This window comes from Primulina huaijiensis, unplaced genomic scaffold, assembly GCF_012295235.1.
Source record: "Primulina huaijiensis isolate GDHJ02 unplaced genomic scaffold, ASM1229523v2 scaffold37281, whole genome shotgun sequence".
Taxonomy (NCBI): Eukaryota; Viridiplantae; Streptophyta; class Magnoliopsida; order Lamiales; family Gesneriaceae; genus Primulina; species Primulina huaijiensis.
Window position 1 is genome coordinate 62289 of NW_027358705.1, and position 113011 is coordinate 175299.

The following is a 113011-nucleotide window of genomic DNA, read 5'->3' on the forward strand; positions in this document are numbered from 1 at the left end:
TCTCACTCTTACACATATGTGGTGTTTCTTGACTGTTTTTTTTTTTTGGCATTCTCAATGCTTTAGGATACGGATCAATGGCCGTTGATAAATCCCTTGCCTTCTTATGGGAGAGGAAGAGAACTGCCTGGAGGAAGGTATATGAGCTTCATCCATGGAGATGGGCTACATGATGTGATAATCACAGGTCGGTATGAGTGAAATAATCTCAAGGACTAAATAAACATAATGTGGTCATCCTTCTGTTTTATATTTTGCAGAGGGAAAATTATCGTTTTTGTTCAACCATTGTTCATTATTTACTTTTACAGGTGAAAATGGGACGATTGATGGTCAAGGTGAAGTCTGGTGGAACATGTGGAGGCAAAGAACTCTTCGGTTTACTAGGCCTAACCTTGTCGAATTGGTGAACTCCAAAAGTATAACAATTTCCAATGTTATTTTCAAGAACTCGCCCTTTTGGAACATACACCCCGTGTATTGCAGGTACAGCATTGCATTTCCCAGTTTTTAACTACCAAAATTATTGATCATACTTAGATCATAATAAATTGTTGTTAGAAAGATAATTTACTGCGCCAGTGATTTTATGTCATTTAGTTTTAATAAACTGAAGAATATCGAGAGAGCTGTCTTAAAATTTATGCTATGTATTGTCGTGCCAAATTAATTTTGACATCCCTTTCCTTTTATTTGGGTTTAAATTTAGAATCTTGAAACCGTAAAACAGAGAGCATCTGGTTTAACTTTTAAGTCATTTCTTTTCACTATTTTCAGCTATGTTGTCGTTCAATATGTTACCATCCTGGCTCCTGCGGACTCTCCCAACACCGATGGAATTGATCCGGGTAAGATGTGTCAAGAAATTGATTGGAAATCACGTTTTTTATGAAGTATTTCTTTCATGGTTTATTTATTCCGCGTGAAATATGACTAATATTCTATATTTATTACCTTTGTTTTGCCTATTTCATGATATAGACTCGAGCTCACATGTATGCATCGAGGACTCCTACATATCTACAGGAGATGACCTCGTAGCGGTGAAGAGTGGGTGGGATGAATATGGAATCGTTTACAATCGCCCTAGTCAAGGTATAACAATTAGACGAGTAACTGGTTCGTCGCCATTTGCCGGAATTGCTGTTGGAAGTGAAACGTCCGGTGGAGTCCAGGACGTATTAGCAGAGCACATAAGTCTGTTCAATATGGGAGTCGGGATCCATTTGAAAACCAATGTAGGCCGAGGAGGAATCATACGAAACATCACTTTCTCTAATATTTACATAGAGAATGCACGAAAGGGGATCAAGATCTCGGGGGATGTTGGAGACCACCCTGACGAGAACTATGATCCGAATGCTCTCCCAACTTTGAAAGACATCACAATCAAGGACGTGTGGGGAGAGAAGGTTCTACAACCCGGTTTGATTCACGGGCTGAAGAATGCACCATTTACTGGGATCTGTCTTTCGAACATCGATCTTCGTGGATCCCCGGGTTCACGAAATCTTCCATGGCAGTGCTCTGATGTGAGTGGAGCCGCGGTTGAAGTGAGCCCATGGCCATGTTCTGAACTGACCAGCAGTCAGCAGCTAGGTGCTTGCTCTTCTTCTTTCTGAGAGTTTGTGAAATTTGTTTAATCTTTTGATTAAAATTATATGGTAAATTATGGTTATTTCCATGTATCAAGGAAGGGATTTGAGTGGCTATGTATCAATATTTGAGTTTCTTATTAACATTATGTTTGTTACCTCGTAGCCAGATTGAGGACTTTTTGTAACACATCATTCAAATGTTTATTCTACAAAACTTTGCATACAAAATTATTTTTCCACTCTGAATATGGTATATTGGTGTTATTTGGTCGTGAGAAAGAACAAGGAAAAAAATTAAGCTCCTAGTTAACAAATCAACAGTAGTTCATTACTTGAAATTGAATTTGTTGGATGATATGAACATTTTTAGATTTGTTTGTTATTTTCATATTTGAAATTTAGTTTTATCTTATCAACTAAATTAGATTAGTTTGTTACCCTATTTATGTCTTTCTTGTCTTTGTAATAGATCTCATCATTCTCACATGGTATTAGTGTCAGGTTAATAATATCTCATATAATTTCTTGTTCAATTTCAAACTTTTCCATCATTTCTTCACCATGGCTGGCAAAGAAACATCTCTAAACTCTTCAACTCTTATCAAAACCGATCTTTACGTTATTCATCACTCTGACAACTTTTCAACTGTTCTTGTTACTCCTTTATTGACTGAAGACAATTATGGTTCATGGAACCGTACGGTAATTATGGCACTCCACGCTAAAAACAAGTTGTACTTAGTTAATGGATCTCTTACAATGCCACAAAAAAGATGGTTTTTCCATCCGAGAACGGTGTAACGACTTAATTGGGAGTTGGGTTCCAATATCAAGATATACATACACACTATATTATTTTTATATGTTGTACGCCACTTTGCACACCCATATGAGCACTGCTGAGTTGTCACTCAGCTATTGGATGTGATGAAATATATCAAAATTCTACATTTAATAAGCGGATCTAATCTCATCGGTGTTCATATAAATGTGCATGATGGGTGTCTTCCATATAAAATTATATATATATATATTATTGAAATTGTATAACTTGTATGGATTGATTTGAAATTCACTTATTTATACAAATTAAAGAATTTGAAAAATGAAATAATTTATCTGAATCCAATCCAAAGACAAACTTAATTAATTGTATTTTAGATTCAATAATATTGTACTGTACTACGTGGTAATGATCACAAATTTATGCCTCGGATCTGTCACTGAATTATATATATTTATTTTGCATTATTTGAGTTAAAATAATAAGGAAAGGTATGGATTCTCCTTTTTCGAAAATATTTAAAATAAAAATATTTTATTGTATGACGTTTCTTATTCAAATCAAATGAAACATGTTTAACACATCAAGATGGATAAGATAACCAATTAAGTAAATTTAAACTACGTTTAATTTTTCTTTCAAACCTAACTATACCTACAATTGTTGGATAAAAAATAATGAAATATTGAATATTTTGTAACAATATTCAAATATGATTTTACATTAATGAAATATTCATAGGTACATATCTCATAAATTGACGAAGTTTCGTCACATGCCACAGCTTGCTTTGCATAAACCAAAATTCCAATCATAATCAGGGAAAATAAATTTTTTGTCTGCCAACATGTCTTATTTTAGGTTTTGATCCGGTAAATTATCAAAGTTCGAATTTAATGCAATAGTTTTTATTATTTTTATTTTTTTAAAACGAAGGTATTGGAGTGTCACAAAAAATATTGATGTGACTTTGAAAATTTGAGGCATTGATACAAAGAATTGTTGGCATAACACGAAAAATTGCCAACTTGTCCAGAGTCACGTCAAATTCAAATCAAATAAAATAGTATGAAATTAAAAACTAATGCACCAAGATTGAAGGTTGACGAGTAAGTTGGATTAAACTCAAAATGAGACAAATTAATAGACGAAAAAATATTTTTCCCTTCAAAACAAACTCTTCTATATTCACTAGCTATTTTGGAAACAAAACTTTTTAATCTTCAAATAACATCTTATTATCAACATAAACCTCATTTCATGTTAATTTCTTTCAAGTTTTTTTTTTTTTTTTTTTGAAGTCAGGGCCCAAAAAAAATATATCATCTTTTTTGCAAAGCTACCTTTTAAAATTTTTTATAAATTAGAATCTCTCAACCCAAACTCGTCTACTAATCGACATCTTTAATTTATTAACGACACACAAAAGACAGTTAAATTCACGGAACTTCCTAGATCTAGCTCGTTATTACATATGCATTTGATTGATGCAAAACCGGTCGTCCTATAAGAAACAAAACTCATTTTTTGTATACGTTGTGTACCAAGAACACCTCAAACCAATAAGAATCATCCGATATGCCCGATAAAATAGGCATCCAAACCCTCAAGATTTGCAAACCTTTATTCTGGAACGTACAAAACTAAGCCAAAAAAAAAAAACTAAAGAAGATTTCAAGTAAAAAAGAAGATGTTATCCAGAGCTTTGAACCCTAAACATAAAAGAAGCCCTCAAGCCGGAGAATTTAGCCTCCGGTTCATGTCTTCTGCTTACGGGTACGAAGAGTTCGGGTTAGGTTACATGGATGACGTCCCATTAACCTCGTTCGAAGGATACGACATTGCCTACAGTTGTAACTCTCTTAGCAAGAAGTTTAGTTGTAATAATACTAAAAACGGTAATACTTCGGAGTCGATGCAGATGACACTTAGGCAGGTTTTGAGGGCTTCAATTGGGGTTATGGGGGAAAGCCCATTAGCCATGACTGAAAAAGTAGTTCTCTCAGGAGGGATTATTTGTGCAGTGAAAAGGTTTAGGAGAGTTGTGCTAAGAAAGAGTGAGTTCGGGAGGAGGATCGAAAGGGTGGCACAGATTGGGAATCAGTGTCAATATTTGGTGCCTGTTTCAGCTTATTTGTACGCCAAGAGGATCAAATTTGTGGTTTGTGGCTATTATCCCATGGGTAGTCTCGCTGATTTGCTTGCTGGTAAGTTTTTAGCATAAAGATACATATGCAGTGTCTTCATGACTTTTTAGATGCCTCATAATTAATTCAAGATTTTTTATCTTAACAATAATTTTCGTCTAAAATAACTCCCATCAATTGAACACCTTTTATTCAAATCTTCTCACAAATCATTTTAATTTGATTTTGTGATATTTCTTTCCATGGTTTCTGAAAATCAAATCTCCAACTAGACTTAACTCTTAAATCTAATGTTATTTTCTCAAGAAGGCTGGAAGCTATGATGCATTTAATACATGGCATTTTATCGATGAAAAATATTCTGAAAATTAGTTTGATATCGATGCATGCATCCCAAAACATTTTCTTGATTAGGAGCAAGGGAACAAGGCCAAACTGCCTTACAATGGAAGCATCGCCTCAAGATAATCCAATGCATTGCAAAATCAATTGGATACATCCACTCACAAAACCATCCGAGAGAAAAACACTTGCAAGTAAATGTCCACGGCGACATCAAATCCTCCAATGTCATGATCGACATTGACTTCACCGCCCATCTGTCGAACTACGGTTTCGTCCAACTGGCAGAGAACGTCATGAACATCGACGACCCAGAGCAGACGGTGTCTCTGTCGCCACAACCGGAGCGGCTGTACACAGAAATAATGTCGCGGGAGAGCGATATACATAACTTCGGTGTCGTGTTGATGGATATCCTTGGATGGCCTAACAAGGTTTCATCGAAGGCAGAAATTAGGAACAACTGCTTTGAGTTCTGCGTGGAGGGAAGAGATCTAAAGCAAGCAATCAAGCTTTACGAAATCGCCTTGGGATGTACAAATAGTGTGGCGGATGCAAGGCCTACTATACAACATATCCTTTCATGTCTAGAAGATACATATTATATAGTTTGAAATAATCATCAATATATTAAAGCATGTAGAATTTTTAGTAACACTCATGTAAAATTTTTGTATTTGTTGGACACCAAGAACATATGTGTTCGATCTCAAACATTATACAAGGTCTCCGAATGTATGGCCGTTGTTTCTATATAAAAGTTATTTTGAAGGTTTAAATATACATTTTTCTAAATTTAATGNTATTACTATTCTTTTACACATTTAAATCTAATAGATATAAAATTTTGTAAAGTATGCTTAATTAAATTTTATTATTTTATAATTGTAAAAGAAATCATCTTCTTTTATTTGAATATCGAAATTGTTGGGTAAAATTCATATAACCACAAAATTCATCATACTAAATCATTAAGAATTTGAATGAAAACTTAAGCGAACGCGTGTCTAAAGCCATAATCATTACGTCATCTTCCAGATTTACGTGTTTTTATTAGAACTCTTAAAGTTTTTCTTTAGAACTATTTTCTGTAATGGGGGTGTAGAGAACTAGATAATTGGCGATCTGTGGACTGTGACTCATATATAAATAATGTCTATCATTATATTATGATATTTATGTTTTAGCTCGTCACAAATACAAAAATGACATTTATGTCTCAATAAACTCAAAACATATTACATATATTAAAACTCAATAGCTAAAACTTTAACTGATTACTTTAATTTTGGGTTTAACTTAATAGACATTATGTGACGCATAATTATTTACATATAAGCTTATATAAATAAAATTGATCCAATAATAAATACATGGAAACTACCTCAATGGACGTGAAAGTAAAAAATGATATGAGCGCTTTGACTGTTAATCAAAACTTCGATTCTTCTATCAACATTTTTCGAACTCACTTATTACACAATATTTACTCAATGGAATTTACTTTATTAACGATTTGAAAGCTGACATTGGTTCGGGATTTATTAAAAAAAAAAATAGAAAAAAATTCCCTTGTGGAGACAGACAATTTGTGTACAATGAGCCAATTAGCAAGTGACAGGTTTCGATATGAGTACTCACATTCATCTGTCCGCCATTTTCAGTTTTTACATAGCTTGCTGGTTTGACACGTGGAATCAAAGCAGAGGTACGTACGACGAAACCAAAGTCCCCAAGTTCCAATGGTGCCAACTACTGGGCGAAACTCATTGGCTATTATAAAGATCATTTTTTTAATTATTAAAAAATATACAATTCAATATCAATATTTATTATAATTTTATTTATTTTTTACCTTAATTATTTAATTTTCTTTGTATGACTTGTGTTTCTAATAATTTTATTAATTAGTACGAAATAATAAATAAACTCAAATATATGTGATGGAGAGAATACTAAGTAATATTGTTACAAAAATTAACAAAATGTTACATTCATGAAAATAAAATTAAATATGATTTAATTTTCAATAATTTTAAATTATTGAGATCACATTCATATAATTATAATCATAAAATTATAATATGTTGTTTATTATGATAAATTTGTAAAAAAAAAAACTTTGAATAGTTAAGTACTTCATTTATAAGACCATACATATCGTATTTATTTAATTTATGGTTAATTACATCTATTTTTTTTAGGTTTGTCATATTAACAAAAAAATCTAGTTATATTTAAATATTACATACACCTCCCTTGATATTATGAAAATAACAAATAATTCTGATAATTTTTAATATTACATACTCCCCTCGTGTTTTTTGTTTTTATTATATTTAATCTCTTAAAAATGTAAAATAAATACAAACCCGAACGTATAAAAGGAAAGATAAATACAAACTTAATGAGTGTGTTTATAATTTCAGAAGTTATTAAGATTTATTTCTTCATTTTGAAAAACCTAAGTGGTAAATATAATATTTAAATATAATTATATGTAATTATCTCTATAATTTAATATAATATTTTAACTACTATTTATTTCATTTTGGGAAATTTGAATATTTGATGGTGCATTTAATTAATTCATATTTACTACGTTTTCTATTTTTTCCCCGAAAAGTTTGCACCGTTTAATCAATAAATGCCCACAGTTATGCACTCAATTAACCAATCATATTCTTAAAGTCGCAGAATTAATTAATTTAACAAGTATCCTATTTAGTGTTGACTTTACAAGCAAAAGCGTGTGATTGACAATATTGTATATGTGTGATCGTACAAAACCTGATATAACGAAGGGAGAAAGTTGGAGTTAGAATCGTGGTAGGATACATGATCCGATCCAGTATTTCAATGATATCTTTGTTAGAAATTTTCTAAAAAAATCATGTTTCTGCACGTATATAAACATGATAAACAAATATGCGGAAGCTAAATCGAGCGTTACCTTCAGCCATTGAATCATCTTTAATTATTCTGATTTTCCTCCGATTGAAGCCTTCTAAACACTCCAATCTCTCTATAGATGGTGTATTATTCTGTATGAGATTGTATGTTTAGGGACCTCAATCACCTCTATTTATAGGTGTTTCTCATACCATCAACGAGAAAAGTAGGGAGCATGAATGTCAAAAGAAGAATCGTGTACGCATCTAAATTTTCTTGGCCGTCGCCAATATCAATTTGTACAAGCCTCTTTTAATATGTGTCATATTTCTTACAATCTTTCAATCTTGTTTAATCAGGGTTAATTTTAGGGAAAATCACAATTTTGATTTTATAACTTTCAATTTTGGCAATTTAGTTTTGTAGTTTTTGTTTTACTGAAAAATGCTGACGTGATATTGCATAAATAAGTATTATGTTTTCATCAAATTAACATATTTTTTTGTATATGTCGAAAAAAGACCAATATTACAAAAAAAAAAACCAAAAAACATATTTCAAGCTAGATTTTTGGATGAAAATTTTTTCCCTTCTTTACGTGAGTTGTTAGTTTANAGATAGACTGACCTTTAATCACGCGATGCTACATAAATTTTTTCTTTATCCTCAAATATCTTATATTTTTTCCCTCTAACTTACTATTTATTTAATAATAAAATTATATTTGATCCAAAATTTATAAGACTTGGAAAAGGACAAAAGTCCAAATACCTCATATTGTATTTGTACACAAGACAGCCTACTAACATGTATAAATAGGCACCTACTACCCCTGCCACCATTCCTTATAGGGAGTCAAATAGAATACAAATTTCTTTCACAATGGATGACACAAAAAGTGAGCTGCATTTTGTTTTCATGAACTATGATCCAGAGTATGAAAGGCTTCGCTCCAACAAGTAAATTCTTTCTCATCTTCACTTCGTGCTTCTCTGTGTTTGTGTGTGTGTGTGTGTGTTTTTTTTTTTTTTTTTTTTTTTTTTTTATCATACAATATTAACTGTGTAAAAATTATCAGAACAAAGAGAGGAGGAAATGAACTTGATCTGTACTTGAGTAGAAAACATGAACAGCTTTTGGCCAAGAACTTCCAGCCCGGAACCTATAATAAAACCCTCTCTTTGGTTATCGTCGATGGCTTCGCCGTCGAAATTACTGATGATCAGGTTCGTTTGTAAAACCAGGAGCCAACTACTTACAAAATGCAAATAACAAAAGAATAAATTCTGGCATTTGCATATGTAGTGTATTCAGTCTAAATTTTGGGTGTTTGCATATATAGTTTAACGAAACTTATACTTTCTTTTCTGTGTTTGGATTTGCAGGCAAAAATGCTTAGATCTGACAAAGAGGTGAGAATTGTGGAGAAAAATCAAGAACTGGCTTAAATCATGATGCTGGTGATATTTTAATTATTACCAAAAATGGCATTTTCAAATGCTAATGTCAAGAAGTTTTGAAGTTGGGTAATTATAACATTATACAACTTCTTCCCAATTTTCAATGTCTATTGGATCTTGCGATTATGGTCTGCGAAAACTCAGAGTTAAATTATATTGCGTAAGCGTTTCTTCACATATGACCTACATATTCATTTTATCCGATCGTTGGTACTAATAAATTTTAAAAACAAATAAATTATTAGACAGTTGTTTCTCCATGTTTTTTGTACGCATATTATATTACATATTATCTCTTAAAAAAATCAAACATCTAGATAAGAACCGATTAAAATTTGTAATATGTTTATCACTAATTACTACTATTGTTTTTAATATTCAGTTTCTTGATTTTTTAAAATTTTCTATTAGGCACTTTCTTGATTTTAGATCTACATAAAAAAAATTATCTTTTTCGTAGTTAATCTGAGGTAAAAAAAATTTTAAAATTAAAAATAATAAAAATATATTAAAAATCTGAAATTTTGAATTTTTCTTCAACACCGTGAAGTCTAAAATTCGGTACATCAATGCGTAGAATATGAATCTTATCTTACCGAATCAAATCAAGAACTGATTCCATCAATATATAAACAATTTAAATTGGAAGATTCAGTTTAAATCGAAAACATTTCATATAACAGGACACACAAACTATCGATATTATTCTAGCAACCATTGCCTGGAAAAAATTATCATATCAAATTATAGAAGTTAATCATTATAAGTCGATATTGAGCGTAAAAACCAAACGAAAAAAACTGATTAACATAAAGAGAGTCCGTTGAAAATAATAATAATAATTAGGGTTAGAAACTAAAAAGAAATAAATAAGACTGAAAAAAATTAATTTCACCAAAAAACCAACTAATTAATTGGTGTGCATGGTTTCATTATTAACAGGTTTAAGTATTCTGAAGTACCAACTAATTGTGTTTTCAGTAAAATTACACAAAAAATTTAAATTATTTTATTGAAGAGAATTGGCCATATTTTAAAGTCTTCGCTAATTAATGAAGAAAGGAATTAATAATGCATGCACAAGCGGTGGCTGATCTAGTAATCGCGGGTGATCAATTGAACGTAGACTCGAACTCGATGAGAGGTTTTGTTTTAACGTAGACTCGAACTCTCGTCTCATTCTTGTTGGGAGATTTTTAAGCAAATTTATGCAAGTTTTTTCGGAAAACTAAGTTTCGGCACCATAAATACGATAAATCACGCCTAGAAACCATTGATGAGTAAAATAATAAAATGACCTCCTCAAATATATTTGAAATACATTTTAGGAGGTAAATACGGCATCCGCTATGACAAACAAATGGTGAAAAAGAATTAAGAGAAAAGAAAAGGACAGATTCCTGGAGCAATGAGTCTCTTGTTGAAGCTTTGCATCAAACAAATTTGGTACGCACATATGGTCATATCAATACGGAGATGTGATACATTTCTTGTACAATCGCATTTCAGAATCACACTTTATATAGTTAAGGTTACAAAGAGAACAAGACACGATTACTCCCACTGTGCTTCCATTTTTCGACTAACTTCGAAACGGAAAAGGCTGCCATATATTTTTTTTCTTCGTGAGGGTCCTCTTCTTGTTTGTACAGTTGCCCACATCACATGCAATGATGTAAATTTAAACTATAGAAAATTTAATTATATTGTTTTTGAATTTTTAGTCCCCACATTTTCTCTTTATATATTCCATCCACACATTGCAAGCCTGAATTCTTTTCTTAATTTCTTACAGGTTTTGTCAATGTCCTCATTTCACTACCACACATTTTGTTTATTGTGTAAATATGTATAGTTTGAACTGGTCAAAAAATTGTCCGTTTAGATTTCTACATAACACCTTCATGGAATCCGTAACATGAAGATAACATAACTCAAGAAACTATGTTAATTAGTAAATTTGAAGTCGAGACGAAAGAAAACTCTATGTGTTAAAATGAATTTGCTTCATACATATTGCTCACGGGATATGACAAATGTCTACCAAGATACAATAACTTACAACTTGATATATTAGCACTACAAATCAGAATTTCTATATTTAGACATTTTTAAATTTGAGAAAAAGGACTATCTTTCTGTCGCTGGTTATTTGGAAGTGCGGCTGGAATATTTAGGGATCTAAATTACGACAAACAAGTTGAACGAATTAAGAATTCAATATTTAATTGATTTACTTGATAATAGCTGACAAAACACTAAACTAGTAAGGCATCGCTAGCATTCCTTGGTTTTTTTTGTTTTATTTTCATGATTTGGATCTAAAGTTCAATCACGTTTGACTCATTAATTAGGTTAATAATATATATTAATGGGGGGATTAATATTCTAATTTCTAATAATTAATTTCATTATTTAGGTAAAGATATAAATAAAATAATAAGTTCTGTTTGGTAGACGGAGTGAACTTAAAGTTCGGGAGTGACTTTTAACTACATGCCTCGATCGGATATCTATCGAGTCAGTGACAACTGAAGTGTTGATTTTTTCGTGCTCTTTATTTATAAATTTATGACTCAAAATTCATTCAAGTGTGTCAATATATAAATATATATATACACACACACACGTTTGGTGACCGAACATTAAATTTTATTTAAATGGCTCGCATGTGCAAATATTACATGGTACTTTTGACTTGTTCACTCGTGTGCTCGTGCGAGCTACTAATTAATAAATCATAGACGTTACTTAACTCATAAAAATATCTAACTTTTATGTCAAAATTATCAACTTTCATGACAATAATGAATCAGGTTAATTCATCTCNTTCAAGGACGTGCTACATACAATATGACAGCTCATAAAATGATTAGATCCAAACATAAACCCTATGCATATCGTCAAAGCTACTACCATAACTCACGTTTAAACAAAGGGGTGTTCGCCGACGTACGACTCTAAAGCAAAGTGCTTCAGTTTTTATTTTAAAAAATCAATTTTCATTGCTTTTTTAACTCCAAATTCTGCTTCTGCATTATCCTCTTTTATAAATTAAATAACTTCTCTTAAAACATAATCTTTTACAAAACACATATATAGATTAACAAAAATATCAACAATTATAAAAATAAAACATACGATGATAATATTTCATTAATATCTATTTTCAAATTATAAATAACATATTTAATAACTCTAATTTCTCACTTACGGATAAGTTTATTGTGAAACGATCTAACATATCTTTATTCGTGAGATACGTAAATTCTTTTCATATTTGCAATAAAAATTACATTTTTGACATAAAAAATAATACATTTTCACGTATGACCGAAATAAAATATATGTCTCACAAAATTAACATGTGAGACTGTCTCACATAAATTTTTGTGTTTACAATTATATTATTATATAAGTGTGTGCCCACAAAAAATTGTATGTACTCTAATTACTAGGATTATCATCCATATTAACAGGTGTTTTAGTCTCTTTTGTTAACAAATGAACAAGTATACCAACATACATATATATCGTAAAAGCTCACAAAAAATTTCGAATATAAACTAAAAGAGTTGGTATTTTGTAAGATGATCTAACATATTTATATATGTTGATGAGTAAATTCGATCTATACCTAAAATAAAAAATAATATTTTTTTTATATATAAGTTGGGCTGATAAATAGATACGCCTAACAAAATAGTTTTCGTGAAAAAAAAAATGACAGTAAATAATATTCATTTTTCGGTAATTAGCGCCGATTCCGAGGCATGCGTTTGTCGTAAACCCTCGATATCAGTGGCTTGAAAAAGATCACGTGGACGTACACTTGATAATGCAAACAGAAATTTGATCAAAACAAGATTTGTTCCTTCTCCCTGTAGAGCTTCTGGCCTTAGCCATTCATTACTTCATTACAACAACCTACTGTGATTATAATTTCAAGATGGCTATGATCAGAAGCCCTTGAGGGAGAGGGAACAACTGATGCTTTGAAATCATACACATCACTCTTCGTTCGAGTTAAGATTTGGCTTGTTACATGCCCATATATATATATATGTGTGTGTGTGTGTGTGTATTTATANAAAATTGTATCGCAAATCGGTGGGGCTTCCATATCTTTGGCACTATCGGGACACACCATACCCCATATCCTATTTAAAAAAAGGTCCAAGATTTGCTAAAAAGATTAAAGCCAAATTGTTAGATATGCTTTACATCCAATGGATCGAATTGCCAGATCTTGATATAAATCACGAGGCTCTAGAAATAGGGAAAAATAATTAGTTTCGTGTTGCCAGCTATCTTATAACAAATGTGATAGGCAAAAACTTGTGTGAGACGGTCTCACAGGTCGTATTTTGTGAAACAGATCTCTTATTTGGGTCATTCATGAAAAAGTATTATTTTTTATGATTAGTGTATTATTTTTTATTGTGAATATCGGTAGGGTTGACCCGTACAAATATTCATGAGATCGTCTTACAAGAGAACTACTCAATGTGATATAGTATAAACCCATTGTTAATAACACTCCAATTTATAATATTACTCACATTTATAAAATTTGTTCACATAGCGAGCACCGCTTGGATCATGAATGAGATGAATTATGTTTAATATAAGGATGATAAATCAATATATTTGATGAAATAATGGTGCATGACACTAATATTTTATAGAACAAGAACCATATATTATATATATATATATATACATATATATATATATATGTATATATATATATATATATATATATATACATATATATATATATATGTATATATATATATATATATATATATATACATATATATATATATATGTATATGTATATATAATTTTGAAACAGAGGTTTGGCTCCTGAGAACACCGAGTGGACAATCTGATTAATTATATTTATCATTTCTTGGACACGTTTATTTGACATTATTTTGTTCTTTCTTTATTGACTTATCTCTTGATTTTGTTCTATGAATATCTTTATACCCAATCGAGTGGACTTGTTGCAGAGGGCATAAGGGATCGTAGAAATCATACATATCCCGTTTCGCAGTTTGGCATCTTAAGTTATCCCCAATTTTGATTATGGTTGAGGAGTTGGAGTGGCGAAAAATGGAAAGCACGGAAGGGGTTGATGTTACATTATAGAATTAGGTTCGAAAAACTAGGTAGAAAAGTAGTGGGCCTTGTTAAATTAGGTTATGTGGGTGCGGTGCCTTCAATAAAATATATATGCTTTTTATAATTCCAAAAAATTTATGCTGCTTTTTTTTTTGGCAATATATGAAATTATAATGTAGTGGCTTTTATATCTATCTATCTATCTATCTATTATATTACATATTACAAATAGATAATTTATTTTCTATTTTTTTAAACTAAATCATTGTATATTTTTAAATAGAAAATTGTCAGTTTTAATCATGTATGTATTTTATGGTGATATTTTTAGTTATATATCTTTTGTTAAATCAATTATGATCATGTATATATTGTCTAGATGATCAGTTTGGTCTTTTTTCTCAAAATCATATAACTAAATGACTAATGTCATTGTTAAATTTTATAATTACGTGATTAAAAAAATTACACGTAGTATCTATGTATGTTTAACAATATAATTATAAAAAATTAACAATGATATTATAATTTCGAGAAAAAAACTAATCACTAAACATAATTACCGAATTACAACTGATTCAAAAAAAAAAAAAACTAAAAATATCATACAATTGTACTGAAATTTACATTTGGCATTTAAATATGTATGTTGTGTTTATGATCATATGTATTTGTCTCGGACCGTCGATTGAGCTCCCACTCCCTTCTTTTCCTCGCGCAATCAAAATTTTATGGGCCATGTATTGCAACACGTGCGCATTTTTGGCAAAATCCCTAATTTCATTGGCGCGAAAATCTAAACGCGAATTTCGGGTGAGAGCAGACGAACTAGGGTTTCCAATTACAATTCGAGTCAGTTGCACAAAAATTAGAAAAAATCAATCCAACAGTGTGCCACAGGAATGACTTCGAAACGCAAGCGCATTAACAGGAACGAACCTAAAAAAGAAAAAATTAAAGAGCAACCACAGATAGATGAGGGAGCTCAGAAGAATTGTGCGATAACAAAGAAGGGAGATCAATCGCCTGTTATTGTCTTTGCTCATGGGGCTGGTGCTCCTTCCTCCTCGGATTGGATGAGTAGGTAGGTTCTCCCATCCATCCACTCTACTTATGCGTGTGTTTGTCTGTCTCATGGATTTCTTCATTGTGGAGTGTGAGGTGTCTACCGTGTCGCTTTCTCTTTCACAGCTTTTTGTATGTTTCACTAAATGCTGCGTCGCCTTCTCTTTCAAGTGATGGATTTTGCTGGGCGGAACCGTGCTGGAATTGTGTTTTCGTGTATGTGAGTGGAGGAGGGAGAGGTAGCCCTTGTGGGTTCGGAGATTCAAAATAATATTAAAATTGTTCTCTCATATATTTTGCCGACTCAAAGGGGTTCTTTAAGGAATGTGATTACTTTCTCTTGCCTATTTTATAATTTCAACAAGGTTATGTCTTGAACTGATATGTTTGCAGATGGAAAGATATGCTAGCCGAGGCCTTAAATGCTGTTGAAGTAGTGACATTCGACTACCCTTGTAAGTGTAGCAAGGTTAGACATATCACGAATGTAGGATCATACTATTAAAGTGAAAACCTATTCATTATTCTACTCCCACGAGCTCGAGCTTTTGGGACATGTTGGATATCTTAGGCAGGTGGTCAATTTTTTCATATCTCGTGTTCAAAACCCGATAATTTTGTTAAGCTGGTCCAGGGTGACATTTATTGCCTATACTCGACCAACTTGCACCCGTATGCCTTCTATATTATGCATATTTCCCAGTATGTATAGGGGCATGTTGAACTACAAAACTATTGATTGTGCACTGCAGTCTCTCATGTTTCTGGACTAGGGCTTCAAATACATATCTATGTAAGTTGGAGAGATTTCAGGGTTGAAGAATCTTCGCCATCTGAATAGTTTTTTGAGTAACTATTTTGTGCTCCAGACCAAAGATCTCATTGATTGTAGATTGAGCTGTTTGCAGACTTTTCTGGAGGAAAGCAAAGATCTCCTCCAAAGGCCGAAAAGTTGGTTGATTTTCATTGTGGTGTGGTAAGAGCGACCATGACTAAGTACCCTGGCCATCCACTAGTTTTGGCAGGGAAATCTATGGGATCAAGGTAAATTGGCATGTATTATCCTCACTAGAGGAACTGCCTTTCAGAATTACAATGTATTTCTTCTTTCAATGACCAGGGTCAGCTGCATGGTTGCTGGCAAAAGTGGCATTTCAGCTTCAGCTATAATTTGTTTGGGATACCCTCTAAAGGTTTGGCACTCTTTCGTAGTACAGTTAGTGCACCATTTTACGTAGACTTAAGATCTAGCTGCTTCTAGCCGTGATGCCTGTGAAAGCATCAATCAGTAGCACATTTCCTGTAGCTTCTATGCATGATCTTCATGTACCTGCCTGTTTATTTTCCTAGAACCTGATAGTATGTTGGTAACCATCCTTCTCATATAGCATGATACCAGATTATTTCACTTTCTATGCTCCTTCTGATCAACAGACTCTAGTCATGCTATGTTTTTTTTAATCAATAAGATTTTTCATCTCTTTATATCTTAGTCTTAATATAATATAATGTATAATATGAGTGATCTGGATGAACTGAAGGCATCTCATTTAATCCTTAAAAGAAGGTGAGCATCTTAAACTGCAAAACCCTATGGTGTAGGACTGTAGGTAATTAATTGGACCAATAGTATAAGATTTCATCTTGACTACTCGAGTACTGATGTTTTGTACTCAAAATCTCAAGTTCAGTATAACTACCTAAATTGTATGGAAATCAAGTTGCGGATCCATTGATCTGTATTAACATCTGTGAATCCTTTGTTTGTGAAACTAATCATCTTCTGTTTTTTTTTTTTTGAATAAGAACTCTTCAGATTTTTCTATAGCCCAAGTTAGAGTAAATCAAAATTGATATGCACTTGTTTCCCAAGTGTCATGAATTTAGTTCTCTAAAGTTTCAATGTGATGGCTTCTACAATTATCATGTGCCTGAAGAGCGATGTTTTACTTGATATGGCAACTTTTAGGGCACGAAAGGCGCATTACGAGATGAAACGCTTCTGCAACTTACAGTCCCTGTTATGTTTGTGCAGGTAAAAAGCGTCTATTCTGTTTATGATTACTATTGACATGCTTTTAATATAGGCTGAATTTCAAGAATGTCACAGCTATGAAATTAATTAGGACTTTGATGCATGCTGACTAGTTAGAGATTCTTAAAAGTTTATTGGCTTATAATCAACTTTTTAAAATTTATTAATTAGTTCTCTGTTGTATTAAAGTCTATGGTTGGTATTATTTGCCTACGGAAAGCGAGAATTGTACAGAACTTGAATATTTCATATGACCTGCTGTTTTTCTTGAAGGGTAGCAAAGATGGACTCTGTCCACTAGACAAGTTGGAAACTGTAATGAAGAAAATGAAATGTGTTAACACGTTGCATGTGATTGATGGGGGTGATCACTCTTTCAAAATCGGGAAGAAGTATTTGCTTTCTGTTGGATCCAGTCAAGAAGAAAAAGAAAACAAAGCTGTTGAGGCAACAGCGACGTTTGTTTCTTTAGCACTGTAAGAGAGAGCTAATCTCTTGGTATGTAACTGTCACGATGACGTTACTTGGTCTTAATGTGGTCAAACTTTTGCTACCTTCTTTTGTGATTTTACTATGTAAGTAATTTGTAGGGAACCTACTTGGTATTTATAAGTTTCTAAACAGTGTTGTTGACTTTTATCTTTACTTTAAAGTTACAAGGGAATATGGTTCTGTTTGATCTTCTCGTCAATTTGGGCTTGATGCATTAATTGAATTTGGCCTCCCCATTGTTCAAGGATACTATTGGAGCCGGATGTTTAGCACTAGCAGCTTTTCATGTGATAAAAAGATATTTAAATACACTCCGCTCTATGTATGAATTAATTCGAGTAACATTGGCCCATGAAATATGATAAGCATCGAATCATGTAAGGTTTCATTTAGATTGATGCCAAAACTTGCGATCACCTGTAGTGGGAATCTGAAAATAGCCTTTTCTTTTATCAAGTAAAAGTAGATGCAAAGTGTGATTTAACACAAAGTTAGAGAATCCAACTATTCCGAGAATCACTATCTATATGTAAGCAAAGCAATTCAAACCGCATCACAAACCAAAAACCAGAGCTTTGCCTTCATAGATTTTTAATCCTATGGCCTCAATCAAGAGTCACAGGCCCTCAGAGCAAACTAAAACCAGTAATAACAATGAGCACTCTTTTACTCACAAAGTGAAGGAAATGGCACAATCCGCACGTAAAATATTCACTCATCAACAACACCAAGAATCAGCCACAAATAATCGCACGCAAAATTTTCCAACCAATGGGCCTCCACAACACGGTGTAAAAATGGAGACGACGAAGATGAAGACAAAAAAATCAGATGGGAGTGGTGGAAATTGCATGCCAAAGATGCGGGAACACATGAAGAACATGAAGAATAAGAAGAATAGGGAAGATAAACATAGCGACAATTCGAGCAGCAGTGACAGTGATGATGAGAAGAAGCCTAACAGAAAGGTGAACCTCTTTGCACCCCAATCTTTGCTGTTACTCTTATTCATATATTGGAAATTTTAACTGATCGATCAATATTGCTTTTTGTTTTGTGTATGCAGAATTAAGGGACGGGCATCTTCAAGTACCAAGAGAGGTGATTTTCATGCACGCCTAGTTTGATAAGCAGAGTCACCTTCCCATAACAATAACACAATCTAAATGTCAAAAGCACATAAATATTTAAAATATTGGGAGTGTACTCTATATGGTAGAAAGAAATAAAATCTGTGTGTTTGTAATAATGATTCCATCGATCGGTCTTGTTTTTATTTTGATGCATCTTTTGGTATTTTTAGAAATATTATATACGCGATGATTATGCAAATATAAATATATAATCACGTAGTCATAAATTTTTAATATCATATATTATGATTAACGGGTCATTTTGACCCATTTTAGAAATTTTGATATGTTAAAATTTCATATATTCATTAGATTAATAAAAAAAAAAAGTCGAATGATTGCAAATTGCACTTTGTGTGTTTTAAATTTTATTATAAATTGCTACTTGCTCCATTAACCATTCAACGCATTAATTTTTTTTCTAAAAAAAATAGAACATTATGGCATATTACCAAACTGTGATTGAACAAATACAATTGAAGATATCATTTTCTTAATAAAAGATTTGATCGAGGTTATTTAACCAATTTTTCCGATCTTTACTCTTCTAGAAGAAACAGAGTAGTTGTAAATGAAATGCACAAAAATCAAAATTGTTTTCAATCACGTCTTAAACTTTGTTTCGTACATACGTATCTTGTTCATTAGAAATTAATGAAAAAATTCCAAATGTTTAAGTAACTTTTATTGACTTTGCATGAATTTGGTCCCCATATTTACAATTTACATGATTGATCCCTTTAGTTTTGTTTCGAATTTGATTGTATACGATCACCAAAGTTAGCTTCCGCGGATGGTCTTACCAGAAATAGGATGAGATGACTGCTTAATTTGATGCTACTCTTAATTGCTCAATGTAATTTTCATGTGCGTTTATGCATTAAGCAACATGAAAAATCATTAAATCTCTTTTAAACTGTGAACTTTAAGGGTCTCCCTTTAATTTTGTCGAAAAGATGGATTGTTGTAAAAAAAAAAAAAGTAAGTTTTTTTTCGAGACGATCTAACATATCTTTATTTGTGAGATAAATCATTCATACTCATATTCAAAATCAAAATTAATACTTTTGAGATAAAAAAATATTACTTTTCACATATAACCAAAAGAAATTATTTTACAAAATTGATCGGTTTTACCGTAGGGTTTTTTTTTTTTTTCTGTCCTCGAAAATGTCGGCACAAACGACCCACCAATTGAGGCCCTCTCATTTACTCAATGCTATCAAATAACGCGGCATTTGAAGATTTCTTGATGCCTTGGTATTATTATTTTGTAATAGAGTCAATCACTTTCTTCAAAATTAAAATATTTGACTCCATTTTCTTCCCACGCATTATTTATTTTTATGTTTTGAATTGGTCAGCACTTGAACCTTCCAAATTAGGGTTGTATTCACAAAATTTATTACAAGAAGGGAATAGCACCTTTTGAACTGATAATTAATATATAAACCGTGAGTAGCGTACTATTAATTAAAAAAATTATATTAGTTAATAAATAAAATACAGATTAGACCAAATACATTAATGTAATGATCAAATATCAGATGCTTCCCGACACTAAAGAAATGTGATTTTCTCTAATCTAAATTTCAAAACTGAGCCAGAAGCTTAAGATGAGGCGACAACAATTTTGAGGAGATAATTTAGAGAATCTTGAAGATATATGGTTGAGTCTATACGACACTTGGAATGATGCTTCGAATATATTTTAATATAAAACGATGAATCGATCGTATGAATTCAAAATACAAATACGTGGATCTATATATAATATGTCTTTGATCTAACCAATGCGAGCCATACGATCGATGAACAACTCCTAAGTTCTCGAAATCGAGACGTTTGTGTTACTCTACACTACAGAAATCTTTCTAAGGTTTGAATTGGTCATCACTTGACTTTTTGGCTACTTTCCTAACAATCCCCATTATGAATGAGATTTATGACCAAAGATTGGTCCAAGCAGAAAAAATACTCAGTCTATCGGTCAAAATTCAACTCTTTCACTTCGCTATTTTCTTTTCTCAGGTTTCTTTAAATTCAAAAGAGTCCACTTTCCACTTCAACAGCGTCTCCTATACACATATACATACACCCTTCTCATTTCCTATAAATATAACATCCAAAAACACCCTCCTTCACAGCAAAAAGAAACGGCCTTAAAAAATGAAATAGCCATGCTGTTTTGTCCATTTACCTAATCTTCTGAACTATCCAGATCCTATTATTTCTTATGTTTATGAGAGAAAACTGATTCTGCTGTATAACTTGAATAGTTATACCGTTTTACGGTTCCGTCGTGTCGTGCTAAGTGAACATACTTTCTATACAAGAACAGGGAGGAAAAATACAAGAAATGGAGAGTCCTGTAAACTGGGAATATCAGATACTTATCAATGAGCTCACTCAAGGAATGGAGAAAGCGAAGCAGCTTCGGTTTCATCTGTGCACGTCGTCTCCGAACCAAGCTCAGGACTTGCTAATTCAGAGGATTTTGTCTTCTTATGAAAAGGCTCTGTTGATTCTGAAATGGAGTGGATCAAAACAGCAAGATCAAGTTTTTATGACAGCGGCAACATCAGTTGCGCTCGAGTCTTGGGTATCGGTTGATGGAAGTCCAAGAAGTGAGGGTTTGAACAAGAATTTCGGGGATCATCAGGATTACGTTAATCTCTCAAAGAAAAGGTGAAAGTTCACCTTTCAAATAAAAGATGGATATCTCGTTGACATTGTTTGTTTCTGCGTGTGTTGACTCTGTTACTTCATTTAATATTAACAGAAAGCTGCAGCGCACTTGGACCGAACAAGTGAAAGTTAAATCTGACAGTGGACTTGAAGGCCCTACTGATGATGGATTTAGTTGGAGAAAGTATGGGCAAAAGGACATTTTGGGAGCTAAATATCCTAGGTATGTATACTCACTGTTTCCTACTTGGAACGCATTCATTTCACGTGAGGAGGGGTGATCAAGCAGAGGGGCAAGGTGGACAACCGTTCCTTCGAATGCAAATTTTTTGAAATTTTATGCTCATTTTTTTTTTTCGAAATGCAAGTTTTACGGTCAAAATCCTACACGTGAGAGATATTTGGCTCTCGAGTCTGGTTTGATTATCTTGTTCCAGTATAATATTATTCTGATCCGAACAAAACTGATGCAAGTGGATCCATTTTGTAGGAGCTACTATCGATGTACGTACCGTCCGGTTCAAGATTGTTGGGCGACGAAGCAAGTGCAAAGATCAGATGACGATCCGACCGTATTCGATATCACTTATAGAGGAACACACACTTGCAACCACTCCACTAATGCAATCCCACCACCAGCATCACCTGAAAAACAAGAAATGAAACATGATATTTCTCACTGTCATCATCAACCACAACAGCTGAATCAGACACTTTCCAGCTTGAAATCTAACCTCAGAGTCCACACTGAGGATTTAAACAATGATGAAACATCGGCCCACTTCTCTTTTCCATCAACATTTGCATCCTATGACAGGGAAAATCACTATTTTCCATTATCTGATCTTGTTGATGGAAACCACCAGGGCACGTATTCGGGAACATACTCGCCACTGTTTTTATCTCCAGCCGCCTCAGAGTCGAATTACTTCACTCCGGGAACTTATAACCCAATGAAGAGCAATTGGGGAGGTGCTAATTTGCAGCATACAGAAGCTGATATTGCCGAGATAATGTCAGCCCATGCTTCAACAACTAATTCCCCGATTGGAGGTGTGGAGTTTTCGATTGTTCCTGTTGGTGTCGACCCAAACTTCCCATTCGACACCACAGAATTTTTCACACATTCCAACTTTGATTGTTGACCATTATAGGAAATAAAGTGGTCCTGCTACTACCCTGATGTGTGGTCTTTGAAGGGTTTAAAATATGAAGAAGATAATCGTAGCATACACGTTCAGTGTTCATAGTTTTTTTAGACTTTTTGTCATTCACCAGGAAGAACAAGCTTCTAAAGTTACTAGTTCAAGTCCAAGTGTTCATATCTAGAAACTCAAACAAAAAAAAAAACACTATAATATCCTCTTAGGTGGCATTCTAAATGTAGATTTAGTCAAAGATCAGAGCATCAAATGCTCCAAGATTACCCCATCAAGAACCAATAAACCATAACATATGAATAGATAAACAAAGCCAATTCCACAAATTTATAAGATAATTCCTAAATCCACCGTAACCGCATCCAATGCCGACCGCCCCTTCCCTAACGCCTCGTTAATTCTCTCCTCCGAGTCAGTCGGCGTCGCCACCATGATCCCTCCATTCACACTATTGTCAGTCGCGGCCACGGAAGAAGAAGGATCGGCGAGGTAGCGCTTGAAAATGGGGTCGAATTCAGGATCTCCATGGGCATAGACATTGCCGGAACTAGAGAAAGTGATGACGAGTGCCTGGGCGGCGAAGTTGTCGCAAAATTCAGAGGCCTTGACGCCGTTTTATGAAGGTGGTGTGCACCTCCTCTCTGTTCTCGATCAGCTTGATCCCCGCCCTCCTCTTCTTCTTTGGTTCCTTGATTCCTTCGATGTCCATCACTTTTTTGGCACAATCTTTTGACATCGCTGGACTCATATTACCTCCTTCCGTAAGCAGAGAAGATGGAGGACGCGAATGTACGAAACTGGGTAAACATGTATGCGCGCGCGTCTGCATTCCTCTTATGGTGATTTTTAGATTACCCGACATAATCGGGTACCCGATTATTCGTGGGTTTGGGTTTGGGTTCCATTACCTAATTATTAGCATTAAATAGTTTAGGATAAGTTTCAAGGGTTGATGAAATGGATACGATAAATAATGGTGTGATTATTAAAATATCGAGTATGATATCAATAATATTTAATAAATAATAATATATTTGATTGATTGAATAAATTTAAGATAAAATGATAAATTATAATTTTGTTCTTTTCAATAAATAATGAATATAAATAAAATAGAGATACGAAGGATAATATTATTATTTAATTAAATAATTTGATTGATATGATATATATAATCAGTACACAAAATGCAAGCAAACAATCCAACACTCTATTTGCAGAAATGAAATTAAATACAGCATTTGCTTTCATACATCGAATTGCAATAAAAAAAATTTCTGCGATGCAAAATGGATATATTTCACATATGCAACTGATAACACATAACGTAGGTGACATTTTTTAGGTAAACAAACTATGACAAAACAGCTGCATCACGTAAAGAACTAAGAACATTCTGAGAAGCTATCCAATGCGGCAGTCAACCAAGAAATGATGGAACTTTCATACCGAATCCATGCTGGGCCCTTTCGACACTGTCGAAATATCAAGAATTGTTAGTCGCAAAATAATGGTTAGTTTCAAGTGAATATGTTCACTGAAATCAGTAGAATTATTCGCGATTAGGAAATTCTTGACAAGAATTTGGGGAAAGAGTGAATCGATTCTTGATCAAAGGGTAGAAAGATACTCATACAAAGAGTATCTGGGTGGCTGATGGTTTGTGAGCCGGAGGTTTAAGCTACCCAAGGCAAATCAATCCCCTCGTAGGAGTTTTTCCAAGAACTTCTTTGTTGATCCGATTATGCCAACCAAGAAAGCATGTGAAGTAAAAGAATGTGAATAAGAGGCAAAAGACTAGGGCCAAAGACTGGACGCTATATCTCGAATGGCTCAACCCTGATTCACAAACTTGAGGTGCCTATGCCGGTGCTGGCATGGATCCGATCAAACATATATAATAGGGATTTCGAGAAAAAAGTTGCAGTTCTTACGTTGGGGCGAGTTTGCCAAGATCTAGTTCCTCTCCAGTGCACTCATCGATCACCTTCCCCGATATCTCAATGTTATAAGACCGTTGTCGTGTGATGGGAAGACCTCTGCTAGAAAGCAAATCTAAATCTTTCTGGTTAAGTTCCCGCCCGTTGACAAAAACTCCAGTATTTCCAGCAGCACAATTTTTTGGCATTGGATAGTTGAATTCTTCAATATTTGGCTGCATAACATCAATCTAACTTTATCAATAACTTTTAATAAATAAAATCATTAATTGCAATTCTTTTATTAGAAATATAATGACAATTCAAATCCTTTAAGCTTGTTCAAGAATTGAAGATCTTATGCTTCAGACACAGGATGAACTCACCATGATAATGCCAAGACAAGGGTGGCCCATCACACCCCAAAAGCCAGCACGAATGTCGTACCTGGTTCAATAAAAGGGTGCAAAATCATTCATTATGTTTAGTGTCGAAATGAAAATAATTGCAGCCATGCTTCTCATGATACTTAACGAGAAAGACAATAGAATATTTTGAAAAACAAAAGGATAGACACTTCTTGTCAGAAGACGGGTAAGGTGAATATGTTCAAATGGAAATACGAACGCGGTTGTCAAGTCATCGTGCCATACAGTTTCAGCAAAACACGTTCTTTACTCAACACTTCTACATGAACATGACTGTTTGACACCTTATATCAGTTGCATAAATCATGCTAAAACAGCATTTATAAACGGAAAAAAAGGTATTTTCTTCATTATCTTGCAATAGTAAATATAACGTTTGGTCATGCAAATGCTTCAATTTTATTTTATTTCTGAGACATCTCTAAGCTCATGTTCATTTACTAGTATCAATAGTGTCTCCTCAAAGCCCTGTCTGAGCCACGGAAATACACCAGATCTTTTGTCTATTTTAATCTTCCAAATTTCATTACGCCCTAAATGGAAATTATAGCAAATGCCATGCTATAACAAAGATACATATATTGAACAATATGTAAACAAATCTTAGATGGACACAATAATGCACTGGAATAAATGAAAGCTAATTCGAGGAGTATTTACCAGTATTCTCCAGGTTGGATTGGTCCTGCTAACTTTTCAGCCTTCTTAACCAAACGATCCAGTATTACATGCCCGTTAACAAAGACTAGAGCTCCGCCATCTTGTACATTTTGGTTAGATTTTGTGAGGTCTCTGAAACTCTTTTTGATGAAACCTGCAAAGAAAGACTCGCCGCCTTTGTTGACCTTACGGTTATCTTCTTTACTTGTTTCCACCGAGTCCTGAGAAACACAGCTACTAGAAAATTCGTTCAAGGACACATCCATCTCGGTTGCCACTATTGCTTCTGTCGCAGAATTTTGCCGAAAATTAGTCCCACCGAAGGCAATTCTCTCATGCTCAGATCGCTTGCTTCTGTTTCCATCGTCAGATTGTCTGAACACTTTAGTATCAGGAAAATGACTGGACTGTTCTTTAGTGGGCAATTCAGGATTTAGAGAGGACTTGACTTCTGTTACATTTTCTGGGCTTTGCTCATTCTTGAGGTGGCGTAAAGTTGAAGAAAGAGGATCCTGCTGTTTCTCAGATTCACCAGAATTAGATTTCTTATCTATTGGAGAAAACTTGGCTTGCAAATCATCACAATCATTCGAGTCACAGTTCAAATCCGCACTATTTGTATCACCATGCCAATATATCACATTTTCATCCACTGTGCCACTAGAACCATCGTCAATCTCATTTGGAAATTGGTTGACGTGCACAGAAACTGATCCAATACCTCCATTATTCCCAACCTGAAATGATATTATCGAAGAACAAGCCCCACATTTCATTTTGTGTAGCATTTTTGCAGAAGAAATGCATTTTCTTGGCAATTTCAGTAACTCAAAGCAATTGCAGCAGGTAATAAAAGGTGCACCACCTGCAATTGAACGGCACACCCGTCCACTTCTATGACTTACTGCTATCTTTCTGGCATGATGGTAATTGGAGCGAATATTTTCAGAATCAACGTCACTTGAATTAATATGTAAAGACTGACGAGAATTCAACCGATGCAGTCCTGAGCCTCCAAAATTATAACCAGGCAGTCCCTGTGGAGTAGGATTTATAGAACCATGAAAATTCAGATTAGAAGGTTCATTTTGAAAACTTTGGTTACGAAAACCCAAGTGATCAACCTTGGGAGGTAAATGCAAGTTCTTATTATAGCAATGCACACACGAGCATGCGGGCTGGTGAAAAAAGTTCTCGTGTGAGTGTAATATGATTTGATCGTGATTGGCATCTGCGTGGTAACCAGGAAACTGCTCGTTATATGGCAGATGCATGTATTGAGACTCTGATTGGAGAGTCCGCACCCGAAGCATTTCTTGATGATGAGTGTCACCACGTGCCAAAAGATCGGAGGGGAACCCTCTTTGAGGACGTGATTCCCGACCACTTGAACCGTATCTATCTGTGTAAGGATTGAATCCAGCCATATGACCAAAATATGGAGATTCTAAATGATAGGGAGAAAGTGGTTTCTTGCCTAGGCCATGTGAACCAGTAAAGCCTTCTTGAACATAAGTAGCACGATTTCTACCATAATGATCGGATACAGTTGGAGAAACCATCCTCCGATCAGGAACCATTTTTTCCTTATGTCTGTCCGCCACATCACAAGACCGGCTGATTTGATCCTTCAACTCATCGAGTTTCCTTAGGAGCTCGTCTCGGTCGTTCTCCAAATTTTTAACTCTAGCTTGCCCATCAAAATCTGGATCCTGATATCTAGTCCTCTCACCATATTCATAATAAGAGTTCATTCCATGACTTGATGGCCCCTCACCACGGTAAAGATGATCGTTAAACCTTACTTGTGCCACAACACCTTTGACAGGACCTAAAGAGGCTGCCACATCCGGTTCCTCCATAGGTAATGGCTTTGACCTTAATGATTCCAATGGAGGCCTCATTTCTTTAACTGCTTGTTCACCATTATAATTTGTACATTCTAGCCCATTGGCATTCAAATCAAAGCCTCTTCCCTGATTAATATCACGAATCAGACCCGAACCATATGACCCATAATCATCATTCTTGCTTTCCATTACTACCATCCTTTCTCTTTCCCGACTACTTATTTCAGAATCAGTTTTCGCTTCTCCATTTTCAACTCGCAAAGTGGAAATACCATCGGAAGACACTTTTCGGTTATGACTCCTCTCTGTCGTACCAAGCTCGGTTCGGTTTTCATTTTCCATTTCCACTTCAGAATTATGAACAATCCTACAGTCCTCGGAGATTCTTGGCCCCTTTACATCCTTAGTCTTCTCGTACAATCTCTCTTCCAGAATCCCCTTCTTTTTCGCTATAGAACAACATCAGACGATCAAAAAATTACATTCACAGACAGGAAAACACATCGCCCAAAAATTGAAGAAGAAAATTTACAAGTTCTAACATGACCTCGTCCTGATCAATGGAAAAAATAAATCCCCAGCAGCTGATATCAACATTCCAATTCTAACAAGATAACCATAGATCTAGATTCACAACCTTTACCCTAACAAATAAACATGGTTACTACCTTTGCATTGTCTTCGGAGAAAAAAAATTCCAGATAAGACCATTTTTTCATCAATAAGATAGATAATCTTGAAAACCGATACTAATGAAGAAAACCAAAACTAGCCAAGGGACCTAACTAAGAGTTCTCCACATAGAGTAGCCTCTCTAGTAAACTTGCATATAGAACTAACAGAAAGATTACGAATTGTACCTTTGAGAACAGCACCACAGCCACCACATTGATACAGAGGGAAATCCGGGAGTTCTGGAAGGAGATTTTCACACTTGGGGCAGCGAACCAAACGTACCTTTGCGGCTTCCGCAGTCTTGCTATCTTCCAGCCCCATTTACTTCACCAAATCTTTGATTATTGATTGAATATTTTATGGACTAAATAAATAAATTAAACAGGTCATCAAGAATTAATCAAAACAACGAAATTTCAATGGTCAATATCTCAAAAGTCGACATAAATCTTGAAGCCCACCACACCCAAATAGCATTAATACAATCCTCCAGCTAACCACAAAAATAAAATAATACACGAAATGGGATTTTCACAACGTTGCAAATGAAATTAATGCAAACAAGTGAACTGTCTTTTTCAAGACGTGAGGACACTATACAACAGTGCAAAAAAGAGTAGGAAATTGCTTGACTTCTGCTTCTAAAATTACAGGGGTATTGCCTAACAGCACAACACAGCAAAATGGAGTCCTAGAACAAGCAAACAAAACAGTACTCTGATTCTTCCCTATAATGAGTGGTGTGAAAAACAGAAAATTATTTTATTGTCTTTTTTTACTTTAATTCAAAGCTGAGATTTTTGGGTTCCCAAGAAAAGGAGAAGCTGGGATTTGGAGGGAAGGGAATATGGCGGTGACTCGATTTCCGACATTTCTTTACTTTTCTGTGACAAAGTTTTCTATCTTCGGTTGCTATCTTCGGCGACGTAGTTGTTATTACGACGTCGTATTTGATCACTTTGGCAGAAGCTTGTTCGTGTTTATTAACTTATTTTTACTTTTTTTAACATTAATAATAAATATTGATATTCAAAAAAGAAAAGCAAAAGAAAAATGCAAACTTCGTTTGACACAAAAACCCTTCGGGCGTTAACCCACTGTCAAGATTCCTTTTTTTTAAAAATTTTTCGGTATTCAAATCACCAAAAGGCCCATTAGGTTTCTTTAATGTGAAAAAATCGAATTTCACTTTTAAAAAAATAATTTATGGATAATTGACTTCTAAATTTAATTTACTATTTTATTCATTATTTACTATATATTATAAAAGTATTCATTGACAATAATATTGTCTCGTTTAAGCAGGTTGTATAATTTTTTAATAAAAAATATTCATCCATTATATTATTTGACGATTGATACATTAATGAAGTGATTTATCGAATGATAATTGACAATTTTACCCATTAAGTTATATATTTAAAACTTATTATTATATAATTTTGTCCAAAAAAACTTAATATTGTAATACACACGTATATATGATGATGAAATTAACTCCAATAACTCCCTTCTTTGTATTTAAAAAAAATACGCTTCGTTGAGCCTTTTAAAAAATTGCCCCTATATAACTTACCTAATAATAATAATAATAACAACCGTAATAAAGCAATATATTGATATACAAGAGAAACTACTAGAAACAAGAGTAAGTCACTTATGAAACAATCAGACAGATTTATATCAATAAAAAAATATCGAATTGATCTATATTTGGAGCGAAAAGTTGTATTTTGCATAAAAATAATATTTTCATGGGTGGGGTTAGGTCGGAGATCTTTTTAAAAAAATTGATTCGTAAAACGATTTCATAGAATTTTTTGCGTAGAAAGAATTATAAACTATCAAAATAATATAGAAATAAAAAAAAATTTTGAAATATGCCCACGGGGAAGATTTTCCATCCTTCTCGAAAGTGGATATTAAAATACAATACACGATACTCAACTACGAAATAATAATCAATATTAAAAATGTTCAAATTGTTTGTCCTGATTGAGTGATTTTATCGTATATTTATTTTTTAAAAATCAATTTCAGTTATATATAAATTTAGTTTTTTTTTTTCTCTATTAGTACTATGATCTAGTGGAAACACATATATGCATGAGCGTTTATCTTAATCAATGAAAAAACACGGTGATTTTTTATTATGTGAGATTTAATTCGTTGATCAACAAGAAGTCGTCGTTTCTCTGGCGCTATCAGATAGCAGAAAATGTTCAGCCCCTTTTCGACCAGCTGACCAATAATAATACTTACAAATAAAATAAAAAGGATTTTGGGATTATTTAATTTTATTTTGAAATTTCTAAGATAAATAGTATTAGGTAAGTATTTCGACAATTTTTTGGGAAGATAAATTATGTGTTTAGTTTTGTTACGAGGACATAAAATTTAATTGTTTATCAAATTATTTAATAAATTAATCGATAAAGTTAATTCGAAAATGATGTATTTTTGAATTGGAATACAATATAGGATATTTTTAAAAAATGCTAAAAACTAAATAAAATAATTATTATATTAGAGATTTGAAGAGAAGAAATGTGTGTTGTCAATTGGCATAGATAAATATAAAGCCAATAGTAATATTTATTTGTTTTTGGTAAATAAAAAATAATATATAAAATTTGGAAAGGAGACCGTCCACAGAGTAGGTAGCAAAATAATCTTGATCAAAAATTAAAAAAAAAAAAAAATCATGTGTACTTGGATATGGTCATTTTTTAAAATAAGTTTGACCAAAGTTATTTTTCTCAAATATCCCAGTCCAAACATTTCAAAAAAATGATCTTGTGTACTTGGATATGGTCATTTTTTTTTACCAAAGTTATTTCCCCGAATATCCCAGCCTGTAATATCCCGGTCCAAACATTTTTGAAAAAATGATCTTGTGTTCTTGGATATGGTAATTTTAAAAAATGAAGTTAGACCAAAGTTATTTCCTCTAAAATCCCAGCCCGTGGATCTTTTCGTAATATTTTAAAATACATTTGATAAAGTCATTTTCTTGAAAAAATAGTTTACCATATTTATTTTACAAATTTTTCCCTACTTTTTTAAAGGCAATAGGAGTCAGCACGTTGACCACTGCAACTGCTCGTTATCTTTCTACGTCATCTTTCTAAATCGAAAAATAAATTTCACACAGATTTTATAATCTGAAAATTGAATGGGAAATACGTTAAAAGTCAAGTTTTTATAATCAAATACGTTAAAATGGTTAACTTTTTACGTATAATTTTTTCGGCTTTCTGTCTCAACTCTCAAGTCAGCCGTAAAAGAGCGTACCAACAATTATGGTCCAATTGTTTGCCAAAGTTGGTCGGGATTGTATTTATGCTCTAAAAATAAAGATAAAGTATTTTTAACAGAAAATAGAATGTAAATAGCATTCCCCTTGAACAAAGCATTTGAATGCAAATCTAAATTGGGCATATTAACACACTTTACACAGAGATTCCCATTCAAAAATAAAAATGCACACACTAGTTTTTCTATAAAACCAGAGAAATAGCTGCAGCACTCCAAAATTTGAATAGATATGGATTACAAAACCAATCAAACTGGAAAATTTTCCTATACTTAAAAGTGAAGATTTAAATTCTTATTCTAAGCAATTGTCTAGAAAAAGGACTGGCCCCTTGCTGAAATAAATACAGCAACTAATCAAATTCAGAATTAGATGTCGAAATCATACCAGAAGAGAGTTTAAGTGCACTAAGTACTAAGTAGTGATTTGCCTCCTTGAGCCACCTTTTGTTTTCGTGATCATGTCTTTGAGATCATCGTAGCGATTCCGATGGTGATCAATCCATACACACAACTGTCTTATGGCCTCTCTTTTCTCCTCAATCAAGCTTGAGATTTCCCCATCTTTTTCTTTCATTTTTCTTTGCAACTCTCCAGTCTTTTCATCCCTTTCTAATATTATTTTCTTAAGTTCTACAGTTTTCTCTTCATGGTGTTCCAAGGTTTGAATCAAACTATTCTTTTCCTCCTCATCTTTTTGCAATTTTGCCTCTAATTCGGCATTCTTTCCTTTCAACACCAACTGTTGCTCTTCCTCATGCTGTATTTGCTTAACTAAACTTGCAATTTCCACTCTTAGCTGATTTTTCTGGATTTTAGTTTCTTTGATCCAGTTTCTCGTAACTTTAAGCTCGCTAATGATTTCATAAATCCGTGTCTCTGAGTGGCCATAGTCCTCCTCAAACTTGACGCTGAACGTATCAATACTGGTTAATGTGCCATTTACCTTCTCTGAAATCCCTGCTACAGTTTTTGCTTGAGCTTCTTTATAAACAGAAATTATCCCTGACAGTGTAGCTACTTTCTCTTCAAGTAATTTTTGTTCTTCCTGGAACTTTTGTTCTTTGCTCAAATGGCTCTGCTCGTTCTCACTTAACAACTGTTCCGTGATACGGAGTTTCTGGCTCGTTAACCGCTGCTTAACTTCAATATTTCGCACATTCTCCACCAATGTACTGATTTCATCTACTTTCATCTCCAGATCTCTCTTCAGATCTTCTATAGTGTCTTCCAGTTGAGTGATTTCATTATTTTTTGCATCAATTTCTTCATGGAACTGTTCTTTTATCTCTATAATCTTTTGCTCCGATGATTTAAGATTTCCTTCGAGACTTCGGAGTTGCACTAGCAATTGTTGGTGATCATCCCCGATCTTGATAAATAAGTCTTCCTTTTCTTGCAGATTTCTCTCATGTTCAAGGATCTTGTTCACCAATTCGGTTTTATGATTTTCAGCATGAGCCAAACTTTCTTTATGCTCTTGCTTAGCTCTGTCCATTTGCATTTCCAATTGGCTTTTCTTGGAATGCATTGATTCCAGCTGCTGCTGTAAGGAGCTGACTTGTTCTGTCAAGGCACCAATCTGGGTAGAAGCTTCATTCTGAGTTTCCTCCAGTTTTTTCTGTGTAGCAATTACCTCACCTTCTTTCTCAACTACATTCTTTTCCAATTTGGAAATCTTGCTCTCGAGTACTCCCTTCTCCTCCCTCAACTGGTTTACTTCATCAGTTTGGCTACTTATTTGATCTTCAAGTTTGCTTTTTTGGTGATGAAGAGCCTCTAGCTCCCGTTGTAAGTCATTTAGGTGTACTGCTAGACTTTCCTTCTCTTCCTTTATTCTTTCTCCATCTGCCGTTTTACTTGATAGTCCCTCTTTTAGCTTTTCTATCTGAATTATGAATTCTGATATTTCACCACTCTTTTTCTCAAGAATAAGATCTCTGTCAATTTTCTGATCAGTTAAAGAAGTCAATTGCTCTTGAAGACTGTTTACCTCTCCAGTCAAGGCCAATATTCGAGCAGATGCTTCATTCTCTTCATCTTCAGATTTGTTCTGCGAAGTGGAGAGTTCAGTCTCCTTTTCAGTTAAGGCCCTCTCCATCTCTAAAATTTTAGCTTCCAGATTTAACTTTTCGTCTTGCAACTGACTGAGGTTCTCACCTTTTTCCTTCACCTCCAACACAAGATTCTCTCTCTCTTCTGTTATTTTCTGTTGCTCCACAACCCTGTTCTGCAATTCCTCATTCAAGGTCTTTATCTGGATCTGGGATTCTGAAAATTCCTGACTTTTGAGTTTTAGCTGTTCCTCCAATTCAGTTTTAAGGTTGCGTGCGGTGTTGAGTTCGAGATCCAGATGCTCGACCTGTAAAGCAAGAGTCTCTTTTTCGTCTATTTTCTTCTTTAGCTCCAAGTTTTTGTTATCCAACTCTTGTTTCAGATTTTCAATCAGAGTTAGAAACTCAGAAACTTCTTGTACTCTTTTCTCCAGTTGTATATCTGATTCCATTTTTTGATTGAGCAGAGACTCCAATTCCATCTTCTTAGCATCGACTTGATCTGTCAATTCCTTTACTCGAGCTGTAGCTTCATTACCTTCATGCACTATCTGATCTTCAAGCTTGCCTTTATGAATCTTTAAAGATTCCATCTCGGCTTGAATACTGTTGATCTGCGTGGTTAGATCATTCACTTGATCTAATGATTCTCTCTCTTGATTTTCAAGCTTTTTCACAAATGCAGAAAGTTCGTCACCTTTCTGTTTCTCCAATTCTCTTCTCTCAGAGTGCGACAGATCAAGTTCCTGTTCCAAGTTCCTCAGGCGAGTTAATGTTTCTTCTTTGTAAGTTTCATGAATCTCTAGGTGATTTGAAAAATCTCTTTCTTTCACGGCCAATTTTTCAATTAACTGGTTTGATTCAGAGACAGTATCTTGAATTTTTTTTTCCGCTTGTCTGATCTCATCCTCAAGCTGAAAAATCTTTGAGGAAAGCATTTTGTTCTTCTCTTCGGCAGCCTTGTGTGCCTGACTTAGCCTAGCAATGTCATTTTGTGCTGATTCCAGTTCCTCCTTTAAATTAGAGAATTCCCCCTTCACCGCTTCCAGTTCCAGATGTAGGCTGTCTTTCTCTTGTCCTAACTGACCGTGAATGGTCCTCAATTCCTCAGCTGTTCTTTTGTGTTCTTCAATGTTGATGATGGCGGCATCTTTCTCCACAATTAAGCTATCTTTCTCTCTATTAGCCTCAGAGAATTTCTGGTTCAGTTCAGCTAGTAGCTTTTGGACACTCTCCAGTTCCATATTGAGATCAGACTTCTCGCTCAACAGGCTAGATTTCTCACCGTTCCATTTTCCACTCATTTGGCTTGATTCAGTGGAAATAGCCTGAATTCTGATTTCAGCCTGTTTTACTTCATCCTCAAGTTGTAAAATCTTTGAGGAAAGAGTTGTATTCTTCTCTTTGGCAGCGTCATGCGCCTGACTTAGCCCAGCGACTTCATTTTCTGCTGATTCCAACTTCTCTTTTAAGGCAGATAATTCTCCCTTCACCCCATCTAGTTCCACATGTAGCGCGTCTTTCTCAGTTTGTAACTGACCGTGAGAGATTCTCAGGTTTTCCGCCTCTCTCTTCTCTTCGTCAATATTTTTGACAGCAGCGTCTTTCTCAGCGAGTAAGCTTTCTCTGGTGCCCTTCATCTCTTCAAGTTTATGGTTCAGTTCAGCTATTAGTTTCTGGGCACTCTCGAGTTCTTGGTTGAGATCAGCCTTTTCATTCGAAAGACTGGATTTCTCGTTATTCCATTTTTCAGCCTCAGCATTTAAGTATGTTACAATCTTCTGCGCTTCTTGTGTTTCCCTCAAAGCCCTCTGGTATTCCAGAGATAATGCCTCCTTTTCCTCGATAGTGACTGCCAGCTTTCTCTTCGAGTCAGCGACCTCAGAAAGTGCCACTTCGTGTTCTTGCTCAATGCCGGAAACATCTTCCTCAAATTTCTTCTCAACTTCAACATTTTGTATGCTCTTTTTTCGTGGTGAATCATCCGAGTCTGAGGAATTCGAGCTGGATGAGGAACTGTCCTTCCCATGTTTCCTCTGTGCTTTCTTTCTCAACTCATCAGTAAGATGAACATAACGAGCATACAGAGACTGGTAATTATTGTTGAAATCCTCAATCAAATAAGCAAGTGGTTCGCTCTGAGCGCTATCATCGCCTTGAAGAAGCTTAAAAATCTTCTGCACTTTGCTATCAGTTTCTGCAGCCATGAGGCATTTTCTTTTAATTTGAGCTGCACCTAATCTTTAGCTTTGTATTTGAATGGAGTAAATATAAAGTTGGAAACAGCCGTAATTCTTGAAACAAAAGGTTAATTGCATTATGCATTCAACTTTCCTTGTAGTTTGATCTATGTAAGAAAATTATAGAAAAAAAACTCTCACCTAATTTGCTTTCTTTAAGCTCCTCATCCTTTTCGGTATCAAGACTCCCAAAGAATGATTTAAATGACTCCCGCCAGCGACGCTTAGGCATTTCTTCTTTTTGTTTCTCAGCAAATGGTCCAGCTTCTGAATCACAAGGCGGTCTTCATCTTGAAGAGTCGGAACCTCGAGCTCAAGAAAAATGACTGACGATATTCGGTTGGGTCCGCGCTTACCGTGCAAAAGCACGATCAGTGGAAATCTAAGATCGGAAAAATATAACAATTATTTGATGCAATGATGCATTGTATGGAGAATTGAAAGGCATAATTATATAGGTAGCGATTTTGCCCAAGGGGCTAGAGTAGTAATGGAATGTGGCTCTCAAAAGACCAAAGAAAAAATATGTCGCCCCTCTCCAGTCATGCTTGAATTCATGATTTTGCAGAAGAGAAAAAGGAATCGGACCACGGCCAAGAAACTTTTCAGTCTTCATATAAATTGCGGTAATCAAGGGGTTTAGTTTTAGTTATCCATTGACAATAGGCAGTATGTGCTGGCAAAAAAAAAATAAACGAAACCCAGAGAGTCAAAGCCTCAAATGTCAGACAGGACTGGAATTTTATTGCCCATCACAAGAAATAATAAAATGAATTATGTAACCTTCACTCCGCATCAGCCGGTGGATTAGAAGCCGGACAGTGGACCTTGTTCTCGACTCGATTTGGGTGGGGGCTGGAAAATTATTGTCACGACATAATCAACATGCTATGTAATTTAAATAACGACAGATGGGCCCCCACCATTGTTACACAATTAAATCAAATGCTGGATGGACGATTGGCGCAAAATTAAATACTTTCTACGGGAAAAAATAAAGAAGAAAGAAATGTTAAGCAAATAAACGTTTTTCCATTTTTTAAAAAAATATCTCGATTTTACACAAATACCGGAAATAGCCAAAATTAACACCTAAAATGTCAGATGGATCAATAGTTGAAAATTTGAAATAATGTGTTCGTCCCTAGTCAAAAAAAGGACCAGCTAATTAAGTCACTCTTTAAATATGTGTGTATTTAAAAATGTAAACAGCACATAATGCTATCCTTTTCGTTCGTTAAATTCGAAGAAAGTGACGTCCATTACGATTTTTTTTTCCTTTCGTAATCTGACCAATGAAATTATCATCTTGTCAACATTGAATTTTTTTATACAAAAAAAAAAAAGAAAAACTTCACTCTTTATTTGCTTTTTCTAATATCTGTCAAATCAAATTATACTCTTTTAATTTAAACACAGATCTTTGTTTAAAAATCGATTAACTGATAACTGATTCCCGATTAGCTTAATTAGAACATCAAGATCAAAACAAAAGGATGGAGACTAAAATAAAGGAAAACACATAATTAACTGCCTAGCAATAATTAGGATAACAATAGCAACAGTTTTAAAGAACACAATCAACTCAATGGATGAAAGAGACAAAACTCCATGACAAATCTAGTAGTAAACAATAAAATCTCGTGGAAATTAAGAAAACAATTTGTGTTTTTCAATCGACATCTACAGGAAAAGTTGAAACTTCAATCGAATCTTGAGTTTCTCGAACAATCACAGAGGACAATTCTAATCCAGAGTTGAGAGCTCGTAACGGAAATGGCATCAAAAAACCAAACCAGAGTACAAAACTGATTTCTACATCATTTCTAAACATCAGCCATCGCAAACAAGCAAATAAATGGCGAAAACAAAAGTTGATAATATTCAGTTACCTCGAAATCAAACCTCGTGAATCTCGCCACAGTCAGAGCGCACAATTCAAATCTCCATGACTGAATATCATCAAAAAAAAAAAAAAAAACAATCGGCGAAATTGAGTTCCGAAATCAATACCAAACATCAGCTCACAGAACAAGAGGATTGATTCAGCGATCAGCCAATCAATCACCTGAAAATCAAAGCTAGCAAATTCAGTCCTCCAACACAGCAGCGACAGAGGAAACGCCAAACTTGTTCGAGAGAGAGAAAGGAAAGTGTGGTGTGTGTGAGCTCAAACTGTGAGGAATATTCAAAATCAAAATAAAAGGCCTAAATGAAAAAGTAGTTTTGTCTGCCTTACACAGCACAGCAATTTTAATTTTAATTTCAATTTCGGGCCATGGAAATGGAATCTTTGGAGTTTTCTTGTAATTTGGTGACTTTTATGGCTATTTATTTATGGAAACACCAATTGAGAAATTGATGCGCACGCTGGCAAAATTATGACATAATTATTGTTTAGGTTATTATTTATCTAAGTAGGTAAATTTTATATTATAAATATCTATGATATAAAATTTCAAAAATATTTTTTATTATTGTAAATATGTATATAATTCATTTATGTTACTGATAAATATATGTGATATCGTCTCACAAAAAATATGTTAAATTTTATATTATATACATGGTATGACATGGAAATTTTTTTTGCTATTAAATAATTTTTTTTGAAGTTTAAATTTAAACGTAAAATAAAATGTTTTAATAAATCAGTAGTTAACATACACGTGACATTATTAATAATCAAGGATTGAATAAAAAGGTAGCACACGTTCGGATCCAATTGCCGTCTTAGATCCAACCCCTTCCTTTTGTTTCAATCATGGTTGAGTTTTTATTAGCATAAGTACAATGTCTTAATTTTTATAGATTTAATTGGACTAAAAATTATTTTTATATTGAATAAATAAAATTGTTTATCATTATCTTTAGTTTTTATATTATATTTATAAAAAATAAGAAAAAAATATTGCATATAAAATGTATTTCTTGTTGCTAAACTACGTATGACCGTAGACAGTATTTCTATTGTAAAAATATATAAATTAATTAAATGTTTTTTCCTAGTAAGTCTTTGGTTAAACTTAATTAAGTTGGATTGTGTACTAATCATTTGGGGAAAAATTTGTTAGAGATGATCTCACGGGTCGTATTTTGTGATACGGATCTCTTATTTGAGTCATCTATAAAAAAAATATTAATTTTTATGCTGAGAATATTACTTTTTATTGTGAATATCTGTAGTGTTGACCCGTTTTACAGATAAAAATTCGTGAAACCGTCTAACAAAAGACTTATTCAATCATTTGCTAGTTTTTAATGGAAATGTAAGAGCCAAAAAAAATATCATTATAAATTTAAAATTTTTTTAACTACATTAATTCAAAATTATACAATTTAAAATATTTTTAAAATGAGTAGATCTCTTGTGATACGGTCTCACGAATCATTATCTGTGAGACGGATTAACCTTAACGATATTCACAATAAAAAAATAATATGATCCGTGAGACTAGGGGTGGGAAAAAATACCGAAAAATTTTGGTATACCGAGATTACCGTACCGAAAAAATAGCGAATTTATCGATTTTTCGGTATACCAAAGATTTCGGTACTGTACGATAACAATACCGAATTTTTCGATACGGTAACGGTATGCAATTTGAAAATTTCGGTATATACCGGAATACCGAAAAAATATGCAAAAATTTTAAACTATATGATATTTTAAAACAATAAATTTATAAAAAAAAAATTAAATGTAAGGTTTTTTTCGGTATAAAACGGTATATACCGATACCGTATCGAAATTTCGGTATACCGTACAATTTTGATATAATCGGTATGCTAGTTATATGTACCGAAATTTTCTGTATACGAATTTTCTTATACCGTAATTTTCAATACGGTACGATACGGTATACCACCCCTACGTGAGACTGTCTCACACAAATTTTTGCATTTTAAAATTTGCACAATTAATTATGATGAAAAAAATATTGATTGCCAACGTATCTTAATGTGTGTGATAATTAAAATCAACTTTAATTTTTATTTTTACTATATTGGTAAATTCCTTTACAATCAATTCACGGATATTTTAAATCAAAACCCGCCTCCTCTTTCTTTTTTTTTTCCCTGTTTTTTCTTAATTTTCTAAGTTATCCTTTCAAAAATATTAATAAAATATAGAAAATTTAATTTTAAAAAATGCTGTTATTAACTTTCAAGTATAAAAAAATAAATTACATTATGATTATTAATAAGGAATAAACTATAATAATATTATTGATAATATGGATAACCATAAGGCGAAATTTAGGAAGATAACATTTAACAATATCATATTTAAAAAACTAACACTCACTTTTGAAATGCCTATTCTACCCTCATTTTAAATATTTTCCAATCCTTTTTCTTTTCTTTTAACTCTAAACTAACGTTTTCATTTTAAATATTTTCAAATCCTGTTTTTTTTTTCTTTTAACCCTAAACTAACGTTTTATTCCTTTGGCTGCTCATCGAAGATGTGTGCTGGAATTATCTAATGATTTGTAGTGTTTCTGTTAGATATTATGTAATTGTGTGTGTGTGTGTTTTTTTTTTTGGATTCCATGGTATAGTTATTTGTTTTACATTTTTATAGTGAGTCTTTAGGGCGAAAGCCAATGATGATTTAGGGCGATTGAATGGCGACCGAGAGCGACCGAATGACGATGGATTGATATGGTAAAAAAAAAGTCAGCAAATTCGTGTTTTATATCCTATTTACTATATTATAGTACGTTTTCATATATAAGAAATTACGAAATCAAACATAATGTGAAATAAGACAAAAATGACTGAGGGCGACCGAATGGTGACTGGGAGCGACCGAATGGCGACTGAGTTATATAGTAAAAAATAGTGAGCAAGTTCATGTTTTATATGCTACTTAATATATTACGATATATTTTTATGCATAAGAGATTATAAAATGAAAAATAGTGTGAAATAAGCTAAAAAGCGATTGAGGACGACCAAGTGATGATTGAGTGATATGATAAAAACAAAGTGAGCAAATTCGTGTTTTATATCATATTTACCATATTATGGTATGTTTTTATGTATAAGAAATTACGAAATTAAACATAGTGTGAAATAAGATAAAAATTATTGAGGTTAACCGAATGGCGTCTGGGAGCGACCGAATGGCGATTGAGTTATATAGTAAAAAATAGTGAGCAAGTTCATGTTTTATATGCTACTTAATATATTATGATATATTTTTATGGATAAAAGATTATAAAATGAAAAATAGTGTGAAATAAGCTAAAAAGCGATTGAGATCGACCGAATGACAATTGAGTGATATGGTAAAAACAAAGTTAGAAAATTCGTGTTTTATATCCTATTTACTATATTATGGTACGTTTTCATGGATAAGAAATTACGAAATTAAACATAGTGTGAAATAAGGCAAAAATGACTGAGGGCGATCGAATGGCGACTGAGAGCGGCCGAATGACGATTGAGTGATATGGTAAAAACAAAGTGAGCAAATTCATGTTTTATATCCTATTTACAATATTATGGCATGTTTTCATGGATAAGAAATTACGAAATTAAACATAGTGTGAAATAAGGCAAAAATGACTGAGGGCGACCGAATGGCGACTAAGTTATATAGTAAAAAATAGTGAGCAATTCATGTTTTATATGCTACTTAATATATTATGATATATTTTTATGGATAAAAGATTATAAAATGAAAAATGGTGTGAAATAAGATAAAAACAATATTTTCTAGTACATCAAGTGGTTTTATTTGATCACTCATATATCACTCAGTCGCTCTTTGTATTATGACATTATTTTTATATTTTACATTATCACTCCATTATACTATACTAAAATAGAGTGAACCAAACATGAAGTTGCTCGTATTTTCTATTATAAAAATCATATATCACTCAGTCGCTCTTTGAATTATTTTACTTCACTTTTATATTTTATACTCACACGATTATAATATAATATAATATAATATAGTAAATATTCTACAAAACATTAATTTGATCACGTTTTATAAATTGAATAGTACAAAATATTTTCGATCATTCATACTAAATCATTAACGTTCAATTACAAATTTTTTTTTTAAAAAAAACATCCAACCTTCCACTTCCAAAAAAAATATTTTCTAGTACATCAAGTGGTTCTATTATATCACTCATATATCACTCAGTCGCTCTCAGTTGCTCTTTGTATTATGACATTATTTTTATATTTTACACTGTCACTCCATTATATTATACTAAAATAGAGTAAATAGACCCCAAACGCGAAGTTGCTCGTATTTTCTATTATAAGAATCATATATTACTCAATCGCTCTTAGTCGCTCTTTGAATTATTTTACATCATTTTCATATTTTATACTCACACGATTATAATATATTATAATATAGTAAATAGTCAACAAAACATTAATTTGATCACCTTTTATACATTAAATAGTACAAAATATCTTCGATTCATTCATACTAAATCATTAATGTTCAATTACATTAAAAAAAAATCATCCAACCTTCCACTTCCAAAAAACAATATTTTCTAGTACATCAAGTGGTTCTATTAGATCACTCATATATCACTCAGTCGCTCTCAGTCGCTTTTTGTATTATGACATTATTTTATATTTTACAATATCAATGGAAATATGTGTCCATTTTTTAGATTCGAATAACCATGTATAAGTTCCTTATTCATCATTCTTCCACTCTCCATTAGAATTAATCAAAATTTGGATGATTGTCATTCATATACAAAATAAGCAATAAAGATGTCATAAAAATTAAATGATTTAACATGAAATTGGATGACATAACATATCAAAGTGGACGACTGAAAACAGAATTGAGCGACTGAAAACAGAATTAGGCGATTGAACCCATAATGTTTGGGCGACCGAACAATTAAGAATGAAATATATGAAAAATTATATTTACAATATATACATTGTAATAAAAACCAGTAAATCGATAAAAAAATTGAGATGACATTAGAACTTATACCTGATTTAAAATTTTTGATAATGTTGAGAAAAACTGAAACTTTTTTTAGGAAAACAAATGACTATAATATTCTTTTGCTTAATGTAGAGGAAGAAAAAAAATTGAAGAGAAAACCAATGAGTGAAGGATGAAAAAAAGAAGAATCATTGTGAGAAAAATGAGAAGAATGGAAGGAACAAGAACCCATTTTTTTTCCTTTCTCCTCTTTCTGTTTTGTACATTTCTTTTGTTTTTTAATTAATTAATTATTTTTTTAAGTGGATGTTATTTATCATATTTTGAATTCTAAAAGGTTAATATTTAAAATTAAAATTTGTTTAAGGTTAGATTTTAAAGAGCCCCTAACAATAAGTAATGAGATGAATTAATACAATAATGTTAAAATTCAAAATACTTTTTTTAAAAATAAAAACGAATTGAATTATCAGATGAAATCGGTTTAATGTTATTTCAGCCTAATAACAAAATATATTCAACCCTATTTTGTTAATATTACTTTTATTATTGTTATTAATTTTGCTAATATCGTTGTTTTACTATTTTTAATAACATTATTAACTTATCTCATATTATTTATTGTCTGTGTTGCGTGTTTATACTATTTGAGTAATTATCCAGACATGATTATTATTGTTTTTTAAATTAATAATATTTTCGTATGTTTTTTTAATTTAAAATTATATGATCGTCTAAAAATTCATTTCATTTCAATATGAGATCGGCCATTCACGTTCTTTTCTGTCGAGAAACATGTCAGGAGTTGCTTTTTTCTGTCTTTTTTTTTAAAAAAAAATATACATACATATGTACATATCTTTTTTCTTTTTGTGCAAGACACATGCCAAAAATTTAGGAGAATTATTTTAATAGCTTTAGCATTTATTTTTTTTGAATCAATGGAAGTACCTGGGCAGTCCTACGCTCAAACTTGTAAAAAAAAAAATTTAAAAGGTATTTTTAATTATGTGCAGCTAAGTTATGACTTATTACGTGCTTTGAGAGTCGGTATTCAGATCGGTGATGCTCTGCCAAACCTACGAATCTTGGGTATTGGTCTTCGGGTCGATATTGCCCTGTAAAACTTGGATCTTTGTATGTTCGATCAAATTGTTTTTCCAAACCTACCAGATTTGGATGTTCGCATTCAATTCGATGTTGTTTGATAAACATATATCTTTGTATATTCGATCGTACCATTATACCGAAAGAAATTAATAAGCTACATTACATACAATCAAATAAGCCCTTCACGAAAAGAAAAATTTAGAGGAAAAGTTGACTGATGATGGTTTATGTACGATGTTAAAATGATGATATTTTATGAGTTATCATTTTTTTATAATAAATGTGTACACGAGAGTTGTTGCGATTGTGTGTTGCGCATGCAAGAAGTTGCGGAAGGAGCAGCGAGCTGGTGAAAGGTGGGTCGTGTTCATGATTTGGTGAATGTTAGCGGGTAAAGAGATCACAGGCTGAATGTTAGCGGGTAAAGAGATCACAGGCTTGAGTCGTGCTCAGGAGCTGCACGAAGGTGTTAAAGAAGTGGCTCGCCAGAGGCTTCTATCCTATCGCCTTGGCGGGTTGTTAGTCGATTTTTTTTACTAGCACCCTGAAAAGATCTAAGGGAATTTGGTGAAAAATCCTCAATCAAAATATTTCTTAGGGTTCACTTCTTACCCACAAAATTGTGGTACTATGTCATACAAAATGTGATACACTTCATATGGAAATGTGGTACTAAAAAAGTACCCAAAGACTGAACACAAAAAAAATTAACGACGGAGGACTGAAGGTCAATTTTGCGAAAAGATCTACGAGGGTTCAACGGGGACAGTTATCTTCCCAGGGTGTGATAAATTTTTATTATTGTATTATTTAACTAATTTGTAAATAATTAACTAACCACACAAAAATATCGGTTCATTTCGCTCGTGTAAGCAAATCAGGCCGTGAGCGATTTAGGTTTCATCTTTGCCACCACCAAATCTCTTCACTTCACTGCCAAAAGCCTTTTAATCGTAAAAACCCTAATCAATCCTACCGTCTCCGCCAATGGCCAGCAAGAAGGATGCTGACCCGAATTTGGGTTTCCTAACCCGCAGAGATACGGAGGTTAAGTTGCCTCGACCAACCAGAGTCAAGAACAAGACTCCTGCGCCCATTCAAATCACGGCGGAGCAGATCCTTCGTGAATCCCGTGAGAGACAGGAAGCAGAAATCCGGCCGCCCAAGCAGAAAATCACAGACTCCACCGAGCTAGGCGATTACCGCCTCCGCAAACGCAAGGAATTCGAAGACCTAATCCGAAGAGTTCGGTGGAATAAAAGCGTGTGGGTGAAATATGCCAAGTGGGAAGAGTCCCAGAAGGATTTTACTCGATCTAGGTCGGTTTGGGAACGGGCGCTGGAGGTGGATTACAGGGATCATACGTTGTGGTTGAAGTATGCTGATTTCGAGATGAAGAATAAGTTTGTAAATCATGCGAGGAATGTTTGGGATCGTGCTACTTTGTTGTTGCCTAGAGTGGATCAGTTGTGGTACAAGTATATTCACATGGAGGAGATGCTAGGCAATGTGGCTGGTGCAAGGCAGATTTTTGAGCGGTGGATGGACTGGATGCCTGATCAACAGGGATGGCTCTCGTATATTAAGTTTGAGTTGAGATATAATGAGGTCGACAGGGCTAGAACGATATTCGAAAGGTTTGTTAAATGTCATCCCAAAGTAAGTTCTTGGATAAGATTTGCCAAGTTCGAGATGAAAAACGGAGATGTTTCTCGCTCTAGGAATTGTTATGAGAGGGCCGTGGATAAGTTGGTTGATGATGAGGAGGCGGAGGAGTTGTTCGTGGCCTTTGCAGAGTTCGAGGAGAAGTGTAAAGAAACTGAGAGAGCAAGGTGTATATATAAGTATGCCTTGGATCATATACCCAAGGGGCGGGCGGAGGAGCTTTACAAAAAATTTGTTGCTTTTGAAAAGCAGTATGGTGATAGGGAAGGAATCGAGGATGCCATTGTCGGGAAGAGGAGATTTCAGTATGAGGATGAGGTTCGGAAAAACCCACTTAATTATGACGCTTGGTTTGATTATATAAGGTTGGAAGAGAGTGTCGGAGATAAAAACGGGATTGAGGACGTATATGAGAGGGCCATTGCAAACATTCCACCTGCACAAGAGAAGCGGTATTGGCAAAGATACATCTACTTGTGGTAAGGCTTGCTGCGGAATTGTTTTTGTTATAATTGAAAAGGCTTCACGTAAGAGTTATTGTTGGATGTTAAAATCAATTATGCTGACTGGTTGCATTTGTTTCGTGTAGGATTAATTATGTATTATATGAAGAGCTCGATGCCCAGAATGTGGATCGCACCAGAGACGTGTACAAGTAAGTTACCAAAATTGGTCTGTTAAGATGTTTCTTATGTAGTTAATTGGTTCTGCCGTCATATATTTTTCTCTTATCTGTAATTTCTGCATGAATGATTACCTTGTGTTGTGAAGAATTTTTCTAACCATCTGTCAGGGTATTCGGATTTTGTGTTTGGTTTATTGAATGTGGAAAGTCTTATAGTAGATGAAAATGATAGCATGGCCTAATAATCTATAACTACTTTGCTGTTGGTGCATCTAGATGACACATCCATTCACTTGATGCAATTCACAATTGGCATCTGATGGCATAGTTGAGTTAAGTCCCAGGATTTTGCTTATTTAACTGTGTACATCGGGGCAGTCACTTATTCCTGAAAATTGTGAAGCTCGTTAAACTTTATGAAAAAGTATTGAAAGTTCTCCAGTCTCAAAATTACCGAAGGTCAAGAATTTCCTATTCAGCGTTGCTTATTCCGAGAATTGTGGAACTCATCATGCTTTATGAAAAATAATTGAAAGTTCCCAGGCTTTCAAAATACGAAACTAGGCGCAAACGTCAAGAATTCCTATTCTTTTCTCTATTCCTTGTGTATGGAAGGAGGATGTGGCTAGAAAATTGCTTTGCCTGATGAAGGTTAGCTTGAAAATAGTGTATAAGACTCTAAGTTCAATAATTATTTTAGACTTAATAAGTCAGGTTGATAGTCAACTCTGGCAGCTCAAAATTTAATTGAGAGGTATCAGCAGAAAGATATATGCACCCATTCCATGTTTCCTTTTGAAAATTTCCCTTTCATGCTTGATATTGTGTACTCATGTGGAACGATTATCCATCAAACATGTTTCCTGATAGCCGTTGAAATGAAACAGCTTGTGTCTCAAGATGATTCCTCATGACAAATTTTCATTTGCAAAGATTTGGTTGATGGCCGCACAGTTCGAAATACGTCAGTTAGATATTGATCGGGCGCGACGAATCTTGGGGTCAGCTATTGGTAGGGCTCCCAAAGATAAGGTATGGTGGAACTGATTTGTTTACTGTGCATACAACCTCTTTTTCTTGTTTTGGGCCACTGAGATTGTTTTATTACTGGTTTTCTCTTTGTTTGTACTCTAAATTTCTCTATTTAATAAACAGATATTTAAGAAGTACATTGAAATGGAGCTGCAACTTGGTAACATTGAACGTTGTCGAAAATTGTATGAGAAGTATTTGGAATGGTCACCTGAGAATTGTTATGCCTGGAGCAAGTTTGCTGAGTTGGAAAGGTCCTTAGCTGAAACTGAACGAGCCAGAGCTCTTTTTGAGCTCGCAATTGACCAACCTGCACTAGATATGCCAGAAGTGTTATGGAAGGTACTAGGATAATTAAGTGGCTTTATCGACTGTTTGTTTTTTTCTCTTCAATTCATTTTGCTGAATGACTTCAAATTTGTCCCACTAAATATTTATTGGAATAAAAGTGCTCCTACATTCTCCCTACTGCTGTGTTACCTGTGTATGTCCAAGATATGGCTTCATTTTTATGTCTCTTCATCTATAGCTTTACTTTAATATATTTGAAGTACGAGTTTCTTATGGCGTTGTTTCTTTTATTTATTCATGGATAGGCATACATTGACTTTGAAATATCAGAGTCTGAATATGAAAGAACTAGAGCCCTTTATGAGAGGCTTTTGAACCGCACGAAACACTTGAAGGTGTGGATTAGTTATGCTAAGTTTGAGGCATCTGCTATGGTGGACTTGCCGGATTCAGATGGGAGTGAACAAAAGGGAAAATGCCTTCAGCATGCTCGAGGTATGAATATCGCATTTTCTGCAACTCGTGTGTTTCATTGATGTATGTAAAACTAAACCTCACATTTTTCCTCTGCTCATCAGCTGTTTTTGAAAGAGCCCTTGGCTATTTTAGAACTTCTGCTCCTGAATTGAAAGAGGAAAGGGCGATGCTTTTGGAGGAGTGGTTGAACATGGAAAGCAGTTTTGGTGAGCTTGGCAATGTTGATTTGGTCCGTGTCAAGCTTCCAAAGAAACTCAAAAAGAGGAGGCATATAGAAACCGAGGATGGTCCGGCAGGGTATGCAATTGGCCTTCTCTTTTTTCAATTTCTTCTTCATTTTGTGATGTTCCTTCTTTCATCTCTGGCATTTTCGATATGTGAATCATGGACCTTCCATGTATGCACGCTCGCCATAATATGATTTCGCTGTCCTTGGCCTGTTTACTTCAAATTTGTACCCTTATTTTGGCTAATTTTTTGCTCCCTCTTGGCTGGTTTCAACCGATTCATCATATGTTTCGGAATTGTTATTTACGTTATATGTTATCTTTACTTCTTATACTTGTCTAAAAAAAATCAACAAGCGACCAATTTTGCTGGCAAAGGACGCTAATGCTATCGTCACTTTCAGGTATGAGGAATATATCGACTACCTTTTCCCTGAAGAAACACAAACAACAAATCTCAAGATTTTGGAAGCAGCATACAAATGGAAGAAGCAAAAGACTGTTTCTGATGATGATTGATTAGGCAACACATGGCTCTTCCGTTGTCGATTCTAATGGATGTATGTGTCTATGGACGTCAATTCCTTCATTTGGCACCACTGCGTCGGCATTTACAGGCTATAATGTCTCAAGACAATTGTTTTTGTAGTTTTTATGATAGCAATTCAAGCATTGTTTTTGTATTGTCACGGCAACAAATTTTCTTGGATTTGTTGTACAGATAGAGTGTACATGGATTGTACTGTTTTAAATTTAGGTTTGTCCACTAACAATTCAATCCCGTGTTACACAATTACGTGAAATCAATAAATTTAGGCCTAAATTTAAAATTAACAAAAAAATATTTAACACAAATAACTTTTACATATATATTCACGCATAGGGTGCATATCCGAAGGGTATATAGTATGAGTAGGTCTCTTGTGAGACGGTCTCACAAATATTTATCTGTGAGATATGTCAACTTTACCGATATTCACAATAAAAAGTAATATTCTTAACATAAAAATAATATTTTTTTTATGGATGACCCAAATAATGTTTCACAAAATACGACCCGTGAGATCGTCTCACACAAGTTTGTTTTTGTTATATAGTATATATTCCAAAATAATAAAAGTTGAATATAAAATAATAATTTTATGGCAATCAATGAAATCAATTTTTTTGGAAAATAATATTAAAGAGTTTAATAACATCATAATTGTTTTTTTTAATAGGGATGACCATTCAAATACCAAAGAGTTGTAATTCCTGATAGAGATGTCAATGGGACGGGTATGGCTAAACCCAAGACCCGTCCCATGAAGAAAACTTTGACACATTACCCGTCCCACCCCGGTTAAATATTCTTCGGACCCACCCCACCCCGAATACGAAATGGGACCGGGTAGACCCGCGAGACCCATGAGACCCGTATTTTTTTAAATGAAAACAATAATCTTCTTATCGCATGACTGAATTATGAAACAAACAAGCCTCTAAATACAACACAATAGAAAACTAATTCATGTATTCGAAACACTTAATAATAACAAACAAAGTATTTTTACGACATAATGAATTACATAAAAAAAGAGTTACTAGCTATCCAAAAAAAAGTCTTGATATCCCCAAAAATAACTCATAACAGAACTTAAACAGATTAATGTAAAATCAGCGAGTAAGCAATTTTTCAGACACATTCTTCAGGATCATCATCCTCTTCATCAAGAATGGTAGAACAAGTTGATAAATTACTTGAAGAATTACTTACAAAATTAAAGAGATAAAGTACATTGAAAAAATAAAATTGTAATTTAAAACCGTAAAAAAATGTAATTTAAAGAGAGAAAGTACAGTAACAAAATTAAAATGAAAGTACAATAATAAAATAAAAATGTGATTTATTTACATTCCACCTCACCTCACAACCATCTTCGCGACTACATCAATTTATATCAACATATATGGGACGAGTATGGGGCGGGTATTATAGGACCCATGACCCGCCCCATAACCAGACGGGTCTCAAAAATTGGACCCGAGACCCGTCCCATGACCCATTTAGTATGCACAAACCCGCCCCAGATGGGGCGAATTCATTGCGGATCTGGGTAAAACCCGGACCCATTGACATCTCTAGTTCCTGAAAATTAACAAATCACGAAAAAAAAAGACGTATATATGTATTTTGAAAATAAGAACGTATATTTTATTACGAAACATACGGGGACAGAAACACTTGGAACAACAAAATATATCCATCATTAAAGTCTGTAAACAACATGAATGTCCTTTCCCCACCACTCAAATCTTGGCATCTTCTTTATAAAGCATCCTGGATACCGCAATTTACCTGCGCATTATTCTCTCTCTCTCAGCGTAGGGGCCGCTCATTTGGAAATTCGAACAAATTCCCTCTGAAGGGCTCGCTCGAATGTGGGAGAGAGAGAGAAGAAAAATGACGATGAATTGCAAGGTTTCATTCGGCGTGTTTGCGATGTTTTCTTATGTTTTCGCAATCCTTTTGCCTGCTGTCCAGGGCCAGCATTTTGCCCCCGCTCCTTCTCCAACCAGTGATGGTGGGTTTCTTTCTTTCTTTTTTTCCTTTTTTTATGAGTAGAATCTTGGAAATGATGTTCTTGAACGTTATTCTATGGGCTGACTTTTCTTTAAATTTTGCATTTTATTAGGTTTTTTTGTTTTAATGTGATGTCATTAGAGAAATGATGCACGTTTTTTGTGATTTCGTTGCTTGTTTTCTGCTGGGTTGATCTTTAAACTGAAAGGGTTGGGGAAAATTAAGATCTTGAATGCATTCTCATTATTTGGTTTTTGCTCTCAACAAAGAGAACGGAGAATTTGAGAAATATTCTTGCACAAAGACGCATTTATCTGAATTTAATGCTCTGGAATCATCCACATTGTAAAAATTGATGTATTGATGATCGCATTGATTATTTATATGTAATTTGGGAATTGAGAAAAACAGCAAATATAGCCTGATGTGAGTAATTTATTAGATTGGATTTGATCTTGTCTCGGGCCTTTTGTTTTCGAAAGTTATACTGAAAATAATAAAGTTTCTGCGAAATTTGGAATGACGTTGTCCTGGAAAATAGAATGAACATATGGGAATTCTTTGTAGGTAGTATGTACAAACATAATGATATGATTCGGTGGACAAACACACATAACTTTGGTCTTGAGACAAATTTGTAACCATAGATATTAATCGTATGTAATGCTCAACATTTTATTTTATTATGAGGACAATGGAAGAAAAATTTCAAAAACATTGTTAGGTGATATGCTAATAAATATGATTTTGTTAGGTAAATTTTTCTGTGAATTTTTGAGAACGTCAAATGTTTTAGGAACATATGGAAGTTCATCTTCTGTTACTAACTTCCGAGTGAAAGGACTTGGGATATCTTCTTCCCTTACCTAGTTTTTTTATATATCCTGAATATTATGACGACCTGAAGTTGTTTATGCACGACGTTCACTTGTCCTATCAACACATTGAACACGTAGGTTATGCTTTTATCTCGTATATGAGAAATAGAGCAGTTGTAAGCTAGACCAAAGACGGGCTGGGCGGCCAGCCATCTTCCCATAGGCTTATTTAATTTTGTGTATTACATATACAGAAAAATAGTTTAACCCTCCTGATTTTTTCACATTTTTGTTGCGACATCTCTTCATTACACTTCGGCTTAGCCATTGCTTGTTCTTTAAGTCACTCTTTTTGTTGCTTAGTTTTAGGACCCTGTATCTCTAAGCTTAAGTTTTCTATTTTACTTGCAATGGAATACATGTACTCTTAGGCTTATTGTTATTGTTTTGCACCTGTAACATTGACTTCCTCTCTTTAATTTCACATAGCTATTCTGCCTCTCTTATCTTGTATCATCAAACGATAACATGCAGCAACTTCGGTTTGGACATGAACTCACATCTAAATTAGCACAACACTTTCGATTACACTGACTAAAAGTTTGTCAAGTGTCGCTTATTACCACAGTGGTTGAACTTAAGATCATCAACTTTTGCAAAAGATCTCCTGGTTATCTACGATCTACTAATTTTTGCCGCACATTCAAGCAGGGACAACGATTGACCAGGGAATTGCTTGTTTCCTCATGCTGCTGGCACTGGTTCTAACATATCTGATCCACGCTTTTGATGCTCCATTGGTTGTCTGAACTAATTTGCCAGAGTTTTTCGTTTCTCAAGATTATGTTTCCAGAATCTGATAGACTAGTGATGAAATATGAATCAATCATGAACTTTATGAATGGACCATTATTGATGATTTAACGTATCTTTTGCGGTTTTTGATGCCTTTGGATGTTTATTTGATCCAAATGCCGGAAACTTGGAACAGCCTATCGAATATGTTTTAGTAATGATGGAACCCACCACCGCTACAAATCTTGGATTAACGCAATAACTTGCAAACTACATTAGTCAGGTAAAACGCACTTGATAAATCATATTAGACACACTCGTACGATAAAGTGTTGGGTAAGATGAGTCGAATCAATGATCATTGATCAAACGTTTATATACTACACCAATTGAAACACCTCCTCGGGAGCCTATCGAATCTGTATTCGGTCATATGGAAGGATATTTGCACTCCAATTTGTAAGAAGCCTGTGGATAAAAATCAACAATATTCGTTAACGATTGCATGCTCTAAATAATTGGTACTTAATGTTAAAATTCGAACCAAATGCGGGGGAAAAATAAGGAAGAAACAAGCAAACAGATCTTTAATTTCAATTTCCAGTATGTTTCTCAAGCAGAATATTTACAAGGGTTGATTGATTGATTTATTCCAAGTATTGATAATTTGATCTAAATTAGACCACGGAAAGAAGCATCTTCTATTCTCTTAAATGCACTGTCACGGTTTTAATTCCAATTAATCTCTATAAAATTAGCCTTAAATGCGTCCAATGTAAACGTATATCTTCATTTTTTTTTTTTAAAAAAAATGAAGACTCGATAGTAATAATTTATTTATTCAAAAAATTCTTTAATTTCTAATTAAAACAGAAGGCAAATACGTACGTTTCGAGGTAAGAGCAAGAGAACAAGTTTAAAAGAAAAGCAAATCTTTTTTCTTAAGCACATTGGGACCATGTTTTACATCATATTAAATTTGCATAAGCTTTTTACTCTTAGAGAAATAATTATCCCATTGGCCCTTGTAAAATATGAAATGTTAATTTCAACCCAAACCATGCCTGAATACCACATCGGTCTTCTCCTTACGGCAGCTTTGGGGGGTTGCTTTGTGATAAGCCATCCACACCATTGACCAATTTCCAATGTAAGTCTTTTTTTTTTTTTTCTTTTTTGGTGAAACTAATATGTATTTATAACGATAAAATCAAGAAGATTAATTCCAAAACGGTATGAAATATAGATTTTTTTGGTTATAGTAACTTAGTATCAAATTTTTTTTTTTACTTTTTATGAAATAGAAACTCGCATCCGTTACGTAAACTCTAGGATAACGTAATAGATTACAAAACGCTTTAACCATATAAAACACATTGGTCAAGTCCTTTGTGATTATATGCTCGCTCAAAAGAGTGTTAATATGATAAATCGAGCTGATAAATATATTAATCAAATTGACTCACTGCTTGTGTGTCTTTCTTCGCAAACAAATATTTAAGTTCTCTTACACCACGAAAGTATATGATGATTTTATTCGTATGGTTCGAATCTTAATCCGATAGCATAATTTGAATCGATCACGAGATTAAGTAAATCCAATTTGAAAGGATTATACCTTATCAGATTTAATTTTTAAAAACTACCACTGAAACGGGCCTTTAATTTTTTTTCTGTTTCAGAAGGAACAGAAAAAGGCATAAATGGCAGCCCAAAATACTCACAGATGGGCTCCCAAATGGACTGCGAATATGCTGTGTATCATTTGTATCTAAAGGCCTTTTCACGTAAATAAAAATATTGTATGTTAAATCTTCAGCTATTTGAATTATTTAAAGCCAATCCCTCATTTCCTATTTGTTACTAAATATGAAGCCATCGTATGAATGATAAGTTAATATAATGAATTTAACCGTAATCTTTTATAAAATTTTTGCGTACGTTGAAAGAAAACAAATATAGATTAATGAAATAATATTTCATCTTTCACATTAAATGACTAGAATCGATAAATGCTATAAATCAATATTATAAAAACTATATTTTTGAAAATGCACGAAACAAAATTCAGAAAGACTCGTGACGACGTTATACTAATATTGTTTCCATACATGAGTGACTGTTAAAACGCCAACATGTTTGTGTATAACCCACAACTAGCTAGAGCAAGTGAGACGTGAGCACATTAAATATGTCTGCCACCGCAGGAAAAATATTTAATGTCTGTCATTATTGTGTATACAATTACAATATGGCTCCGTTTTATACGTTTGATAGGATAAGTAAATATTTAATAATTAGAGTGATTAAAAAAATGAGATATATGGATTAATAGTATGATGTGATAAATAACATGTTGTTTGGTATGATTTTAAAATTATGGATTAATTTTGTAAATTTTATTGTAATGACCAAAATGTCCCAAATACTAATTAAATATATATTCTTAAAATAATTAGATATATAATTAAATATTTATAATTATAATTTACATTTATTAAAATTAATTTAAATATATTTATTAGAAATAAATTTGTAAATATGCATTTACTTTAATAATTAAAATAGCAATAATTTTTTGAATGTTAATTTTAAATAAAATGAGATCTTTTTATTTAATCACATCAACCAAACACATCTTATATATATTAACAGTCACTACATATATACAAAGACTCGTGGTCTTTTTGCTTGACTTTTCATGATAATGATCAGTATTCATATGTCAATTTCATTTTATAATTATAATAAAAAATAATATTTTCTAATAGATCAGATCGAATCGGAGATTTGTCTTATAAGACAATTTCATTAGAATTTTGGTCTGGTTTTTTTTTCTTCTGGATTAAAATGTAAATTTTCGATTTATACATATATGATGTATATTTAAAATATAATATTTTAAAATAATTTTATTAAATTGTCTCATTTTTATATTTAAAAAAAAGGATTTTGGTGATTGGAGGATGATTATTATGGACAAGTTGCATTCAATGTATTTAGACAAGTAAGCAAAATAGGGGGAGGGGGAGAGTGGGATATTGGGCCCAATAGATCTATTACCATTTGCTCCATCACTATCGTGTCTGCTCTAGACATTGACCTTTTGGGGCCCTATATTCTTAATCGCACTGCCTGCGACGTGTCCTATCGTATAATGGTCAAGAAAATATCTCAGAAATTAGGTCAAACATTGTCACCTTTGGGTTATTTTCTAGTTATGGACTTAATTATGTTGGATTTCTTTCTTTTCGCCTCCTACAAGCTGGTCGACTGTATACATAATTAGACGCATCCGGTTTCACAAATCTTTCTTGTCAATATTCACAATAAAAAATAATACTCTTAGCATAAAAAGTAATATTTTTTCATGGATGACCCAAATAAGAGATTCGTCTCACAAAATAGAACCCGTGAAACCGTGAGTTTTTGTGATTTAAAATTATCTCAATTATGTATCAAGCCCTTTCCTTATCCAAAATGGATTTCTAATTTGAATAAAATTGTAGCTTTAGCAAAAAAGAGTTGAGTGAGGACCATTTGGTGTCCTTTGAAATCTGTCTTTAGAGAGAAAGAAAGGGCAAGATTTCGAAGTCTCGAACCATCCAAACTCCTTTGCCCCATAATTAATGGATTGCCAAAGGCAATATTAAAATTTTTTTAAGAAGTCAGTAATTAATAAGTTTAATTTCGCTATCACATACGATAATTTTTTTAGGTTTGAATTCTCAAAATTTTTTATTTACGATTAATTATAACTGTCCCTCTACATTTTCGACCTTCCAATAGCGATGAGTTCTGATCAAGATATTTAGAAACCTTTTTTTCTCGATAATTCTGTTGGAAAAATAATTTTTTTTTAAAAAAAATTCCGAAACCACAATAATTTTGATACTGACGACTTTAGAAAAGGATTTAAAACGGGACACGTTTGCTTAATGATTGTCATGTTTGAGTGTGACTGGCAGGTTGATGTCTAATTTTAACCTTATTATATAATATAATATAATATAATATAATATTATATAAATAGTTGCTTCATCCCCTTGAATCTTGATAACCAATAAAATCTCGAGATCTATGTACATAATATCAAAGATTTTTTTCCCTGGGTGGTTTGAAAAAGAAAATGAATATACTTCTTTGGACCGATAATTAATTTTCGCAAAGTGGAATCGAATTAAGGGATCAATCAATCATAAATGTCGAATAAATTAAGTTAATCTGGATAAGAAAATAAAAGATTTAGGCAAAAACTTGTGTGAGACGGTCTCACGGGTCGTATTTGTGAGACGGATCTCTTATTTGGGTCATCCATGAAAAAAATATTACTTTTTATGCTATGAGTATTACTTTTTATTGTGAATATGAGTAGGGTTGATCGGTCTCACAGATAAAGATCCGTGAGACGTCTCACGTGAGACCCATTCAAAGATTTAATTGAGAATATCGTGTCACCTGAACAGCCCATCATTCATTCAAAGAGTAGGAAGATGTGGGGACCTGGACGCTAATCATATTCTTAATCATCATTGGGACAATTTAATCAATTATAATAAACATGGTCTAAATTTTTTTTTAATTGCGGAACGTAATGAAATAAAACATATATACATCTCAGTATATAAAAGTACAAGTTCTGTACCACGTACATTTATTAAACTTAGGTTTAAACATCTAATATCCAGTGTCCAACCCTATCTCTAAGCCAAGTCCGGATCCTCCACTCTAACTAGTCCTGTCTCGTTCTCTTCTTGACCCTGATCCCGTCCCACCTGTTGTCATGCACACATACAAACAAGACAACAGCCGGATAACTCCGGTGAGAATTATATTCTCAGTATAAACCATGTACACATGCAATCATATAATCAATGTAAAAGCATATAAAAGATATTCATAACATGCATCCTAATCAAAACATGAATAAAGTATTCGTCGCATGTATCACAATCCGAAACATGGATTAATATCAATAAAAAGTAATATTCTAAAAATTTACCAAAATCAGGAACATAAATCAATAGCAATCAATGAATCACTCTCCGTGATTCTCATACTCAGACTCGACTCAGTCCTAATCTAGGGATCCCGATCTGAGTAAGAACATACCCCCACCTACACTCCCGATCGGGGTGGTGGTACGTTCTTATTCACGGACTTTGGCCCTTTCCATATCGAACATCAGTAATAGAAGCAACTCCAATTCTATCCACTTCGATATGACCAAACGTCCGATGTCCTGACCTATCAGTCAAAGACTATAGCACTTCCGCCATACACTATCCTGTGACAAAGTGCAATGTGCCAATGACGATTCCTCACTATCCGGCCCTTCTGTCACAAGACCAATCCTTTCATACCTGCTATCTATAAATCAATAGAACAAGCATATCAATTCGTTCATTAATTGCAAATATCAATGCACTAACATAAAGTATGTGATTTAGGGAACCTCGAGTCAAACCTCACTCGAGTTGTGCAATCCCAACTCAACATTAATTTATACCTTTTTCTTCTCGGTCCGACGAAGACGAAGTCTCGAATTCAACTCTGTCCATACCCAATCTGGCAATGACAATATCGAATAGATACAATATCAGTATATAACTCAGTTCAAAACCTGTTCTGATCATTACTCAAATCCAAACACAATCTGATCAATATCAATAGACATACGGTACCACATTACAATCTCAATAAATACTGAATCTGATCAAATGTCAATCTGCTGATATTTCGACGGCATAATAATACAATCTCAATAACCCCGTCAATCTCAACATCACAGATATAATCCCAGAACTCATAATCGATATCGGTATAACTCAGAATCTCAACGATAATACAAATCTGATATCGAATCTCAATCAATTCAACTCCAAAAATCATAACAATTACATAAACAGTCTGTTCTTTAATCTGACTTCAAATATACGATGTCTACTGTATCAAAAACACCATATATGATTCATATTTGATTCTGACAATATCATAATTTCAAATCATGTCTAAACGTAACAAAACTTACGTCCAGTTGTAACCTGCGTTGATAGGAACACAGTACTGAAGTCAGATTCAAAATCGGATAGACGGATCTTCCGTAACCTTCAAATTTCTACAGAGCTTTCCTCGATCGATTTCCTTGAAAATCTGAAGGAACAATTGCAATTCTTATATATATCAATGCATGCTCAAGAAAACGTGGCTTCATCTTCGAAATGCACGTCTCGCGCATATGCGCGACCACCGCTGGCGCATATGCTCGAGTCCTTCGAGTCTCGGCGCTTGTGTTCTTGACAGCTCGCGCATATGCGCGCCCCATCGTCGCCCACACTCGCGCATATGCGCGCCTCCATCCGGCGCATATGCGCCAACTCCTCTGGACTTTTTCTTTGGCTAACTGGACACCTCGCGCATATGCGCGCCTTCACTCCGCACATATGCGCGCAATGTTCTGCCTACCTCGCGCATATGCGCCTGGCTGAGTCGCGCATATGCGCGAGGGCTCATCCTCGCACATATTTTACGTCTTTTCTTGTCTTTCCCGATCAAATCCTTTCCGTCTATAATTACCGAGATTAATCAATAAATCATTTAAGATTAATCTCAGATTACGGTAATCAAAATCTCGGGCCTTACAGAAGACAAGGGGCAGCTGGATTTTATTGGCAATTCACATCCTTATTTACAGAAATACATTAAGACAAGCCTAATGAATACATTTCTTCGACGGTATGTTCCGATATTTTGGCATGTAAGAACATAATAAATATTGTATGAGCTTCGATTTTCTGAAAGCTTCAACAAACCCTAGTTCGTCCAAATCTATGTCATTTCTGAATTCTCGCAGCTTATCCTAGGACCACCACAACCACGGCTCCAAACTGTCTGAAATTTGATCCCAGTAAAAAACTGAAAATAAACAACGACTTGCAAATATCTTATTTTCAAAAGCCTTGTACTACAATTTTGATCTAATAACTTGCACATTTTTTTATTATTGAAATTCTTATGAGTCCATTCAAGATTTTAGTCTACTAGCTTACGTATTTATTTTTCAATTTTAATATTTCTCATTGCAATGTTGACATGAAATCAAACATATCAGTTATATTTGACGCTACATCAACATTTTTCGTTGCGATGAAAAATGACTAAAAACAAAAACACGAAGTACCGGAAAATGACTTAAATTGAAAACAAAATTACAAAAGTATACTGAGACTGAGACGATAAATTGACTAAAAACAATCCGAAAATGAAAAATATGTATATACCATCAAATTCCTCTAAAAGTGCTACAGAAATATTACTCTATAACTTTTTGCGTACTTTCGTTTATCGAACTTTCGGAAAATTCCGATCCTACAAACTAATTACCCATTATGATACGTTGCTTTCCTAGACGTCCCTCCTACGGTGCTTCACAACTTGTCCAAAATTAGGGTAAATTGAGGACAAAGATAATTAGAGCCGTAAAATATCCCAACTCAGCTCCATACATGAAAAATTATTGTTGAGTCGACATATATATCTCAGTCCGATCGGCACCGGAGCCGAGCTCGGAAACCTACTCAAGTCAACCCTTTGTTTCTTTAGCCCCGGCAAGCTATAACAGTGGTTTGCGAATCATATTAATTAGCTAACACACATTCTAAAATAAGACTCTCCTTCCTTTTTTTTTTTCTTGGTAATATATGATTTCCTTGGTTCAGGTGGATGGAAAACTGGTTTCCTAATTGCATGACAAAGTGGAATTTTGTGAATACTAAATTTAGCCAAGAGACGACAAAGCACACGACCAATTGTCCCAATTAGTATTATCTCACCCCGCAGAAATTACTAAGCCTCCATCCTTTGTTTTTGCATGTTCCGAAGGAAAATGTCGTCAAAGACAACGTCTATGGTTCACTTCTCTTTGCTAGGATATCATATTCTATTTCCTAATATTTTGGGATATATTTTTTTCTTATCAATTATCTTTCAAACTTAAATATATAAAATCAAGTAAATACAAGACAGTGTTGGTTCAATTAATTGATATTTAAATTTTCTTGTGTTTGTAGATTTATAATGTGTTACATTTTTGAAGCAAAGAATGTTCGATTCATGACATCTTGAATGTGAAATTTTTTTATTGTTAAGACTTCGAGAACTCAACAAGAAACAAATACGGATAAAATTCTAATATAAGCAGTGGTAAAACAACATACGAATATAAAATAAATGAGTAGATCTCTCGTGAGACGGTCTCACGAATCGTTATCTATTAAACGAGTCAATCCTACCGATATTCACAATAAAAAATAATACTCTTAGCATAAAAAGTAATATTTTTTCGTGGATGACTCAAATAAGAGATCCGTTTCACATAATACGACCCGTGAGACCGTCTCACACAAGTTTTTGCCAAAATAAATTATCCCGCATAAATAATATTAATCCAACCTAAGCAAATGAATGAATATGTCCACCGCATAACTAAAATTGTACCGAATAAACGCTGCAATTGAATCCGCTAGAATATTTTTGTTTGGTCTTTTACAGATAAGATTCAGAAAGTTGAGTAGTAGAAGTGTTGTTTATTAATGTAAGATCATATATGAATTACTAATTGTTTTATTGAAAAACTTAGGAAACACAAAAATATAGAATATGGTTCAAAGAAATTTTATTCTTTTTTTTTTAATTTCCTAATTTTATTTTAAAAATAACATATGTTATATAACGGATCCTAGATGTGTATAGAAACTTCGAAGTTAATAATGAGTGACAAATAAAGCGACAGGATTTAGGTCGCTACCAAATCTGATTGAATTGATTTAATAAAGCACTGTGGTAGTAGAAAGAATTCATTCCATTCCATTTCATTGTTTCACCTAATTCAAAACTTTACAATTCACGTGATCATATTCATACTTGGCCCATTTTAAATTGAATCTTGTAAATTTTATAATAATAATAATTTCTCCATCAAATGAGGCACTAAATTAATTGCCAATATATTTCTGAATTACTACTAATAAATTAACAAATTTTGCCGCAAAATCAGCCATATAATTGCTGATTTTCTACTACAATTTCTTATTTAGATACTATATATATTATCAGAGGGCGACGAGAGGATCCGCCCCGAATATATCCCCAAAGTCTTGAAAATAATCATCCGCTTCCCCAGGAGGCCATAATCCGAACTCCACTCTGAAATCATAACTCGACCCGAGAAACATCTCACCGCAGCAGTCAAGATCCGCTCCGAAAATGTCACCCGATAGGGCCGTTTGATCGAACAAATCGGGTACCGGGACCGGGTTCTCGAACCCACTGAACATATCATCGTCACGCGGAAAAATGGGCAAATCCTCGTCATTCACTTTCATGGAATCGGTGCCGTTTGCTGAAGACGATTCAGCTTCGATATCGGCTTCGGGTTCAGCCTCGGCTTGAGAGTCAGCGGCGTATACGAAGCGGAGGACTGATTTCGGCGACCGCGCATTGTCGTGCGATTCCTCGCCAGAGTTGTACCCTGATCTTGTTTTGTTGTCCAGCACTGCTGCAGTGGAGAAGTTGGTGAGCGCGTCAGGTCCACGCAGCTGGATTGCTGCGTGGTCGTACACCATGGCAGCTTCCTCTGCAGTGTCGTAGGTGCCTAGCCATAGGCGTACTCGTCGCAGGGGATCTCGAATCTCCGCCGCCCATTTCCCCCACGGCCTCTGCCGCACACCGCGGAACTTCCTACCGTTCCCCAACTTCGCCGCCTGTCTGTCATTTTTCCGTCCACCTCTCTTCTTCTGCTTCAGGGTAGCAGCAGCCTCCGACCCTTTGCTCTTCAGAACTTCGTTACCTTTGACGTTTCCGTTCTTGCTTCTATTATCTCTAAAAGAAGGCTGGATTCTGACCTCGTCGATGAATTTTCTAATTCTCTGGCGTTTAACAGAGCAACCCTCTTCTTCGTCACTAGAGGAGTCCGTAGCGTCCGCGTCGGTAACTAAAAATCTCACAGTTGCGGGGAAAGCTGCAGGCTTCCTTCCTCCGGGGATTGAATATTCCGGCGGCCTGACAGCTGTCGTTTGGTTTATATGCTCGCTGTACTTGATTCTACCAGTCCCAGACAACATGGTCTTCTCTATCTCTTTACGCATCATACTGTTTGAAGATTTCTATTTCCCAGTCTCGGGCTAGCATTCAAAGGAGCCGGAAAAGGAATGAGAGCGTGAACAGTTGAAAAAGGAGAGAGTGCTGAGAGATTCTTTCTTTGGGAATAAAGAAAAAGAGCAACACTAAAGCGCAGCACGAGATAGTAATCTATAAAACGAAAACAAAAGATAAGAAACAGTAGTTCCGGGCGGACGTAAAATGGAGAGAAAAAGTGAAAATTTTTTAAGGAAAAGGAATCAAATTGGTAGTAACTTTTCCTTGGATATTTTTTAGTAAAACCCAGACGGAAACTTGGATTCCTCGGGCCTTTTCTTCTCGGAAATTTATCCAAGAAAGTGCAGGAAGATGGGTGAGCGTGGTTTTTTAAAGAAAGAGGAAGGCCTTGAGCCAGAGAAAGAGTGGAGTACTGTGTGCGTGTGTGGTTTCTTCTATCTTTTTTCGACCGAAAATTTGGAGATGAAGCCACTATTTTATAGGATATCGTACATTCAAAAATTAATTAAATGAACGGTATTTTTTTGTCATTCTGGAAAAAAAAAAATGACATTTTTCAGATACGCTTAATCAAAATAATTAAAACACTTGGAGCTGGGATAATTTTAAAGCCAGCCGCCGCATTAGATGGCAGCGTAGGATTTTGACACGTCCGCTGTGATGGGACCAATGTTATTCAAGGGGTACATTTGAGAATTGATCATGTGGACAAATGACAATTGAATAAATTTTTTTTTTTTAACTTTGCTGTCCAATAATAAGATTTGAGATATTCCTTCTTTTTAAATTTTTAAAAAGTTTATTTTAAGTCAAAATTTCAGCTTTTGTGTTTTTTCTATACAAAATAATATATAACAACCAATTGAAAATATTAATATTTTTAATTCAACTATGGAAAAAAATTTTATTGGTGTACGATTTACCATTCTACCCAGACCGCACATTGTATAAGTATAGAAATCAAATTTTAAAACAGAACAAGTTAATGAATTAAGTTAGTTATTATAAATTCATAGATTGAATCATACATTAACATAGTACAAACACAATATGTTGGTATATTTGTTTATTTAAATTTTAATATTAATATTTCTTGTATGTGATTTATCGAGGACGAGGGACCGTAAATTGGATGTGTCAGTCAAAATGACTGAAACCTATTATCTGATTCTAAGATATAGCTAGTCCATTTTAACCTAGGATATGGTTGACGCCTCTGCGACAAAAATGAAGTCATTTCTTTACCTTCCGAAAGTCTAATTCTTTTCACCCTTTTCCTGAATCAATTCTCTACGCGTGTCAATGATGACCCTCACTCAAATTTTTACAGTTTCGTATTTAATTTTCACTGTGCCAATTTAATTGAAATTGAAGTTTCATTATCTCGAATTGTCTTTGCCAAGAATATCTGGATATTTCACGGGAGACTATTTATTAGCGATTGAAATAATATCTCAATTTGTATTTTTTTTTTTTTTTTTTGGTATTCAATATTTGATCAGGCGAACCCAATAAGTGCGGATACTGATTCTCATTCATTGTGCACCTATTTTGGGTGTTTTCCATAAATGATATTTACAAAGAGCTAATAATGGCTCTCTCATTGTCTATCCGTCAATATACGTGTCATATATTAAGTGAATGAAAGCACTACTCATATGAATAACATCTGACAAATCTTTTTAAATGTCTCATTTAGTTGAATGAGTGATCATGATTTATCAACTCAACACACGTGTCATATGTTGAGTAGATGAATGCACTATCTATATAAGTAACATCTTTAAAGCCCTTCATTTATTTTTACACCAATTTGGAGCGCTCATGGCTAGTATGTGCGCTTAGTTTTATCTCCTCCGACAATTGCAAGCTTGTTGGGAAAGAAAAATTCCACGAGGCAGGAACTTAACATTTATGACTCCCAAATTTTTTCCCTTTGGTGTAGGTTGAATTCATCATATATATCTAATGGTTGGCAATTGAGCTACCATACATTAAAGAGAAAAGACCACAACATAACTGCAACTTTAGTTCTCTTGGATTTAATTGTTCAAATCGAATGCATTGTTGCATGAGAGTTTGTGTTTGGAATTTACTTAACTAGCTAGCTCTATCGGAGTATGTCTTGACTTAATTTAAAAAGATTTGTTTGTTTAAAGCATATATTTATCGAGTTTTTTTTTTTTTGGCTAAGGACGCATTTGAATTTTGAGTCATCGTGCTCTTATTAATCAGTTTTGAATCTATTTATGTATTCAGTAGATTTAAAAGTATCCTTCAACGATTTAATACATACTTTTTAAATGTTTCTTTATCTCACAATGTTAGCTAGAAGACACGGAAATAAAATTATCATTTCAATGAGTTTGTTTGCCTAGGGCAGTGATCACGATAAAAATAACAACAAAATTTAGTAATAATATTTTAATACAAAATAATTTGATAATAATTTTCATGATTTTAATGTAGTACAAAGTAAATCAGTAAATTTTTTTAAAGAATATACATAGAAATTCTATCAAATGAGTATTTTTAAATAACGAATTATTAAGCATCCCGAGTCGGGTACCGAATATGTCGTTATTTTTGTGAAATGACAGAGAACGAAAGTAATGGAAAAGAAAAAAGCACGAGAGGGGTAGAGCAGTAATTCCAACTTATGCTTAACGCTTGTCTGGGCCGGGCCGATCTTTTATTGGACTCCGTATCAGACAAAAATGCCGCCACCGTTTCGATTTACAATTATTTCATCAATAAAGAATAATATATTTGCACTAAACAAATTAACAGAATAGTGAGTCATGCAGCGTGGAAACCATGCAAAAAATATTTAAAATTGGTTAACTTGTAACCAAAATTAGAATGCGTCCCATGCTTAAAATTGTTGTATATTAAAAATTAAAATAAAATATGGATATGGTAGCAATAGTTATAATTCGATTAGTACTAATATTGTTAATTGCTCTTCGAATATGATGTCTATCCTAAATATTTATTTATTTTTTAATATTATTTTGATATTTTATGCTGTTTCGTTGAACGATACAACAAGCCCATTAATTCTTCATTTATTTTTATTGTTTTTAATATTATTTTGTACTTAATTAATTTAAATCATAAAATTAATAAACGGCCTTTTAAAATAAATAAATTAAATATAGACTCTCATTATCCATTGATGTTGCTTATTTTCGGAGAAAAGTAAAATAAAAATAGATATATAGCAGAAGACTTTGGAATTGATATATGTCTGAATAATTTAAATTAAAGTCACTGAATCTGATGTTGAATCCTTTGTTTCCATTCTTCACAATAACACGACTGACTAATCTGATGTTGAATCCTTTGTTTCCATTCTTCTTAAATATATTAAATTCCCATTTTTTTTCCTAATTAGCATGTTGGCCTCACGCTTTGTATGTAAAATCTAAAGTTTTTGTTTATCACACTACAAAAAAATACTATAACACAAGCGGTTTTTTTCAATTTTAAGAGCGTTTTTAACCGCACCAGCACTTGTACCATCCGGTTGCAAAATCGCTCCTCTTGTTGATGACTTTATATCTTATAAAAGCGATTTTCGCAACCGGTGGTACAAGTTGATGAACCGCTTCTATTGTTTATTTTAGTTGCGGTTTGATAATACTCGTACCCATCACGCATATTTACAACAGTTTCGAACCGTTTTTGTAGTTGTGTATTTAGGAACCGTTTCAAAGTGTTCTAAAATGCGTGAAGTGTAAGAACGGTCTTACACCGCTCCTACATGCCATGATTATAAGAGCGATTTGCAACCGCTATTGATATTACCAATTAAAGAGCGGTTTGAAACCAATTGTACATATTGTGAATATTACAACGGTTTTGGACCGCTCCCGTAGCTGTTCATTTAGGAGCCTCTTCAAAGCGTTTTAAAAAGAGTGAAGTGTAAGAACGGTCATTCACCGTTCCTACACGCCATCAATATAAGAGTGCTTTGCAACCGCTATTGATGGTAGCAACTGGAGAGCGGTTTGACACCGATCATACACGTCGTGCATATCACAACTTTAAGAGCGGTTGCAAATCACTCCTATATGGCATCGATTGATAATAATAATAATAATAATAATAATAATAATAATAATAATGTATTATTTAATCATTTGCCGTTTTGTATTTGGATCATTTTGGAATATTTATAGTTAATTGTATAAAATTCGATTATGTTTTGTTGGTAATATAATATGGTGAATTACGATTGTGCATCTTAGATTCCTATGACAAATGTTTAAGCTTGAAGGGAAAAATCCTATAAAGCCAACAAAATTGTATAAACAAACCCTAATTATTATTATTTCTTTGCGAACTCCTTCTACTATTTTTCATAATAAAAAGACAAAATATCAAAATGAATGATTTTTCTTTACTAAAATATCATTATCAACTTTATTTAAAATCAAGTAATTTAATTTAAATAATTTTTTTTGGTTAAGATCAAATTAATAATTATTTATTTTAAATCGTAGCTAAACAAAATAAAGTTATGACTACGAAACAAATAGTTTTTTGGTGAAATTTATTTTGTTAATACCAACTTATAAGAATTTAGTTTTCAATCATTTTTTTAACTCATTGTTTATTTTTAAAAAATTTAGTTGTTGAACATATTGTCTCCGGACATTTATTGGCCATTGGTTCTGGATCCTTGTTGGTGTGGCACGAGCAAATAAAGATCGGAGATTCAAGAAAATAAGTGGCAGTTGCAAGTGTGAGAGACACCCGATAAATAGTTGTACAAAAAGGCTAAAATGAGACAGACGGTGGCAAAATATAATACGACCCGTTAACCCGATACGACCAACACGAAAAAAATCAAGTTCGGGTTGGGATTTTCGGGTTGGATCGCGAGTTGACACGAAAACTTTTTTTTGTTGAAAATATTACCTATATTTTTATATATCATATTTTTGAACAAAATTTATTTTATTGTATATTTATATGATAAATTTTCATCATTTAATATTTATTTTGTATATTTTTTTAATTTTTTAACAATTGTTTATTTGATTTGATTTAGTAAATATATTTTTAATTTTCTACCGTTAAACTTTCAATTTTAAATCGAAAATTTTGTTATTATGTGTTTAAATTAAAATATTATTAGTATTTTTTATTTTTTCGAATTTTTTTCATTAATTTTTTTAAAATAAATAAATAAAATTCGAGTTAGACTGGTTCATGTTCGGGTTGGGGGTTTTCGGGTTGGAAAAAAATTCTCGGGTTGACTCAAAATCCGACCCGATTGACACCCCCTTAAAATGAGTGGCGAAAACACACTGGGCGCGCCCAGAGCTTAAGAAATGTTTGGTTTTCAGTTCACGTCAACGGATTAAAACAAAATCCTAAAACAAATACATTAAACAAAAATCAAATTAACCAAGGGGAAGAAGAAACAGCCCAGAGAACAATGTTACATGTAAATTACAAAATTATCTCTCAATTTACATGTAGCATGCATTTTCCAACTGACGATATATCTATTTTCGTTTTATCATAAAATAAAAGTATCCCGAGAAAAAAATTTGAGACGGAAACGTACATTATAAAATACTTTTACCAGTGGTAAAAGCGACACAGTTGATCAGATCACGAAGAAATAGACAATACATATGCATGTGCAATTGAAAAGCAAAAAAGATTAAGATTCAATAATATCACAACAGCATGTTTCATTTAATAAAAAAATACATACCTTTAACCCATTCCAACCTTTTCTTGACCTGGATCATGCCAAAATAAGTCTCCAATCGCGATCTTCGTCCACCGAACTGGTGAACAGGTGGAGGTGGAGGTTGTTCGTTTCAAAAACCGGGTGGTGGTGACGGGGGTGCCAACCTCGTCGTATTTTCAGATTTGGTCTCAGAAGACGCGGGTTTCATAGGATCCATTTGTCGTATATTTTCGATCATTTTGACTATTTCCACCATTTTGGGCCTCTGATCCGGCATTCTCACCACGCAGGCCATCGCTATCTGCAACATCTCTACTAAATCTTCTTCAATATTTGGATACCTCAGCAATTCCACATCGAACACCTCTGCAGTCCATTCTTCTCGAACAACCGAGTGCACCCATCTAACCAACTGAACCATCTCATCACCGTTAGTCGTGTGGATAGGAGGTTTCCCAGTTAGTAACTCAAGTAGCATCACACCAAAACTATACACATCAGAGGGTTGTGTTGCTTTACGAGTGTCTGTAACCTCCGGCGCACGATAGCCAGCCGCACGAGCAAGTGTTGGAGCTAATGACGCTGTTATTGCTGAAAGGCCAAGATCTGACACACATCCGAATTTTCGAGGATTTAGAAATACGTTCGATGATTTGACGTTTCCATGAACTAGTTTGCCCCCATTTTCTCTATGGATACGAGCAATGCCCCTCGATGCACCAATGGCTATCTTTAGTCGAGTTTCCCAATCTAGAGGGCACCGATCTTCCCCTTGTTTTCCTGCATGTTTGGATGAAAATCACAAGTTGCCGCAATTATATTCATTGATCGACAAGCATATGCTAACTTTCCAGTACTTAAGTGTTAAATTTTAAAGTTGAAGAGACATGGTGAAACGAACACGCACCACAACATAGAATTTACGTTGTTCACATATGAAGGCCTAAACCCACTATAAATCTGGATAAAAAAAGGCAGTAAATTGATCCTAGCTAATAACAAAATCACATAAACTTCCAATATACAAGTACATATGCGCATGTGTAGTGTGTACATCTATTTCTAACAACTAAGACTATACAGTTTCCAAACCGATAACTCACTTCAGAAAAAAACATATGAACCATGCAGGACAAACAAAACCATGAAGATCGGATTAAAGGTTATACCATGTAACATTGAAGCCACACTTCCCTGACTATAATAATCATAGACCATAAGTTTTTCATCTTTCGAGAAATAGTAAGCCCTCAACTCAGTCACATTCTCATGCTTGATGCTTCCGATAACCTCCATCTGTTGCTCGAATTCCCTCTTTCCGACGTTTATATCTTTCAACCTCTTCACCACCACCATAGTTGCGTCCTCTAGTATCGCCTTATATGCAGTCCCAAACGTACCTTTCCCCAAAACTTCAGCAGAAGCCCTCAACAAATCTTCCAAATCAAATGCATAGTTGCATCCCTCAAAGAAAGCCATCTTATTGCTCGTTTCTCGGTTACGAGAAATTGCCTTTTCAGGGGACATATCCCCTTTTTCCAATTTCCCAGGGAAACTATCCACAGATTTTCTCCTAAGTAAGCAAACAAGTAACACAAAACCAAAACCAAGAATCCCAAGAACAGAAGCAGCTATTACAATTCCAAGCAAAGCCCTTTCACTCAATTTCCCACCATTTTTAAATTTTCCATTTGGATTTAGATCACGAGGAGGCAGAACAAGAGGGGGACTAGTGACGTTATACTCCAATAAAGACTCATTATTACCAAAAAATGAGGATTTTGGGAACCTATGAAGTGATTCAGGCACACTACCAACAAGATTATTCTGTGACAAATTCAGCAACTGCAAATTTGGCAAAGGCAGCTCAGGAATCTCACCAGAAAGTGAGTTGTTAGCAAGATTCAAAGCTGTGAGCTGACTCAAACTCGAAAGTGAACTAGGAATACTCCCATTAAACCCATTATTTGACAAGTCAACAAATGTTAAGTTACTCCAAACAGAGAAATCCAGAGGCAAGGGACCTGAGAAATTATTGTACTGAAGATAAAGGAAACTCAAGTTTTTGAGGTTACCGAAATCCGTGGGGAAAGAACCATTAATGCCATTGGATCTGAGACTCAAGATCTGCAACGCGGTTAAGCGGGTCAAAGTATTTCTTGGAATTGGGCCTTGAAACCCAACCCCAGGCAATCTTACCGATATCACTCGAGTGCCATCTTCACTGCAAGTGATTCCGGTCCAGTTCTTGCACACTGGAAGTTCTTCATTCCAGTTCAAGAAATGGAAATGCGGCAGCTTGTTTACAAAATCAAGCAAAGCTCGCTTGTCACTATGAACAAGTACTCGAGAAAAACTGAATTCCACCAGTGAAAACAAGAACAAGATTCCCACAAAAAATGGATGTTTCGCCATTTTACTGTTTTTGGTTCTTCCTTGGCTCCAAGAAATTTTTAAACTGTTTTTAAAACTAAAGAACCCATCTTTTCATAGTTTAAATTGGTACAAGGAGCTGAAAAAAAGCTGGGAGACAAATATTTATGTCTGTGTGTGCAGGAGTAAAAAGAACGGTATCTTGAAAACGTATGAGCAAGATTCTGGAAATGGGTTTATGAATCGCAACTGGGAGAGTTTGAAATGTGGTGATTTGGGTCAAAAGGTAAGATTTTGAAGGAGAACTTAAGAGTCAGAAGCAGAAGCAGAACACTTTTCTTTTTGTTCTTTGTGCTTTTGATATTAGTTTGAGTGGCAATAGCTCTTGAACTGGAAATAACTACTATTTGTCTGACAAATGGTGAATAGAGAGAAAGAAGAGCTTGAAGCTTAAGTGCCTGTACTATTTTTGTACAGGATGGAGCATTCATCGTAACTAATAAATTCGAACATCTCAATCAATTAGCTTGTGGCCTTTTTCATGGTTTTTTAGGACTTAAAAATTTGAGTCTCTTAGATATATTTCTTTTTACAAAAAGGATAGATGCATATTATATGAGATATTCAGAGTATTGAATTTTTTTACATAATTAATTGAACTCTAGACTTAAAAGCACGATGACTAGTCTACTACTTCCAAGATTTGACAAGAATCAAACCTAGCTACAACTTTCAAATGCAAATTTCCCAAAAAAAAGTGTTGGAATTCAATCACTGTTAAAAAGGAAAAAAAGATATAATTGATTGAAAATGCTCAAATCCAGTCTTTTTCCAATTAATTCTAAACAAAACTAATTATGTCAGACACCAGTAAAAATTTAATTTGAATTTGATAGAAGTTGGATCTTCTCTGTAATTTAGCTCGATTACAAGATTACTGTAGATTATTGTTCTAATCTTTAATTATTATTTTTTTTAAAAATAATTTAACAATGTGTAGTGGACAATGAACAATGGAATGAAATGAAAGGAATTGACCCTTGACTTTAAATGCGACAACTCTCACTTATTCATGCACTGCCAATGCATGTACCGTCGTCATTCCCAAGGGTTATGAATTATTAATGGTGGACATAAAACTCCCGATTGCAATCATGCCATTGAATGTGTTTTTTTTTTTAAAAAAAAAAAAATCAAAAGTGTATTAGTTGAATAATACGAGATAATTGGTAAATCAAATAAATATTAATTGTAGCCTTAGGAATGACTTGAGAAGGGTTTTCTTTTCTCTCATTAAACTACTTGTTTTCTTTCTTCTTTTTTTAAAATGCAATTTCTTAACTCATAAGAGTCTGGAGATCATTTTGTTTAAAAATCATCATATTATAATTTGCAATTATTGAGATTATCTTGAGATAGTGTGCATATCCGACAAGGCCAGCAGAATTTAACTTATCAATTCCATGTTTGGATTAATGTTCTTCATTCTATTGCACAAAATATACCAAATTAAATAAATAATATCTTATATGTAATGAAATCAATTTTCCCAATTGCATGAAAACAAGAAAGAGATATGTGCATGAGTAGAAAAAGGTATTCCCAATTGCCACCACAAGAAAGCCATCACCTTGAAGTTTGAAAAGGTGGCACATTGCTTCGTTCGTATCTTCTTGGCTCACAGGGTCATCAATTAAGCAAAGCTAATGGGGCTCTTAAATATGGCTGCTTTCATGGTTTGATCCGATTTTTCTACGAATTTCATACCTGATTTTTTAAATAAATATTACTCGATTTCGAAAAAAACCTAAGCCTCCAAATGATCCAAGTTTGGGGATCCAGCCAAGCAAGCATTTGAGTTCGGCAAATATTGGGCAAATCTCAGAGAAAACAAAGACTCCTTTTTATTTGCAACAATTCATTTGGTAGCGTACATACCTAAGAGGAAGTTGTGGTTGGAACTTTGCATTTTATTATGCTTCATAACAAAGTCCTTTGTATCATCTTCTTTGTACGCTTTTTTAAGGCAATATTCGTGTCGATCATTTCATTTCGCTTTATCGGGTATTCTTTATTTTTAGATTGGAAACGAGAGGAGCTCAACCATGTAACGAACACAAGCCATGTGTTGGTGTCTAGCAAGTGTCATTTGGATCAAACCTCCCCCAGATTGACAAATTTGGTTTTTCTTATTTGTTCTTGATAAATTTGTACGAAGGTTTCTTTAAGATTAGGTTGCTAGATAATTTTGACAAGAAAATAGGGAGGAATATGCCAACAAAGTGTGGGCATACAAATCATGTCATGTAAAAATCATACCATTGAGCTTGCTAGGTTTCAAAGGCGTTGACCAAGAGTGTCTATGTAGGAATTCACTGGATGGTCAGAGGCAAGGACAAGGGCAAGACAACATAAATTATTATTATAGAGATCATTTAAATGAATTTGAACTTTTGATGAAAATAATTTCTACCATAATAATTAAATTATTATTGATATGCTGCCATAGTCGCAAACATGGAGAGCAATAAGAAGGAAATTCGACTCCCGAAGAATGACACCTAAGAGGATAACCGGTGGTTCGATCCCCGGCCACCCATCCCACCCTCAACGGCGCCGTCCCATAAGATCGGCAGCACTAAGTTGGCGATTTCTTGTCCCCTGTTTTCACTTTTGTTCGGCAAGTTAGGAGCTTTTGTTGCGTGAATTAATCTTTAAAGAACCGTCGCAACAAACAGAGAGAAGATTCTGTAAATGGGTTTGCGAAGGTGTCGATGAATTAAATCTGATTTTACTTACAAGTGATTAAATTGGTAACAAACAGTTAAGCACACTTTTCTCCCTCGAACTCTGCATTTCAAATTATGTCGTCAAATTCATTAGTATTTGATTTAAATTTGCAAGGTACCTTCAAATTGTTCATGTTTTCAAGAGANCACACATATTCGCTGAAAAAGATGGTAGGGAAGGTGGAGGAAAAAACTTGGATAATGAGTTGGAGTGTTCATTCACCGACCGAAACAATTTTTGGTCAAGCCAGGTCGACCCAAAACAGAATGTGTTCTTTGGCCCAAACCAATTGTGCTTGTCTCTCTCGGAGTGGCCCACAAACTCCACACACATATATAAATAAATTATATATTTTTAAATATTCAAATACTAATATTTGCTATGTTCAATAGAAAATAATATTTGTTTAATCTAATTAACTCAATCAATTATTAAACTCCAAGTCAAACTGCGTTAAAATATTATGTTGCATTCGGATGGATGAGTTTGAAATCCATGGATTTCGATTGCTTTTTTAAACAATGAAAGAATTGATAAAATATTAAATGATATCATATTTATCTACACATTAGTTATATTAAGTAGAATAGAATTCAAATACATTCATTATTGGGTAAATTTAAAATATATCAAAATTAACATGTAATAATTGGATTTGAAGTTTATGATCTTGTTTTCTAAAACTATAAAAATACATTTGAATATATTTGAAATTAATGGATTTGAAAATCCATCGATCTATACACAACAATTTAGTTTGAGAGAGGAAAAAAAATCATTTGATTTATATTTAGTTACTTCAACTTCAAACTAATTAATTTGGTCCTAACAAGAAGAAATTTATTTGAACTCGTATAATTTGACATTCAATAATTACACATAAATTAAATGAGATATCACATTCTTCCTTTTTTTTTTAATAGTGTGTGGCGATTTTTCGTCCTGCCACTGAATAAGAAATTTATTGAAAATGGAAAAAGCACATTTTACATCGAATAATCCTTATTATTAATTTTCTGTCGAAAGTCAACTTTCATTAAAAAAAAATTATATGCGTTAAAGTGTGATTTCATTTCGAATAACTGTATTATTAATTCTTCGACGAAGGTATTTCTTGGGATTTAATTATTGTTAACTAATAAAGGTTGGAAGAATATAAATCAAGGATAATAAAAAGACACATATTGGTTTCTAATTAAATGTAAGTTCAAGTTTGATCCTCATTAAATATTTCTAAATTTGGATGATTTTTAAACCTTTCGTGAAATCTAACTTTATTTGCAGAGCATTAATATCAACTTAACGTTAAATTTATAATTGATTCTAGCTTGAATAGTCAAAATGTTAAGTGATGTCCCTTCATGCTCTTAATTTAAGACAAACGTCGAATAAAGTTTCGATTTAGTCACAAATTTAGCTTCTTGAGAATGAATTATTCCCGATAAATATAAAACAAACATTGTGTCGTGATTTCATGTCGATTCAAAAGACAAAAGAAACAATTAAAATCCGACATAAAGAATTTAATGGTCTTTTTTATTTACGATGCGACAGCTACTACTTTAGAACTTGAGAGATGAGGTTCGTATATCTTTCAAGATTGTACTTTAATTAAGACGATGATCGCTAAATGGAGCCCTACACTTGTTCAATCAAAATTTATTAATTAATTTTTCAGAATATTATTGTTCACATTCTTTGCCATTCAATTCTCAAAATGCGGTATTCTCAACAATTCCCTAATAATATTGATGATCAATTGATATTATTTTTTCTTGAACAATTTATATCTAACTTCAAAAGATTCATTGCTAATCATGTTTTGATCGACTTCTACTTGACAACTGAAGGATTTGTTCATTTTAAGTGCTGACATAGATTTTTTTATTCTGATTTACTTCGATCTAGAGATTTCAGTGTTAGCTTTGTTGTTACTCTGGTTTATATGGTTTTATGTTACTATTTGTAGACTTTAGAGGATAAAAATAGTTGTAATGGTCACTACGAAAAAAATTATATCTTAGTGACGGTTTTAGTGACGGACATTCAAATCGTCCCTAAAGTCAGCGTCGTTGAATATTGAGACGGTTTCTCAAAAACCGTCGCTAATTAATTAGCAACAGTTAATAGAAATCGTCGCCACAAATTAGCGACGGTTTCAAAAACGGTCGCTAATTAGCGATGGTCTTAAAAAAATTAATACATGCAACAAAACAAATTAAACTATATATCATAATATACAAATCTGAAATATTTTCCAAACTATACATGCAACAAGATATAATAAAAATCAAAATATGAAATATCGAGTTTGATATCTAAAAAACGGGAAGACGACTCGTTGGAAAAGACACAAACACGCCAATATAGAAATGAGACAAGAAATTGTAGTGGAAAAATGAGCTCGGAGAGGTCAAATATAAAGGCATTTAGCGACGGTTTTTGATAAAATTGTCACTAACAGCGACTGTTTTTACGATCTAGTTAACGACGGTTTAAACAAACTGTCGTTAATTAACGACTGTTTATAAATTAGTCGCAAATTTAGCGACGGTTTAAAAAATCCCTCGCTAATGTGGCGACGGTTTTTCAAATTATGTCGCAAAGTTGCTAAATTAGCGACGGATTTTAGGACATCAGTCGCACATTAAAACCGTCGCTAATGACGACGGTTAAAGAAAAACCGTCGCAAAATTTGACAACGATTCTTTTTAAACCGTCGCTAACATGTTTTTTTTTTTTTTTTGTAGTGGATATATAAGATAAAATTATATATTACATCCACCTAAATGTTTTGTTTGCAAAATTATATTTTATAAAATGGACACTCAAAAATGTGATGTCGTCTCATGTCTGAAGAAGTGCTTTCCAGTTATGGAAACTAACAGCTTAAATCAATGTTCGAACTAATTTATTTAGAGATACAAATATTGTACTTCCGTAATTGCTTTAATTCATAATAGGCTTTGTACTTAACTGGATGTTTAATTCGTTTTTTTTTTAAATAATAAAATATAATTTTTATCAACTTTTAATTTACTCTACTTACACATGTGCATTAATGATGTAAGGGAAATGCACAGGATGTCTGGATCACACTTGTTTGCCCTACTCTTGATATTCTAGTAAAACAAAGCATTACCTAAATACATACATATATAAAAAAACAAAAACAAAATTCTATTAGTAATTTTGTTAATTTCAGTATTTCTCAAAATTATGATTTCTCATTATAAGATGAGAATGTTGAGTAAAAGATCTTTTTAGTTAAATTAACATAACTCATTATATGAAACTAATATTTCTTGGATTTTAAGAGGAACATTTTCAAAAAAGTAGAGCAATGTATGTACGAGCTCAGAAAAATCACATTTTATAAAACTAACTAATTTTCTTTACCAATTATATATGCTATTAGTACAGATGAATTTCTTATTTTAAAAAGCTTTGCAGATCTTTACATAAATTTTTTTTGCATTGGACTGTCTATATTTTATACCCTACTCACCGCGATGACGGTGCCAAAGATCTTCTCCGAACACACACACACACACACAAATATATATANACACACACACACATACGCGATGACGGTGCCGAAGATCTTCTCCGAACACACACACACACACAAATAGTTGCGAGTAGATAACTGTTGGATAAACATTGTAGGGCAGTATTAAACGAACAATATATGTCTATTTATTTATTTAATTTAAGAAAAAGGTACTGACGGACATTTAAATTGGAGTAAATACTAATAATAGTGAAGAATATGAATCTCTTCCCTTTCACATTTCATAACGCCACTGATACCAAAACTACAATTAATAATATATCTTCCCCAACCTTCTTTAGCTATAAAAGCCAGTGTTTCACCTTAGATTTCATGAGCTTCTTACAAAGTTTCCCCAAAAAATCCTTCTTCATCCTGCATTTTAACTAGCTAGTTTTCTCAGTTGCTAGCTAGTTCGATATTCGATCTAGATCCATATATACCACAAGTTCAGTCCTCAAGGGTTCAATTATATGTTTTCTTCTACTGACGAGATAATTAATTTGATCCAAAGTGAGCTTTCTTTAGTCCATACGTGGGATTCCGCAGGGTTCAATTTGCTGCCGACTCATTCATTCGAATGCCGAGTAACTAACTCACTCGGTAACTGAGTGAATGAAGCGGGAGTCAAGCTGGATCTTAAGCTTCCTGTTCTTGGACTGAAGGGAGCTCCCTTTAATTTCCATTTCATTCTATATGTGTTTTTTTATTATATTTTTACTTTACTGAATTGCATTTTATTATATTTTTACTTCTCTGCTTTGATTTTGGCAATTGCTTTAAAGATATATATTCATTCCAAATCCCCCATACATAAAAAATTAAATATAATTAGCTAGGGTTTAGCAGAACCAGATCGAAGATTAATTCGGGCGAGGAAGGCAGACAAAGATCAGCACGGTGCAAACGTGAAGCAAAGAACATATAGATTCAAATTTCAAATTTTCCCTTTTTGGTTCGTGTAGATATTATATTGACCATTATTCTCACTGGGTCTAACTTCGGGTTTAAGTGTATGGTTTATGGCAATAAGTAGGGTTGGAGTCGAAGTTATTGATATTAATTACAAAAAAATAATTTTAATTACACTGATATTAAAACAACTCTAAGATTAATTTTTAAAATATATAATGCCTCCTTAGTTTCACTAAATTTATGGATCCAGTATAACTCATGTGACTTAAAAATCTCATGTTTGGGACGAAATCTCGGGTTTAAAATTCATGTTTACAAATCCCAGCTAAAAAAATAAAAAATTATGGATGGATACTTGTGACTTTGCACATATTTATACTTATAATAGAAGTTTAATTACAATTTTTTTGTCCTTTTATTATGCTTAGTCATTTAAAAAAAAACCCTTGATTTATTTGTGCAGAAAATAACGAGGATTCCATTAATTCATCCACCGAGTTTAGGGTTTTTTGAAAATCAAGAACTCAAGTACAAAATTGTGAACGACAGTGGGCATCTTGGACCCTGCAGCTCATTGGTAGCAACAAGTTCCCAGGCACGTCTTCTGGTCGGTGCAATTACCGATATCTCCTCATCGTTTCCACTGCGCCTTCTGACCTGGATCCACGACAATTTAGATCTAGCTACTTCTTTCAAATCTGCACAGTTTTTTTTTTTTTTTTTTAAATCCAATAATAAAATAAAAATTAAAAAGAAGGAAACGTAGATTTATATTGCACCGAAAAACCCTGAGGTGGGGGTGAAATCTTAAATAATTTAATAACATTTTCTATTTTTTAATGATTTTTACCCTCCACGATTTTTGGATCTGACTCCGCATAGATCCAGTAAACGAGTCCAGCTATAGTTCGATCTATTTCGTGAGCAGATGGATGGCTTTATGATAATTTCTTTCACCCCGTGAAGTGAAATCCATCTCAGATAATGATTTCTTGATAGTCTCACGTTTCGTTTCTTCTGGTAGCTGCAGGCGGGGGTCCCCTCTTAGTTGTCAGTCATTATTTGTTGCAACAGCAGATCACCGGGAATGGAGTCGATAACAACTAATTTCTCCAAAACGTAAATATTTTAAACCAAACACTTTACATTCCCAAAAATGGTCATGCAACTTGTCATGTTTTAACTTTTGGTCTTGAAGTAGTTAAAATTTGATCTTAAGTTGGGAATTTTTTTTTATCTCAATTTCTCACTAATCATGCTAGCAGTATCCGATATCATAATAGATATCAGCAGTTTTTTGAAGACATCAACGATTACCAAACGATCAGTAGGCTCCAAGAAAAAAGACCAACTTTTTAGTTTAAAGTCAAAATTTGACTACTAACATAACCAAAGATTAATACCATAAAATCGTATTTTTGGTCATTTAACTTACTGATTTTTTATTTTTGGTTATGTTATCGATCAATTTACGGTGTTAATCTACTAGTTTATATTTTCTTCGATTTTAATCATTTTCATTAGAGTGCTGATATGACACAAAAATGATAATGAGCTACTGAAATTTATTAACATGTCTCACGTCATCATTGTAGTGGAAAAAACTAAAGTAAAAAAATGCATGTTAGTAGCTAGACTAAAGTCATGAAATGATTGATAACATAATTAATTAAGTATAAAAAATATATATGCAAATTAAAGTATTAAAAATGTAATTTTCCTGATCAAAACATATCAAATTACAACATAATTTTTCAGTTTTTGTGTTATATATATATACATCGAAAGGGGGATTGATTTGCAAATGACCTGCTTTTGTTGAAAGTGGATTGATTGACTCGAATGTCCACATAGATGAATATAACACTAAAAAAAATCAATATCTTTCGCATGTATTTCCTCTACTTATCTCCTCTTAAGCTAAGTCACTTCTAATTTTAAATTTGTTGGTCTTTGTAGTGTATGTTTTCTTGTTGTAGTAGCTCAATGGCAAGGGAGAACAAATTTCAGATGATATGGGATTGGATGCCTAATTTCTAGAACGATATAAAGATAAGAATGTATCATTTGATAAAGTTTTAATTCGATACAATAATTTCGAGATTAAGATACCATGGAACTCAATTTCTGATTTTTGGGAATAATCTTGAAAAAAATACTGTTATCCAAATATAAAGTTTCAATGAGCGGGTTCTGGAATAATTTCTTAGACCTTTTATTGATTTATTTTGTCGCGAATGAGAAATCCAGTTGCTTATTTTCTTTACCGCGCAATAAATCCAAAAGGACTTCCTAGTTAATAATCGGAAAAACTGCAATTTTGGTATTATATATTTATGTTTATGCGATTTTGATAATTTATATTGTCAGATTCCAGTCTTACCTACGATATTTATTTTTGGCAATTTAGTTCTTTTTTCAACGTAGTGCTAATTTGGGTTTGATGCGTGTAGTGACAAGTTATATAAAAAATGACTTAAATTATAAAAATTAGAATATAAATGACCAAAATTGCAAAAAAAATATATACATGATATGCGATTTTCTCTTAATAATCTTGTACATTTTTCGGCGAGGAAATAGTTTAGTAAGTGGATAACTTCGTCCATCGAAAAATGGTTGGTGAAGATTTGACACGAGTAGGCATAACTACTCAGAATATTTCATCAACAAAACTAGTGGATCCGTCTAGGAAATTAAAATTAGGTTTGAGAATTAATTTATGTATGATCACTAAATTGAAGTATTGACATTGTGAAATAAAAAGCTTGATTAATTTATAGTAATGAAACCTTGATTAAATACAATTGAAGGATATTGTTCAAATTTTTTACGACGTTTAAAAAAACTAAATTTCATACTATAATATTATATAAATCTTTAAACATCTTTCATATCCATTTAGTTTAATTAAAAATCTGGCTTTGCTCGATCGAACACCATACGTTGTTGCAAGTGGACTCGAGGCACTACCAGCACATTTACAAATGTATATTTCGGGTAAAACGTACTGTTTCACACCACAATGAGCTAATACATCGCTTTCTGAATGCGTGGTGGTGGTGGTTGTACTTGTATCACTAGAGATATATAACCTTAAATTTAATTTTTTCTTTTTTTTTTTAAATATCGATCAAAATTAATAGCTAAATTTATGACATAACAACCATGATAACTTTCACGTTTGATATTCTCGTACACCCGATTCTCACAACAAAAAACGCGAAAATCCAATGCAAACAAACTTAGACGACGGATTTCGCTACCTCCCCCTTGATTTTTAAATGTCAAATTTGAACTAATCCTAAGCAACCACCCGGTTAAGCACAGGTAATGGATTTGGGTACCTAATCAATTATATGCAACAAACATGGAATGCAATGATGGGGCGATAAGTCTTAAACTACAAGATTGGAGATTCCGTATAAAATATTAATAACTGTTTTTGAACTTTTCAAGCACTTAAGTTGTCCTAAGTTGCCTTCAAAGTCAAGCATCACGAGTTTAGTAACACATTTTAATAACTAATTACACCAAAAAAAAACCCCTAGTGAACAGAGAAATTTGAACTACTACGTAACCATATATATATATATATCCTGCTTTAACCCGATCAATATTCATTATATCTTAGTATCCTCTCCACTCCAAATTAAAACCCCCGGGCACCACCGCCTCACCATATGCATGGCTGAACTTGTACACATAAACCTGAGTCTCATGGCCATTTTCTTCCTGCTCCTCAGTTTTACAACTGCAAACAACCGGCCCACCCGGCGGCACCACCACCACCAACCATGCAAGAAACTGGTTTTCTACTTCCACGACATACTATACAATGGGCAAAACTCTAAGAATGCTACAGCAGCCATTGTAGGGGCACCGGCTTGGGGGAACACCACCATTTTAGCGGGCCAGAATCACTTCGGAAACGTGGTTGTTTTCGACGATCCGATCACATTAGATAATAATCTCCACTCTCCCCCAGTTGGTCGGGCCCAGGGATTCTACTTATACGATAAGAAGGATGTATTCACTGCATGGCTAGGGTTTTCTTTCGTTTTCAACTCGACTGATCACAAGGGAAGCATAAATTTTGCCGGTGCCGATCCATTGATGAACAAGACAAGGGACATTTCGGTCATTGGTGGGACCGGTGATTTCTTCATGACGAGAGGTGTAGCGACACTGAGTACCGATGCGTTTGAAGGAGAAGTGTATTTTAGGCTTCGTGTTGATATTAATCTCTTCGAATGTTGGTAAAAAAGATGATAAGAAAAATANCTTGAAGATCACTATGGATGATCTAAAAATTATTTATATATTTTGAATTTTTTATATAAACTAAACTTACGAAATTTTAAAATTTATGTTAAGATATTATTAGTTTGGATTTGAATATATTTTATGTTATATGAATGGGAGTATTTTATTTTAAGCACTAGCTTTTAAATTTTTTGGAGTAAATTTAATATCATCATATCATGTAAAATTCGTCATATAATCAATTATATCTATAAATATTCTATATTATGATAGTGCAAGGATCTAAAATATCCATTTTTTTAGAATTAAAACAACCACCTTGGAGTCATGATGTACCATAAATTACAAAAATAATAACAAATAAAAAACTTTAATAATTATTTTAATTAATTATCAAAAAATTCTATCTAAACATGTGCACAAAAATATTATATTCTATATTATGCAAAAACAATAGCCATATCGATCTAGATATTTTTTTCATTTCCTCGAGCTGATATCTGGTGGGTAGAGTTGTCAAATTAGACCGAGTTCGTCGAATTGACCCGTCTCGTAATAGAAATTATGTGAGCTGGGTAGATGAAATATCAAGTCATTTGAAGAGGGCCATAGGGGTTGAGCCCGCTTGAGCTGCGGGTTAGAGTGGGACGGGCTAGAGTTTTATTTTCACTTTTGTCAATGCCCATTCACATACCTTCTTCTTAGCAGCTTTCCTTACCGTTTGAAGCTTGTCGCAATCAGCACCAATCAAGAGTTCCTTTCGGCAAGGACAGGCCGACTCCAAGAACTCACCGTAGCCATCCATTGTTGTTAGCTTAGCCCAGTAAAATCTTTTGTTTCTTGGATTATTTTGAAACAAAAAATTTCGTGTTTGTAGCTTTTGATGCCCTCAATATTCAACCGTGCTCGAGTCCTATTTCTTCCCGAGGACCTTAAACGCAACCCGTCAAGCACGACTCGTCTGAATTCGGTATCATCTCTAGACGAGCTCAGCCGTTCTTGAGCACCTCGGTCGAGCTTGGTGCTCGGCCGAACCCCTGATGGCCGAGCCCTGGTACTCGGCCAAGTCATGGGCAGGGCTCGGCCGAGCCCTTCAGCCGTTCTTGAGCACCTCGGCCGAGCTTGGTGCTCGGCCGAACCCCTGATGGCGGAGCCTTGGTGCGCGGCCAAGTCAAGGGCAGGGCTCGGCTGCTCGGCCGAGCCACTGATGACCGAGCCCTAGTGCTCGGCCAAGTCCTGAACACAGCTCAGCCAAGCCACTGATGGCCGAGCCCCAGTGCTCGGCCAAGTCCTGGACAGAGCTCGGCCGAGCCACTAGTGGCCAAGCCCTGGGCAAAGCTCAACCGAACCACTGGTAGCCGAGCCCAACCAGCGCCCGGAGCAGGGTTCTGTCAAGCACAGGTGCTTGTGTCATGAATCTCAGGCCCAAGTGTCTTGTTTCTATCCTAAGAACTTTGTCAAATGTCAAAAACGTGAATGATCTTTAAATATGCTAGAATCTCGCCGTATGATTAGATGTGACAAGAAATCCGGCTCGAACTTGCAATGATTGTAGAAGAGTTTAATTTTATAGGGAAATTTACCTAAAATGGACTTCGGCACAGTATGGTAAGAAGTCCTCTCAACCACTATAAATACCCATGTATATTTCATGGATAGGGGGACATGAACTCTCTTCAGCACTATTCCACACATTGTATCTTCTCATTTCTTTATTCATAAACACAAAATCCGATCAAAACTTCAGAGTGGTCACGCCGGAAAAATTATCAGCACCTTCCAATATCTACTAGTTTGTATAGACCGGTGGTGGTCCATCCGCTCCGGTTCAAACATCGCTGATTTGAATCTCAAGCTCACCAGACCGGACCCAGGGAAAATTTGGTATCATCAGCTTTCATTGTGGTGTTTGAGTAAATCATAATGCTGCATCCCCATCCCTCGAACCCACCTCGAAAATAATATTAATAATAAAAATTATAATATTATTAATATTAATAATATAATGATAATATTATTTTTTAAAAATATTAATGATATTACTAATATTAGTATTGATTTTAATATTATCACTAATAATAATAAATAAAAATAAGTTTTGGTTCGGGGAATTTTTATACTCGTCTTCTGTCTTATCTCATTAATATTTTTGAAATAAAAATGTTATTTGATCTCCGATTTTTCCGAACTCGAATAAACATGGATATGTGAGTGTATGGGTGTAAGAGAAGTGGGTGTGGTTGAGTGGGGATGGATGTTTGTGTACCAAAAACACGGGAAGGTTCAATCCCGGTATGAATATAGAATGGAAGCTGAGAACGCATTTATTGGGTCCCGCGGCACATATTCTAGGTTTTTTAATAAAAAAAGTTAAATTTAAATTATTTATTAATTAAAGTAAAATTACAGACTAACTAATATTTATTATTTTGGGGATATAATTTCAAAAATACCTTTTTACCACTTATATTACCATTTTAATTTTAAAAATTGTTAACTTTTGTTTTATTTATTTTCTTAAAAAACCTACTTTCATTTTTTTATTTTTTCCAAGTTTTACATTACATATACAGTGCGTGCCGCGCTAAGATATTAGATATTTATTGATGAATAAATTAAAGATGCGATACTATGGTCATATTCGGATTCAATTTTCTGTCTCAAAAAAAAGTAGCGTTGATTCTCATCCCTAAAAAAAATTATCCCTTCGCATGAGGCCGGCGCGACCGATCGAAACCCTAGTTTTAGCTTTGGTTATCTCTGGAATATCGGAATAAGTCTTGCTATAGCTTCCCAAATAATCCGAAAGATGAATAACTTATCCAATCCAAGGGGTAAGACTTTTCCGGATCGATTTTGAATTTTTACAACTTGCTGTTTTCTAAATTATGTATTTGGAATGATTTTTTTTTTTTTTGTATTGAGCTCTTAATTTTGTTTTAGATTTTGATTTCTTAGCTCCGGTTGTTATTATTCTTATTTCCTATTATTGATTTGTTATGAATTATTTCTGTTGCTCCTTGAGTTTAATTCAAAAATCGCTGACTGTCAACACGTGGCCATTTTTTTTCCTTTTTATTGCTTATAAGGAGCAAACGTTTTTATGGTTTTGAGTTTAGTATGCGAGAGAGATGTCTGTTACTTGGTAGATCGGTTGAATTTTATTGGTTAGCTGAATTTATATTCCTATTGGGAAGCTTCTGCTGTTTGGTAATTCATGTATTTTGGGATAAAAGTTACATATCATGTATGTCGGAGTCAACTGACTTGCTTGCCTTGCTTCTTAGTTCCTAAATATTAGGGATGGAAATATCATAAAGCAGAATGATTTGGCGATTCAGGAGTTTGTTCAAGTTAAGTTATGATTTAGGTATTCTGTCTAACGATTAATGTGAGGTTAAAACTAAACTTTTAATGCATTTTTTCCTTTGCGTGATAATATCTTGAAATTTACTGCCTTGAGGGTAACATGTTACCTTTCATTTTCGTTTGTGTGCCAAAGTACATTTTGGAAGTGGAAACTTGATTTCACATGAGAAAGACTGCATTCATCACCTTCTAACGTTGGAGACATGGGAATCTGTACTAAATGTTAATGCACATCTATCATAATCCAGCAGTGTCTCATTGATAATGTGATTTTGTAACAGGATGTCAGTCTATCAGATTGTTTTGAAAGACTTGAGCTAGAGAAAATTATCGTGAGTTACTGCTGCTAATTGGAATAGCTTCTCGTAACCTTATACAGCCAATGGACCGCCGTGATACTTCGGGATTTGTGAGTGGGGGAGTGTTGAACTCATTCTGAGACATTTAACCCTACTTTTGTTGATAATTTATTTATAAAACCCTGAAGCCAGGAGACTGTTCTTTAGAATTGAGTTGCTGTTCAGATAAGATTGTTGCTTCTGTAGCTATTTGATCATGGATCCTCGATTTCATAATCTGGGTTTTGCTGCTAACCCTGCTGCAAATGCTTTCACAAACCTTTGCAATTCAATCCAAATTGGAGGAGCTGGTACTGAATTTATGTATTCTGCAGACACAACCTTGAGATTTGATGCGCCTGGATTTGCAAGTTCATTTTCATTTCTTCCTAAGGGAGTCAAACGGAAATGGAGCTCAATAGATGGGCCCATAGATCACAAACTTGAGTCTTCGCTGGATCTCCGCCTTGGCCATTCGTCAAGCTCTTCGGACAGTAACAGGAGTACTTCAACCGCATGCACCTCAATGTCATCAGCCAAAGAAACTGAAGAAGAGTCCTCTATGGATCTAGAACTGGACTTCACTCTTTATCTTGGCGGGGAAAAATCACCAGACCTTTCAAAATCAGCCAACTCTAATTATAAATCGATGGATGTGTGGCCTAAGGTTGATCTGCAGTTGAGCCTTTCCAGTGGGCTTTCTGTGTCTGAAATTACAACCCTTCGTCCAATCTCCCCTGCACAAAAAAATGGAACAAAGATGGCTACCGTATATGGAGCTTTGAGGACAGATGAAGAAGGATCACCAGGAAGTTCTTTTTGTCCACAGAACTTGGGAAACACTTACTTTTTAAATCAGCATATGGGAAAAATCAAATCGACAAAAAATTCTTCTGATCTCTCCTCAAGTTTAACAGCACCACTAAGCTCAGTCACCTGTTCTTCCGGGACAACACACTCACAACAACAACGTAATTATAATACTAAACAGTGCCAGTTTCAGGGGTGTCTGAAGGGCGCAAGAGGGGCTTCTGGCCTTTGTATTGCTCATGGTGGCGGTCGTAGGTGTCTGCGTCCTGGCTGCAGCAAAGGTGCTGAAGGTCGAACAGCATTCTGCAAGGCTCATGGTGGTGGTCGACGATGTGAATTTTTAGGATGTACAAAGAGTGCAGAAGGACGAACTGATTTTTGTATTGCCCATGGTGGTGGCCGGCGCTGCAATCATGAGGATTGCACACGGGCTGCCAGAGGTAAATCTGGATTGTGCATTCGGCATGGTGGTGGCAAGAGATGCCAGAGAGAAAATTGTAGTAGGAGTGCCGAAGGTCTTTCTGGTCTCTGTATCTCTCATGGAGGTGGTCGACGATGCCAGTATCCCAACTGTGGAAAAGGAGCCCAAGGAAGCACCATGTTTTGCAAAGCTCATGGTGGGGGAAAGCGCTGCACTTTTACTGGTTGTAACAAGGGTGCAGAAGGAAGCACCCCGTTCTGCAAGGGCCACGGGGGAGGGAAGCGATGCTCGTTCGAAGGAGGTGGGGTCTGCCCAAAGAGTGTGCATGGTGGAACCTATTTTTGTGTAGCACATGGTGGTGGCAAGAGGTGTGCTGTTCCAGAGTGTACAAAGAGTGCCAGGGGACGTACTGACTTCTGTGTACGTCATGGTGGAGGCAAGAGATGCGTCTTTGAAGGTTGTGGAAAAAGTGCTCAGGGCAGCACTGATTTCTGCAAGGCCCATCGTGGAGGGATGAGGTGCTCTCGGGGACACACTGGTTCCGAATTTGGCAACAGTGATGGTCCTTGCAACTCATTTGCTCCTGGAAAATCTGGTCTGTGCACGTCTCATGGTGCCTTGGTTCAAGATAAAAGAGTTCATGGCGGTGCAACTATAAGAACCACCCTACCTGGTAAGATGAAACACATGTTTACCATTGAAGACATAAGCTTTGATCTCACGAAGATGGAGAACAGCATTGTGACTCCCTCGGGCAGTTGGAGTCATTTACATCTCCAGCAAATTTCTCTGCCAGATGGAGGCAATCTATCACCAAGAAGAGTGCCAGAAGGAAGGGTCCATGGAGGAAATCTTATGGCAGTACTAGCCGGCAGCCCTGGTTACAACATCACTAGTAGCAGAGATATGGCTGGTCCATCAGAGCCCAAAAAATCTTTCACGACTCCTCAGAATTGGATATAAGATGGTTCTTACGTATAATATTCTAGTTCTTCTTTGAAGCACTGGTATTAGCTAGGCTTGTATTCTTGACTACTATTGCTTGCAAGTGGTTTGAGTGAATAGTTCACCTCTCCTTAGTTTGATACTGTTAGAACCTCGATATAAAACTAGGGTATTGAATCTTTGCAAGTGTGGCTACTTATGTTCTATTTATGTAAATATTTCGGTCTTAATATCAGTTGTAAATATAAATTTAGTGCCTTGTGAGTTGTGTCTCATTCTAACGTAGTTTTTCATTTTATTGAGGCTTGAATCTGGAATCGTGCCCCTTTTTGTAAACCTATAAAGCATGAATACTCCGAAAATGAGGGTCTGTTGTGTAGAATTTTTTTTTTAAATGAGGTGAAAACTCGGTAGTAGTTATATTTCGGTGTGTACGAGATAAATTATCGGATTATCTCGATAGCTAGTAAATTACATTAGTTATACAAATAATTCTGGGCGAATCTTGTGTGACAAGTTTGTTCAAGAAATAATTGATAGAAGAAATTGAACTTCTGATGATTAATAATTGTTCACCTGTTCTAACATTCAGACACTCTGTTGTGAGCTTATTTCGGAATTTTTAAATAATTTTTTAATTTAAATTAGTTTTTTTGGATGACAAAATGATAATACAAAGCTTTTTGGAGATGAAAAATTATTCCAATCTGTAAATATAAAATTATAAATAAATAAATATATTCTTTTAAAAAAATAAATAAATATATGATCCGGAAGAAAGATTCTGCGTCTGTCTCCCTCCAAGTTCTAACCATTGATCCAAAAGAATAAGACAGGTTCTCTCTCTTCTTCAACTCTCAAAAGAAAAAGTCGTTGACACCATTAAAACGCCGACACAGAACGCAAAACGGAATTGAATCAAAATAGGGTTTCCTCATGTGTAAAATGCACAGAATCTATGGTTGCAATCAATCCATCAGCCCCGAAATTTAGCGATATTAATCGCCAGCCCGAGTGCAATCTGATGCTGAGCTACCGATATCTGCCGCAAAGCCCCGTACTTTCAACTTCGAGCCATAGATTTAGAGCTTTGAAATTCGCCGCCAAATCGGCTTTTCCTCACTCGTGGAGCTTTCCTGTGTCTGAAGCTCATCGCAGGTTCCCAACCAAGGTGAATTATTTGTGAAGATGTAACCTTTGCTTTACTGTGTTTGGAAATTTTTGTTTGCTGGAGGATTTATGTGCGCGTGGTTGATTTCAGATGTGTGAAATCGGAAGGTTAAGTATGGATATGAGCTGAGATTTTATAGCCAACTACGTATTTATTTATGTACTTCTATATTTACTGAATTTTATTATTATTAGTATTATTATTAATGGATAGCTTTAAGTGCCTTGAATTCGTTTAGTTTCCTGAATTTTCTATTTAATTGACTTAGCCGTAAGAATTGCATTTAATCCATGAGAGCACAAGCTACTAGCCACTCTGCATTTATCAACAGTTTATTGTAAAGAATATGGGATATGTAACATTTTCCACCCCTGGAGTAGGGTGGCATCCACCGAGCTTATTCGGGATGGCTTTCCACTGAGCTATTGCTATTTGTTTTGGTGCGCTCATCTTAATCTGTCCCATAATTTGAAGACAGTTTCTTATTACCGATGCTGATCAAATGATAACCCTTTCTTGGGTCGTAATTTCTGCTCCATCTACTCTCAACAAGAGCACCAATGTTAAGCTTTAACTCAAGAAGAATCCAAATTTCAAAAGACAGCTTCTAAATAGGAGAATCTCTTAAGTTTAATAGTCATTCTACATTTCATTGTGGAGCCAATGTGGACATCTGATGAAATCACGCACATGATCATCAAAATGCTTGTGTATGCATGTGTTTATGATCTGTGATTATGAATAAGAATGCACTTAGAGCTGGTTTTAGTTAATTATTGTTTTATTTATGTAAAATTTGGATTAATATTAGCTCTAAAAATCCAGTGGTTGATCAAATATGATTGTCATAGGCCTATCTGCATTAATATAGGATATATTTTTAGATAGAGAAAAACCATTCTTCCAGGTTGACTAAAAGGGTCAGCATCTTTCTTGGAGCTTATAATTATTTTAAACTTACAATCTTTCTTAATGTGCATCACCTGGTTATCATAATTTTTATATTTTTCGTTTGGCATAAGTATCGTTTGTATGCTACAGTGCGATTCTCAAGTATGAAGAATATCACGGACCTTTTCATACAGTGTTTTGATGAATTGGTTATTTTTGTATTTAGAAGTGGAAAATCTCATGCTTTCGGCATGAAGAATTTTTATCTGGCTCCCCAAACCCTGATTCGGACGAGAAAATCCCACACGAGTCGGAGAAATCAAAAATTAGCAAACCAAATATTGAAAAAAGAAATTGGGCAACAAATCATAGAGAGGTAAGAATATCGTTCCTTTGTTTGGCTGTTCCTGAGGTTTGCTATCTTGTTCCTGTTGCTGCTTATTTACCATGGGCCATGAGAACTTGCATAATATGACTTGCCATTTCTCATTGTTCTAGATTAAACAAATGGTTGTTTGAGCATACCGTGGAACATGAAAAACACAGTAAGGGTGTGACCATGGATTCATTGTTTTTCTTTTGCAGGCTGTAGATGCACTGTTAAAGGTGATTGGGAGACGGTGGACTGTACCATGGACTGCAGAGACCATTCTTCAAGTAAGATTCTTTTCCCACTTGTGATAATGTCATCTTTGAAAAATGACAGTTGTCTATTGCTTTGCCATTGCCTAGCTGCAAGAGGGTACATTGTATATCCAAGTTTTAGTATAAAAAAATCAGCTTTGGGTATTGTTGTCACGCCCCGAGACGGGGTTTGGTTGACACCGGCGTTGCTCTCAAATTTACATTCGAAAACAACAAGCCTCAGAAGTACAGAATTCAGAAACCAGTCTTTTATTCATAATAATGAATATTCAATGTCTGATACAACTCCATTAATAACGTTTTACAGCGAAAATGTAAAACCAGAAATACAATGTCTGAACAGATACAGCGGAATATAACATATAAATCAGAACTGAGAACAACGATCTTCATCACCAGCCCCAAAATTGAATCTGCTCTTCTTCTTCTAACTTTTCTTCCTCGTTCTTATCTGAGATGGGTTTGGTGGGTGAGTGATATGGTTGTCACTCAGTAAGCAGGGGCGGGAATAACTCCGAGTTTTCAAACACCATTTTTACAGAAACAACAATATAATAATATACAGAAAACTCTTGTTTCCAGAACAGGAATCAGAATTCAGAAATCACAATATTCAGAACAGAAATCAGAATTAGTAAGCACTGAGAACGTTAGTGAATTTCATGGCTAAACTGATATCAGTCCCCTATATGTTCTCTCCTCTAAGGGGTGAGGCCAGAATCAGAATCAGAATCAGAATTCAGAAATGTTCAGAATATATATTCTTACCATTAGTTCACTAGTGAGTTTCAGTGCTTCAAAATCATATATCAGAAATTAAACATACAGAAATTGTGCGTTAAAACAGAATTATCAAACTGATTTCAAGATACTTATATATAAGACTTACCGTAATTTGCTAGAGTTTCGGTTGAAGTCTACTGGAAATCTTGTTGTTCTCGCTACTGGATTTTACAGCTCAAACAAGGCACTCTCTTAGCTCGAAAATTTAAGTAATACTCTCAAGATTTGTGTAACACCAAATCAGAGACTTGAGGGTGTTATTTATAGGCCAAAATCTGACTGTTAGCCTCCCTATTAATGACCATAATCTGCCATTAACAGCCTTTATTCCGTGTTAATGCTTCAGTTACAAGTCTAAGCTGAACCAGTAACTGTCTGCTGGAATTCGCTCTTCTGCTGCTGGATTCTGTCTGCTGGATTCTAATCTGCTAAAAAATATCAGCTTCTGAAATAATAGCTTCTGCTGGAAAAATACCATCTTCTGAATTATTGAGTGCCACTGGAATTGTTAACTTCTGCTGGAATTTCAGGTTCTCACAATTGTGATATTTGAATTCTCCTGAGAGAACATGATGCTCCAGATATACTCTGTGGTTTGTTGCTTGAGTTTTATTTGCAAGAACTAGTTGGCTGCGTATAAGATACAATTAATTTGGTATTCCGCGATAAATTTGTGATTTTTCCATTTGATTATAAACTTTATCTGTTGTAATATCTGGATCTTTATTCTTTTCCATTGATTGCAAAAGTATGAATTGAGACAGCTAACTTTGGTACATAGGATTTCATTAAAGTTATCAATTGATACTATGATTTAAAGAATAACTGTCTTTTGACGAGCCTAATTATTTTAGGGCACTGGCTTACAAATTTGTTAGCCTCTGCCAAGAATTTTGCTCTACGAAATTTTATTTGATACGATAAATTGCAGTGAACAATGATTGATTGAAGCTTGCTTCTTCACAAACTCTCTTACTAGAGTACTTGTAGTATTTCAAATTGATAAGTTCTGATGGTTCGACAGAGATTCCCTTGGATTATTGTATTATTACTTTTGTCTCCTCAGCCGACAAGGTTGCTTCAGCGTTGAATAATATAATTGCAAATTGACGCCAAATCAGTGATACTGGGATTCATAATTTAATATGTATTTAGGATAGTGTTCTGTTTAGAATGGAACAATGTAGTGAAACTTTCTGGTGATGCAGGTTACACTTTTTTGGATTATGTCATTCTGGTTCATTGGTTCGTGGATGATTCCATTTGCTGCACATATTACGGGCTTCAGCAGAGAATCGCTGACCTTCAGAGGGCAAGCTTTGTTCAGCCTTCTAACAGACGTAACCGAAGGCCTAGCTGGAATTTTAATCCTTTACCGCTCTTTGTCTCGATTCCGTCCCCTCTCGTCGGATTGGTTTAGATTTACCCTTAAAGGAAAATGGCTATTTGATGTTTTGCTTGGGTGTTCCATGTTCCCATTAGTGAACCGTCTCTCTCAGTTCAACCTCGATCTATTACCACCAGTTCTGCCTTCCACACCCCTCACTCTCTCTAGTGTCGAGCAGTCTATAATGGCACGTGATCCAATTGCAATGGCTCTTTATGCACTAGTACTTGTCGTGTGTGCTCCTCTCTGGGAAGAGATCGTATTCCGAGGCTTTCTTCTACCTTCTTTGACTAAATACATGCCAGTGTGGTGCTCCGTTTTAGTCAGTTCAGCAGCCTTTGCTCTGGCACATTTTAACGTACAAAGAATGTTGCCGCTGATATTTCTCGGGGTTGTGATGGGTGTAACTTATACGAGGTCAAGAAATCTATTACCCTCCATGCTCTTGCACAGTCTGTGGAATGGCTTTGTATTCCTGGATTTAATGAAATGAAAGAACTGTTTTTTGTTTCATATGCTAATCCATACTCTATATAGTCTTTCGCCTGGGATCCTTGAGAAAAGATGAACAGATAATCAATCCGTTATGGAGGCGATTATTGGGCTACGGCTCTCTTCGAATTATATGGGCTCATTTGCAAACGATCATGATCAAGATACCCGAAGTTGGATGGATTCAGTCGAGATAATCGACCATTTAAGTTATGGCTCGGTGAAGGGTCGAGCCAGAAGATTATTTGGATAAGACTGTATTCTGTGTATTCATCAGTGTAGTGACTGCATCTGTTATATATTGTTTCATTGCTTTTCTCTGTGGCTGAAGAAACGAGATTATTTATGGAGAAAAGCAGGAACTTATACCGTAAATTGTCATTGAAATAGTAGCTCAAAAATATGATAGTAATCAAGGACTGTTTAAATTCTTATAACCCAATTCCGAAATAATAGCCAACTATGTAAACATTTAGTATTCGATTAAAACATATTTTAATAAAATTACAATAAAACGTCGATAATTGATTAAAACCTGCTTCTTTCTCGCTGTTAAGCAAGTGTGGTTGAAAATAACTAAATAAATTGGATATTTGTTGGTTCACAAACTATCATGAAAACCAAAAAGACGAAGGCACGCAAGATCCCCAAAAAGATATCCAGACTGATTGGATATGCAAGCGCGGCGCAGAAGACCACGAAACAGTGGAGTTTATGCATTGATTTTGTACCACGTCCATCCTTCTGAGGCAGCCATCTGGTGCATAATTTATCTATTCTTTTGCCACGCCGTCCTATACTTATACGCCACCCGTCATCAAAGCAACGGTCATACTTTATATATATTTTTACAACACAATAGACTATTCCATAAATAAAAAGTAAAACACTATATATATACAAAAAGAGTACGAGAATTTTATTAAGGAATCGCTAGTGTATAAAAGTAAAAACAACCCACCATTTCGGAGCGAGATGTGCCGACCCGTCACTTAGATAGTGTCAGAGCATTACCAACTCAATTTGTCAATTTGACGAGACTCGTTTATGATTAATAAAAAAATTATTGTAAACATTATAAATTTGAAACCGTCTCCTTAATTTTAATTTTTAATCTTTATTTATCTTAGATTAATCAAATCATTAAATAAAATATCATTTTTTAATGATTCAAAATTATATTTTATGTAAAATTATTATTATTTATTTGTTAAATACTATTGTTATCCTAATAAAAAAAATTAATCATCAAATTATTATTCCAATCGAGTCAAACGAACTTAACCTACTTTAATTTTCACGCCAATTAAACCTATGAGCTGACTGGATGCGGAGAATAAATCAACGTGTCATCGTATTACGACAACGGCTACTCGGCGCAAATCCTAGCCGTTCGAAGGTATCACGTCACACTCTGTAGTGGGTCCCACACCACCCGCCATTTAAGTTTCAGAAAGCCTGATAAAGGGTGGAAAACCGTTGATAAATGTATAACCACCGCCTTCCGCCACCACCGGTACTCTGACTCAACTGTCCGTCCGCCGTCTAATAACGCTTACACCGCCAAATGAACGAGTTGTAAAACGGCGTCGCCTGCTTGCTGTGTTTCCGGAATCCACTACTTTTAATTCACGTCCTCTATCGTTAATTGGTTATTCCTACGAGGAATTATAAGTTCACATTTACGCGACCCTGTTTTAGTGCAAGACGTGGAAAGAATTGCTCGGTGAAATTTTTTTTCTGGCGCTGGTTTTTTGGTCTTGTTTGAAATTTTGTGGAGCGTGAGAGTTTCTGAGAAATGGAATCGAAACATATGTTAATGTCGGCTTTGGGAGTGGGGATAGGAGTAGGAGTGGGTATTGGTTTGGCTTCGGGATCTGAAACCGTCAGCAGATGGGCCGGTGGGGCTTCGACGTATGCCCGTGTTACGCCGCATGTAATGGAGCAGGAGATGTTAAGTCTCATCGTTGACGGAAGAGATAGCAATGTCACCTTCGATCAGTTTCCGTACTACCTAAGGTTGATTTAGTAGATCGTTGTCCTTTATGTTTACATTTTCCCAATCATGTTTCAGCCGGAAAAAGGAGAACACTGATTAAGTAACCGAATTTGATTTGCTTTTTTTGTTTGTTTGTTATTCTGACATAAATACAAATATGTGGACTACTTTTTATGCTTTCTATTTCAACTGACACGAAATGGAAGCCACGGTCTGTGTACTGTGAAAATAGATTCTTATGAAATTATGTCCATAACTGTTTATGGCCATCGCTTCGTATTCTGGCACTATGGCTGGATTTTGTAGTGTTTCTCCTCATCAAGTGATATTTCCAATATATGGGTTTTTGCCAATGAAGAGCTAATTTCTACTGCATTTTCCATTTATTTTAACTGTGAACTTTGTTTGCTTGTGTAACTTCGGTAGGCTGACTAAATTCACTTTTTATATTTGCTTTTCACGCGCTGGGGCCATGTTTATTATGATCATCTGGGGCAAATGGTGGCATGTCGCCAAGTTTCGGGTATAGAAAAATACGAGGTTGGCTGGAGAAGGTTTTTCTGTATGTAACTATCATGAGAAAATAATTGCTCTATCCAATTAATTCTGGTCCCTCTTGGGCAACCCACTTTCTATTCTATGGGTAAATCCTGTTTTTTTCTTCTATTTATTAGTTAATACTTCTTTATTTGTCGAAAAATTGTATAGCTGTGTTTTCGTTTTACGTTATTATAGTATGCTGGAATATAGTCTTTGACATTGTAAGAGCCCCGTTTTCTGCCCAAGTTGGCAGTGATCTACCGATTCACCTGCTTTCTTGAGTAACAGTGTAGGCACCGTTCATCTGATAGAGTTGGAACGGTTTGAGTTCTTTTGCAGTATATTACTGATATAATTAGAAAAAAGTAGGTAGCTTGAATTCCTGATCTTTGGTGTCTGCCCTCGTTTATAATGTGCCAAATTATATAATGCTGGGTTGTGGCAAATATCAACATAAAGCATGTTATGTAAGGACATGGCCTGCATGGTCATAACTCATATCATAATCATACTGCCTTACTTCTTTGGGAGGTACTCTTGTTCGTCAACCAATGGCTGCATTTCCACCACCCAACAAAACTCTACCTTCTGTTTCGAACCTAGAACATCCTTGATTCCAGATTGGCTCTGCGTAAATGAAGTTAGATGTATCTTTTAATCCAATCCGTTTTTCCATTTATTAGAATGGTAGCTATTTTTGTAAAGGCTCAACCTTTGGTATTTGGATAACCAGCATGAAAGAAATGGTTTCTTATTTTTACAGTATTTTCGTTCGTTTCACTTGAACTCTCTACCTTGTTTTCTTTGAGATTAAGAGAAAATGATAAAAGACGAAAAATTTTGTGAGATTAAACAAAGTGGCGACAATTCGAGTCGTGATTAGTCACATCTCTAGTGATAGTGAGACCATACCTAAAGTCTGTTTCGTTGTGCTGGACCAACTTAGCATTAATAGAAACTCTCTGCTGCTCGTAGCCGCAGCAATTTGAAAGGTTGTAACCGTTGGTATCTGTAGTTCTTTATTGAAAGCTTCCTTTTGTTTAATTTAATGAGACAAAAGTCTAAAGGAAACATGATATGCTATTGTATGGCAGATATGGTGTCCCAAGTCTAACGTCTGTTACGTCTCTTTGATCTGAAATTTTCGGTATCCATTAAATTTAGTTCTTCTCTTTTACTGATAATTTTATATATATATTTTTTATGATTTAAGCATCTTATCTCATTTTAATATTGAAATTTGAGCATGCTGAGATAGTTTTGCCTTTTCATGGTCGCAGTGAGCAAACAAGGGTCTTATTGACTAGTGCAGCTTTTGTTCATTTGAAGAAAGGTGACTTCGCCAAGCACACACGGAATCTCTCTCCTGCAAGTCAAACAATACTGCTTTCTGGACCTGCTGGTAAGCTCTTAAATTGTTCTTAAAGATTTTCATCGTCCCTTTTCTGGTACATGTTGTTGGCCTTATGTGACTGCCTCCTCCATGTTGTTAAGAACTGTATCAGCAAATGCTTGCTAAAGCATTAGCTCGGTATTTCGAAGCCAAGTTGCTGTTGCTAGATGTAACTGATTTTTCTTTAAAGGTAAGTTGAGGAACAATTTGAGTTTTCACTTCTGATGACGTGTAGGCATCATCTTAGATTTTATGTCCATTGATCAATTATTGGTTGGTTTTACAGATTCAGGGCAAGTACGGGAATCCTAATGCAAAAGATGTAAGTTCGTTGAAAATATTCCATCACCGCTGGTCCAATATCAGTACAACAGTTATTTTCCACTTTCAGGATGGAAATAAAACTGGCTTCCAGGCTTTAGTCACAAATTGAGCATAAAAATTTACATTTCCCTTCCGCTAACACCTCTGTTGTAACACCTCTGTTGTAGTCTTTTAAAAGGTCTATATCCGAAACAACATTGGAAAGAATATCTGAATTATTTGGGTCGTTTTCAATTCTTCAACGGGCCGAGGAAGACACGGGTATGTTGCATTATTATGCAAAATATATGTGTTTAAAATATCCCAAATGCACGCAACATATTTCAAGTATGATGCATGTTCTATATCACCTTTTTGCTGATGATCTATGCAAAGTAGAGGCACTATTCCCTGCATCATGGAAAACTTTATTTCCCCCAGCATTTTAAGTTCTTCAAAATAAATAAATTCTCAATCGAGATGGCATCCCGGCATCTTATTAACTACTAAAATATTAACTACTAAAACACTTATCTTTTCAAGGGAAAGTGTTATAATTTGTTGCAAATATTGTATATGTTTCTCTCAATTCCACTTTTCCTCGTGCATTTAGTTACTGTTTTCCATTTTCAATCAATAACTATACTCCCTTTCAGGCAACCTACGCAGGCAAAGCAGTGGAGTTGATCTTGGATCAAAGTGCGTGATATATGCTTTAGTTCAAATTATTAAGTTCTACTCGTCGTGTAAGTTACATTAGTTAACATGCTTCTGTTTATGCAGTGGACACGAAGGCTCGACTGCTGCAAAGCTTCGAAGAAATTTCTCCGCCTCAGCAAACTTGAACGACATTGGTTCAACCAGTGCACCTACGACTTCAGGTCTTAATGATTTTGAAGGATGATAACAGATTATGGTTTCTTTGTCTAGGAACAAATTTCACCAAGATGAAACTTTTGGACAGAAATCTTAATTCGTAAAACCCAACATGCTGTAACGAATAACAATTTAAGAGTGTATATTTAATAGGTGTCTAAGGTGTTCTGTTGTGAAAGTTTTAATGGTCAGATGTGCGTCAGATATGAAGAAGAAAGAATTGAAGGAGCATTTATGCTATTTGAGTGCAAATTGATAATTAGTATTTGCCAAGTTTATAATGAGGCGTGGGGGGGTGGGGGAATGTTGTTCCTTTTGTATGAATGAAATGATGTAGATCTGTGATTGAATTCGGAAACCTAAGATACTCTCTATATCTCTATACTTGTTATATTTAGCTTGAAAGGGGGGGAGGGTGGAGGGGTTTGATATGTTGGTATGACCAACCTCCCTTTTTTTGCCCTTTGATTGTTATTTATTTTACGAAAATGTACATCTATTGCCTTTTGATTGCTGTATGTTTACAAAAATATAATTTTCAAAATTGTTATGTATCTTTTATCTTTTGTATTTTTCTCATTTTACCATTTTTTTTTGGCTTTTCCTTAAAAAAAATTAAAAAAAAACTTTACAGACATGCATTGCGTGCATCAGGGTATTAGTACTAGTTAAGTTAGTCGATTTCAATCAGGCCGAGATTTGAATCTTTCCTCTTACAATAGTGGAAATAGATCGATTGTGATTTGTGAGATGAGTTCTTTTAGTAATCTAATATTTGAAGAATATAGATCATCTTAAAATATGCAACTTTGGGATGTAAGTATTGTCTACAGCTGCTAAATTCTCCTGTGGAAATATCATTGATTTATGGAGCAATTAATAAACACCCTTCACCTTCAAAAATCACTTTATGTGGGTCTCTTTTGTTTTTCCTTACTAATACTGTTTTTAATATTAGGTGCTGATTTAGCCATCAACACCTCCCTAGTCCCTAATCTGAGGTTTTCATGTGTATTAACGCAAGTTCTAGTGAAAATGTCTGAAGCAATGAGTAATTGGGTGTCCTAAAATGCTTGGTTGAGAATTGCTTTGTATGGTTCATGTTTGATATTTCAAGCTCTCTTTTGCCTTAACATTTTTATTTTTTCTTTTCAGCTCCACTCAAGCGTACAAGCAGCTGGTGTTTTGATGATAAGCTTTTCATACAGACACTTTACAAGGTAAAAGTTTCTTACAATGGTCAGTTTAATGCCTTGCTAGCAATCGGACCTGAGAAGGTTCTGTAGTTACAATTTAGTGGTGATCTGACAGGTTCTGATTAAAGTATCAAAAGTCAGTCCGATTGTCCTTTATCTTAGGGATGTCGAGAAACTTCTATGCAAATCGCAGAGAGTTTTTATCTTGTTCCAGAAAATGTTGAAGAAATTGTCTGGATCCATTCTCATCCTAGGTTCAAAAATTGTTGCCCCCGAAAATGATTATAGATTAGTAGATGAGAAGGTATCCTCCGTTTTCTCGTATAACATTGAAATTAGACCCCCAAAAGATGAAAATCGTCTTGTAAGCTGGAATTCTCAGCTGGAGGAGGATATGAAGATGATTCAGTATCAGGACAACAGGAATCACATTATTGAGGTGCTCTCTGCAAATGACCTAGACTGCGATGACCTGGGTTCTATATGTTTGGCTGACACACTAGTTCTTAGTAATTTTATCGAAGAAATTGTGGTGTTAGCTATTTCTTACCATTTGATGAATACCAAGGAACTTGGATACAGAAACGGGAAACTTGTTATATCATCCGCAAGGTGGACTGTTTTCCTCTTAATTCTGTACCTTAAGGTTTATAACCTAGTGAAAATGCCCTGACTTATTTTTTTGCCTTTCAATTAGTTTGTCCCATGGATTGAGTATATTTCAGGAAGGTAAATCTTCTGGAAATAACGCAATAAAGCTTGAAGCCCAAGCTGAAACATCGAAGGTTGGTTATTTTGAATTCATAGATAGTGTTAGTAGTGTTTATATCGGATGGAACATTTTTAGTTGATCACGAGGGGCCCAAAATCGTAGGGTACTTCAGATGGAGAAGCTGTAAGATCAAGGCTAGAAACAACAAGCAAAACTACTGAACATGAAAACAAGAGTGAAGACCAACCGGCTTCAAAAACTCCAGTAAGGCATTTCATTCAGTTCATGTATTCATGTGATTTAGGAGGTTCCTTCTGAAGCTACAAATATTGTTTAATTTATTCCTTTTTTTGCTGATATTGTATTCTGCAAAACAAGGGTCGTTTTAAACGTTTAATGATCCTTGTAAAAGGCAGCATCTTAATATACCTGATGGCATGACTCTCCTGTCCATGGCCTAATTTTATCTATATTTGAATACTGAGCATTTGGCTTGAATTATGTCAGCCATATGTAAATGCAAATTTTGCGTAGTCTCCCTCTCTCTCTCACGTGCAGCACATTCTTTTTTATATTCCACCAGGAAGATCCTCCAGACAATGAATTCGAGAAGCGTATAAGGCCAGAAGTCATACCAGCAAATGAAATTGGGGTGACATTTGCGGACATAGGTGCTCTAGACGAGATCAAAGAATCTCTCCAGGAACTAGTGATGCTTCCTCTTCGACGACCGGACCTTTTTGAAGGAGGCCTTCTGAAGCCATGCCGTGGGATATTGCTTTTTGGACCACCTGGCACAGGGAAGACTATGATGGCCAAGGCAATAGCTAATGAAGCCGGAGCTAGTTTCATTAATGTTTCTATGTCTACTATCACATCTAAGTGGTTCGGTGAAGATGAGAAGAATGTTCGAGCCTTATTTACTCTTGCAGCCAAGGTCGCACCAACAATAATATTCATTGATGAAGTTGACAGTATGCTTGGACAGCGAAATAGAGCCGGGGAGCATGAAGCCATGCGGAAGATAAAGAATGAGTTCATGACTCACTGGGATGGATTATTGTCAAAACCTGGTGAAAGAATACTAGTACTTGCCGCAACAAACAGGCCATTTGATCTTGATGAAGCAATCATTAGACGCTTTGAGAGAAGGTACATACCTATATTTCAAAATTAATCACTGTTTTAAAAATTTACTGGGTTTAGAAGAAAATACCAGGTCAAGGTTCCAGTTTTTTTGTTTTGGTTTCAAATCTTTTAATATCCGTTTCTGTAATTTAAGATACTCAACCTTTATGAGTGCCAATACACAGGTATTAGGTTTTTTCTTATATTACTGCACATTTATTTGAGAATTTTGTTGCTCTTATTGCAGAATCATGGTTGGTTTACCATCTGTGGAGAACAGAGATAAGATCTTAAAGACATTATTGAAGAAAGAGAGAATGGATGAAGGATTAGACTTAAAAGAACTTGCAAGAATGACAGAAGGTTACACCGGAAGTGATTTGAAGGTTTCTTGAGCTGCTTTTGATTTTACTGTATAGATTAATTGTATCTTTTCCATGTCTGACAAAATGTTGATTAAATAGAACTTGTGCATTACTGCTGCGTATCGACCAGTACGAGAGTTAATACAACAGGAGAGGCTAAAAGCTCAGGTAAGATGTTTACTTATTGCAAGCTATTCGTTGTGAATTGGTTTCAGTTTTTTCACAACTTTTCGTATGCTTTTTGTGTCACAGAAAAAGAAAAGTATAGCTGAGGGGGGAAGTGAAGATGTTTCTACTAGATTTGATAACAAGGAAAGAGCAATCAATATCAGGCCACTGAACATGGAAGATTTTAAGGAAGCCAAAAATCAGGTATGGTAGTTCTAAGTTTTCCCTTAAAAAGAACTTTTACCATGTCGTGTAAAATTTGAAAAAAAGCCCCATCAAACATGTTATATACCAAACACGGCTTTCATTGCTGCACGTGCACCTGCCAATGTTGATGGTGCCAAATTTGAGACCCATCAGTAAAGCGAATTTGAAAAACTTGGTTGCGCGTTGCCTATTGTGGAGTTTAAGAAAGTGCATCATGGCAGAACTTGGCGCCTCAGTTTTTTCCTCATCAATCTGATAGAAATTGCCACATAAATTGTATCTTTGTGATTAATTTCCATTAATTTCATATGTTGGTCCTAACATTACTACTGACAGCCATTCATTCTCCAGTCGTCAATCACCCAAGATTTGTGATAGGATTATATTGATAGTCTTATCATTGTTGTTGATAGTATATGAGAAGTGTAAAGCTCCAAAAACTTTTTATATTGTACACGTAAGTTGTTGAATTTGGCAAAGATAGATCTCCCTTTAGATTGTTCTTTGCACACTAGAATTCTTGTTTATTTATTTAGTCTATATTTGTGTTTGCCACTAATAATTTGAAGTTTGGAATGTCGTAAACCATTGATAGGAAGCATCTATTCCAATCTCCAGACATCTTGATGAAGATGAAAAGAGACACTGCGTCCAATTTGTTTTTCATGTGTGATGAACTCTCTCCTTATTGCCACAGGTTGCTGCTAGTTTTGCAGTTGAGGGCTCTATAATGAATGAATTGAAGCAATGGAACGAATGCTATGGTGAAGGTGGTTCGAGGAAAAAGGAACAACTATCCTACTTCCTGTAATACGTGACCAGGTACGGTTTCCACACTGCTACACGTGAATGGATATTGTGTTATGTTTTTCTGGAAGTCTTTTAGGGTATGATTGTGAAGGTGCCATAACAGTGGAAATCCTGGAAAGCACGTCGTTCGAGTCCCAATGTGGATTACTTCTGAAATAAGTAGCCCATTTGCACTTCCACCTGTAAATATGTTGTGAATTATGTTTTTGCAAATGAGTGCTACAAACTGTGTACCAAATATTTGTGTGTGTCTCATATACTCAAGTGCCGCATGGAAGACATATAGATGATATGAAGATACTGACAGCAGAATATGAAATATCAAGTACAGCAGAAACTTTGAAATATCAATGGCTGGTTTTTCTGAATTTACAATTTTGCTTCTATATATATTCTTTTACAATGATCATTGTCTGTTTCTTCATCGCACTCAACTAATGGTTGATCCACAGTATTGTGAATTATTCCTACATCAATTTTTGAGTGACCAAAACATCATTTGAAATTGGAGTCTAAAATGCAACTTACTCTACTGGAAATTCAATAGGTAAACCTTTAGTTATGGGCTAAATTATTGGGTTTGTTCCTTGTTACAAATTAACAACGTGATTATAACCTTCTTGACTCAGGCTTAACTAAATTATTGTACTCGTCTCATTGATATAACCTGTATTTTATAGAATTGTGAGCATAACGAAGAATTGACAATCACATGCACGAGATTAAACTGTGTAGGAAAAAAATTCCAAAAAATATGCACCACACCCATGTTAATCTGGTAAAATTCTCGAGGAGAAATCAAATTATCTGGCGTTTTAGCTCATAGGTCAACCGTAACTAGCGAAATTGCTGAAATAGCAATTGATTAGAAAGCTAAATAGAATTATCGTAATAAATATTCTCAAATTTTGCACTCTTGGTGTTGTGGCACGAGTTATCCGTCAGAATTTATTGGAAATATTTAGTTCTTTATATAGAAAATTGAAATCTAAATGTTTTGTGAATTAACCATTGCAGGTTTCCAACGCTTTAGTATTAACTGTTCTATGAAACATAAATAAACGTGTACAATAATTTGAAATTTCATTCGTTCTTCATTAGCGTCTCAAAATTTCAAAATATGTCGTTATGTTTTCAAGCTCAAGGAAAAAGAAATTACATTTGTTAGTTTTTCAAAAAATTGAGTCACATTCCCATCTTTATTTATTTTCAATTGCCCATCTTTACTCTACTAAAAAAAAAAGGATGGCCAACGAAAACTCTTGATCCGATGAATTTGTCCTAGAATTTTATTTCATCTTTGCCCAACTCCGAAATAAAAAGCAAAAAGAGTTCAAGTGCAGATCGATTGAACCTGCACTTGGATAGGAGTTTTACCTGCTGATGCCAAAGTCATCAATCCCAGCTGCAAAAATCTTCATCACAAAATAAAATCCACTGTCCATCTTCATCCAAGTACTAAAATTTATAAGCCGCTGCTCTATATCATGACCATGTTGAGTGAATCCAAATTTAAATGAATATGGTTTTGGCTGGTCTAATTCAGCTGAAGTAACGTGATTCACCTTGTTAAATTCAAGAACCTCAACTATTAATTCCGCTCCTAGTTGTTGCCCAGATGCGACCTTAAAACTTCCTCGTTTCATCTCTAGTAGAAAGTGAAGAAACGACCATCGGTTGAAATGTATATGAGGAGGTCATTTTCTTAATTAAATAGCTGACCGATGTTATTTTACAAATTTTCCCGATACGTACCGCCTTTAGATCCATTGTTAGCATTTGTAAAGAATTCTGTGACATAGAGATTACTTTCACTAGAGCGAAGACTCTGTAGACAGATTGCATAAATGGTGGTTAAACTAGCTTCTAGCGCATAATTTGCACATTGCGAGCAAGGGATCCAGACCTGTGCTAGATTTAGCTGAGGTAACTGGATCAGCAGTTGAAGCATTTCCTTCTGAGCTTCAGAATTCTGAGGATAACATATTCATTTCCAAAAGGTAAATATTTAGAAAACAGGATCAGGCAAAACTTCAGGAATGTGTTGTGTAATTTGTACCATGTTTTATGAATTTTTGTCTCAACAGATACAAAATTAGTTACATTTCAGATTAGCTGTCTGTGTGTAATTAATTGATCATTACATATGATTTATGACAAGAGTAATCTATCTTGAGAAGAGGAAACAATACATACGGACAAAAAATGAAGGGTGAAAAGAATCACTAAGAGCCTGGTTTTGGGGTCGTATTCAGTTATCCCCACCTTTCACGTTTGTCGACAACTTTCAGGTCAAGGAACATGTAGATGAAAATATCAAGACAATGACAGTAAGCATCATAAATGGAAGAGCCTGAAGTCTTTTATTTTTCTCGATGAATTATTATCATCGTTGGGGGACCTCTAACTTGTTCAATGTATCACTTTCATTTATCAGACATTAAATTATTATTATTCTTATTATTTCTTTGAAATAAATGTCGCACTACTTTCATAAAATCTTCATATGGAAGCTCGCCATTATCGTCCACCGGGTGTGTTTTGTACTAACGGAACACGTCCGGTGTAACATAAAATCTTAGTGTATCTTTCCCATATCCATTATTTATACGGATGTTGAGCCGATAAATGGGCTTATTTATTTATACAATTCTATCTATCTGAATTTTATTTTAGGCCAACTTCTTGTAAATTTGATTCGTATCTATTTGCACAACGCTTTATCTTTTCTCTACGTCAGTGTAAAAACTTTAAAATTATGGTATGTAAGGTGTACCTGATTTGTTAAATAGGTCTAGGAAGGCATCTTAAATTAGAATAATTAATTGGGAATTTTTACATGTTCAAACCCATCGTGTTCAAATTCGTGACACGTACGTTTTCATTGCACGACTACTTTGAATGTAACATTCGTGAAACATTGGTTTCAAACTTTGACCCTTAGGTAAATAATTGGTCTAATTCTTAGCTGTTGGCTTGGCGCATCATTAATTCACGTGGGTCGGTTCATCAGATTGAGATGTATTTGTCTCGACACATTATTGAGATATCTTTCGGGTTCACATTACAATTACATCCTTATCCATCTCATCCACGCTCCATGTTTAATTTTTTTCTTTTCATTTTCTTTATTGGATTTTATGAAATAATCATGAAATTTAGTATCTGGCGAAAAACTTGAAAAATATTACAGAAGCATGTTAAGAAATACCAATTTGGGTGATGGACAGAGTTATTAATTAATTCCATGTATTCAATTTTGCAGGTGTATATATAGTTCCCAAAAAAGGAAAGTTTGTCAAATTAAGTATGATATTACCAAGGTACGCGTGTCCATGCAAGAATTGGAGTAAATCTTTTTGTAGAGTTGTGATTGACCAGCCAAACTCTGAAAAGATTTTGTTGGAAATATGTGCCAATTTCAATGTCATGTCAGCTGTCGGACGCTAAATTCGTTGGCCCTATATTAAAAAAAAAAAAAAAAAAAAAAAAAAAANCGTCAAACTATTACCATAAAAAATAACTTAGTAATGTTTAAATAGTAGAAACTCAGAAGGATCGAGTCGTGGTTGGTTAATCATAATAATTAATCTAGCCGTGTTAGGTTTCCATTTTTGGAATTACTTTTTCATCTTAAAAATTAAAAAGTCTGCAGTAGTATCCATACTTTGTAGGGTAATAACATAATCGTCTCCTAATTGCCATTGTTAGCCAGTAACGTGTAAAAGTTGGATTGTAAAACGGCAATTTTTGGGTAATTTTTCAGTTTTTTACGCTCATTTAATCACGCATGCTCTTCTATGATCAGTCAAATAAATTTCTCGGTAATAAATTCCGTGTATTATAAGGTAGATTGGATGTTAGAAAACATTAGTGGATTACTTCAGGTGGAAAAAGTAAATTAATAGAGAAGGATATTCGAACAAAATTATTTACTTATGTATTTTATATACTAGAGACAACACTGGCACAATAATTATCACTCTCTACCGTTTATTAATGTGTTTTGCAAAAACAAACATTGTGGCTTTATGCTTAAATGGTTTCCTCCATCTCTATTAATGTTTTATCAACAAGTGTCATCTCTCTACCCGGGTTTTTGTACTTAGATCACTTTTGGAATCTTAACATGAACACAAAATTCTGGTTTTGGTACATCTAAATATAATATTTTTTTAATTTTTTTAAGTTAAGCATGCATGATTAAGAGTAGTAATGGAACGATTATGTGAATTGAGAAGTTATCGTGCGTCAAACTGTTGACGTTGTCACTTGATCTGGTTGGCTGGGTGGGATCATAAAAGAATAACATCAGTTTTTAACGAGTAATATTGTCTTAGTTAGGGACATGTACGATGGTAGGGTTTTGTAAGACTCTAAGGGATATGAGACAGCACCAGCATACAGATATGTACCTCTCCGGACTCATAAGCCTAACAACCGACCGATTAGCACTCAAGTAGTGCACTCAGTACTACCACGAGTATAAAGAAATAAAGATGCACATTGGCTAACAGTCATAGTTTTTTGTTTAATGGTAAGCGTTTGATCTTAACAATTGATATCAGAGCGAGGTCATGGGTCGTTTTCCAAGAAGCATTTTTCTATACTTCTTGGAGGATAGTGTTGGATTATACGTGTATGAGTGAGAGTATTATTAGGATGAATGATCTCCTGGTAAGTTCTCATGCATCAAGTTATTGATGTTGTGCCGTTTGATCTGGATGGCTAGGTTAGCTGTAAAATAGTGACGCTAGATCTTAACGGTTAATACGGTCTATGTTGGAGACATGGGCGACAATAGATAACGGTAAGAATGATCTATAAGGAATTTAAGACAACACCAACAGATATATACGTACTTCTCTAGACTCATGACTCTAATAGCCCGACTTATAAGAACTCAAGCAGATGCATTTTATGCTAACATAAATATAAAAAAAATAAAGTTGTGTTTTGACTAATTAACAATCATACTTTTTAATCTAATGGCAAGAGCTTTTTTTAACAAGTTTAAATCCGTTCTCAAGACCACGTTATGTATGATGTAAAATTATCCGCAATAGCACAATCGAAACTTGTTAATTTTTAAGTGGCAAGCTGATTTTGTAAGCTTAACAAGAAGTGACTTGAGTTATAACCTCAACGACGGGGGAATCTATGCTCATCATGTACTGGTTGATTTGTTTTTTATTTTTTATTTTTTATTTTTTATTTTTTATTCTCTCTCTCGTAAGTCCTTACTAAGTTATTCCTATAAATTTGAATTTTCTTTTTTTTATTTAACGATTAATATTTACTTATAGGAATTCAAATTTAAAAATGATAAAATTATAAACTTTAACTATAAATGATACAAGAGTAAAAATAAATAAAAACTGGTACATCAACTTCTTGTTAAAATTCATTTCATAGGAGTTTTTATGTTGAAAAAATACCTGTGCTAAAATATATATGTGTGAATTTTTAATTTGTTGATTACAATAATGTTTCCCTTCTCTAGTATCTACTCGCTAGTAACATAATTAATAACCTTGTTCCCCCTTTTTTCTTACCTGCTGTTAGGTAAACTTATGATGAGTTAATTGTCATGAGGTGGATATTATTTTAAAGAAAAAACATATTTTTTCGCTCAATATTTATCAGTATTCATTATCTTCTATATCACCAAATTTCAGTTTTAGTCTAACTATCAATGTTTTTGTTGTAATTTTAGTCTTTTTTTTTTACTTATTGTAATAATGTTGTGACGATGATGTGACATTGACATGAAGTTGACATGAGCAAGACTATATCTACATGACTCTCGATTAAAAATAACTAAAATTGTCAATAATTTAAATTACATGACTAAGATTGAAATTTAATAACATATATGATTAAAATAACAAAGAAACGAATAGATGAAATCGAAATGCAATTTTATCTATTATTTTATCATGGCTATTTTCATCAGTTACTTTTTAAAAATTATTTGCGTGGAGTTTAAAATTTTCAAACACAATATCTTTTTTGTCGCCCACGAACTTGCTTTAATGGAAGGGGATATTTTACATGAGGAAGCAATTCCGTTGCTTATTAGAATGACTGTAAAGCAAGATTTGTTGTTGTGTTAGTGAAAGTTTGTTTTCCTTTAAAAAAAACAATACCTTTTTTGTTGATGCTGATCGATGAGGAAGAAAGAACTTTGATTTTTAATAGGTTGAATGTGTGTGCTTAATTGATCAACAACAGTGTAAATTAGGCAAAAATTTGTTTGAGACGGTCTCACGGGTCGTATTTTGTGAGACGAATATCTTATCGGATCATCCATGAAAAATATTACTTTTTATGCTAATAGTATTACTTTTTATTTTGAATATCGGCAGAGTTGACTCGTCTTACAGATAAAAATTCGTGAGTCCGTCTCACAAGAGACCTACTCCATAGTAAAATACTCGTAAACGAGTAAAAAGGTAAAATATACGTAGCATGCATGCATAACATCGTAGAAAATGAAAATTTTCAAAATATGAAAGGATGACGTGCCTTTATTTATAAGACCTTCTACGTGTCAGTAAAACAGAGCCAGAATGTTACTAATATATTATTAAAACAATTTAATTTTCTGGTTTCTTCCATCCTTTTCTTTATTTTTAAAAAAAAATTGACTTCGTGGCCCCAGATCGAATACAGTGCATGGACTGTAGTCTTGGCCAATAAATATCCGAACACTTGCGAGTAAAACACAAAAACTTACCCTTCAAACTATTGAAGAAAAATCAGAGGAGAACCACAGAAAAATGCTTCGCTTCTTGAAATCTTTATCGAGAACAGTCCACCAATGTCCAGAAGAATTAGAAGAAGGGATGAAGGATCATAATCATAAGAGTAATTATGATACTGAAGACTGCACAATTTCTCTAACGGTTTGGAGGAAATCACTTGTTTTCAATTGCAACGGATTCACTGTGATTGGATCCGACGGTAATTTAGTGTACAGGGTCGATAATTACAGAGGATGTTCCGACCAAATTGTACTCATGGATGGCACCGGCAACCCCATTTTCACCATTTGTCGTCGCCGGGTAAATAGAAATTTTCTTGATATTTACTTCAAAATTTTGAAACCCAATATAAATATATTATTGCCATTGGTTTGCAATTTTATCTGATTCACTTATAAAAATTTACGTCGGAATATTGTGGATGATCAACCTGAGAGAATCAATCATCTGAAGACCTGGAATTAATTTTAGAGGAAAAGGGTTTTGAGTTCAAGAGATATCTAGTAATTTCAAACAAATCTGACTATATATTTTGATTTGATTTGATTGATTTGCAGAAGCTGAGGCTGGTGGATTGCAGCTGGCTTGTCTATGATGGCGAAGTGGGCAAATCTCGCAACAACTCATCGAGTAAACCTATCTTCTACGTGAGGAAAAACATGAGCATTTTGGAAACAGATTCGAAAGTTCTTGCATACGTTCATGATGGGCTATACGACAAGAAACGTATATACACGATCGAGGGGACGTACACGCATCGCATGTGCAAGATTCTGGATGAATCCAGAAGGGTCGTTGCGGAGATCAAGAGGAAACAAGATGTGGCGGGAGGCGTGTCTTTTGGTTTAGAAGTTTTTGTCTTGAGCGTTAGGCCGGGGTTGGATTCGGGGGTTGCTATGGCTATTGTATCACTACTTGATCAAATGTTTTCTTGATTTTCTTGGGGTTTTTCTCTTTTCAATGGGCATATTCATACACATTGAAGCATACAAGCATAACTTGTGGTTTTTCATTAAATAGATATGATATGTAAACACCCCATTTAGATGCTTTAGTCTTGGTCTTGGATTGAGAGAATAACATTTTTTGTCCAATAAATTTACTTTCAAATTTTTTATTTTTAGTTATATTATTAGTTAGTTCATGATTTTATTCAAATATGATTTTTTTTCAATTTTAGTATTTTTCATTGAGGTGCTGTTGTGCTATTAGACATGTCGTTGATACTTGGCATCACGTCAGAAATTTCAGGTGCTTTGTCAGCAATTCTCGACGCCATATCAGCAATTCGTGTGGAAAATGAATAGAATTGGGGAAAAATGCAACTTATTATATTAATTAGACCTTGAATTGATTAACATGACAAAAAATCGAAATCTGCCAAGTCAATAAACAATTGTTCTTCACGTTTTTTTCAAAATGTAAGGTAAGTGAGTGAGTTTTAAAAATATAATTTAAGTTATACATTTTTTCGTTTCCGAAAGTTTCGGTCGACCATTCTTCTTCTTCTTGTCTTTATTATGATACGATTATCTTTTGTTTAGTACTGCGAGGATCCAACAACTGGATATGAGTGAGAATCTCAAATACGATAAGTTTATTGCTCTTACACGGTGATATTGTAACTTTTATATGGCATCGCCATCTTGGATGAGTAAAAATTAGGGACTGATATCAATAAACCATAGAAAGTAGAGGAGAACCTCCGTGTCTAGTCCAAGATTTGCCTATGTTTATGCTGATGATATGTACGGTATACGAATTATGTTAGGCATGATTTACTATTTTTTTTAAATCGTGTGTATTTATAATGTATGTGCTCGAACGGCTCCCACTTGCTGAGTGACGACCATATCACTCACACTTTACTCTTTGTCCCAGATAAGTCTTAAAAACAGATAGATGAAGAGTAAAACAACCAGTTTTGGGATTGGTGATGGGCGAAACAAAAAGTTACTTTAGTTTTTATTCTTTTTAACTTTTATTTAATTTCCCGTTATGAACGCTTCCAGATATTTTTTTCTTTTTAAGAATTTGCGTTGTAAAGACAATTTTATGATTGATTGTGCATAACAAACAAATTTTTGTTTTATAATGTACTATGAGGTTTTGTTGTTTTCAATTGTGTAGTCGTAACAACTCCGATGTCAACTAAGACAGGTCTCGCGTGTGACATAAACTCTCAAAATGATAATGATATAATGATGTTGTCAAAACCTTGTTGTAGTAGTTGTCGCGACATATAATAAACAGTCAGACGTTTATTCTCCAGAAGTCGTGCACTTCAACTAATGCTTTCACAACATAATATATGTATATGACAGTATAACATATGCATGTTATTCAAATATACCATAATATAAGATATATATCTTTAAAAATTATACACCGTAAAATCTTATCTTGATCTCCTAAGATAAATTTACGATAACATAAAAAAAGATAAATAAGACAATTATTCATCTTTCAAATCAAGACAATAATAAACACGCGATTAACAAAATTCCTGCAGAGTCGTGTTCGGGTAAAATTTCTTATCCTTCATCCCCATCTACATTTATTATATTCATTCTCATCCACATTCCTATTGGGTTTTCAATTCTATTATCATATATGTCGGGTGATTGGATATTCATACTCTACTCAAATATTATATTACCACATATAATTGCAATTTCTCAAATTTGAAGTATTTTGAGTAAATTATGAATATTTACTAAATTGTTGAAAATGATAAGAAAAGTTAAATATAAAAATTTAAAAATTATAGAAAAAATAACAAAATAATAGAAACAATTTATCCTAACATCTTTCTCGTAAAAAATAACATCAACTATAAATTTTTATCATTCAGTCTAACCTATATCAATAAATCATTCAACAAAAGAATATTATAATTAATATAATA

General features: G+C 34.3%; 13 protein-coding genes and 2 long non-coding RNA genes across 27 annotated transcripts in view; 12 read left to right on the forward strand and 3 right to left on the reverse strand.

Annotated features, from left to right (window-relative positions):
* LOC140968495 (probable polygalacturonase) overlaps positions 1-1788 on the forward strand; it is a 4466-nt gene extending 2678 nt beyond the window's left edge. For all 3 annotated transcript variants that reach the window (XM_073429478.1, XM_073429481.1, XM_073429480.1), the window contains exons 4-7: positions 67-187; positions 312-486; positions 778-848; positions 982-1788. In XM_073429478.1, coding sequence (XP_073285579.1) covers positions 67-187; positions 312-486; positions 778-848; positions 982-1622 — 1008 coding nt within the window. In that variant the 3' untranslated portion in view covers positions 1623-1788. The remainder of the gene's footprint in view (positions 1-66; positions 188-311; positions 487-777; positions 849-981) is intronic.
* Positions 1789-3976: 2188 nt separating this feature from the next.
* Positions 3977-5555, forward strand: LOC140968443 (probable inactive receptor kinase At2g26730). The gene is made up of 2 exons (XM_073429387.1): positions 3977-4589; positions 4944-5555. The coding sequence occupies exons 1-2, from the start codon at positions 4073-4075 to the stop codon at positions 5483-5485; spliced, it is 1059 nt and encodes a 352-aa protein (XP_073285488.1). The 5' UTR covers positions 3977-4072; the 3' UTR covers positions 5486-5555.
* Positions 5556-15069: 9514 nt separating this feature from the next.
* Positions 15070-18130, forward strand: LOC140968560 (uncharacterized). 5 transcript variants are annotated; one of them, XM_073429574.1, is made up of 7 exons: positions 15070-15437; positions 15812-15873; positions 16171-16211; positions 16311-16462; positions 16539-16611; positions 17388-17453; positions 17732-18130. In XM_073429574.1, the coding sequence occupies exons 1-7, from the start codon at positions 15256-15258 to the stop codon at positions 17792-17794; spliced, it is 639 nt and encodes a 212-aa protein (XP_073285675.1). In that variant the 5' UTR covers positions 15070-15255; the 3' UTR covers positions 17795-18130. The 5 variants fall into 5 exon arrangements, with proteins under 5 accessions (XP_073285675.1, XP_073285672.1, XP_073285673.1 ...); XM_073429571.1 differs by having other exon boundaries at positions 15077-15437; positions 17727-18130; XM_073429572.1 differs by lacking the exon at positions 16171-16211 and having other exon boundaries at positions 15078-15437; positions 15812-15887; positions 17727-18130.
* A 172-nt stretch (positions 18131-18302) lies between these two features.
* LOC140968562 (uncharacterized) lies at positions 18303-19231 on the forward strand. The gene is made up of 2 exons (XR_012173793.1): positions 18303-18913; positions 19012-19231. It is a non-coding gene; the product is annotated as an uncharacterized lncRNA (long non-coding RNA).
* Positions 19232-21145: 1914 nt separating this feature from the next.
* LOC140968602 (probable WRKY transcription factor 53) lies at positions 21146-22998 on the forward strand. The gene is made up of 3 exons (XM_073429616.1): positions 21146-21766; positions 21861-21989; positions 22257-22998. Exons 1-3 carry the CDS (start codon positions 21438-21440, stop codon positions 22909-22911), a joined length of 1113 nt encoding a protein of 370 aa, XP_073285717.1. The 5' UTR covers positions 21146-21437; the 3' UTR covers positions 22912-22998.
* A 1202-nt stretch (positions 22999-24200) lies between these two features.
* Positions 24201-37949, reverse strand: LOC140968585 (uncharacterized). Its single transcript, XM_073429603.1, has 9 exons — positions 36851-37949; positions 36209-36449; positions 32190-36024; positions 32099-32108; positions 28644-28779; positions 25934-28232; positions 25232-25292; positions 24861-25081; positions 24201-24401 (listed from the first exon to the last, which is right to left on the reverse strand). The coding sequence occupies exons 2-9, from the start codon at positions 36297-36299 to the stop codon at positions 24347-24349; spliced, it is 6708 nt and encodes a 2235-aa protein (XP_073285704.1). The 5' UTR covers positions 36300-36449; positions 36851-37949; the 3' UTR covers positions 24201-24346.
* Positions 37950-44959: 7010 nt separating this feature from the next.
* LOC140968526 (uncharacterized) lies at positions 44960-49224 on the forward strand. The gene is made up of 7 exons (XM_073429521.1): positions 44960-46273; positions 46384-46449; positions 47307-47451; positions 47575-47793; positions 48048-48237; positions 48321-48516; positions 48851-49224. Exons 1-7 carry the CDS (start codon positions 45117-45119, stop codon positions 48963-48965), a joined length of 2088 nt encoding a protein of 695 aa, XP_073285622.1. The 5' UTR covers positions 44960-45116; the 3' UTR covers positions 48966-49224.
* Positions 49225-50648: 1424 nt separating this feature from the next.
* LOC140968469 (uncharacterized) lies at positions 50649-52769 on the forward strand. Its single transcript, XR_012173783.1, has 2 exons — positions 50649-51010; positions 52539-52769. It is a non-coding gene; the product is annotated as an uncharacterized lncRNA (long non-coding RNA).
* Positions 52770-61603: 8834 nt separating this feature from the next.
* LOC140968446 (ethylene-responsive transcription factor CRF1-like) lies at positions 61604-63283 on the reverse strand. Its single transcript, XM_073429388.1, has one exon. It carries the CDS (start codon positions 62768-62770, stop codon positions 61733-61735), a length of 1038 nt encoding a protein of 345 aa, XP_073285489.1. The 5' UTR covers positions 62771-63283; the 3' UTR covers positions 61604-61732.
* A 5072-nt stretch (positions 63284-68355) lies between these two features.
* On the reverse strand, positions 68356-71392 carry LOC140968550 (probable inactive receptor kinase At4g23740). Its single transcript, XM_073429559.1, has 2 exons — positions 69660-71392; positions 68356-69270 (listed from the first exon to the last, which is right to left on the reverse strand). Exons 1-2 carry the CDS (start codon positions 70903-70905, stop codon positions 68621-68623), a joined length of 1896 nt encoding a protein of 631 aa, XP_073285660.1. The 5' UTR covers positions 70906-71392; the 3' UTR covers positions 68356-68620.
* Positions 71393-81738: 10346 nt separating this feature from the next.
* On the forward strand, positions 81739-82402 carry LOC140968580 (disease resistance response protein 206-like). The gene has a single exon (XM_073429590.1). It carries the CDS (start codon positions 81809-81811, stop codon positions 82382-82384), a length of 576 nt encoding a protein of 191 aa, XP_073285691.1. The 5' UTR covers positions 81739-81808; the 3' UTR covers positions 82385-82402.
* A 2606-nt stretch (positions 82403-85008) lies between these two features.
* On the forward strand, positions 85009-88659 carry LOC140968496 (uncharacterized). 2 transcript variants are annotated; one of them, XM_073429482.1, is made up of 2 exons: positions 85009-85221; positions 86038-88659. In XM_073429482.1, exon 2 carries the CDS (start codon positions 86312-86314, stop codon positions 88286-88288), a length of 1977 nt encoding a protein of 658 aa, XP_073285583.1. In that variant the 5' UTR covers positions 85009-85221; positions 86038-86311; the 3' UTR covers positions 88289-88659. The 2 variants fall into 2 exon arrangements, with proteins under 2 accessions (XP_073285583.1, XP_073285584.1); XM_073429483.1 differs by lacking the exon at positions 85009-85221 and adding an exon at positions 85494-85740.
* Positions 88660-89052: 393 nt separating this feature from the next.
* On the forward strand, positions 89053-94014 carry LOC140968597 (uncharacterized). The gene is made up of 4 exons (XM_073429612.1): positions 89053-89441; positions 90559-90708; positions 90918-90989; positions 92969-94014. The coding sequence occupies exons 1-4, from the start codon at positions 89229-89231 to the stop codon at positions 93638-93640; spliced, it is 1107 nt and encodes a 368-aa protein (XP_073285713.1). The 5' UTR covers positions 89053-89228; the 3' UTR covers positions 93641-94014.
* Positions 94015-95417: 1403 nt separating this feature from the next.
* Positions 95418-103743, forward strand: LOC140968475 (uncharacterized). 6 transcript variants are annotated; one of them, XM_073429435.1, is made up of 17 exons: positions 95418-95658; positions 97459-97580; positions 97673-97761; positions 97858-97893; positions 98063-98156; positions 98531-98573; positions 98658-98755; positions 99906-99970; positions 100062-100558; positions 100644-100731; positions 100821-100922; positions 101242-101810; positions 102034-102172; positions 102251-102319; positions 102404-102523; positions 103224-103348; positions 103428-103743. In XM_073429435.1, the coding sequence occupies exons 1-16, from the start codon at positions 95438-95440 to the stop codon at positions 103335-103337; spliced, it is 2466 nt and encodes an 821-aa protein (XP_073285536.1). In that variant the 5' UTR covers positions 95418-95437; the 3' UTR covers positions 103338-103348; positions 103428-103743. The 6 variants fall into 6 exon arrangements, with proteins under 6 accessions (XP_073285536.1, XP_073285537.1, XP_073285535.1 ...); XM_073429436.1 differs by having other exon boundaries at positions 103440-103743; XM_073429434.1 differs by having other exon boundaries at positions 103224-103743.
* A 6329-nt stretch (positions 103744-110072) lies between these two features.
* Positions 110073-111186, forward strand: LOC140968553 (protein LURP-one-related 8-like). The gene is made up of 2 exons (XM_073429562.1): positions 110073-110403; positions 110661-111186. The coding sequence occupies exons 1-2, from the start codon at positions 110119-110121 to the stop codon at positions 111036-111038; spliced, it is 663 nt and encodes a 220-aa protein (XP_073285663.1). The 5' UTR covers positions 110073-110118; the 3' UTR covers positions 111039-111186.
* Positions 111187-113011: the final 1825 nt, after the last annotated feature.

Excerpts from the sequence above, each read along its gene's own strand:
- LOC140968443 (XM_073429387.1), top strand. The coding sequence starts at position 4,073 with ATGTTATCCAGAGCTTTGAACCCTAAACATAAAAGAAGCCCTCAAGCC. Across the intron at positions 4,590-4,943 it reads TCTCGCTGATTTGCTTGCTG|GAGCAAGGGAACAAGGCCAA; the intron begins GTAAGTTTTTAG and ends TTTCTTGATTAG.
- LOC140968560 (XM_073429571.1), top strand. The coding sequence starts at position 15,256 with ATGACTTCGAAACGCAAGCGCATTAACAGGAACGAACCTAAAAAAGAA. Across the intron at positions 15,874-16,170 it reads AGTGACATTCGACTACCCTT|TCTCTCATGTTTCTGGACTA; the intron begins GTAAGTGTAGCA and ends TGTGCACTGCAG. Across the intron at positions 17,454-17,726 it reads TCCCTGTTATGTTTGTGCAG|GGTAGCAAAGATGGACTCTG; the intron begins GTAAAAAGCGTC and ends TTTTTCTTGAAG.
- LOC140968602 (XM_073429616.1), top strand. The coding sequence starts at position 21,438 with ATGGAGAGTCCTGTAAACTGGGAATATCAGATACTTATCAATGAGCTC. Across the intron at positions 21,767-21,860 it reads GTTAATCTCTCAAAGAAAAG|AAAGCTGCAGCGCACTTGGA; the intron begins GTGAAAGTTCAC and ends TAATATTAACAG. Across the intron at positions 21,990-22,256 it reads TTGGGAGCTAAATATCCTAG|GAGCTACTATCGATGTACGT; the intron begins GTATGTATACTC and ends TCCATTTTGTAG.
- LOC140968585 (XM_073429603.1), bottom strand. The coding sequence starts at position 36,299 with ATGCCTAAGCGTCGCTGGCGGGAGTCATTTAAATCATTCTTTGGGAGT. Across the intron at positions 36,025-36,208 it reads GCTTAAAGAAAGCAAATTAG|AAACTGATAGCAAAGTGCAG; the intron begins GTGAGAGTTTTT and ends TCATGGCTGCAG. Across the intron at positions 24,402-24,860 it reads CTTGGCAAACTCGCCCCAAC|TGTCGAAAGGGCCCAGCATG; the intron begins GTAAGAACTGCA and ends ATATTTCGACAG.
- LOC140968526 (XM_073429521.1), top strand. The coding sequence starts at position 45,117 with ATGGCCAGCAAGAAGGATGCTGACCCGAATTTGGGTTTCCTAACCCGC. Across the intron at positions 47,452-47,574 it reads GTAGGGCTCCCAAAGATAAG|ATATTTAAGAAGTACATTGA; the intron begins GTATGGTGGAAC and ends TTTAATAAACAG. Across the intron at positions 48,517-48,850 it reads ACCGAGGATGGTCCGGCAGG|GTATGAGGAATATATCGACT; the intron begins GTATGCAATTGG and ends CGTCACTTTCAG.
- LOC140968446 (XM_073429388.1), bottom strand. The coding sequence starts at position 62,770 with ATGATGCGTAAAGAGATAGAGAAGACCATGTTGTCTGGGACTGGTAGA.
- LOC140968550 (XM_073429559.1), bottom strand. The coding sequence starts at position 70,905 with ATGGCGAAACATCCATTTTTTGTGGGAATCTTGTTCTTGTTTTCACTG. Across the intron at positions 69,271-69,659 it reads TGTGGCTTCAATGTTACATG|GAAAACAAGGGGAAGATCGG; the intron begins GTATAACCTTTA and ends CCAAACATGCAG.
- LOC140968580 (XM_073429590.1), top strand. The coding sequence starts at position 81,809 with ATGGCTGAACTTGTACACATAAACCTGAGTCTCATGGCCATTTTCTTC.
- LOC140968496 (XM_073429482.1), top strand. The coding sequence starts at position 86,312 with ATGGATCCTCGATTTCATAATCTGGGTTTTGCTGCTAACCCTGCTGCA.
- LOC140968597 (XM_073429612.1), top strand. The coding sequence starts at position 89,229 with ATGGTTGCAATCAATCCATCAGCCCCGAAATTTAGCGATATTAATCGC. Across the intron at positions 89,442-90,558 it reads ATCGCAGGTTCCCAACCAAG|AAGTGGAAAATCTCATGCTT; the intron begins GTGAATTATTTG and ends TTTTGTATTTAG. Across the intron at positions 90,709-90,917 it reads GGGCAACAAATCATAGAGAG|GCTGTAGATGCACTGTTAAA; the intron begins GTAAGAATATCG and ends TTTCTTTTGCAG.
- LOC140968475 (XM_073429434.1), top strand. The coding sequence starts at position 95,438 with ATGGAATCGAAACATATGTTAATGTCGGCTTTGGGAGTGGGGATAGGA. Across the intron at positions 97,762-97,857 it reads TAACTGATTTTTCTTTAAAG|ATTCAGGGCAAGTACGGGAA; the intron begins GTAAGTTGAGGA and ends TTGGTTTTACAG. Across the intron at positions 101,811-102,033 it reads ATTAGACGCTTTGAGAGAAG|AATCATGGTTGGTTTACCAT; the intron begins GTACATACCTAT and ends CTCTTATTGCAG.
- LOC140968553 (XM_073429562.1), top strand. The coding sequence starts at position 110,119 with ATGCTTCGCTTCTTGAAATCTTTATCGAGAACAGTCCACCAATGTCCA. Across the intron at positions 110,404-110,660 it reads TCACCATTTGTCGTCGCCGG|AAGCTGAGGCTGGTGGATTG; the intron begins GTAAATAGAAAT and ends ATTGATTTGCAG.